This window comes from Rhododendron vialii, chromosome 9a, assembly GCF_030253575.1.
Source record: "Rhododendron vialii isolate Sample 1 chromosome 9a, ASM3025357v1".
Lineage (NCBI taxonomy): Eukaryota > Viridiplantae > Streptophyta > Magnoliopsida > Ericales > Ericaceae > Rhododendron > Rhododendron vialii.
Genome location: NC_080565.1, coordinates 12,440,894 through 12,585,072, shown reverse-complemented (window position 1 = coordinate 12,585,072; position 144,179 = coordinate 12,440,894). Strand labels below are relative to the sequence as shown.

Sequence of the window (144,179 nt, the reverse complement as noted above, 5' to 3'; positions counted from 1 at the left end):
GCATGACGGGGATGATGCCATTTTGTGCAAAATGTTCCCTTCGAGTCTCGGAAAGGTGGCCCTATCTTGGTTCCATAAATTGGCCCCACGATCCATACGAGGATGGAGGCAGTTGGCCGAGGAATTCACTGCTCGGTTCTTTACAAGCAGAAGAGCCCCGAAGACGTTCGAAAGTCTTTCCACTAGGAAACAAGCGAAAAGTGAGCTGATCAGAGATTACGCTAAAAAGTACTAGGAGACTTTTAACAAGATAGAGAGCTGCAGTGAAGAATATGCGATTGTAACCTTCAAGACAGGCTTGCCTATTCGGGGAGAGTTGCACCGGTCTTTGAATATGCATCCGGTAGCGACGTTGGCCAAACTAATGGAGCGAATTGAACAACACGCAAGAATGGAGGATGACATACTCCGGGAGGATGGCAGGGTTGTTACCGAACAGACAAAGGCACCTGTCAAGAAAATGGATAAGACAGAGCCCAAGACTTACAGAGAGAGAAAAGAGTACGGGCAAGCTAAAAGAGAGCCATATAAAGATAAGCAAGCTCCTGACCCTAAATCTTTCTTTTCTATCACTACGGTTTGGAAAGAACCAATTTATAGGATTCTTTATCGAATAAAGAATCAGCCATACTTCAAATGGCCCCCAAGTCTAGGCGGGAATAAAGACGCAAAACGTGCTACGAATCAGCACTGCAGCTACCATAAAGATTGGGGCCATATGACTGAAGATTGTGAGATGTACAAAAGACACCTTGATGATTTGGTCTCTCGAGGCTATCTCAAGAAATTTATCCAAGAAGATCCCAAGGACAAAGGGAAAGCCATGGAACTGGGTTACGAGCAAAATCCTAAAGGGGTAATCCATATGATACATGGGTTGGCCACACCTTATACGAGAAAAGAGGTCAGGCTATTACAAAGGCAAGTCAGGCACAATCAACACGTGATGCGATTGGGTAACAAGAGAGGGCGAGAGAATGATGTGTGCAATGAAAGCATAGCATTCACAGATGATGATCTGAAAGAAGTCCAAATACCCCACAACGATGCTTTGGTCATAACCCTACGAGTTGGGGAATACGACATTGAGAGGATTCTAGTGGACTCAGAGAGTTGTACAGAGGTAATGTACTACGATGCGTTCAAAAAGCTGGGGCTAGCCCAAACAGACTTAGAGTAATCTACAACACCCCTAATTGGGTTCGGTGCGGGAGCAGTCTGGCCTCTTGGAAAGGTAACACTACCTGTTCGGGCTGGATCAGTGGTGTTGAGGACAGATTTCTTAATTGTTGATGTTCCTTCTTCCTATAACGCGATTATAGGGAGGACATGGATGCACAAAATGAGAGCTATCTCCTCGACTTACCACCAGATGGTGAAATTCCCAGGATCGAATGGGGTTGAAGTAATTAGAGGCAATCAGAAAGTGGCCCAACAGTGTCTAATCTCCATCATTAAAAGAACCCCAAAGGCCCACCACGTTCATACATTAGAAGTATCAGATCAACCAACTATTGAGGGTGTTGGGAGAAGTCCGGCAGAAAAGGTGGTCGAAGGCTTGGAGAAAATTCAGATCAACGAGACTGATCCTGAAAGATATTTCTTAGTTGGAGAATCATTGCCAGCAGACGAAAAGGCTGAATTGATAAGATTTCTGAAGGAATATGTTGATGTATTTGCATGGGTGCCAGAAGAAAAGCCCGGAGTAGATGCAGGTGTGATTTGTCACCATCTAAATGTTGATCATCAGCATAAGCCGGTCATTCAGAAAAAACAGAGAGCAGCCATGCAGCATGTGGATGCTGTAATTGAAGAGGTTGATCGTTTGCTGGAGGCCAAAGCAATACGTGAAGTTTACTACCCAGAGTGGTTATCCAACACCGTGGTGGTAAAGAAAAAGAATGGGAAGTGGCGTGTCTGCGTAGACTTCACAGACCTAAATAAGGCGTGTCCAAAAGACAGTTTTCCTCTTCCAAGGATAGACCAGTTGGTTGACGCAACTGCTGGTTACGAACGAATGAGTTTCCTCGACGCATATCGAGAATATCATCAGATTGCTATGTTTGGGCCTGATCAAGAGAAGACTTCTTTTCTCACTCCACGAGGGTTGTACTGCTATAGCGTCATGCCATTTGGGCTAAGAAATGCTGGGGCAACGTACCAAAGACTCGCAACCATCATATTCAAAAAGCTGCTTGGCAAGACTATGGAGGTTTACATCGATGATATGGTGGTGAAAAGTGAAGATAAACAGGGACATATAGCTGATTTAAAAGAAGCTTTCGAAATCCTAAGGGAGTACAAACTGAAACTCAACGCCTCGAAATGTGCGTTTGGAGTCGGTTCAGGAAAGTTCCTGGGCCATTTGGTGACCATGAGAGGGATTAAGGCTAACCCTGATCAAATTGCAGCCCTACAAAGGCTACAAAGTCCCAAAACCACTAAGGAAGTCCAGAGGTTGACTGGAATGGCTACAGCACTTAATAGATTTATCAGCAGGTCAAGTGACAAGTGCAGACCCTTTTTTCAATTATTAAAAAAGAGGGAGGGATTCGAATGGGGAGCAGAGTGCGAACAGGCCTTCCAGGACCTGAAGAAGTATCTGGCCGAGCCCCCACTTTTGTCAACTCCACAGCTAGGTGAGTCTTTAGTTTTGTACTTAGCTGTTTCTGAGCATGCAGTTAGTGCAGTCCTGTTAAGGGATTTTGGAATCGAGCAAATCCCTATTTATTATGTTAGCAAGACACTGCAGGATGGAAAGACGAGATATCTGCCCTTAGAGAAACTTGTCCTGGCACTTAGGATAGCCACAAGGAAATTGCCACACTACTTCCAAAGCCACAAGGTTGTGGTTTATACTGAGTTCCATTGAAATCACTGCTACGAAAAGCAAACTTCTCGGGAAGGATCTCGACATGGTCCGTCGAGTTAAGCCAGTACGATATCGATTATCAGCTGCGTACAGCAATTAAAGGCCAAGTGTTGGCTGATTTTGCGGCAGAGTTTTCTCCTGCAGTAGCCCCCCTGCCTCCTACGAGAAAGGAACAGGAGACTAAAACATCACCCACAATGAAACAAGTTTCAGCCGAACAGGACCCCATGGAATGGAAGTTGTTCGTTGACGGATCAGCATGTAATACTGGATCAGGAATCGGGGTAGTCCTTTTTCCTCTTGAAGGAGCAATGATCGAACTATCTGTTCGGCTTGGTTTCAGTGCGTCAAATAATGTGGCAGAGTACGTGGCACTCTTAGCTGGCTTGAGAAGTGCAAAAACCCTAAAAGCAGAACGGGTTATGGTGTATTATGATTCACAGCTTGTGGTCAATCAAGTGTCCGGGGAATACGAAACCCGGAGTGAAAAGATGGCAGCCTACGTACAGGCAGCCAAAGACCTGCTTGATACCTTCGAGAGGGTATATATTGAACAGATAAGTTCTAGACAGATTGCCCATGCAGATTCATTAGCTTGGTTGGCTGCAGCAGTATCAGCTGAGTTTAAAAGGAAGGTGGCAGTAGAGAATCTGAGTGAGCCGAGCATTGGGCAAAGTGTGGAATTGGTCTTGGACGTGAACCAAGGACCAAGTTGGATGGATCTAATCATAGAGATTTTACGAGACGAAATACTCCCTTCTGACAAAAAGGAGGCTCATAAGATAAGGACCAAATCTGCTAGGTTTTGGCTATCCCCAGAAAGAAAATTATACAGGAAGTCCTTTACAGGTCCTTATTTGCTTTGTGTGCATCCTGAGATAGTGCAAAAATTTCTACACGAAATTCATGAGGAAACCTGTGGAAGCCATGCTGGGGGCAGATCCATAGGCCACCGAGCAATTACCCAAGGTTATTGGTGGCCACACATGCAAGAAGATGCCAAGGTTTATGTGAAAATCTGTGAGAAATGTCAAAAATTCTCACCAATGATTTGAACACCAGCCGAGGATCTGGTGCCTTTGACAAGTCCTTGGCCGTTTGCTCAATGGGGAATGGACGTCGTGGGTCCACTACACAAAGCAACTGGGAATCAAAAATTCCTGCTAGTTGCAACAAACTATTTTACTAAGTGGATTGAGGCAGAACCACTAGCCAAAATCACCGAACCTATGATAGAAAGGTTCGTGTGGAAGAGCAACATCACTCGCTTTGGGGTCCCTTATTCATTGATTACAGACAATGGATCCCAATTTCAGAAGAAATTCAAGACTTTTGTGTCCAATATGGAATACGAAATTATTATTCAACCCCAGCTTACCCTTAGAGTAATGGGCAGGCAGAGGCGTCTAATAAAACTATCCTTGACGGGATCAAGAAGAGGCTGGACAAAGCCAAAGGGAAGTGGCCTGACGAGTTACCACTAGTACTATGGGCTCACCGAACAACGCCTAGGAGGTCTACGGGAGAGACCCCCTATTCATTGGCATATTGAACAGAGGCTATCATACCTCTGGAAGTTAGTCTTCCAACCAATAGAACCGCACTGGTTGAAAGTGGGGGCAATGATAGGGCCCTTAAAATTGAGCTTGATCTCGCCGAGGAGAGGAGGGAAAGGGCCCTGGTCCATCTGGCTTCTTACCAGGAATAGTTGATGAAGAGCTATAATAAGCACGTTCATCCTCGAGAATTTGGTGTTGGGGACCTCGTACTACAGAAGGTGCTCGGCAACACCAAGGTGGCCAACGAAGGCAAGCTGGGGGCCAACTGGGAAGACCCGTATCGAGTAACCGAGATTGTAGGCATAGGGGCCTATAGATTGGCTGATCTGAATGGTAATCCAATTCCGAGGCCTTGGAATGTCCATAATCTGCGAAAATTCTATGTTTAGAAACATTGAGTTCTGTTTTAGATTGCATTACGTGATTGTGTGGGAATTACAAATATAATTTCCTTGTTTTAGTTTTTGATTTTTGATTTTTTTTATTTTAGTTGCAAGGGGTACGAATAACGCCCTCTTGAGTTTCACAGATTATGAATAAAATCACTTTTTGCAGTGTAAATATTGCGTTCTTGGTATTTGTCCTAAAAATACGAACTACGGGCTTGGTTTCCCTCATTCGTATTGGGGAGCAGGAACAGGCACGTGAAACTTAACGAGTACAAGTATGAAACACTTGTATGGTTTGTAAGTACGAGAAACTTAAAACTACGTGAAACTTAACAAGTACAAATATGAAACACTTGTATGGTTTGTAAGTACGAGAAACTTAAAACTACGTGAAACTTAACGAGTACAAGTATGAAACACTTGTATGGTTTGTAAGTACGAGAAACTTAAAACTATGTGAAACTCAACGAATACAAGTATGAAACACTTGTATGGTTTTTAAGTACGTGAAACTTAGACATGGAGAGACTTAGAAAGCATTTAAGCACGTGAAACTTAGAAAGAGGTTTAAAAGTAAAAAAAAAAATGATGTTTACAGGATTTGCTAAGTACTGAACACTTATACACAAGCAAACATGTGATTAAAGGATCAAAGTACGAAATACTTAGATAAGTCTATTTGCATCCGAACACATGTAAAAACGAAAGGAGCCGAGCAAATTGTATAGTTATGCCACAAAGGGCCGAATACCTGTATTACCAAAATATTACCAAAGTAGAGAAAGTACTGTTGCCACGCAGGGCTCGAATATCATGGTCACTTAGGACCAGCCAAAATGTTTTAAAGGTGTTTCACGCAACCTTACCGAGTTAATCCAGGTTCTGGACCTCTGGAGGTGTTTTATATGGTACCTCTGCGCTGACTTCCACAGTAGTATCACCTTCGGTTGCATTCTCCTCCAAGTTAATGGGTTCAAGGGTTGAATCCCGAACAGGTGATTGAACAGGGTGCACATCGGTAAGCGTATTTTCCTCAACATCAGCAAATTCTTCGATCTGTTGTTTGATATCGTCCTCTGGATGCTCCACTGGTTCCTGAATGCTCTGAGCACGGGTGCTCGGCAAATCGTTATCCTCCCAGAAGGGAGAATCTTCTGCAACCCCCACTTTTGTCGGGCACGCTTCCCAACACGCAGCCCATATTTGATCTTAAATTACAGGCATTTGGTCAACATAGATGGAGGTGGCAGCATCAAAGCCTTTCTGGTATCCATCTTCATAGGCCGACTTTTTTGTACTATCAATTTCAGACAGTGCTTGGCTGAGACTCTCCTCAGCAGTTTCAAGCTTTTCCTTGGTTCCTGCTGTTTCCAGTTTTGCCTTGTCTCTCTCTCTCTCTAGCCTTGTCATTGTTTGAAGCTGCCTTGTGTTATCTCTCAAAATCCTGTTGCGCTCTTGCTCGATCTCTTGGAGTTTTTGGCCCAGTACGACCATCTTTTGAATAAACTAAGAAGTACCAAAAGAGTTAATGATCAAATATAATAAAAGAAAGGTCGTAGCTTGATTGAAAGAAAGTTTTTGTTGTTACCTTAATACTACTGACGAGACCAGTGGCTACAAGACGATCAGGTGGGGATCCGGATTCTTTCTGCATATCGATTGGAAGCAGCAACCCCTGAGCCAGGGCGAGTGCTGTTTCTGACGAACTAGCACTGTCCCCAACGTGAACAGGACGGTCTCCCCTAGTGAATGGGGAAGCCCATGTCTGGGGAAGTACTTGAGTAGTTGGTGACGGGGGGCGATGGGATTCTGTATCAGCCTAAGAAGCAGTGCCGGTTGGGTCTTCAGATCTAGGCCGTTTATCTCGATGGGCGTCACCGACATCGAGAGCAGTATCCGCTCCTCGAGTAGATGAAGAGGAGCGGGTAGAACCTCTTCTGTTGCGATGAGGTGCAGGAGGAGCGTTCCCAGTAGAAGCCACCCGGCCAGTTCCACGTCCTCGAGATGTCACGGTCAAAAGAGAGCTCAGATCCATAGGTTGTCGAGACATCGTACCAGATCTTGGAGGAGATGGGGAGTAACCGGATGAGGATGATTGACTAGTATCACGGTCAACAGCTATCTGTTCGGCTTGGCGTTGGGAGGACCTTCTGAGAACAACGTGAGGGAGGAGGATGCCTTCAGAGATTGGAACTTCACCTGGCTGTCCGACAAAAGTCACGTCGGCTCTAGATCTTGAGTTCCTCGGTTGGGGAGCAGTTGAGGTTGAGGCAGCGCTAGTGCTCAGATTGGCAAATCTTCTGTCGATAACCCCTCTGTACGCGAGATCGTACCCTAATAGAACGTCCGCGTTGCAGCCCCGACCAGCTGTCGGGGTGCCCGGTTCACCTGTATACTTCAAAACCCTGTTAATCTCTGTTGTTCGGACGTAGCTTGGTTCACTTCTTGGACGCCTGTTAGCATTGTCCGCTGCAAGTCAAAGCACAAACAGAAGTTAGAATGAGCAGAAATACAGTAACAAAGGAAAATGCAAGTTGCATAAATAGAAAATCACGAGTATACGTGGGTAGCCCCATATGTGGGGGCAATGGAGGCCCACCACTTGACCATCCTCCCCCAGTGGCTCGAAGCCTCCAGTGACGTAGAGGAAATCGATTTCATGATCTCGAGCAGAGTCTGGCAGGTTTAGCACGAAACGCTTTTCTGCCCTTCTAACTTTGAAGTAGTAAGTATTGTATTCAGGATTCAAAATAATACTATACCACCATTAAATGTCCCAAATCCTTAATTGAGTTCCCAGAATCCTGTTTAAAGCTACTACTCCCATTATAAGCCTGAACACGTTTGTTGAAACTTGCATGGGAGTGAGACGGTTCCAGTTTAGGACCTGGCGAAGTAGTGGGTGTAGGGGAAAACGAACTCTGCCTTCAACAATGGCTACAATTGGGATACACATCCTATCCCATGAACCGCCATCCCTGTCTGCACCTAAAGGGGCGAGTTGGAGCCCCACGTTATCAGGGACGCTATACTCAGTCCTAAATGCCGCCATAGCAGTTGGGGTTTCACAGAGTTTCCTAAACTTGCTGGGTTTGGAAGGTTTTCATTATCATCCGCCATGGATACGAAAGAAATGAGCAGGACAAAATCGAAAACTAGATGCAATCGAAACCCTAAAAGCCAAAATCTGGATCGAATCTCAGAATAAGACGCAAGAAGGAGCAAGAATAAGAAGTCTTACGAAGCTATTGCAGTGGTTGCCTGAAATGCAATCAAAGTTGCAGACGACGGCAATGGCGGATGAAAGACGGATGATTTTCGCCTAGTTTTAGAGAGAGAAAGGGAGGATTCGAACTTTGGGTGGAAAACCCAAAAGTATCCCTTTTAGGGGTTTAAAGGGAAAGCAACGGAGACGAAACGTCTCCTCTTGTGCCGTTACATGAGAAGTAACGAGAAAAGAGAAGTCTCAGCGGATGGCCGTTCTGACGCCGTTTAAGAAACGTCAGACTGAGTTAAATGCAAAGCATACGAAATATGCCACGTGGAGTTCCTGCCTCGAGACGGCATGATGATTTAAACGCCAAGAAGAATTAATGGCATGTCTGCACGAGATCTAAGAAGTTGAAAGCTTAGTTCAAGGGATAAGTTTTAGTTTTACCAGCTGCCCCCGAACAGAGGCAAAATGGCAAAACTGGGGAACAATTGTAGGGAGGTATTCCCGAACAGATAGAATTAAGACACATGGTATGAGGCACCGTGGTAAAGATCTAATAAGAGAAGTAACATGCAAAGTCATTACTCCAAATAGTCTGTTCGGCCTAGAGTAGGGCCGAACAGACTAAGAGCCCATGAGAGCTTCTAATAAGGCAATGGCCCCAATAATTGATAAAGGAGCAGTTACACGTGAAGTAACTGGTCCAGGCAGTCTGTTCGGCGATGAGACAACCGAGCAAGGAAAGAGCTCCAATCAGTTGCTAAGGCAAGAAGAGCGCTCTGGAAAGGTCCAGAAGCTGTGTTATTCCGTTAAGGAATGAAATCCCGAGGAAATAGGATCTAGAATAGATACCCAATGAAAATGGGATGTTCGGTCAAGCTATGGAAAAGAATCCTAAAAGGACTCTTTTATAATAAACTGATAAGGGAACGAGAATCCAAGATATTCTGGTTTCCTATACGAGGTAGGAAACCTAGTGCAACACGGATACTTGGGCAACAAGCATCCATGAATCTATAAATATGAGGTAAACCTAGAGAGAAAGGTACGCAATATGTTGCATTCTCATATTCTCCTACTGATAATTAGGGTTTATTGATTAGTACGTGATATTAACTTTGGCATCGAAGGGCCTTTGCCACGAGAGGCAAAGGTGCACTCACCCCTTGTCTGTTTTGCAGATTAGGATTTCGACGACGAATTAGGGTTCCGGTGAAAAGGCACGAATAAGCCGTTATAATCTAATTGATCCGAAGCATCAATTGTTTTCATCCCCCTACACCTGTAAAGGACGAAGCTCGTCTAGATTTTTTTTCGGAAGCCGTTCAAATCACCTCTTCCTTTCTTCTCTCCCATGTTCTTCTTGCTCCAAACGTGAGCACGCGGGAGAATCCTCAAATCCGAACACTTGGTTGCAAGTCGACACATGTTCAAAACCTCGTAAGCCCAGAGCTGCATGGTTGTCAAACAAATCAAATCATCAATTTATGCAATGATACAGTTAAGCAAGTTATGCAGTCAAATGGATACAAGTATAATTTGAAATTGTGCTTTACTCTATTGAAATCATACCTCCCAGATCCTCAAATACCCAGCTGTACTCTACTCTGTTCTCGAAGAGTCGCCCAAGAAGCCGTAGGCTGCGCCAAGTGCTGCTCCGCCCCAGTCAAAGCGTGAGGCCGTCCTCAAATCCCTCAGTGCAGGCAAGTACGACAGGTGAACCTTGCTATGTCTATTTGGGTACAAGGACGCTCTAAAGAGGTATAATAGGTACGCTCGGGCCATGTGCTCCGCTTCCTGGTCAGTCGTCACCTTTTTCTTAAGGTACCTTGTGAATTGCCCGTACCTCACCATCCCCTCCTCAATCTTGGGTACCTCTCCCAAGAACCACTCTAGAGCTGTCAGATCCTCCTGAATGCCCGAATTAAACGGAATGGGCTCTCCTCTAACTCTCAAGCCAGTGATCGCCGCGAAGTCTCTAAGTGTCACTGTCATCTCCCCAGGTGGTAGGTGGAAGGTGTTAGTAGTATCCCTCCACCTTTCTGCAAGCGCTACTAGGATGGCATGGTCATTTTTGCCGGCAGGCTCTTATATAACTCCAAGGAACTACACGTGCCTCCAAAACCATGAATATCCCTTTGCCTTGCTCTCGCCTATTTCAAACACGAAAACAAGCAACGAAGGGGTGTGTTAGCATGCAAGGCTTTCATTATCAAGTTCTAGGTAATAAATGCAGCCTAACGACAGATAGTTGGTTCAAGTCATTATGTTACATGCATGGCATTCGATGTGAGAATTATGGTATCGCAACCTGGTTCATCTTAAGGGTTATGGCATGTTTCTAAAAGTTCAAATACATACAAACAAATTTGAATTTGGAATTACAAAGGGGGTTTTCTAGGAATATACCTCTGTCCAACTGCTCGAAATATGAGTCTCAGGGTTTCTCAGAACAAGCTCGGGGTCAAACTCTGTCCGCCGTGGCCTGTATGCCGTAAAACCAGACGGCACAAACAAGTGTGGCGTAGGAGGTACATATGCCTTGACTGAAAAAGGAGGGTGTATCGCGCTTCCAGCCTCCTCCACCGCGGTCACCCTAGGCCCTTGTGCCTCCGCTCCAGCCCTTTCCTCTGCCTCCATGCCTCTCAAAGCCTCATGCTCCTCGGCTCTCTCCCCCTCGGCCCTCGCCACAGCCTCTAAAGCTGCTATTTCCCTCTTTCGTTCCTCCCGAGCCTCCAGAACTACAGCCCCAATTGCGGAATTCTCCTCGAGGAGTTGGGGTAGCCTCTCGTCACTCAAAAACTCTACAACATCTTGTTTTGTGATCGGCCTATGGCCCGACGATGTTGCCGCTGGCCGGAATAGCACATCCTCTTCTCTATACACAAAAGGAACCCCCATGGTCTCCTCATCCTCAGTCACGACGCCTTTGCCTCTCGCCGGGTCCCTCGGCGAAGATCCACTCGGCCCAACGCCATTACCATCGGCACCACTACTGCCAGTGTTCCAGAACCACCTCCGATCGCCACTGAGCCGCTTACGGCCATACTTGGGTCTAATGGCCGAACAACAGGCCCCACGACCCTCGGCTCCTTTGTCGCGCGATGCTCGTCGCCACCACCAACCTCCTACTCACGGCATTGACCACCATCGCCACCGCTCATAGCCGCTGCACTGGAACTCAATACGGTCTTTACTGGCTGTTGATCCCCTGCTTCGATCTCCATGGGTCCTCCCTAATCCTCGGGATGATCAGCGACCTCTCCTCCGCCACCACTGTTGCCGTGCTCTGCCATGAACAATTGGGTGTGTTTGGGTCTCTTGATTTTGGAAGAAGTCCTAGGGCTTGGGAGAGATTGGGAGAGTTTAAAAGTGAGAGGAATTTGAAACTGTTGTGAACTGTTTCTGTGGCATCCCCGGAAAGTTTAAAGCTGTAAAATAGGTGTGGGCCGGGTCTGGGCTTGTTCTAGAATCAAGCCATAAGAACTTTCCATTGCGTGAGAGAGTGGCTCTGTCGCGCAACAGTTTATTGGGCCCCAGGCCCAATACAGCTGCCCAATTATGTTTATCTTTTATCTTAGGCCCATGAATCCTTTATTATGGCACCGCAACAATTTGAGGGTCATCATAAATTAATACTTTTCATCTGGAGCATTTTATTTCCCCAGCAGTGGTCCGCCTGCACATGATCCAAATTCCAATCAGCGACGATCATTCCGTCCAATTTCAAATCAGCGACGATCCATCTGTATCCATCTGTCTAATTCAAAATCAGTGACGATCCATCCGTATCCATCCGTCTAATTCCAAATCAGCGACGATCCATCTGTCCAATTCAAATCAGCGACGATCCATCCGTCCAATTTCAAATCAGCGACGATCGATCCGTCTAATTTCAAATCAGCGATGATCTATCCGTCCAATTTCAAATCAGCGACGATCCATCCGTTCGATTCATTTATTCCCCAGGAGAGTTCACATCAACGATTGATCCGCTCTCCAATCCATTGGTGCACGGAATTTTTATATACTCGTTTGCATTTTCATTTTTCGGTTTCTTGTTTCCCCGATGATAAATCAGATCAAAGACAGTCTTGAGAGTGAAATGGTTTGAGCTTAGGATGAGTGGAACCTATCCTTAACCCCGAAACCCTAAGTCAAAACCCTGACCTTAGGTTTGACCGTCGCGCGTTGGATGGGAACTCACGCGCGATGCTCTATCTGCCAAGTGTTGGTCAAAGTCAAAGCCTTAACTGTTGACCAGCGCGCGGGTTGGTGGGATGGTCGCGTGCTTATGTCACTCCATCGCGCGATGGTCAACACCTGTCCCCATCACCTTTTTCCAGCTGGATTTTGTGATGATCAGGGGTCTGTAGAGCTGTATAACCCCATTTTCGTCGCCTAAATAGCATTTTGCAGGGCTTTGGAGTTACCCACCCACTCAACCTCTCCATCACCTTTTGGGGTGGCCTTAGACCCCAAGTAACTAAGGCCAGCCTTGTTGGCTGGTCTCTCCACCTTGTTTACTACCCACTACACTCTCTTCCATCCCTTATATATACCTCCATTGGTCTTCCAAGTCCAAGGTTACCAAAAAAATCAAGCAAGAAAGGTTACACAATTCTTAATACTCTTGCTTTCTCATCACTCAAACCACTTTCATACACTTATTTCACAAGTTCTACCATCTTGTCCAATCCATTTCATATCACTCAAAAAAAGATATAAACTTATTGCCTGTTTACTGTTTTGATCCCTGAGGGGGGCTGGCAGAGTCAAGGCTGGTAATCAATACTAGTCCTGGCTCTAAAGTCAGCAGGGTTACAAGAAATCGTCCACTGGCACTCCCGCACGCGATGAAGCCACTTACGTGCGCGCTTGTCTAAGGCAACGCACGACAGTTCACGTGGGGATGGGATGCCGGTTGTTTTCTATTTGTGCAATAGTTTAAAATTACATGAAACATGATTATAAATAACCCACTGTTTTGCATGTTGAAAATCCATAGCTTAGTTTAGGTTGCTTATTTAGTTATTCTGGAATGCCCTTGGGTTGCTTCTGGATATGTCTCAGAGCCCAGGCATGCAAAGCAATTCCTGGAAGTCCAGTCATGACCCACGCGCGATGATTTGACTCAATCGCGCAATGGTCAGCCTACTTCTAGGGGTTGCCCTTGCATGGGTAGCTATACCTTTGGCCTTTGTTTTAATACCCACACTGCTTAAGGGCTGTATTTCAATTCCATTTATTCTGTTTGTAATTATTATCTACTTTCAGTTCATATAAATTGCTTGGCTTGACCCTGGTGTGCACTGGTCCTTCTAGAGCCCAGATGGAGATAAAAACTTAACATGTTGGGAGGATATCGACCCTCGCGCGATGGAGCGAGTATGACGCGCGATGGTGGACTTGCATGCTGGCAGATCCATGCATGCAAGTTGACCACTGTTCGTGTCAAATTCATACAAACGCACTGTTTTGATATCCAATTTTAGTGTTCGATTTTTATCTTATTTATTTTCTAAACATGTCATCTCATATCGTATCTTGCAAAGTGTTACTGTTTTAAACCCCCGATTAACTGCTTCCCCGCCCTAATTGGCTAAGAATTGTATAATAAAAGAAGAATCACAAATATTTTCACAAAATGTTTAAGTAGAGACCGATCTCCGAATTGGACGAGAGGGGTGCCTTAAAACCCTTCCCCTCTCGTAACCTGGCTCCCGAACCCAGATATGATTATGATGGACTGGTGCTTCCACTTTTTCAAAAACAAACAGCGCGGCAGGTGCTTCGAAATACGGTTCCTTGGGTGTCGGACCTTCAAAACCCGAGTGGCAACTCTGTATTTTTGAAGTGCTTGCCATCCGCACTCGCGCTCCCTCGATTCTGGGCCCTTGCTTTGGAAATCTTAAAATTTCCAAGGGCATGCTGCCCACAGATTGCATAGTTGGTATTATAGGGACAATGATAATTGTTTGCTAGGGACTAGCAAAGTCCAAGTAGGGGGTGTGATAAGCCTACAATAGTGTAAATAACGGGGCTTATCCCACTCATTTTTGCCTCGCACACGTATATAACTCTGTGGTTTGAATGATATTGCGTGAAAGGTGAGTTTTTGGTGTTTACAAGTTTTCTTTGAGAATAAGGCATATTTAACGCCACAGACTCACTCCAACGTTGACCGGAGACCCAATGAGTCTAAACAAAGCAATGGCTGAACCCAGGGAAGCATCGTCGAAGCCCCTGAGAGATTGAACAAACCTAGCTTAAAGCTGCTGTGAAGGACTACCTAACCCAGAATCTCTACCGGTGTAGACACCTCCCAAAGCGGGGCATCAGCATACAGATCGATCATCTCTTATTTGTTTGCTTTCTACTTCACAAACCAAGATTGTGGATATTCCCATGGTTAGGAACATCACCACATGATAGCGGTTATCATCAAAACAGAGTCGCCACATAGTTTATATAAACTAGGAAAAAAAAATAGAGATTCTAGGTACGGGAGCCAAAAGTACAATAAGGGGAAGGTGTTAGGCACCTCTCTTTGCCCAGTTGCGAGACTGGCCCATAGTTGTTCAACATAAGATTAATTCATGTTTTGTTTAATTCTAACACATAGTCTATTTTTTAGACTTTAACAGTGAATAAGGTGAGCCAGTACGGTAATTTGAAAGCATGCATCAAAATAAGTAGAAAACAAAATAGGCTGTCCCAGGAAATAGATTACTCGGCTAGTGAATGGATGTCATGGCCGAGGAATCTCACTGGATTGATGTATCGGCAGAAGAATCGAAGTCCCAGCCAATGTTCTTCCTCCCACTTGACTAAACGATTAACAGAAGATCAGAATATTACGATTAATGTACAGAAACGTGAAAGAAATCAAACCATAGGCCCCTGGGCCTCACCACCTTAATCCCCCAGTTGCTTGATTGCTTCGGATTAGTTGGGATTGACTGATTTGCTTCTTGGAAACCCTAGAGTTAGGGTTTGTACTTCGGGGTTTGATCGTTGGATCGTGGCTGCCTTCGAAAGGTTAGGGCTTTTGTAGAGGGGATATGAGAGAGTATTTGTGCAGAGTTTTGTGGCTAGAGAGGGTGATTGATGATGTCAATTACGGTTCTTGTTGTGTATTTTCGGAACCATAAGTGCCTCTTTATATAGGCAATTTGTGACTCACTCCGGCCAATCAAATGGCGTGAATCAATAAGGTGGTATAGGGTTAGAAGATCTCTAGACGAAATTTACTTTTGTAGCCCGAATGCATCAAAAAAATATTGCTAGGGCTTTGGTGATCGGATCAAACGTATGACAGAACGTTCCAAAATCTGGAAAATAGACAATCTGGCAGCCGAGCAATGGATCTTGTGGCTAAATGATAGATGTGGCGGCCGAAGAATCGATCTGGCTGTCGATGAATCAATCTCTCTGGGAGATTTTCAAACAACATGTTTCACGGGTGAAAGAATGAAGTTGAGGCCGTGAGATCAATGTTACGGCCGAACGATGGATTCTCCTAGAATTCTGTATTTCTGTCTAAAAGGCTATTTAGCTCTGAATTGGGTCCTCTAAGTGGCTAAAAGTACTCACCAAAAGTCCATAGGTTTACAAGAAGTCAATTAACAATCACTGTATCCATTCATCATTGGGATGGTCCCCAAGGTGGGACTTGAAATAATCGTTAGGCCAAATTGAGGTGTGTACAGATGCCCCTCTTTGACTAAACTTAGACGGATCGCAAGACATGTTTAAGTAAGAGTCAAAGCCGTAAACAACTTTAATTTGGTCAAAACACCATTCCAAGGGTTTTTTGAAAAAGGTTTTAGTTATGGTTGGGGGTTGCCTACGTATTCCGCAAGTGAAATTCTGACCAACCGTAGTTTGGGGGCAATAAAGAAAAACAAAATAGCAGAGGGTTGAGAATAGAAGACGTACCTTCAGGTTTTAAAAGCCGTAGTGCAATGTACCTGAGCTATGCTAGGATTTTGGCAGAGAGTAGTTGAATGAGCACGGAGCTGTCGGGGAAATTTTTTTACAGAGAGCATCCTTAGTATTTTTGGGTAGATCAATACACAACGAGTGCGTCGTTTGCTTTTCTTGATCATCCTTACTTTGATTGAGGGGAGCTTGGTAGAGTAGCCTATCCTTGCGAATAAGCTTGATGGAATGGATGCAATTGGGGTGGAATCCAAACCATCTTCTAGAAACGATCGGACGCCGGTTTTGAGATTTTGGGGGGCACTAGGCCAATAACTGGAATACGGAGTTTAAGATGAGGGAACCGAGGCACGGAGCCGGTTGAGGTGATAGAACTGAGGCGTAAAGCCGTTTGTAAGTCAGAGCTTGGAGTGATAGAACCGAGGCATAGAGCTGGTTGATAGTCGGAGCATAGAGCTTGAAGTGGAAGAACCGAGGCGTAGAGCCGATTGAGAGTCAAAGCTTGAAGTGGAAGAACCGAGGTGCTGAGCCGGTTGAAGTCTAAAGGTCTGTGCACGGAGCTTTCCCATATAAATTTTGGCGTAGAGCCAGAAGATCGAGGCACTGGACCGATCAACAAAACTGAGGCGTAGAGCCAGTTGATTGCAGAATTGACCTATTTCATGGGTGAGAGAGATGCAAAACATAGTATGTGTGATGATGGTTAGATATGATAATGGATTTGGTGATGCAGACTCGATGTGATAATGGTGATGCAATATGTGCATAGGCATGTGCGTGTGTGTTTGTTTTAAGCGTAGAGCTTCTTTCAAGTTTAGGACTTGAGCATTCAGAGCGTAGAGCTCGAGCATTTGGAGGGTAGAATCCGAGCATTCAAAGTACAGGCTTTGAGCATCCGGTACGCAGTGGTTGGGCATTCAAGTGTACAACTTAAGCATCTAGTACACTGTGGTTGGGCATTCAAAGAGCTTCAAGCATTCAAAGTGTTGGACTTTGAGCATTCAAGCATAGAGCTTGAGAACATATGATATCTTTGTTGATTATGGCGTAGAGCCTATTGAGATAGTAGGCATAGAGCTGCTAAGTTTGTGCGTGTAGAGCCGCTAAGTTTTCTTATAAGATGGTTATAGGCATAGAGCGTCTGCTGAGTGATGGTGAGCTTAGAGTTGCTGAGCGATAGTGAGTACGAGCGTAGAGCAGCTGAGTGACTGGATGTATGGGTATGAGTGTGGAGCTACTGATAGCGAGCATAGAACTGCTGAGTGAGTGGGCATAGAGCCGATGGGTGATGGTATTGAGCCGTTATGATGGTAAGCACGGGCGTAGAGCCGCTGAGATGGTGGGATAGCGAGCTGTTAGATGATGAGTTCCTAAGTGTAGAGCTGCTAAACGAGTAAGCATAGAGCTGGCGAGTACAGAGCTGTTGTATGAGCATAGCGCTACTGATATAGAGCTGCTGAGTTGATACGCTAAAAAGCACAGAGCCACGAGATGAGCGCAGGGCTGCTGATTGCCTTGATAGTAGTGATCATGGAGCTTGAAGCAAGGAGCATGGAGTTGTTAATGGTAAGCGCAAAGCTGCAGGGATAATGTGGAGTAGCCATTGAGTGACAAAGCTGTTACTTAGCTGAGGTAGTGGATATAGAGCTGTAGAGTTGTCAAGATGGCGGGCATGGAGCTTGAAGTAGTGAGCTTTGCAAAGATGTTGAATGGCTAAGATTGTAGGCATGGAGCCTCTGGGGTAATGAGCTTGGGGCTTTGAAGCAGCAGAGCCTGCTGGTAGGGTTGTTGAGAGTTGGTGAAACTTGCTAAGATGGTGGTCTTGAACTCATGAGTGCAAAGCTGCTGAATGGTTAAGTGTGGAGCCATCGTGGTAATAAGCACATGGTGCTTGCTAAGCTGGTGAGCGGAAAGCATAGAGCTGCTAAGTAGTGATGAACGCAGGGTTGTCGAGTGATAATAAGCATAGGCTGTAACGGTTGCCGTACTTCTGAAGTGTAGTAATTGAGGATCGAGGACCCTAGGGAGCAAGAGCTCGAAGTTGATAATCCTTAATGATTGAGTGTTGGGCAGCGGTAAAGTTGCTGTAGAGAGTTCAGAAAATCCTAGAATTGGTTAGGCACTGATGCTTGAGATTCCATATGCTCGGGGATGCCCCCAAGGCTAGTTCTGATCATATTACATCATCCTCTGTCATTGTTTCTATTGGTCATGGACCCAGAATTTCATATTTGTTTGAATTGGTGTAGTGAGGAAAATTCACTGGGGCTATAAGAAATAAGTTAGGAGGCCAGGAAATAGATCCAGCGACCGAATAATCAAAGTCTCGGTTGAGGAATCAATGTCTCGGCCGTGAGAAAGCCAAAAGTCAGGAAAATTGATTTAAGTTAAGTCCGATCGATCTCACGGGCCATTTTATCTATCTCCCTCAACCTCTCCTTCTTTTCTCTCGTCCGAACGATCTCCTTTGTTACCCTCTCTCCTGTAACCGTCGTTCTTGCCGCCGGTCGCCGTCTTGCTCCTTTCCCATGGATCTTTCGCATTCTCCTCCTCCACCGTTCGACCTCCCTTCTTCTTCTACCGCTGCATCAAGGGATGCGGGGAAGGCCTCGGCCGTTGAGGCCGCTGTTCTCAGCGAGGTTTCGAGTACCCGCATCCTTTGATCGAGCCAGCGTACACCCATTGTTGGGGGAAGTACTTCGCAACCCATTCCTCCTGAAACATATTTCAAGACCCTTTCTGATACAGGCAATGAAGCTTTGCCACTGTTCAACGCTGCCACATACACCGCTCAAGTTCATATAATCGAACGTGGTGGTTCATTGCGGTATCGCCCTCCTCTTAGCGATATTCCACCCGAGGCATTGCACAGGGAGCAGGAGCAGCACTTCGGTTTTACCAACGTAAAGGTAAATTTTGCCCTGTCAATGATATTACTTGTATAAGAATTCGTGAAGTGAAAATTTGATATTTTGAAAATGAAATTGGGTGTTTGGAGTTGCCCCCTGCGTAGGCGATTTTGCTATTGTATTGATCTTCTTTTGTATTTTGCCAAGCAAACGAGAAGTTGCACATATGGGGAAGTTGTCCCCAAGTATATGACTGGTACGAGAGGCTTCCTCAAAGTGCTAAGGACGTAGTCGCTTTGGTCGGCTTTGAGCACTTAATCCTCGACTTTCATCTAGCGAAGGCAGAGTTAGGGTTGACTACGGCATTAGTGGAACGGTGGTGAGATACCACAAATACTTTCCATTTTCTGGAGGTTAGAGAAATGACAATCACTCCAGGTGATTTTGCTTTGCTCACAGGCCTTTGAGTTGGTGGTGATCCTCTTTCGCTTGACCCACGGATTCATGAGAGAGAGGGTGCCTTTAAATACCTTCTGGGGAAGGCTCCTGATGTGTCAAAGAGCGGTCACATCACCTATTCAAGGCTCCAGGTGTAGTATGATCGGGAAGGTATTCTGGTAGAGGTATCTGTTTCTCAGTTGGTTTGAGCTTTGCTTTTTTACCTCCTCGGGTAGACTCTGTTTTGCAATAAAGAGAATTCGGTGCACATTCAATTCCTAGCGGCTTTGGTGAACCTGGAGATCATAGCGGAGTTTGATTGGGGGACTCCTGCTTTGACCACGTTGTACAGGCACTTGAGTGCTTGCTCTCGAGGTGTTAGCCTTTCACTGGGTGGGCATCACCGTGTTCTTGAGGTATATGTTTTAGCCTTCTTGGTCATTCCTCTTTTGCTTTAATTTCTGTAATCCATATCTATCTTCATCTCTGCTTATAGCTCTGGGCTTTTAAGCACTTGTTGCAGTTTCCCACTCCGACTAGGCATGGGGAGCCGAGGTTCGTCCCACGGGCAGCTCGCTGGTTGAAGGAATCCGGAGGGCACGGTCGCCCACTATGGACCTACTGGCTTGGCGGCGAGTTTTGGATCACTTGACGGTGGATCAAGTAAAACACATTCTACCCTCTCATCTTTATGTTGTCCTTCCACTTTATTATGTTGGCATTACCTTCCCTATCGCAGGTACGATTTGATCTTTGGGATACTCTGCTTGATGATACCCCTCTAGAGTTGATCTCGGCTCGGGCTTTGGACAGCCAACACTTCCTTCTGGAAGGGCCCTTTTTGAGAGCTTGGTATCTCGGGGAGAGAGTGGCGAGTCAGTATTTCCCGCGCTCGGAAGCTTTGCAACTTGTTCCTCTTCCTCCCCCAACTGGCATGAGGTCAACTCACCTTTTCACAGGGGAGGGCTTTTTGCTTGCTATTGAGAGACAACTAGCCATAGACTTTCTTAAAGCAGGGGATTACTCGGCTTTCCGTTTGGCCTCACTGACGTTGCCCACTGCTGCTGCTACAGCTACTCCTCTCGTTTGGCCTTGGGCCCCTAGCTTTATTTTTTTCCATAATGCTAATGGAGAAGAAAAGCGTTTGACGCCAACTCTGTGTGCCACCCAGCTCTATGTGCTACCTACTGGGGTTGAACAAGTAATATCATGAATTTTGACTGCTTTTGATATCCTTCCCATATTTTTCTATAAATGTCAAAACTTTCCTTTGTAGGTGCCTGCTGACCTAGTTCAGGAGTGGTTGCATGCATTTCAGAGTGTAAAGGCCCTAATTCGAAGGCAGCCCAGTCGGATAGTTGAGGTATGTATCCCTTTTTACCCTCCCACATTTCCGTATGAATTTGATTATCCACATTCCGTGTGTTGCAGCTTGAAGCGGAGCGAGTGCCAACGGTGTCTGCTACTCAGAGTGCTAGTGCCACTGAGGGCGAGAGTGCTAGAGCTAGTGGTGGAGATGGAGACACTGAAGCTAATGATGGAGGTGAAGTGCAGAGGATCCATATCCCAGTTCCTGAGCATTTTCATCCTTCTTCTTCTCGACATGCACCTAAGAGGGGCTGTGGACAGTAGTTTAGATCTTGTCTTCTCCTTTTGTTCTTGTATTGTTAGTAGTACTAAGACAAATAGGAATATGTATTTTTGTGGAACAACCTTAGCATGTTCGGCGAATTTGTGATTTAAACTCTTTGTTTTATGGAACATGTATTGTACCCAAGGTACTCCAGGTTTGTATGCAAATGGCTTAAAACTTGTTTTGAACAGATATTTGCTATGAAAGTTGATAATTTTGAAGATGGTTTTGCAGCAAAACCGTCCTTTGGGTAGGTAAATTGAAAAATTGACCGAGGAATGGATCCCTCGACCGAGGATTCCATTCTTCGGCCGCTACTTCCATTTCCTAAAAAAGCTGGACTTTTCCATTTTAGCCAAGTGGCGTTCTTCTTATGCTTGAATCTGATTCATGCTTTTCATTTGCTTTTGCCATTTCTACAGTCTCTTTGGCATGCCTTGGGAATTTCGAGATATCGTATTCCCTATGTTAATGACTTTTGTTTTTGCCAAGTCTTTGAAAAATGACTATCTCATCTTTTACGATTTCAATACACAGGATTAGCTACGCCTATCATTGTGTACAAATCACTTTGATATCTTCTCTCCATATGTTTGGGCTGCATCTCAAAATGAGATTGCCTACGTATCCCAGTCAGGGAATCAGGCCTTTTTACGTAGTTCCAATATCACCACATTTGAGGTTGGGCTTCCACTCTTGGTTTTTCTCTTCACGTGCTCTAAATTTCGCCTAGGTTACCTGATGAAGGTTGAGTCCCTAGACAGCTTTTTCTTTGAATGCCTTAACTTTTGCCTGGGCTACGCTTTTGCAGTTTCTTATCCTAGCAGGCTCTGCTCTTACTTTTGCTTGGGTTTTTAGACTACCTAATGAGCATGTCACACAAGAGGGCTTCTGTATTTTGGAGAGGAATTTAGTGGAGATATTTTTTTGAATCTCCCTTATGTGTTGTACGTTTATGATGGGCAAGCTAACTCTAAGTGTTCTTACAGAGATAGCGCCTTCTTTCTAAGTTTTGACAAAAACCTAGTTCTAAGCAATTAAGGCTCGTCCCTTCTTTCCTTCTTGTCAGCAACATAAAGAATTTGATTCTTAAAATCCCCTTTCTTTGGCAAAGAGACTGTAGTGTATGGCAATTGCAATTTCAGAACCCAATCATTTGATAAGCATAAGATAAAATGGGAATTCATTTAGCTATAAAAAAAATGCCCAAACAGGGGGCCCAAAACATGTCCTAGCTTGATTTAGAAAACAGAAGTAACGTTTGATGTTTTTGCCATGCAACTACTGCAGCATCTCGGGATTTTCTCCTTTTTCCTTGCCTTTTGCACTTTTATACTCTTCTTCACCCTTTTTTTTGCCAAACAGAATCTTTAGGTCAAAACCAGCTAACACCTTGATCTAGTCTTTGGGGACGGGGGGTGAGTTTGTTGGTTCTTCTTCCATGTCACTATTAGTCCATTCTTGATCAAAGAAGATTTGCATCCCAGGATATCTTCCCATGTTTCTGCGAAGCCATAAAATGGGAAGTCCTCACCTTCTCTCACAAACCAACCGTTGAGTGTTTTTGGGACTACAAGTGCATTTTCCTTAACTATGTTTCCCTTTGCTTTAGCCTTTTCCAAGCTTTCTTTTCTCTTCTCCTCTATTTCAGCCTCCGTCGGGATGTAGCCAAGACCAAAGGCGTATTGATGGTGTGGGGATCAATCATTTATGGGATGCCTTGTGATCTTTTGCCTAAACCCAATCCAGAGAAGTAGTTCTGCTTCTTCATCATTCATATGACGGGGGTGCTTGTGTAGAAACTTCTTTCAGCCATCAAAGCTTGCACGGCAATTGCTTCTTCATGATTGAACCCAGTAAGAAAAGTTTCCTCTGCGTCGGCTCCCACTTCTTGCACAGGTGTATCAGAATGTGCTCGGATTGATGAGTCCTCTAGGATGGTCACGATCCTTCCATTTGCTGCAAACTTAACCTTTTGACGTAAAGTGGAAGGCACTGCCCCAGCATCGTGTAGCCAAGGCCTTCCTAGCAAAAGATTGAGGGTGGCTGGTATGTCCATGACATGGAACTCCACATCTCTCTTGATCCTTTCCACTTCCAATGGTAGGGTAACACATCCAACCACTATTCTCTTTGAATTGTCGTATCCCCTTACACCTTGGCTTGAAGGACATATGTTGGCAGTACCTATTCCCAGCTTGTCGAGGGTTCTTTGAGGGCACACATTCAAAGTGGATCCGTTATCCACCAAAACCAACGGGATCCACTTAGTGAGACACTTGAGGGAGATGTATAGGGGTTTGTTGTGTGCAAGACCTTCAGGAGGCAGATCCTTGTTAGTAAAAGCTATTGTTGGTTTTAGGGCTTTGGATACCTTTATGAATCTTACCAAATCCTCAGGGGTGATATCGATGGGAACTTTGGCTTTTCCCAAGGTCTTGACGAAGGAATTACGGTGCTCATAAGAAGACATGAGTAGTCCCCAGATAAAGATATCAGCTTGGATCTTCTTCAGTTGTTTCAAGACCCTATCTTCTTCAGGTTCCACCATTTGACTTTCCTCATCTTCTTCCATTACTCGGGTTATGGCCGAGCTTTCTCCACTGAGCTTAGGAGGTTTGTACACTTTTCCACTTTGAGTGAGATGGCCTATTTCTTCTTCTTGAGTGCCCCACGGGTCAGCTAACTCAATTCTTTTAGTTTCCCAATCGCCTGGCAGGGCTTGGCGGATTTCCAACCACCAATCCCCATCGTCAATCACATAGATGTAGGGGAGGTTGGACTCCTCTTCCGTCACAAGACTCTCACTATCCTCAGGGAAGGTCAAAGATGATTTGGCTTGGGTATTTGGGACAATGTATTAGGTTGGATTATATGTGGAGTTGTAGGATAGGCTTATAAGATCGATGTTTTGAGGTGGTGGTTCAGCTTTGTGAGTGGGGAGCGAGTTGAATTGTACATTGGGTTTGGGTGGCTTTATGGCTTGGCTATCAATGAGATCCTGGATATCATGGTGGAGATGCATGCAATGGTCTGTCTTATGCCCAGGGTGCTGGTGGTAAGGACATTGTTTGTTGGCATCATAGTTTGGGTCGTGAGGTGGTGGGTTGTTCAAAGGCTTCAGATGCCTTTGACGGCTCAAAATGATTAAGGCTTGGGATGAAGTCATATAAAGAGGGTCAAAGTTGCAGCGAGGGCGATTTGAGTTTCGGAAAGAGCTAGTTTGGAAAGGGTCTTGTGGTGAGGCTGGGTCAAGGGTGTTTATAGAGGCATGAGAAGTACGAGTAGGGAAGGTTTTCTTGGGTAGAGGAGGAGTTTCTTCTTTCCCAATGAGCCCCAGCTTGATTCCTTCTTCAATTTGCAGCCCAGTAGCATGCAGGCGTTTGAAATCAGTGATAGCCTGAGTATAGATATGCTTAAGATACTTGGATTGCTAATTCTTGACGACTATTCTCACTTGATCTTCCTCAGAAGGACGATTCTTCATCGTGGCAGCCTTTTCTCTCTTTCTTGCCACAAAGGTAGCAAAGTCTTCGCTTGGCTCTTGCTTGGTCATCTCTAAATCTCAAGTGGTTAACTCAATTTAGACATTGTATGCATATTGCTTGACAAAAGCATTGGCAATTTCTGGCCAAGTATAATAATGCACAAATTCCAAGGTGAAGAACCAGTCAAGAGCGCTTCCAGTAAGAGTCCGTTGGAATAATTGAGCAATGAGCTCATCATTCAAGCCCATTGGCTTCAAGGTGTTGATAACATGGCGGACATGGCTAGTAGGTTGACAATTCCATTGAACTTCTCAATGTTCAGCATCTTGAACTTCTCAGGCAGTTGAGAATCCGGAAAAAGGCAAAGCCCTTCAAAATCCAAAATTTGGTCCCCTTGGGAACGAGCCAAAGCGTGTTTGATCTCCTTGACTTGCTTGGCCAATTCAGGATTTTCTACCAATACCACTTCATGAGGATTCTCTGCTTCTTACTCGTCTTTCTTGTCTTCAGTATCTCTTGCTGCTTTTTCAACTAGTAAATAAGTGATTTGAGCTTGGAGTTTAGCAATTGTGGCATCATTGTCTGCCATTCTTGAAATGGGAGTAGGAGGATAGCTTGGTGAAGCTTGGGGGTTGATGGATGATTGAGTTTGCTGAGAAGATGACCGCGAAGTCCCAAGAAGTGATTGGGACCGTTGCGGTGAGGGTGTTTTGACAAGCGAGGATGACAGGCAGATATGGCTGCAAAGACCTCTGTTTGGCGAGGCTTCGGGTATTGTAAAAGTATAAAACTAGTTGTGGTTGCTTCTTTAATCTACCTATCGTGCCTACTTTGAAAAGTAGAATACCTGTAAGTTAGTGCTGGGCTGTATAGGGTTAAGATTTGGGCTGAAAATCCCAACCCTTCTGCACAGAAAGACATGTTACAACAACAAATTATACAAGGTGTGAGGAAAAACTTTTACAAACAAATGCAAGCAAATTCCTAGCCTGTAGGTTCCTGTCTTATTTTTATAAGTTCTATGGCTCTCTAACACATGTAAAGTTTGGGTAGTCTCAACAGTGCTCCGTTGTCAAAAGGGCACCAGTCCTTTCACCAACCCATCATAGGCAGTAATCGGGTGATTCCTTTTTTGATATACCACTAGGTACAAGTGACTATGGAATTTGCTAGAACCCCTAACATAGCCTGTGACATGCCGGGATATTAGATGAACTCAACGAGGTTGCCCACTCGATGCAAATGATAAAAGAATTAGATAAAGCAAGTGTTAAACCTATGTCGAACTTTCTGGTTATGGCTCTTAAGTTCCCAACAGAGTCACCAAAAACTGTAGACACCTCCCAAAGCGGGGAATCACCACACAAATTGATCATCGCTTGTTTGTTTGCTTTCTACTTCATAAACCAAGATCGTGGATATTCCCATGGCTAGGAACATTGCCACACGATAGCGGTTATCATCAAAATAGAGTCGCCACCTAATTTATATAAACTAGGAAAAACAAATAGAGATTCTGGGTATGAGAGCCAAAAGTACAATAAGGGAAAGGTGTTAGGCATGCCTTTTTGCCCAGTCGCGAGACTGACCCATAGTTGTTCAACATATGATTAATTCATGCTTTGTTTAATTCTAACACATAGTCTGTTTTTTAGCCTTTAACAAAGAATTAGGTGAGCCAGTATGGTAATTTGAAAGCATGCATCAAAATAAGCAGAAAACAAAATAGGCTGTCCCAGGAAATAGATTACTCGGCCGGTGGGTGAATGGATGTCACGGCCGAGGAATCTCACTGGATTAATGTATCAGCCGAAGAATCAAAGTCCCAGCCGATGTTCTTCCTCACACCAGACTAAATGATTAACAAAAGATCAGAATATTACGATTAATGTATAGAAACGTGAAAGAAATCAAACCATAGGCCCCTGCGCCTCACCACCTTGATCCCTCAGTTGCTTGATTGCATCAGATTAGTGGGGATTCACTGATTTGCTTCTTGAAAACCCTAGGGTTAGGGTTTGTACTTCGAGATTTAACCGTAAGATCGCGGCCATCTTCGGAAGGTTAGGGTTCTTGTAGAGGGGATATGAGAGAGTATTTGTGCAGAGTTTCATGGCTAGAGAGGGTGATTAATGATGTCAATTGTGATTCTTGTTGTGTATTTTTGGAACCCTAAGTGCCTCTTTATATAGGCAATTGGTGACTCATTCCGGCCAATCAAATGGCGTGAATCAATAAAGTAGTATAGGGTTAGAAGATCTCTAGACGAAATCTACTTTTGTAGCCTGAATGCATCGAAAAAAGGCTGCTAGGGTTTTGGTGATCGGATCAAACGTATGACAGAACGTTCCAGAATCTGGAAAATAGACGATCTGGAGACCAAGCAATGGATGTGGCGGCCGAATGATACATGTGGCGGCCGAAGAATCGATCTGGCTACCGATGAATCAATCTCTCTGGGAGATTTTCAAACAACATATTTCACGAGTGAAAGAATGAAAATGAGGCCATGAGATCAATGTTACGGCCGAAAGATGGATTCTCCTAGGATTCTGTATTTCTGTCTGAAAGGCTATTTGGCTTTGAATTGGGTCCTCTAAGTGGCTAAAAGTACTCACCAAAAGTCCATTTGTTTACGAGAAGTCAATCAGCAATCACTATATTCATTCATCATCGGGATGGTCCCCAAGGTAGGACTTGAAATAATCGTTAGGCCAAATTGGGGTGTCTACAACCGGTAGAAGTGAGGTGTTACCGATACAAATCCAGATCAGTAAGGCCACCAATCTGCACCATTCAAGACCTACCGGTTGGATGTCAGTGCCTATCAGTAGGAACCTCGTTCAAGCAGCACGCCTTTTTGCATTGAAGACATCTTACCGGTAGAAGGTATGTTTCTACCGTTAGAAGATCCCCAGATTTTACAGATTTTTCTTTTTTTCTTTTTCTTTTGTAACTAAAAGGGGGTAGTATATATACTCCCCTTCGCACGTTTTTAGGGGATCTTCTATCATTTATGAACCAGCTCTTTCTCTCTCTACCTCCCTCTCTTCTTCAACTCTCAATCCCTCCTTAAAGAGCACTGATTGTTGGGTTTTGAGGTAGTTGTCTTCATTAAAGTTGTAAGAAATTCTCTCCTCTTCAAGGATCTTGTCTTTATTTCAAATAAAATTGATGTTTAGTTTTTACCTTGTCTTTACCCTAGCTCATTGCATGTCTCCCTTCAATAAGTGTGAGTAGTGTAGTAAGGCTAGGTTATGAGATGATTAGCATCCCGTAACCAAGGGCATTTCTTGTTCTTCTCTCATTAATATTCATTTTCTAAGATTAAACATGTGTTTGGGGTATTTTTATGTACCAAAGCTTGGAGTTGTTAACCTCTTTGATCATATGTAGGCAAGGGTTTGACCACTTGCCACATATAATGCTTGGAGCTATGTCCTTCTAAATGTTTGTCAAAATGTCTTCAAACCCTAACCATGTTTATCATCCTTGTCAAAAAGAGAAGAACAAGTTTGCCTTTATGTTATGGGTGTTGATTATCCCTAAACCTAACCTTTAGTTTTAATCTCCAGTAAAAAAAAGCCGTAGTTAGGTTAAGTATTGTAACAACTCCGATTTTTAGTGAATAAAAATCTCGTTGAATATTTGAAAATTCTCATTTAAATCTTAAATTACTTTATAAAATCTCTTTTATCTATAATAATCCGTCATAATTAGATTTGAGACTTTTCAAATCAAATCTCTTAGCATCGGACAATCTAGTCCTTTTTCCAAAAGACAAGTATGCTACAAAAGCACTTGTATATTTTCCTAGTAAAGGAAACGAAGTTTTTAAATTATAATCTTGGCAAGTAGAATTTGTTTCCAACTAATTGGTTAGAGAAACCTAGTTACCAATCAACTTAGTTACCTTTTCCTAACATTTAAGAACCATTGGACCAAAGGAAGCCATCATTTTGCTTCAAAAAGTAGTAATCATTATGCATGCCATGCATGCAACCCTAAGGTTTATAGCCTTAAACCTAATTACCCACCAAAGATACCTTCCTATATATATATATATATGTGTGTGTGTGTGTGTGTGTGTGTGTGGGGGTGTGGGTGTGGGTGTGTGTGTGTGTGTGTGTGTGTGTGTGTGTGTACACACACACACATCATAGCCTACTAAAGTCAAGCCTATATATACATATATACACTTTCTAGGAAAAGTGTTGACCAATGGACAATGCATTGCACTTGAGAGCCTTACCACCTATCATTGCCTTCTCCTAGGCCTTATAAGACTACTTAGGCCTAAGTATGCTTAGCTATATATATATATATAGATACATATATGCTTTATAGGAAACATTGTGACCATTGGGTATTAACTTGTCATAAAGAGCCTTAACCTTTAATCATTACTTTTCCTAGGCTTAGTAAGCTACTTAGACCTAAACATGATTAGTCTTACACACACACACATATACTTATATACATACATAGTACGAGAGAGAGAGAGAGAGAGAGAGAGGGGGGGGGGGGGGGGGGTGCGGGGTGTGCATGTGTTTGGTCACTCAAGCAAGCTACCTTTAGCCCTTAAGCCTAATGACCATTGACAACCCATTCCTAGACTACTTCAAGCACGCAATCTAGCCTTTAATCATCCTAGAACTTAGCCCTTGATTACCCTAGATATTGACTTACAACCCAGCCTAGGATTGACTAAACATGGAAGGCTATTCCTTAGCCTAATCAACCATATCTTTAGACTTGTAAGACTTGCTTAGCTAAGGTATAATTACCTCGGATTTTACCTAAAAAGCCTTAAGATCCTACTTGATTTTAAAGCCTTATGCCTAAAGATTAGATTGACAAGTGAGGGAAAGATTTAGCATGCTTAAAAGTGTGATTGGACAACACAATGAAAGGAAGAGAGAGAGAGAGAGAGAGAGAGAGAGAGAGAGAGAGAGAGAGGGGAGGCTGGCCAAGGAGGGGAGAGGGAGAGCCAAATTTTTGCTATAAATAGGACCCCCCTCATGCCATTCAACTCACACCTTGAAACCTTTCAACTTCTCTCTCTATAATTCTTGAGTTTGTTCTTAGTTCTTCTTGTTCTTGAATTATTCTTGAGTTCTTCTTGAAGTTCTTCAAGAAACTTATCTAAGACTGCCACCAAACCACCACTCAACCACCCCTCAATCCAAAAAAGTTTAGTAGTTTAGTCAAGAACTAGTTTTGAGAGAAACATCTCTTTCAAAGCTACCGGAAGCTTACCGTAGAAAGTCACTATGTTCGATAGTCGACTTACTTTTTCGTAGCCGCCCTACAGTTAAGAAGTGTGTATATTGTTTGAATGTTTGAAATGCATGAGAATTTGAAAAGTGTTTATTAAAGTTTGGAAAAGGAAGGGGAGTATGTTGAATATATCGACTTTATTTTTCGAAAAAACATATGTTGTTTTGAACTTCCCTAAGAGGAAGAAAGAACGGATTTCGAGGTATAAACTTGATGGCAAAGTATTCGTATTTTGATCTTAGGATGGTTATGAGCATATAGAAGTGATTACTTGTATTACTTGTTGTTGTGTGATAAAGCATAAGTGATTTTTCCACTCCAAATGTGTCCGTCCATGTAACACTATGCTTTATATTGTGTGCTAAATATTTGAGCATGACTACGTGATAATATGAGCATGATAAGTAATATAGAGTTGGATGATCTTGCTATTTTAGTTTCAAGATTACAATGAATGATTTATGTGTACATATGTGAAAAGTCCTACCGCGTAGTCTTTGCATGAAAACGAGACACAGAAATCGAGAAAGTAGAAACATGACACCTAGGGTGTGTTAAAGACAAGGTGTGGTTTTGAAACTGTAATGTGACCGGACTTGCCCGTTGTGTGGGGTGTGTGTGTGTGTGCGCGCACGCGCGCCAATGGGAACCGGGGACGGTGGAACCATTGTGAGGATACTCAAGAGACCGAAACGGCGGAACCGAGGTTGGGTGTGTAGCTTAGTTATCCGCGGAGAGGAGCCAATGCAAAGTTTTATGTGCCAATGGAAACCTAGGACGGCGGAACCATTGTGAGGATACTCAAGAGACCGAAACGGCGGAACCGAGGTTGGGTGTGTTAAAAACGATTTTGGAAATGTTGATTTGGTAAATGAAAGGTGAAACCAGTGACATGGTCTACGAAATGTCGCGTCGGAGAAACTCATAAAATCATGGACACCAACGTTAGTTTGGATAGTGAATGTGGATGTGTCATTATTAGCTATTTTGTCAAATAAGCATGTACTATGTGGAAATCGTTAATTTTATGATCTATTGTTTGTAAGTTCAGGGTTAGTGGGTATAGATTATTCTATTGAGCTCATGTAGTTCATGGTGTTACCTTTGATGACCCTGACATATTATACTGGGGTCGACGCTGGTATAATGTGTCAGACTTTGTAGATGATCAGGGTGAGCTATACACCTTGGAGGCCTTCGGAGCCGAAGAGCTTGCAAGAATGGAGGAGCAGGCGGAGCTATAACTAGGAACCTTATTTTTCCTTCCCTTGTGTAATAAAAGTACTCTCACGAGAGTTTTGCTGTAATAATGAGCCAGACTCTATTTAAGTTTTCAAAGAAAATGTTTATTTAACGTTCCCAAAATTAAGGGCGTTACAAGTAGCCATTTAACTAAATCTCTCGCAAGTTGGCTATCTCAACGCCAAACTTTGGTTGGTGGCCTTAACGCTAAAAACTCTACGCAAAGCAAACTTCTAATCACGTTATGGATGCACTCCTTGTGGATTCGATCTCGGACTTCCGGGTATTATGCTTTCAACCGACCTAGCCCTACGCTTGGGGCATTATTATTTTGGCACACATTAAGGTCGCAAACAGGAAGAAAAAGAAAAAGTGTGGTGATTGTTTTAGGGTTAGAGGGAGGTACTCTCCTTTAGAGAAGATGAATCATCTAGATTTCCATTTTCTATTCAAATAATTTAAAATTTTGTACGTACTTTACAAGCAACAATATTTTGAGATTTTTAACTTCATTTAATTAAATACTCTGTATAGTAAAATCTATTAAGGTGTGTTCCACACTAACTATAATAAGTACTTATTTGAATTAAAGGTGATTTATTGTGAGAAAATTATCTGTCTCATAAAATGAAAAATAAACATTTAAAAAATAAAAACTTTAGCGAAACGGAACTTAAATAATATTCGTATAGCTACGTTCTTTTGGCCTCAATTTAAACTTAACTTATTTTATTAATTCAATTCATTCTTCTACCCTTAACTTAAACTTAACTTATTTCCTATTCTTTCCAAACAAGCCTCAAGGCATACGTGAAATGTCCAAAATACCCCTCAATGAGTTGAAACCCTGTAAAATGTAAGGGCCACTTCGTAATTGTGCATCTATTAGGCAATTAACTTTAAGTTTAGAAGAACGGATGCACTTAATTTATTTTTATTTTAAGTTTCAAAAGGAGAAAAAATTTAAGTTAAGTTTAAGTTCATGTTAAAAGAACACAACCTAGGGAAACGAACCCTGAAGTCACAAGTAACTTCCCCGAAAGTATCGTAGCCATTGGGGTAAAATTATACGGTATTCTGGAAAAGGTAAAATAAGGAAGTGTGATTAATTTCTTTGTCCACATGAATGTTTGGAACTCCAACAACTACGATTAAACTTTACTTTCGTTTCAATCAAAACACATACACACACAAAAACAAAAAAAAAAAAAACTAACTTTACGTTTTTTAAGAAAATCATCTTTCCTTTTCAAATTTTTTCTTTAGTCAAATCTTCTACTACTAATTTAACAATTAATGAGGGCATCCTAGCAGATTAATTTTAAAAAAAAACTGAAATGAAAATTATATTTTGTCATCTCACTTTTTGTAACACTCGTGAATTTTAGTCAATAAAAATTTCGTTAAATATTTGAATTTTATTTGAATTACTTATTTTCTCTTGAGTGGCTATATGATTTCTTGTTAATTTTCGTCGTAGTTAGATTTTGGTCATTGGTTAACTCTCGACTAGAAACTCTACTTGACCAATTTAGTTAGTTTCTAACCAACTACTTGGAGGAACCAAGCAACCAACTCACCTAGTTACTAGATGAACCTTTTGGACCTTTTGAACCTTTTGAAACTTTTGCCTTTACCCTTTGGTCCATAATGGTTAGGGTAATTTTTGTCCATTGGACAATAAGCTTTTCATTATAATATTTGACTAAAGTACATGTAGTCTTTTCAAAACCTTATTTTAAGTACAAAAGTACTTGTACTTCTTTTATCCATTGGTCCTTACCCGCAAGGGAAACTACTACCCATTGGGTAATAGCTCAAATCTTCCAACAAGGTACAAAGATCTATTTTTATAATCAAGATTTGGATTCCCATGTACTTTTATGCATTAAAATATTGGGGTATATCTAAACCCTAGATTTCCAAAGTACTTTATTTATTAATCTAGTACTTGTACTCTATTATAATCTAATGGGGAAAATCCTAGCCTTTTTATTTAATTGGGGTACTTGGTACCACACCTATATTTAAATATAGGGCTTTTGTCACATGCTTTAAAGGACAACTTTGATTATTTTAATATAAAAGTTTCCTAGTAGCTATTGTCCATTGGACAATAAATGTTAGGGGATTTATTATCCATTGGGTAAAAGAGTTATTCTTTCAACTAGTACATGGGTTTATTAAACTAGTCATTTTCCTAAATTGCTCATGTGATAAAGTACATATATTTTATTATTAAAGTACTTATTAGCCTTAATAGCCTTTAAGGCCTAAGATTCTCCTAAGTACTCTTTTATTATTTTATATTGGGGTTTTGTACCCAATTGGATTAATTTATTAGGGAGTTGATCTTCCTAGAGTACATTAGTACACTAGTTTATTTATTTAATGGGACATGTGTCTAAATTAGGATTTGTTTAATAGTTATTGGATTTTGAGAAAATCTTGATCTTTAAGACTACTTTGATCTTTTGTACAAAAGTACCTATATTTTATTTGTATTCTTGCATTGTAGTACATAAGTGTGTGTATATATATATATATATATATATATATATATATATATATGTGTGTGTGTGTGTGTGTGTGTACTTTTGCAATAGAGGGAGAGAGAGAGAGAGAGAGAGAGAGAGATGGGCCGAGAGAGAGAGATAGGAGAGAGGGAGAGAGATTTTGTTGTACTACCTTGATCTTCCTTATTCTTTCAAATCTTTGGGGGAATCTTTTTCCTAGCCAAATTTAACTCCCCATTTGTACTTCTAGGATTGTTTAATATCCAAATCTTGTACCATTGTCTCCTTCTTTCCAAACAAATCTTCCATAATCCATCCAAGGTACACCATTTAGCCATGCAAGCCTAGGGTTAGACTTTGACCTTCCATGAGTGCTTGACAAGTGTCAAAATTTGAAGTATGGAGAGAGAGGGGGGGCGGCCTTGTGAGAGGAGAGGGAGCCAAGGTTTTGCCTATAAATAGCAAGCCATTCCAAGCATTCAACTCACACCTTCACCTAGCAACTTCTCTCTCTAGAAAAATCTTGTTCCTTCTTTGTTCTTTCTTTGTTCTTCATGTTCTTGAGTTCTTCATGTTCTTGAGTTCTTCAAGAAACTCATCCAAAGCCGCCACTCGACCACCCTCTCGATCCAAAAGTAGTAGTAGTAATAGTCAAGGTCAAGTTTCGAGAGAAACCTTTCTCTTTCAAAGCTCCCGAAGGCATACCGTAGGAAGTTACTCCGTCCGATCGCCGACGTACTTTCCGTAGCTGACCTACCGCCAAGAAGAACGGTAGATTCTCCCTACCTACTACTTCTAAGTATATGTAGGAATTCCTTATCCCTATTCCTAAGTATAATGTAGGTACCATATTTACTCGATGAATACGTAGGTTATTTACCATGTGAATCCAAGTATTCGTATTTTGATCTTTAAGATGATTATGAGTATGCATATATGAATTTCTTGTATTACTTGTGGTGTGGTAAAGCATAAGTGATTTCACTCCAAAGGCGTCCGTATATGTGGCGTTGTGCTTTGAATAAGCGTAAGTGATACACTCCAAGGGCATCCGTACATGTGGCGTTATGCTATAAGTAGTGATTGAGCGTGATAAGTAATATAGAATTGGATGATCTTGTTAGAATGATTCATGCTTATTTTTGTCCTACTGCGGAGTCTTTGCATGTAACGAGACACGAGAATCGAGAAAGTAGAAACATGACACCTAGGGTGTGATTAATTAAAGGAAATGTTTTCCGAGGAAGGAAATATTTTGAAACTACATAATGACTGGTTTTGGGTGGCATTATGTGAGTTGTGTGCGTGTGTAAAAGTAAGATTTGTGAAAAACCCAATGAGAACCCGGAGCGGCGGAATCATTGTGGGGATACTTGGGAACCCGGAGCGGCGGAACCGAGGGTTTAGTTTTTCGAAAACCCCATATGGGAACCCGGAGCGGCGGAACCATTGTGGGAGACTCGGGAACCCAGAGCAGCGGAACCGAGGGTTTTGAATTGTGCTTGGTTATCCGCGATACGGAGCCAATGCTAATGTGTGCCAATGGGAACTCGGGACGGCGGAACCATTGTGAGGATACTCGGGAGACCGGAACGGCGGAACCGATGTTGGGTGAGTTAAACGAACGATTTTTGAAATGTTTTGGAAACCGCAATGTGGCCGAACTTGCCCATTGTGTGGTGTGTGTTTTGTGTGCCAATGGGAACCCGGGACAGCGGAACCATTGTGAGGATACTTGGGAGACCGGAACGGCGGAACCGAGGTCGGGTGTGTGCTTGGTTATCCGCGATACGGAGCCAATACAATGTGTGCCAATGGGAACCCGGGACGGCGGAACCATTGTGAGGATACTCGGGAACCCGGAACGGCGGAACCGAGGTTGGGTGTGTTAAAAACGAGTTTTTGAAAAGGTGATACGTTTATGGAAATGTGAAAATGTTGACACAGTCTACGATGAGTCGCGTAGGAGAAACAAAGAGAATCATGGACACCTACGATAGTTTGAATAACGATTGCGGATGTGTTTTTGACATTGTCTTTTGTAGTTGTGTATATACGTATCATGTGGAAATCGATGTTTGTATAACCTGTTGTTTGTAAGTTATGGGTTAGCGGGTATGGGATTACTCTGCTGAGCTTTGTAGCTCACGGTGTTGCCTTTTTGGTGACCCTGACATATTATATCGGTGGTAACGCTGGTATAATGTGTCAGATTTTGTAGATAATCAGGGTAAACAGATCACCGTGGAGGCTTTTGAAGCTGAGGAGCTGGCAAGAATGGAGGAGCAGGAGGAGCAGGAGGAGCTTTAGTTAGGAACCCTAGAACCCCCTCCATTTGTGTAAATATTAAACTCTTGTGGGAGTTTTATTGTAATAACGAGCCAGACTCCATTTGATTTTATGAATAAAATGTCTTTTTAACGTACCCAAAATTCGGGGCGTTACAACTTTAAATTTGAAGGGTGAAGTTGTGTTATGCACTTTTACGAATTTTATTACCATTCTATTGTTGTTTTCATTTTACTCCGGAAAAGGTAAAATAAGGAGTATTAATTTGAGAATTCTTTTTACATTCCAATTGTGTTGCACCCGGGATTTTACCCACACCTAAACTCTATGTGGGGGTCGAGTGTCTTCGCTCGCCTTCTCTTTTCCTCTGGGAGGGAGAACAAGGGGCGTGAGTGAGAAGGAAACAGCTAGGAGATAAGTGATCCGGTTCCTATGGATTGCAACATAGGTTTTTGCACATAAAAAAAAGGGAAAAGGAGGAGTTTTGTGTTCTATAAAAGGGCTTTGGATATTTTCGAAAAATGTTTGAATTTTAGAAAATGAAGGGGGTTTTATTTAAAAAAAGGACCAAGCTCTCCTCAAGCTACCTAAAGAAGAATTAGGTCCGGCCGTAGTTCGAGCCAAAAAGGGGTTTAGAAAATAACTCAGAGTCACCACCGGGCATAGAGTTTAGGTGTGTCTGATCACCTCTTGAATATCCTAAGAATAGTTCAAGTATTTTGGAAAAAGAATCTCAGGCCAGAAAACCCGATTTTTAGAAAAGAGTGACTCTATTTTGCTTTTTATGAAAAGGCTTTAAGTCTGCAAGGTTAGAAAAGAAAGGGTTCGGTAATTCAATGTTACGTGTAGGGAAGCTGGAGCACCCTACCCCGCCCTTGCGGTACTCGCTTCTTTAAACATGCAATAGAAATGAGTTATTTCCGGATGAAGATGAAACAGGAGAACATTACGTTTGTCATTTTACGGATTTTATTCTTGCTCATGCTTATTAAAAATGACCTTTTTCAAAAGAGGGAATGATGGATTGAGCGCAGTCGAAAGGGTGCCTACGTATCTCCAGAGCTGGAGAAATTAAGTCCGCGTAGTTAGGGGTCTGAGAAGTGAAAACGGATTTATTCATACTCATGTTTAATAAGGAAAACAAACATTTTCAGAAGAGGAAACAGTGGACTGAGCCCGATCGAAAGGCTGCCTACGTATCTCTAGAGTGGGAGAAATCAAGTCCGCGTAGTTCGGGGTTTAAGAAGGAAAATGGCTGTTAGCGGACCGTTGGGGATGAAAGGGGCTCATCACAAGCCTAACATGGGTTTATTGGGTTGAAAACGGGTTTACGACAGAAATTTAGAAAAAGTCAACTCTGACCCCAAAATAGTCAACTTGGACCGGGAGAGGTAAAAAGGTAATTTGATGGTATAAATGACCCCGTGGGGATAAGACATTGGTTTGGTGAAGTTTTGGTAAAAAGGTCAACCGAGGCCCCGTAATAATTGACCGGGGCTCGGAGGGATAAAACGGTAATTTGGCACCAAAAAATGACTTTACTGGGTTTAAACAATACTTGGGTGAAAATTTAAGAAAAAGTCAACTAGGACCCAGAGGGGTAAAACAGTGATATGGAGATAAAAATACCTCAGTTGGGTTAAGAAAATTTAAAAATTTAGGAAAAAGTTGTCCCGGGGCCCGGAGAAAGTCGACCGGGACCGGGGAAAGGTATAAAGGTAATTTGGGCAATGAGGCCGCCCTCGTTGGATTTTATTATCATTTTTATGTTTTTTTGAATAAATGTCAACCCGGGGCCCAGAAAAAGTCAACCAAGGCTCAGGAAATGTAGAAAGGTAAAAGGCGATAATAACGACTTAGTTTAAAGTGAGAGGTGTTTTACCGTCTTTTAGAATGATAGCGTTTAGATATAACCCTACGAGGGGTAAAATAGTAATTTCAACATCTCTGCTTAGGGAGAAGGGTATTTTTGTCTTTTTTGGATGTGGCCCTTCGAGGCGAAATGACAACTTAGAAAAACAGTTGGATAGGCTTCGACCGAGACCCTTATCAAACTGCCTACGTATTCCAAGGCAAAGGGAAAGTCAAGTCAGACGTAGTTCAAACAAGTGAGGAAATAAGGGGATAGATTCTGACCGAGCCCTTATTGGTCACCTACGTATCTCCAGTCACGGGAGAAATCAGGTCAGACGTAGTTCGGACAAGTGGGGGCTAAAATGGTAAAGTGAAGTGTAAGGGGATGAAAACAATTGATGCTTCGGATCAACTGGATTGCAACGGCTTGTTCGTGCCTCTTCACCGGAACCCTAATTCGTCGTCGGAACCCTAATCTGCAAAATAGACAGGGGGTGAGCGCACCTCTGCCTCTCGTGGCAAAGGCCCTCTGATGCCAAAGTTGGTATCACGTACTAGCAGTTAAACCCTAATTATCAGTAGGAAAGCAAGAATGCAAAGTATTGCGTACCTTTTACCTCTAGGTTTACTCTGTTTATATAGACATTCGTATGCTTGGCGCCCAAGCATCCGTGTTGCCCTAGGATTCCTAACTCGTATAGGAATCCCAGGATATCAAGGATTCTCGTTTCCTTTATCAGTTCATTACCTTAATCCTTGTAGGACTCTTTTCCATAACAAGCCGAACATCTCATACTCGTTGGGTATCTTTATCAGATCCTATATTCTCGGGATCTTATTCCTTAACGGAATACTATTGTTTCTGGACTCTTCCAGAATGTTCCTTTTACTCCAACATCTGATCGGATTTCTTTCTCTGTTCAGCTATCTCATAGCCGAACAGACTGTCCGGACCAATCACTTCACTTGTAACTGGCCCTTCATCAATTATTTAGACTATTGCCTTGCATGATGACTGTCCCGTCATCACTCGTATTACGTGCTTAGTTCTTACTTCAACTGTTCGGCTGTATCATAACCGAGCAGTCTGTTTGGACCAGCTACTTCACATGTATCTTGGTCCAATGTAATCGGAATGTCTCTAACTGCCGAACAGTCAGTTTATAGCCATGACTTCTCATATCATTGGCCCTTAATTTGCCGAATAGATTGCATGGATCAATGACTTCCCATATCATTGGTCCATATCGCTGTTCACCGAACTGCCCGGCGGTAAGTCCTGTTGTACTTACCATGTGCTCCCGAATATCACGTGTTCGGCAACTAATTGTACGTGCTCGGGAATACCTCCCTACATGAAGTATGAGTGGGATGGATTCTGACCGAGTCCTTATCGGGCGCCTACATATCTCCGGCCATGGGAGAAATTAAGTCAGATGTAGTTTTGACATTCAGGAAATGGTGGGGTGGATTCTAATTGAGCCCTTATCGGGCGCCTACGTATCTCTAGTCACGGGAGAAATCAGGCCAGTCATAGTTCCAACAAGTTTTTCTTTTTGTTCTTTTCCTATTCAGACGAACCGCACAAGTAGACCACTGTCGGCCTCTTTAAAAAGGGGTGTGCTCGAATACTATGCAAGGACGTGGATTTCTTCAATCAGATTACCTAAATACAAAGCTATAAGTACTCGAAGTAAAGTTGAAAACTGAAAGTTACTTACAGTCTCTCAGTGGTAATTCGAGAATTGAAACTGAGAGAAAATAAATCTCTAGAAATCCGGACAGAGCTTCGGCTATGCTGGAGAGATAAAGTACTGGAAGGAATTGGGCAACATTTCAATAGTATTTCGGATGATTAAGTAGTTCCTAGCGGAATTTTGGCAGCGTTTTCGCAGGACCTTAAGAATCGGGGAATTTCTACTGAAAAATCGATAGAGCTTCCGCAAGACCTTGAGAATTGGAGAATTTCTGTAGATAACCAGGCAAAGCTTTGCCGTGACCTTGAAAAATCGGAGAGGTAGCTGCGGAAAACCAGCACCGCTCCAGAAGAAACTTTCAAGGGCTTCGAAAGAAGTCACAATCCAGAAATTTCAATGGAATGTAAAGATGGGTGATTTTGAAGGAGGGCTTGGACCCCCTATTTATATAAAATGGGAATGGGGGTGTGTGTGTGGTTTGCGGAGGGAGTGATGTCTTGGGGAAGCCGCCCCTTTTGGGGCTGGGTGGCTCTCTCGTGGCCAATCATCTCTGTTTGCTCTGGTTGATGCGTTAATGCACTGCTTCGTGCGTTTGCGCGCGGGAAAGTTTGATTCAAATTCTATCAAGGTGACCTTCCTAAGCTTTTGAGGCATTCCAGACTTCATGGCAACATCCATTTTTCAAGATTACGGTCAGATCGATGAGAAAAAAGATCACTCGGTTCTCGTGCGTCTTTTGGCGATACAAGCGATCAGAAGACCAAACGAACTCCAAATGACCTGAGATTTTGCAGGGAGTTTCAAATTTATGAGAATGAGCTATTAGATTGTTTGGATCAAGAATTTTTGGTCTCGGGTTCTGAGAACAAAACACTGTCTTTTTCAAAAAGTTTGGTATGCGCAGAAATGTCAAATAAGCTCCGTTTTCGCACGAAACTTGATCGGAGAGCTTAGAATACCATAAAATCACCATGTGTGATGTTTGAAATGATATGGATAAGATTTTTCCCGATCAAGGCTTCCTAGGTCAAATCGGGTGTTTTATCGGTAACCGGTAAAGGGTCGGTGATGATCCAACGGTGAAACGTCAACAGATTGCGACGAGACTTGGCAGGTCATCTTAGAATGATAGAAAAGGCACATCTAACGGTGCCGATCTTGGTTTGGATGTCCTGAAGTATATGCTGGCTTTTCAGTCCAAGTTAGGATCATTGGGGCCAACTTTTGGACCGTCACCCCGGAAGGGGACCATTCTTAGTCTAAAAATGACATGTCTCATTGCTAGGCTATGCAGATGCAGATAACGTGACAGGTGCTGACGTTCTTGCTTTTCTAAGATAGAGGTGGGGCAAAATCCGATGCTTACAAATTGCACATTAATTATCTACTTTATCAAGAACTTCAATTTTTTAGTATATTAAAATATAATAAAATTATTTGACGATTTAAATTAATTAAGTTTCATTTTTAGTAATTTTTTTAAATTACTCAGTCTTCCGATGTTGTGAACTCCGTGTTTATCTTTTTAGAGCATCAATAGTAATATAATCAAAATCAAAATGTTGCTAACCTTTGCTCAAAGAAGAGCTCATATTGGAATAACCAAACTTAGCAACCTCTTAACAACTCATCAAATTTTAGCCATTGGATAATCAAAATTATCAACCTTTTGCCAATAATCAAATTTAGTAGTCCCACATTTTTACAATCAAGTACATCATCATTATACAAAAACCTTCTCTCTCTTCCATTTTCAACATGTTTTTACGCAAAATACTTTTAAAATAGTTTTTATTTTTTTGCAAAAACTGTTTTTTTTTATTAAAACCGTATTTCCCAAAACTGTTTTTATTTGTAAAAACAGTTTATTTCAAAAACAGTTTTTTTATTAAAATATTTTTTTCAAAAACTGTTCTTTTGAATTTTTTTTTTCAAAAACCTTTTTTTTATTCAAAAACTTTTTTTTTTAAACTTTTTTTTTTTAAATCGAAGTTTTCAAAAAACTATTTTCTCTTTTTCTAATAACCTATTTTTATTAGTTTGAAAACTATTTTAAAAAAATTATTTTCTATGTCACAATTTCTAGATTTTTATAAGTTGAAAAGATGATGGGGCAAGTTTTGGTTATTCAATTTTGATTGTACCATTGTGGATCTCTACATTACTAACATTAAAACCCCTTAATCAAAAGATTATGTGACAACTTTTGATTATTCATTTTTAATTATTCCACTGTGGATGCTCTTATAAGGTATTGTGAACTCATGCTAACACATATAATATAGCTTGGGGTAATTATAAAAAATAATATTATAATCTAAATTGTAAAGGTTCACAACAACGAGTAGCAAACATGTACATATTATTGTTTTGTTGTCATTATTATTCTCTTAAGTACTGTAAATAGTAAGAAAAAGAAACAAAGAAAATCAGTCAAATATGGTAGTACGTACTGTTTTAATGTGTTTGAAGAGAGAGAAAAAAAATTGAAAGATGTGATAGCGTTTGAGGGTTTAATATTTTTGAAATATCTCGTGTATTTGAATTATGGATCCATCACATAAAAACAACCACAAAGAAAAGACTCGTTTACGTAAGGCCTCCTTGAAAGCATAAAATTAACTTTACGTGCATGCTTGAATCAATGAGAACAATTTTCCTGTGCATCAGTGGGTCGGGATATGAATGGCTCTTGAAATTGACCCAATTTTCTCGCAAAAATTAAGAAAATTTCACAACAATAAAAAAAATAAAGATATAAAGAAAGAAGATAGGTTTTGCTAGATCCAAAAAGCGGCGCTATTTTTTGGTTGACAATTCTATCGACAAAATGCATTTTCTTTCGTATCACATTCTTTATGAGTGCTGCTATACGTACAAATTTCTAGAAACAGACAGCATGCATAAATGGGATTTTGACCCATCTCGAGTTCCACAAAAATGATCGAAGCTGCTTATTTTGTTCAAAACCTCCTATAATTTCTTACAGAGACCTTAAACGAGATGTTTTGAACAAAATGAGCGGCTTCGATCATACCCGAGACAGGTGCAAAATCCTATTTGTGCGCGCTGTCTGTCCTTTGAAATCTGTACTGGTAGACTATCCAATTCTTTATCGAGTTGTATTTTTTTAATCTTTTCTAAACGTAGCGAGTCTGTATAGAATTAGAGTGGAATAAGTCTTTATTTGTAATTGAGAGTGAGTGAATCGAGCTAAATTGGAACGGATTGATCTATTTATCAATCAGATTTCAATTGGTGCATCCTGTCAAATTGAGGCAGATTTTCGGATAGAACAGATGGACCTACCAATGGATCGGATTATTGATCGGTTTGTGCATATGTTATATCTATATAATAAGGGAGCTTAGTTTTTGAATTTGACATACATTCATCCATAAATCATAACCATTGAAACATATCTGCATAAATCTTACAATTGAGAAACCTTTTTTTATTCCAATGGAAGAAATAATATATAGATTACTAGCATTTTTCTCCCTTCGTCCCAAATTGGATGTTAATTTTTGATATCCATGCCAATTTCAATATAAATATCAAAAAATATGCAATATGGATCTTGTTTGATAGTTCTCAATTAGTTTATTGTACAAAATTTTCAAACTCATAAAAAATATTATATATTGAAAGATATAAGCGACATGAGTTTCAAAAATTGTCATTCTTTTTGGGACGGAGGGAGTAATTTTTAAATTTTGAAACATTGCAGAGAGAGAGAGAGAGAGAGAGAGAGAGAGAGAGGATTTAATGAAAAAATAACACCTGTTACCGATTTCGTTATCAAATTTATGGAATTTGATGAAAATGGTCTATTTGAATAACGGAAGATAACTTTGAAAGTAAAATTAATTTTTTAAAATAATTTTGGAGACTATTGGATGTTAAGTGTAAATTTTGTGAGATATCTAAGGCTTTGTTTGGTTGGGAGTTTATTTAGTTTAGTTTGGTAGTGGGTGAAGAGAGAAATATTGTTATGATTGAAAAGAAGGGTAATAATTAGAATAATTGGAGAGAGATAGAGAGAAATGAGAAAGTAATAATTGAAGAAATAGGGTAATGATTGGAGAAAAAAATAGGATAATGATTGAAAAACTAAAACTAAACTAAAATATGAACCGAAAACAACCTTTAAAATTTTTCACAGGCCCATTTGGTTTTTATTTAAGAACTATTGAATGGTTTGAATCATTTGTACGGGACTTGAAGTGGACTTCATGTGCGCATGGTTGACTATAGTCGATTCCATAGCAGGGTTCGGAGGAGGTGCTGGTGTGATTTCCCTTTTGAAAATGAACCGTTAGAAATACAGACAGAGAGTCTACAGCCACTGCACCAAAATGCGGTGGCCGGCCACCGCATGCCGTGTGGGGTTCACTCCAGGTCTCGCGCGGATGATTTGAGCCGTTCAATAATTTAAAAAAAAAAACCGAGTGGGCATTGCGAAATATCAGTTCGATCCGATATGTGTAGGTGCTCGGATCAACTTTCTCATCTTTGGAAAATGTGAAAAAATGGAAAGATTAATTTTTTGGTGTACAGAAAGATGAGAAGGTTAATCCGAGCACATAAACATATCACATCGAGCTAATGTTTTGCGGTACCCACTCGGTTTTTTTTTATAAAATTATTGAACGACTCAGATCATCCGTGCGAGACCCGAAGTGGATCTCACATGATGTGCGGTGGCTGTAACTCTGCTGAAATACAGAAGACTCAAAATCGCACACAACACTGGTAAAAAATCTCATTTTAAATTTTCACGAGAAATGGGAGGGGGGAGGGGGCCTGTGACAAAACGGGACAGAGATAGAATGCAGACTGTCAAGTGGCTCTTCTTCTTTTTTTGGAGTACTCCCTCCGTCCCATAATATTTGTCCGGTTTGCGAAACGAAGACTACAAAATAATGCATTTCTTTCGAGAAAAAATTTAAATTTTTTTCATAAGTTAAAAGAACTCGTCAAGATCTAGTAAATTATTGAATTTTTTTTCAACTTTTTTTATAAAAATAGTATTATTTTTACGTCTCCGTTTTACGGACCGAACAAATATTATGGGACGGATGGAGTATTTTACAATTTCCCTTTCCCCCAAATCCTCAGTTTTTAACGTTAAATCACATCGCTTCATTCAGACTTCAGAACCACCCCCCCCTCTCTCTCTCTAGCTATCCTACTTTTCGCTCACTTTCTCTCTCCTCACTCTGTGTCTTCTCTTTTTCTGTTTATATACAGTATTACTGTCTCCGTTTAATTGTTCATTATAGTTTTGTGTGCATTTTTAATACTAGTTTATAATTCTCAATGCAAATTGCAAAAAATATGTAATATAGATCTTGTAATTTTTTTTATAAGATAATGACTTCAAAAACATAAAACATAATATACGTCGAAAAATATAAAATCGTTGAAAATACACGTAAAATCGTAGTAACAATTAAATTGGGACGTTTTCACCCCCGCTTTGTCTTGGGATGCCAGGGATGGCATTGAATTGGCATTTGCACTGTTCTTTTTTCTTTTGAGCTGAAAATACATGTGCTTTTGCTTTGTCTTTTACTGAGGAAGTACCTGAAGAACACGAGAGAAATACAGACAGAGAGAGAGGGAGAAGGGAATCTGCTGTTGAAAAGCTCACATCTTTACCCCCACTGGCTTAGGAAGTTCTTTTCACACACACACACACACACATATATATATAGAGAGAGAGAGAGAGAGAGAGATCCTTCGTTTCAAGCAAACACTGAAGAAATGAGTAAAAATGAAGACTTCAAGCTCCTCAAGATCCAGGTTTTTTTCGGCCTCCCTCATTCCAATTTTTTCCCCAAAATGTATGATATATCCTCACTTGGGAAAGTTGGGGTTTAAGGGTTTTGGTCGTTTCCTTAGAAATTCCCCAATTTGTTGTTTCCTATATTTATTTTCATTCCACATTTTTTTGTTTTGCTTTTCTTTTTTTGCAGACTTGTGTCCTGAAAGTGAACATTCACTGTGATGGCTGTAAGCAGAAAGTGAAGAAACTGCTTCAGAGGATTGAAGGTTCTCTTCTTTCCCCCTTTGTTAAATATTCTTCATGCTCTGTTTCTTGTTTACTCTGTATTTCTTTCAGCTCCTTCCCTCAGTTTTAGACTTTTAGGAGTGGTGTTTCGCTAATTTACCCCCTGATGTTAAGGTGCCGTTTTCTTTTTAAACCTTGATTTTTAAAAGAAGATAATTTCAAGTTTAAATATAATGAAAATGAAAAATAATTTTTTAATTTTTTTCACCGTTTAAAAGATATCAACAAAATCTATCAACCAAGATTCATATTGGTAGGAAAATTATTTGCGTAAATACATAATTTTTCAGTTTGAAATTGTCTTCATTTTCTAAGAAACCGGAACTAATCTGGATTATTTTAGGCGGCTTTTACATGAAAACCGAGAAAATTTCACCAGTTTGGTTTTTTCATTTTCTGTTTTTGTACAACTGTTTTGGGGAGTATTTTTTATGTGAACAATCCACCTTTCAACAACCCAAGTATGGTTTGTACAATGGAGATTGATGAGTGTTTCCCACTTTGTGTTTTTGGATGAGAACTTCCTACTCTTTTTTGACCCATTAGACTCTGTTTTCGGCTCCTCACTTATGTTAGTGGTTGGGATTTTGTTAATAGAAAGTCCAGGCACATAGCTCTAAAACACAACCTGGACGCAACTGTGTATGAGATGCACACATGGGTTACCTTCATCGAACGATTCCAGACGCACTTGTTGTTGGATTGGTGTTTCAAAGTTGTGTGCACATCATTGCTCTTTTGCTCATTTGGGCTCTTAATAATCTAAGAAAATTAAAGGAAAAAATTCATAGTAGTATTTCAATACATTTTTTTTTTGTATTTTTCCATACACTTTCACATATTTCTATGCACTTTTCACACATTTTAATGGAATTTCTTAACCTTAACAAAGTCCAATGGGCTGTTTTAGTATTTTCTTTGTTAATTTTGCTCACTGAACTTCCTGATCCGGATCCCTTGTATGTGGGTTTTGTTTGAAATGGAGGAAAGTTATTTACTTGCTATTACCGTCTTATCAAAAACCAAATTTACCACTGGAGTCGCGGTTTCTATAATCTGGTTTTGATAGAATACAGCAATGAAATACTCCAACTTTTGATGTTCTGAACTGACTATTTATTGTGGGGGAAATCTCATTGCAATTGGTGTTAAGCATTAAGGGAATATAATAACGCATTACTTGGGAGTGGAATGAGCGATCACTTGATATCATGAGGGACCTCTTCACTCATTATTGGCAATTGGTTTTGAGATGGATATAAAGTTTTCACATGATTTTATGTTTTGGGATTTTAATGTTTTCCATTTTATGACAATCTCATCATAGGATATATTTTTTTTAATTCTAAAACTACGTTCCTCTCAATTTTTTGCATCAAATTTTCTTGAGCAACCCACTTTTCATACAAACACCCATAAACGTTTTTGGAATTTTGAAGAACAATGTTTTGGCTGATAAGCTTAAAATGCAATGATTATTTTGCTCTTATTTGCTTTTTTACTGGGCCTTATTGTACAAATTTTCCCAATTTTTTTGTCTGGATTGAAATGCAGAATAAGACCAAAAGGCAAATTAGCAAAACCTCAAATGGGCATTTAACCATGATTTTTCCTTTATTCTGATTCTGTTTTTACCCCATGACTACTTCTCGGGATCTCTTGCACGTGGGATTTGTTTCTGAAAAAAGATACCAACTACTTTCTTGTGAAGCATCTCTCTCTCTTTTAGGAGTAGTACTTATTTTCTTGTCAAATCTCTTACCTTTTTCTAACTTTTCATACATCACTTGTTTCTTTTGCCCCACTTTGTCAATAGGTGTTTACCAAGTAAACATAGATGCAGAGCAACAGAAGGTCACAGTTTCAGGAAGTGTGGATTCAGCAACTTTAATCAAGAAACTGCTCAGATCTGGCAAACATGCGGAGATTTGGAACCAGAAAAGCAACCAAAACCAAAACCAAAACCAAAAACAGAAGCAACCCAATGGCTGCATCAAGAATGAAAACAAGAACAACAACAACAAAGGGGGACAGAATCAAGGTCTGAATCTGATGAAGGGTCTCGAAGCCTTCAAAAACCAGCGAAATTTCCCCTCTTTCGCCTGTGAAGACGACGGCGGTGATTCTTTCGGCGACGATGATGATGAAGATGATGATTGTGAGGACGAATTGAGGTTTCTGAGGGAAAAAGCTAACCAGGTTGGTTTGCTTAGGCAACAAGCCTTTGATGCAGCAAATAAGAAAGGAAAAATGAACAACGATGTGGGAAATGGGAATTTGAATCCAAATATGGGAATGAAGGGAATTCCAGCAGCGATGATGGATCCAAGAACAATGGCAGCTCTGAAAATGAACAATGTTGGGGAGGGTAAAAGGGTAAATGACATCAATACCATGATGGGTTTGGCTGGGTTTCATGCAAATGGGGGGAATAATGTTTCCTCTGTTTCATCTGCTGCTTTAGGAGGGAATTCAAATCCCAATGGAATGGGAATGGGAATGGGGGGATTTCAAGTCCAGTTTCCAAGCAGTGGGTTCCCAACTGCGGGCTTAGCTACTGGGCATCACCCATCATCAATGATGATGAACATGGGTAACAGTAATGGGTATAATCAACAGTACAGCAATACCCCTGCATCAATCATGATGAACATGCACAACAGGCAACCACAGCCCCAGATGATGTATCAAAGGTCCCCTTACATCCCTCCGTCAACTGGGTATTACTATAACTACAACTATGCCCCAGCTCCCTACAATTACAGTGAGCCTGACTATAGTGATGGTCAATCTGCTACTCATGTGTTTGATGATGAGAACACAAGTAGCTGTTCAATCATGTAACTTGAGAGAGAGAGAGAGAGAGAGAGAGAGAGAGAGAGAGAGATAGATTCTCAGTTAGTGGAGTGTGTGTTGGGTTTTGACAGTATTGCTGTGTATGGGTTGGTAGGTAGGGGATGTCTTTCTGAGAACTTTATCAGTAATTGTGAAGTTTGTTAGGATTATGTAACTACTTTTATTTACCACTCCATTTGTGTCTTTTTGTTTCAAGACTGATCTGTGGTTTTTGGTTTGTTGTGTGGGTTGTGAGCTTTTTCAGTTAATGTGGACTGCCTAGGGAATGTTTTTCATACTTCACTTCAAATCATTCACACTTTTTTATACTTTTGTTTTGCTGTATCAATAAAACTATGGTTACACTATTTGGTGGACGCCAAATGTACACTACATTTTGGGAGATCCATTTCAGGATCCCACAAAAATGATTGGAACTGCTTAATATATTTAAAAATGTTGTTTCAAGGATTCCTTTAGAAAATCAGCAAGTCGGATATCAAGAAGGGCTTGATCTACTTGTACTCAATTTACTGACAAGAAATTGAGCGAAAAATCGATCAAGCCTGTATCGATAATTGATTGAGCTGATTTTTTTATAAGAATCCTTGAAAAAAATTAAGCACATTGAGTGCCTTTGATCATTTGTATGGAATCCTAAAATGTATCCCTCACAACGCCGTGTCTACCCATAGCAGGACTTGAAGCAAAAATAAAGAGAAGAAAATTTATGGGGTCTTTTGTTTGGTTTTTACAAATAAAGGGCAGGAAAATATGAAGGAAATTGGATTTATCTTGCTTTTCAGAATAACTCTAACCAAGCTCTATAATTCCATTCTTTTTTGTAATTTAATTTCTTTTTTCTTTAATTTTTTTTATACTTTATGGGAAAATCTTGAAGGGACCCATTATACTTTTAAGAGTAAATTTGGAAACAAAATCCCTAAAAAGAATGATGGTTTTCTTCAAAATCTATACTCGTATTATAAAACAGAGCGGTTTTTGTCTACACATATAAACATGAGCAACTCTACAGCCGTTGATCGCCTTCAAGCTAATATTGTAGCCGTCCGATTTAGAGAATGTTTCTTTAAGTTATACTTTGACCTCTGTTGTTGCAATAACATACACACTTTCCTTTCCAATTTATTATCTTTTGATTTTTTCCATTTTAAGTTAATATTATTTCAAGAGGATTGATAACTAACCGATAAATTTTTTCCCCCCCCCCCCCCCCCCCCCCCCCCCCCTTTTTTTTTTTTTTTTACCTCTCTCTATCTTGGCATGAGCTTTTTAAAGTGAGGTAGAGAGTGAGTATGATAAATTGGATGGGTAGAGTAGACAACTTATTTAAGTTGAGACTGTATTACGTTTGAACGTGCCTTTAGGCACGGGCACCCGCGAGTTCTATCATAAAGTACAAAAAATTAAAGAAACTAGGGGATAAATTACCCATTACAAATTTTTTTTCTCAATATGTCACATCTATTTTCCATTTTTAAGTTATAGAGCTTGGTTGGAGTTGCTCTTTGTAACGCCCCCAAATTTTGGGTACGTTTAATAAGACTTTTTATTACAAAAACAAGTGAGTCTGGCTCATTATTACATCACAAAGTCTTACAAGAGTACTTTTAAACAAGGAGGGAACTAGGGTTTCTAACTACTGCTATGCTTCTTCCTCCATCCGGGCTAGCTCTTCGGCTCCAAAGGCCTCCAAAGTATATAGTTCCCCCTGTTCATCTAAGAGGTCTGACACATTATACCGGCGTCACCACCAATATAATATGTCAGGGTCACACAACGCTCAATAGGAAAATCCTTAATCCTCTAACCCTTAACTTGCAAATATTAACCACAGAGTCATAGTTCAACATATTTGACAGACAATGACACATCCACATTCGCTAATCAACTATCGTCGGTGTCCGTGATTTTTCGAGTTTCTCCTACGCGACTCATCGTAAATCGTGTCACCATTTTCACATACCAATCAACATTTCAAAAATCCTTTATTTAACACACCCAACCTCGGTTCCGCCGTTCCGGGTTCCGAGTATCCTCACAATGGTTCCGCCATCCCGGGTTCCCATTGGCACGCATTGCATTGGCTCCTCTCCGCGGATAACCAAGTCACACACCCAAACTCGGTTTCGCCGTTCCAGTCTCCCGAGTATCCTCATAATGGTTCCGCCGTCCCGGGTTCCCATTGGTACACAAAAGACACACCACACAATGGGCTACCACGTCCGGCCACATTGCGATTTCCAAAACATTTCACCCTTTTCAAATCATGCCTTTTCTTTAACAACACCCTAGGTGCCATGTTTCTACTTTTCCGATTTCCGTGTCTCGTTTTCATGCATCGACTCCGCAGTAGGACTTCATATGTAACCATGAATCATTCATTGAAATCTTTAAACTAACAAGATCATCCAACTCAACATTATACTACTAGTAATACAAGCAATTCATGTATGCATGTTCATATTCGTCCTAAAGATCAAAATACGAATACTTCTAAACAATCGATAGTTCCTATCTTTCGAAAACCGTTCTTTCTTCTTTTGTGGGAAGTTCAAAATAACATATGTTTATTGAAAGTAACAAGTTGATTATCTCAACGTGCTCATGCTTCCATTAGCGATAGTACGTAGGTATTCCAAATATTTCAAGCAATAGATAATCTTATCTACTAGAGAAAATAGTTAGGGATGTTCTAGTTATAAGAGTATCCTACATTATACTTGGGATGGAGGATAAGGAGATCCTACTTTTCTTCTTGGCGGTAGTGCGGCTACGTTGACAATCGAGCGGAGTAACTTCCTACGGAATGCTTATGGTAGCTTCGAAAGAGAAAGGTTCTCTCGAAACTAAGTCTTATCTACTACTACTACTACTACTTTTGGATCGAGAGGGTGGTCGGGTGGCGGTTTAGTGGCGGCTTAGGACGAGTTTATTGAAGAACACAAGAAGAACTTCAAGAACAAGAAGAACTAAGCAAGAACAAAGGAAGAATACAAGTTTTTCTAGAGAGAGAAGTTGCTTGGTGAAGGTGTGAGTTGAATGGCATGAGGGTGGCTCTATTTATAGCCAAAATTGGACTCCCTCTCTCTCTATAAAGGCCGGCCCCTCTCTCTCTCTCTCCATAGCTCAATCTTTCACATGTCAAGCTTGATAGGTTAGGGTATTGGGTTATCTTAGGGTTGCATGGCTAGATTGTGTACCTTGGATTGGATTTTGGAAGATTTGGTGGAAGGAAGGATAGTTTGTACAAGATTTAGTCTTTAAATAAACATAGAAGGACAATGAGAGGATGGATTTTGGCTAGGAAGAAGATACACCCAAGGATTTAAAAAGATGAAGAAGATCAAGGTGGTACAACCCTATCTTTCTTTCTCTCTCTCTCTCTCTCTCTCTCTCTCTCTCTCTCTCAAGTACACTATATATATATATATATATATATATATAAAATAATGGCCAAGGGTACAAGTACTAGATTTTCAAAATCAATATCCCATTAAAGAATTCTAATTAGACACATGTTTCTATTAAACTAATAGATATTGTACTTTTGGAAATCTATATCTATATATAATATTGTATATATGTACACATGCCTTTATATACATAGGTACCAAGAATATATGGCTTAAGATTTCCTCATTAAAATATAATATAGGTACTAGTACTAATTCAAAAAAAAAATACTAAAAAAATCTAGGGTTTAGATTTACTCACATATACTAATGCATAAAAGCACATGGGAAAATCAATACTTGAATATTCAATAGGATTCTAGTACTTAGTAGGAAGATTAGAGCTACTACCCAATGGGTAATATTTTCTCTAGCGGTTAATAACCAATGGATAATGGAGGGGTGGGAGAATATCTAATAAAAAATGCATAAATGTCCTTTGCACATGTGAATAAATACCAATATATTACTATATCTTTGTACTAATCAAATATTCTAATGAATGGCCTATTGTCCAATGGACCAAGATTACCCTAACATTTATTGCCCAATGGGTAAAGGCAAAACGGTTCAAGGGTTCAAGAGGTTCATCTAGTAACTAGGTGAGTTTGGTTGCTCGGTTCCTCCAACGAGTTGGTTAGAAACTAACTAAATTGGCCAAGAGATATAATCTAAGAAACGAAATGGCTAAAATCCAAATATAATTCAACGAGAAAATTATAAGGCCAATCAAGAGAAATTAAAGAATTTCGAATAAACAACGAGATTTTTATTCACTAAAAATCGGAGTTGTTACAACCTATCCCCCTTAAACAATTTCGTCCTCGAAATTAGGTGTACGCTCGGATTCGAACAGGTGAGGGTAGTTTGCTTTCATGGTCTCTTCTCTTTCCCATGTGGTTTCTCTAGATCCACGGTGCTTCCATAGAACTCTTACCAATTTGATGGTCTTGTTTCAAATTATCCTCTCGCTTCGGTCTTGAATCTCTATGGGTTCTTCCTCATACGTCGCATCTTCCTCGATAGTGATGTCTTCCCAATTGAGAACATGGGTGGGCAAGGCAAGATATTTGCGGAGCATTGAAACGTGAAACACATTATGCACTTTATCTAGCTGTGGCGGCAGGGCTAGATGATACGCAACCTTCCCAATCTTCTCTACGTTGTCGAAGGGTCCAATGTAGCGTGGCGACAACTTTCCCTTCTTCCCGAATCTTATGACTCCTTTCTTTGGTCTGATTTTCAAGAACATGTGATCTCCCACGACAAAGGTTAAGGGTCGGCTTCTCTTATCCGCATAACTCTTCTGTCGGCTCTGAGCGGTTTGTATCCTTTGTCGGATGGTCTTGACCTTCTCTGTGGTATCCCGCACTAAGTCAGGTCCAATCAATCCCGTTTCTCCAGCATCTGTCCAGCAGACTGGGGATCGACAGGGTCGACCGTAGAGAGCTTCGTACGGTGCCATCCCAATACTTGCTTGGTAGCTGTTGTTGTAGGCAAACTCCACCAATGGTAGGTGCTGCTCCCAGTTTTCGGAGAAATCCAAGGCACAGGCTCTCAGCATGTCCTCCAATGTCTGTATTGTCCTCTCCATCTGTCCATCTGTCTGAGGATGGAAGGCTGCACTAAGCCTTACGTCTGTTCCCAAAGCTTTCTGCAATCCCTTCCAAATATGTGATACAAAACGTGGATCCCTGTCAGATACTATCGAGATAGATACTCCATGAAGGCGTACAATCTCTCAAATGTACAGCAGGCTCAGTTGCTCCACGTTCTCTATCATCTTCACAGGCAGAAAATGCGCAGATTTGGTGGGTAGATCCACAATCACCCAAATTGTAGTGTTGGATTTGGCAGATCTCGGTAGTCCGGTCACGAAGTCCATTGAGATGTGCTCCCATTTCCAGGTTGGAATTGGTAATGGTTGAAGGTCTCCTCCAAGTTTCTGGTGTTCAGCCTTGACTTGCTGGCACACTAGACAGGTAGACACGAATCGGGCTACGTTCTTCTTCATTCCTTCCCACCAGTACGTCCTCCACAGGTCATGATACATCTTTGTACTGCCAGGGTGGACTGCGAAGTTGGAATGGTGAGCTTCTCGGAGCACGGCTTCTCGAAGAGCTCCTATATTAGGCACAAACACTTTCCCCTTGAATCTCAGGCTATTGTCCTTCTCCATTGTCCATCCTGGTAGCGCCTTTCCTTCTCGGATTCGATACCGGATGAACTCACAGTCCTGCTCAGAGGTTTGGGCCAGTAATATTTCCCGGTGAAGTGCTGGTTCCGCAACTAGAGCGTATAATCGAGCGTTCCCGTTTTCTGATGACGGTCGCAGGTTGAACTCGTTGAGAGTATCTACCATCTCCCATTCCTTAATGGATGTTTTGACCTTTTGCGCCTTCTCCTTTCGGCTTAGAGCGTCAGCTACCACATTGGCCTTGCCAGGGTGATACTGCAACATAAACTTGTAGTCCTCCAAGTATTCCATCCATCGGCGCTGCCTCAGATTCAACTCCTTCTGAGTGAATAGGTACTTAAGGCTCTTGTGGTCGGTAAAGACTTCGAATTGTTCTCCCCACAAATAGTAACGCCAGATTTTGAGGCCGAATACTACTGCAGCTAATTCTAAGTCGTGGGTAGGGTAATTCTTCTCGTGTGGTCCGAGTTGTCGTGATCCGTAGGCTACAACCTTTCCGTTCTGCATCAGCACACATCCCAAGCCATCTCTTAACTCATCGCAGTAAACCGTATAATCTACACCCTGCTCGGGAATGATGAGTATCGGTGCACTGGTCAGTCTCTTCTTCAACTCTTGAAAAGATTTCTCGCAGGCTTCATTCCAATCTAGCTTCACTCCTTTCTGAGTCAGCCTGGTCATGGGTTTGGCTAAGGTCGAGAAGTCTGGTATGAATCTCTGGTAATATCCCACCAATCCTAAGAAACTCCTGATTTCAAATACTGAGGTGGGCTGTATCCAGTTCAGCACAGCTTCGACTTTACTTTCGTCCACCGCAATTCCTTCCTTGGATACTACGTGCCCTAAGAACTTAACCATTTCTAGCCAAAACTCGCATTTACTTGCCTTGGCGAAAAGTTGGTTATCTCGGAGTACTTGTAGTGCTATTCGAAGGTGTTCCTCATGCTCCTCCTCATTGGCAGAGTATATCAAGATGTCGTCAATGAACACCGCTACAAACTTGTCCAAGTAGGGTTGGAAAATCTTGTTCATGAGACACATGAATGCTGCCGGAGCGTTAGTCAGTCCGAACTGCATCACTACAAACTCGTAGTGTCCATATCTCGTTCGAAAGGCTGTCTTGGCGATATCCTCATCTCGAATTCTTAACTGATGATAGCCTGATCGAAGATCAATTTTTGAGAAACAGGTTGCTCTTCTTAATTGATCAAATAGGTCATCGATTCGAGGCAACAAATATCGGTACTTGACTGTGACCTGGTTTAATTTCCTATAGTCAATGCATAGTCGCAGTGTTCCTTCTTTCTTCTTCACGAACAATACAGGTGCTCCCCAAGGTGATGTACTCGGTCGGATGAATCCTTTGTCCAACAGCTCCTGCAATTGGGTCTTGAGCTCCTTTAGTTCTGCAGGGGCCATACGGTATGGTGCCATTGAGATTGGTGCTGTTCCCGGTTGGAGTTCTATAGAGAAGTCTATCTCTCTCTGAGGTGGTAAGCCCAGAAGTTCTTCAGGGAAAACATCGGTGTACTCACACACGATGTGTGGTAATCCCAATTCCATCTGGTCAGTTTCTTCCATTTGGAGACTAGCTAGCCATAGTTGATTCTGCCACTTGGATCTCTTCGTTGTCGAGCTTGTCGTTTGTCTATCCCCCTTAAATCGAAAACGAGTTCCTTCGGAGGTACGAGCCGTCACCGTCTTCTGATGGCAATCTATGACCGCTCGGTGGGCTGATAGCCAGTCCATTCCAAGGATAACGTCGAAATCCGCAATATCGATCACTCTAAGATCGCCGGTTAGACGTAGGTTGGCTATTTCTATCTTGCACCCTCTACATACTAGATTAACAGCTATACTCCCCCCCATCGGCGATTTGACTTTCGTACACGTACTAAGGTGTTCTGTTTCTAGTGCTAGAGCGGTTACGCAGGCAGAAGATATAAATGAATGCGATGCTCCCGAGTCAAACAATGCTTGTACGCAGGTACTATACAATAATAGCGTACTTTGGATCACCAAGGGATCCTGTTCCTGCTCCTGCTCCTCAGTCTGTAGCGCAAAAATGCGCCCTCCAGTGTTCTGCTGGGTTCCCAAGGGTTGTTTCCCCTTGTTCTGCCCATTCAGCTGCTGTGATTGGCCTCTTGAGTTTGGCTTCCCAAATCCGGCCTGTCCCGGCTGTTGAGCTTTTTGGCTTCCAAAACCTCCAGTTCTCTCCCTCTCGGGTTGGGGGCATTCACATTTGTAGTGGCCCATAGCCTGACAGTTGAAGCACTGTACTATCGCTATGTCTCTGCCACCCCTCTGTGGTTCGCCACGTCCTGGTGCAGCAATCTTCCAAGGTTGGTTGTTTCGGATCGAGGTGAAGGGTTTGGTAGGGTAGGGTCCACGGTTGTTGGAAGGTTGAGTTCGGATAGGTCCGCCAGTGTTGCCTGTCGCCTTCCTCCATCGGGTTTTGAAGTCATTTTCTTCACTCTCCAGTCGAAGAGCACACTTCACAACACCGGTATAAGTGGGGAAAGCCTGAGCTACCACAGCCCTTCTAGCAGTGGTCAGCCCCCACTCAAATCTTCTCACCTTCTTGTCCTCCGTTGCAACGGCAGTTTGGGCGTAACAAGACAGCTCCTCAAATTTGGCCGCGTACTGAGTAACAGTCATCTATCCTTGCTTCAAGTTGAGGAACTCTTGCTCCTTGGCCAAACGAAGGGGCGTGGGAAAGTACTTGTCGAGAAATAGGGTCTCAAACTCATCGAAGGTCATGGTGGCTATGGCATGGGTTGCCTCCATCAGATCCCACCAATAACGGGCCTCTCCTTTCAGCTGGTATGTGGCTAAGGCCACACGATCTCCATTTCGGGTAATCTCCAAGGTGTCCAGGATCACCTTGACTTCCTTCGGCCATGTCTCAGCCACGGTGGGGTTGGTATCTCCATTGAAGGTCGGTATCTCCATTGAAGGTCGGAGGTCGGCGTTTGCAAAATTCATTCATCGCTCGGGTTCGGGTCATAGGTTCATCATCACAGTTTTGGTTTCGGCGGTTGGCATTTAAGGCGGTTACGAGTGCTTGCATGATTTGAGCTAGGTCGGGGTTAGTGTTAGAGGATTCACTATTCACTGCGTCGATTCACCATCTACGAGTAAAAATTGTAAAAGGGGGTGGTTTAGTCTACTTAAAAATTTTCCTTTTGTAAACGCAATTTATCAAATAATATGCAACAGTACTCTGAAAACAAAGCAAGCTTTTTCATAGATAAGCAAGGAATTACAATCATAAGCATAGAGTTCTACTATAAAACAAGTAGACTCAAACCAAGATTTCCTAATACAAGTTGAAACGATCCTACTACATGCTTATGGCTAACAAAGCCTTATTCTCCTTCTACTACTCTACCGGCGAGGTGGAATGAGTCCGGATAACTCTCTCAGCTGCTCCATCCACTCCTTCTCTCTTATCTCAAGCCAACGTTCTCCCTTTTGGCGAATCTTCTCAACTAGCTCTCTAAGCGGTGAGTCATGAGGATCGACTGCCATGTGTTGACCTTCATCGGTCAAGGGTGTCGTCATAACTATCTCGTATAACTGGTCACTGGTCTCAGGGTCGCGGACTCCCAAGTGGGGTATGGGAATGAGACTCTCGGGTGCTAGCAAGGTCTTGTAGTATAACAGATCTGCTACTGTGATTGGGGCAACAAAGGTGCAGCTATCCATATCTACAAAGCAAAATTATATATTAGACTTAAAGGTGTACGGTGTAGACTGAACATAATACAAGTACACATAAACAGTGAAAATACAAGTCTTTTCATTACCAAATAAACAAGTACATCATAAATGGCTTATATTAGCCTAAACTTCCTACTACATCCTGATTACAACAAAAGATCCAACTACTTGCTAAGCTTCCCTAACTGGTCTAGAAAACGCTCGGAAACTCGATCCTAATAGCACCTATGTTGGTCTTGAAAGGTGGTGGAGGCACATCTCCGATGTCGAAGTATATGTCTATAACCTCAGGTTCAGCTCCTAGGAATGCTTGTGCTTCTTCTTCTGACTCCCATCCCTCATCTTCCCAAATTTCCATGGGTTCTTCTTCGGGAAGTTCCTTCTCCTCGAAGTCTTCCTTGGGATCTTCTTTAGGATTCTCCTCAAAATTTCCCTCGTCATCGGGCAGTAAGTCTAGGTTTGGCATTAACATTAAATGCTGCCAGTCCGCTTCATTTATTGGTGGGTCATTGAACTCCTCGGGGTCCTCTTTAGGGTCTTCCTCGGGATCCTCCGCAATCATGTTAACGGGCGGTATCATTGGAATTAAGGCGAGGGCTGCTTCAGCATCGTCCTCGTCATTTCCCTCAATTAGGAACACATCATTGGGGGGGTGCTATTTGGACTTAGACAGGTTCCGCTTCGGCTACATCTTCTTCCTTTTCATTCACGGGGAGTAGAAAGGTGCCATGCTCTTGGAAATGGTCATGAGTATAGGGGAAGGCATAGGGAAAATAAGGATCTTCCACTAGTTGGCTTGTCATTGATCTTAGGGTGCTTGCAAGTTGATGAGCTTCCGCTAGTAGGTTGACTTGGTAGGGACTCAAGTGATTCATCTACAAGGAAAGTTTCAAACCTCAATTAGTAACGTTTTTAGACACGAGTTTACTCATACTAAAATGCTTTCGAGTTTCTAAGTTCCACATTCGATCCTTGATTTAAATCATCATCCAATTGTTCAGAAATTCCCAGCTTGGTGGTACTGCCAATTTCCAACACCTTGCTTCAATCCGAAGATTGTTTTGTCAGAATTCCGCCCAATTTGGGATGGTAAAATTAAACTCAATTCACGTTTGTGCAACGGTCAAACTATCTCATGGTTCTACCCATTCTACCCATGGCCGAGGTTTTGAACCTAAAGCTTTGATACCAAGTTGTAATGCCCCCAAATTCTGGGTACGTTAATAAGACTTTCTATTACAAAAACAAGTGAGTCTGGCTCATTATTACATCACAAAGTCTTACAAGAGTACTTTTAAACAAGGAGGGAACTAGGGTTCCTAACTACTGCTCTGCTTCTTCCTCCATCCGGGGCTAGCTCTTCGGCACCAAAGGCCTCCAAAGTGTATAGTTCCCCCTGTTCATCTAAAAGGTCTGACACATTATACCGGCGTCACCACCAATATAATATGTCAGGGTCACCAAAAGGTAACACCGTGAGCTACAACGCTCAATAGGAAAATCCTTAACCCTCTAACCCTTAACTTGCAAATATTAACCGCAGAGTCATAGTTCAACATATTTGACAGACAATGACACATCCACATTCGCTAATCAACTATCGTCGGTGTCCATGATTTTTCGAGTTTCTCCTACGCGACTCATCGTAGACCGTGTCACCATTTTCACATACCAATCAACATTTCAAAAATCCTTTGTTTAACACACCCAACCTCGGTTCCGCCGTTCTGGGTTCCCGAGTATCCTCACAATGGTTCCACCGTCCCGGGTTCCCAGTGGCACACATTGCATTGGCTCCTCTCCGCGGATAACCAAGCCACACACCCAACCTCGGTTCCGCCGTTTCAGTCTCCCGAGTATCCTCACAATGGTTCCGCCGTCCCGGGTTCCCATTGGCACACAAAACACACACCACACAATGGGCTACCACGTCCGGCAACATTGTGGTTTCCAAAACATTTCACCCTTTTCAAATCACGCCTTTTCATTAACAACACTCTAGGTGCCATGTTTCTATTTTCCCGATTTCCGTGTCTCGTTTTCATGCATCGACTCCGCGGTAGGACTTCATATGTAACCATGAATCATTCATTGAAATCTTTAAACTAACAAGATCATCCAACTCAACATTATACTACTAGTAATACAAGCAATTCATGTATGCATGCTCATATTCGTCCTAAAGATCAAAATACGAATACTTCTAAACAAGCGATAGTTTCTATCTTTCGAAAACCGTTCTTTCTTCTTTTGTGGGAAGTTCAAAACAACATATGTTTATTGAATGTAACAAGTTGATTATCTCAACATGCTCATGCTTCCATTAGCGATAGTACGTAGGTATTCCAAACATTTCAAGCAATAGATAATCTTATCTACTAGAGAAAATAGTTAGGGATGTTCTAGTTATAAGAGTATCCTACATTATACTTGGGATGGAGGATAAGGAGATCCTACTTTTCTTCTTGGCGGTAGTGCGGCTACGTTGACAATCGAGCGGAGTAACTTCCTACGGAATGCTTATGGTAGCTTCGAAAGAGAAAGGTTCTCTCGAAACTAAATCTTGACTACTACTACTACTACTTTTGGATCGATAGGGTGGTCGGGTGGCAGTTTAGTGGCGGCTTAGGACGAGTTTATTGAAGAACACAAGAAGAACTTCAAGAACAAGAAGAACTAAGCAAGAACAAAGGAAGAATACAAGTTTTTCTAGAGAGAGAAGTCGCTTGGTGAAGGTGTGAGTTGAATGGCATGAGGGTGGCTCTATTTATAGCCAAAATTGGACTCCCTCTCTCTCTCTAAAGGCCGGCCCCTCTCTCTCTCTCCATAGCTCAATCTTTCACATGTCAAGCTTGTTTGAAAGCTTGATAGGTTAGGGTATGGGGTTATCTTAGGGTTGCATGGCTAGATTGTGTACCTTGGATTGGATTTTGGAAGATTTGGTGGAAGGAGGATAGTTTGTACAAGATTTAGTCTTTAAATAAACATAGAAGGACAATGAGAGGATGGATTTTGGCTAGGAAGAAGATACACCCAGGGATTTGAAAAGATGAAGAAGATCAAGGTGGTACAACCCTATCTTTCTTTCTTTCTTCTCTCTTTCTTCCTCCCTCTCTCTCTCTCTCTCTCTCTCTCTCTCTCTCTCTCTCTCAAGTACACTATATATATATAATAATGGTCAAGGGTACAAGTACTAGATTTTCAAAATCAATATCCCATTAATGAATTCTAATTAGACACATGTTTCTATTAAACTAATAGATATTGTACTTTTGGAAATCTATATCTATATATAATATTGTATATATGTACACATGCCTTTATATACATAGGTACCAAGAATATATGGCTTAAGATTTTCCCATTAAAATATAATATAGGTACTAGTACTAATTCATAAAAAAAATACTAAAAAATCTAGGGTTTAGATTTACCCACATATTCTAATTCATAAAAGCACATGGAAAAATCAACACTTGAATATTCAATAGGATTCTAGTACTTAGTAGAAAGATTAGAGCTAGTACCCAATGGGTAATAGTTTCTCTAGCGGTTAATAACCAATGGATAATGGAGGGGTGGAAGAATATCTAATAAAAAATGCATAAATGTCCTTTGCATATGTGAATAAACACTAATATATTACTATATCTTTGTACTAATCAAATATTCTAATGAATGGCCTATTGTCCAATGGACCAAGATTACCCTAACATTTATTGCCCAATGGGTAAAGGCAAAACGGTTCAAGGGTTCAAGAGGTTCATTTAGTAACTAGGTGAGTTTGGTTGCTCGGTTCCTCCAACGAGTTGGTTAGAAACTAACTAAATTGGCCAAGAGATATAATCTAAGAAACGAAAGGGCTAAAATCCAAATAGAATTCAACGAGAAAATTATAAGGCCAATCAAGAGTAATTAAAGAATTTCGAATAAACAACGAGATTTTTATTCACTAAAAATCGGAGTTGTTACACTCTTAGAGAAAAGAGGAAGCAAATTTTATTTTGTGGGGTCGGTGATCCATTTGTCTCTTCTTGCCATTCGTCCTTAGAATTATCTGCATAAAAGGAAGGGTGAGCGCCGTTTAGCTGATCTTAGCCGAAGGACACTCTGATGCCTAAGTCAAACAATAGGAGAGAATAGGGCAAATGACAAACCTCAGATCTTGACTACTTGACTAGGAATAACGTTCTCCCTATGGGCTTGTTTATTGGGAGGATAAGGGAGCGAGGGAGATAGCGATCTGTTTGGATGGAAAGATTTGATTTTGGGTGGATATAGAAGGAATGTGGATATGTAAGAAGGGTGGACCCACCTCCTAAAAAGGATGAATTTGTAATCCAGTATTTGAATGATTTTTTTAGAAGATGGATTTAGAGTGAATATGATGTCAAATGACTTAATTGCCTCAAGTTTACTAATTTAATGGGTAATAAACGTTAATTTCATTATAATTAGAATAAATATTTATCAATAATCGTGGGATAAAATAAAATCATTTCATCTTAAAAATGTTTAAACCTTATTTTTTATTCGAAAAATATTATTTTATGAAAAAATTAAAAAAACGTAATTGGAATGTAAGAGAGACTTCAAAGGCAACCAATGTAGAAGATTTCAATGGCAACCAATTTATAAATTTTAGTTTGAACAAATTTTAAAGCTCATTAAAATTTTAAATAAATTTTCACGTGAATGTTAGTGGTGCTACGATTTGTACCTCAGAATTACAGGATGCAAAGCATAATTTTCCTTCAAAAAATATAAAACGTTTCATGTGAATGACACATGTTTTCTTCTTCTTCTTAGGGCTACAGTTTCTTCCTTCCTTCTTCTCCCTCCTCATTGCGGTTGCTTGCAGCAGTAGACACACACACACACACACACACTCTCTCTCTCTCTCTCTCTCTCTCTCTCTCTCAGAATAAGCAAGGGCAATATCGCCTTTCCATAGCCACGCATAGCAAATCCAGCCACAGGTGGATTATGAAACTAAAGCTCCCAAATCAGGGGCAAATGGATTTTTTCACAGCGAAAGATCGGAGAAGAGGAGAGGATGGAGATGTAGTTCATCCGCATAGCAAATCAGGGGCCAAATTCAGCATCCAAACAGGCCATAAGGAAGAAAAATGTTTGTTGGTGGGAGAAGAAAGGGGAGAAGGGAGTACGTGGAGAGTCATATCTCCATCCAAGGCTTTTAGCTTCTCCCATCGCCCACCCTAGGATTAGCTTATCCGGGTGGAGAAAAAAACTTTTTTACCATTCAAACCTTTTTTGTATTCTCAATTCAATAATTGAATGAGGGTAATTAAGTAATTTTTACATTATTCCCTCTTATCCACGTATATCAACTATTACTCAAATCAAATATAAACTAATCCCCCTTATAACATATCTAACATTCTTTTTTATCCACCAAAATCTTATCCGTTTGACAAACAGACCGTAAGAATCTCATTGAAAAGAAAAATTGGTGTAAATTGGTTTTAAGAATCTCACAAATACATTATTTTTTTCGTGTGCCAAATATACGTTTATCTTAAAAGGTCGAGCAATTTGGGACGGGACTCGGGAGAAGTAAAAGAATGAAAAGTTTTTTGGTGTATGGTAAGAGTACCGTTAAAAGGAGTGCTTAATTCTTAGTAGTATATATGCTCTATAATTGGCCTATCGTTTTGTGGAGCATATGGTCAACTTATTAAATTGCTTAGGAGTATAATTTGAACATCACGGACAGAGTGTGACATTGGTTTCTGTGAATGTTGCACAGACATGATAAATATTAGTAAATGGCAGAGTGGAGTGAGAAGGAAGAGTTGAGTGATAGTCCAGTTGATTGGTAAGTTTGTTCGTTACATAATTGATTAGATTTTAATTTTGAGAGATGCTACATACACTACCATCTATCCAATACAGTATTCACTACATTTTTTATGAGGCTCACCCCGGCTCCCAAAAAAATACAGAAAAATGTCCATAAATTTTAGAATAATATTTTATGGGACCCTGTAAAAAATCAGCTCCAAAGAATATCGGTAAGTATTATTTCTTAATTTGTAGGGACGAAACTGTTTAACTGCACAGTTTCGCCCCTACGAATCAAGAAATAATACTTACTGATATTTGTTGGAACTGATTTTTTACAGGGCTGCATAATATATTATTTTAAAATTTATGAATATTTTTCTGTATTTTTTTGGAGCCCAAGATGAGCCCTACAAAACATGTAGTGAATGGTATAGTGATTGGATGTACCATAGTAACTTCTTATGAATTTTCTAAGTTCCGACGTGATTGATCTGCTCTTAACTAATTCAAGAAGAGGTTTTCGAAGTTCGCGTAAATTGGCTCAAATTTTGCGATCGTTGGTTGGGTTTGACAGTACGCCACTGGGTATCACATTGGATTTTGTAAACAAAGCATTTAGGGATAGACATGTTAGGTAGAAGCGCACGCCTGTGTCGCGTGAACAATGTTTTGTAGTAAAGTACTCCTTGTGCACTTGTGAGTTGGGCCTCAGTCGGAAAGCATATACTACTCCATATTAATATACTTCCTCCGTCCTATTTTATTTGTCTATTTTTCTTATTTATGCTATTTTTTAAACACTAAATATCTTTCAATTTACGTCTTTTATAATTTTGAAAATTTTGTATTATGAATCTAATTGAGAATTATCAAACAAGATCTATATTGTATATTTTTGAAGATTCATAATAGAAGATATAAGTGATTGAAAACCAACACGAATATCAAAAAAGGATGAAGAAAATGGGACGGAGGGAGTACTCTCTTCGTTCTATATTCTTGGTTTTATTTACCATTTGGGGGCTATATATTTTAATTTACAATATTTTTAATTTCAAATATGAATCTTATTTGATAGATTTTAAATAATTTTATCAAACAAAGTTTTTGAAATCGTAAAAAATATTATAAATTGTGAAATATAGATAATTATTTGAGTGGTAAAAAAAATTAAAACAAGACCTAAAATATGAGATGGAAGGGGTATCAAAAAGCCACAATTAGTTGGGTTGGGCCAACAGGCTTCGGCCTTTCCACATAACCAAGAGTGTGGTCTGTTGGGCTTTCTAGGTGACTTTCTATTACGTTGCCTTCATGCTTTAAGACAATGGGGTTCTACAAAATTTGTCCCACATATAAAAGATAAGTATTTTTTCGTTCCGATGAAAGTTTGCTAAAAAGACGATTATTGTTGCACTTATTATGATACTATAATAGTTTATGTTCATTTAAAATAAATAAATAAATTTCCGCAAAGGAAAGCCTCAACAGAGAAAAGGACAAAGCCTCTTCATTCACGGAGTGAAAGGAAGACGAAACAATTAGAGGCAAAGATGAAAGGCTTATTTACTTTTTGGTCCCCAAAGCATCACGTGAGTGTCAATTTTCTCCCAACCTAGACATTGCATCAATTTAGTACCCAACACCATAAACGTGTGTTGAATTGGTCCCCAATCCAGATGCCGTCCATTTGGGCCGTTAAAACAAGGGGATTCTTAGGCTGTGTTTGATAGTGGGTTTCTGGGGTGGGATAGGATTACGAAGGTGGAGGGGCATTCGACAGTCTTGTTTGTTTTGGTTTTAACTGGCCGGATTGCTAATCTAAGAGGATTGTGAATCTAAACACAGTGTTCTGCAGTACGGTATAATTAATTACCTATATTTAAGCACTTTGTGTAAATTACTACAGAGACCGACCATATACACTGATCGGCATGCAGGGCTCACTCCGGACCCCGCATGGATGATCCGAGCAGTTCAATAATTTTAGAAAAAAAAAATTGAATGGGCTTATGAAAAATTAGCTAAATCCGATATGTGTACGTACTTGATCCAATCTTTATCATTTTTTTTCGATTTTTCAATATGGAAAGATTATATCGAGCACCTACATATATCGGATTGAGTTGATTTTTCACGTGCCCTCTCGGTGTATATATTTTTAAAATTATTAAACGGTTCGAAACATTTGTGTAGGACCTGAAATGGGCCCGTGTGCAGTCGCTACGCATGGTTGGTTTTCGCGGGTTGGTTGCCTTAGACTTTCCGCTTATACAGTTAAAGTTCAGATCGATTCAAACCAGAACCATTTAAATATTCGTTTGAAGTCTCGTTTGTGCTCTCAAAAAGGTTCTCTTCAATTGTCGGGATTGTTGTGTAGAAAATAAGATTCCAGAAAAAGTGAAGTGAAGTGAAGTAAAAGAAAATAAAGTTTATTTTTCTGTGTGTGTTCTATTAACAATAAATCTTGCAGAAAAATAAGAATTTCTTCCTTTTGCAAAAACCTATTTTGCAGGAAAATTTTTGGCTGCTGATTTTGCTATTTCCTTTTTTGAAGCTGTGGGTCTTACAACTTTCCTGATAACTAAATACACAGAGAAAAAAAAGTTATTTTTCCCGTCCTTTTCCATCATTTCCGTGCAACTGAACGGAGCCAATAGCAATTATGCCTTAAGCATGATCCCTTAAATTCTGGGTCTTGCTAACAATAAGCTACAATTAATGATCCTCAACTACCTAATGAGATATGGAAGATTACTAGAAAAGTCATTAACTCTAATAACATTAATTAGGACCAAGGGATTTTGTAGTGCACTAATGCACTACGGTGATGTAGGACGCCTCGATGTATCAAATTGAGGTGTCTGCAATTTTGTGCACAAAAAGGTTAGAGTTGAATTAAATTAGCATCAAATGATGCCATTTTGTCTACACAGCTATAGTGCGAGGCTGCACTTGAGCGTGGAGCATATATAGAAATTAAATGGACAGCTTTTCCACACTAACAGAAGCCTGCAACAATATTAGACTGCCACAAAAATACACCAGAAAGATAAACAAGCAGATGATAATATCTCAATCTCTTTTCCTAATTAATTATGCACCCATCTTCTCCTTTCTTTGAAAAGTCTGTCTCACTAGATGACAAAATGTTCGACGTCAATCAAATATTCAAGGGCTGGGGTGCCAACATAATTGGGATGTCAGTTTTTTCTCGTTGTGGTGCCATTCTTCTTCGAATCCCTTTAATATTTGTAATTTGATTCAATGAATAATAAAATTCTTTCTTTTGCTGATTAAAAAATGGGGCAAGGATAATAAAAATATGGGTGTGTACTGTATGTATTCCTTGAGTTGCTTTGAATTCATAACAGCTCATGCAAAAATTTAATTTTGAATGAAATTCGTAACATATATTAATTCGTCTAAAGATAACAATACTTGCATAGAAATTCGAAAATTCGGTTAAAAAATTCATAACATAGAAAAGTTATGAAATTAAATATAAATTTTGTTAATTATGTCCAAATGTCATGAATTAAATTAAAAAAAAATTAAGAATTTAAGACTGATATTACGAATTGTTATGCAAATTGATACACGTTTAGGGTGATTCTAGTGGTGCGTACCGTACACACTGAAATAGAGGTGTATTGTAGCATTTCCCTTGATCACGGAAGAACAGAAGATATCGACAAAGTCTTCAATCATATTTGAAATTAACAACCGACTTCATAAAGAAGATATGTGACTGAAGTACTTTTCCACTAGCTAGATATAGAATCCAGTTTTTGGATTTAAGTTAGTTTGGTCGGTTTAGTTAATTAGACAAAAGTCCGTCACATAGGAGTAGTATCTAGTTGCCTCCATTACATTAAATTCTGTACTCTAAAAATTCCCGTAAAATAAAATCAAACTTAACATAATAAAGTTAATCATTACGGAAAAACATGTCATTCTCGAATGAAAAACATAATAAAGTACTTTATTGCATACTCGTGTAAATTATATTTCAAATATGATGTGTGTGTATTGTACCGTCCACTTTGTGATAACTCAAGGCGCCGGGCCATATCGTTAGACATGCACGCATCTCGATCGATACTAATTAAGGGGTTATCATTTGTGAGTAAATTGTGATTAAAAAAAAAAGTCAGCAGCGTTCGCTTTCACAATATCAAGATCGATTTGATCAGAGATTTTGTATGTGTGATCGAAAAGGATTGTGGGTGAGTGTTCTGTCCAATGTGTTTGGACCTGTTGGAAAACAGGTAGGAAAATAATACTTTTGTGTACTGGAAAAGACAAACAAATGATTAGAAACTAAAAATGTAACACACTTGAGTGTAATGCTAATTCAAGAACTAAGTAAACAACAAATTGATGTGTAACAATTATATAGTATAAAGCAATGTGGAAATCAGATTCGGACGAAACCAGTGAAGGAAGGAATTACGACACTCAAACTGTACGTTGACTCCAAAGGATAGAAATAGATTGAGTCCAGCAATGGGTCACTGTGTCCTTTAAAAATAGATTTTGCCCTCGCCAAGGTGCTCAGGATTATAGATGTCCGCTTCCCAGGATGCAATGATCTTTACGCACGCAAACGCAACACTTCGAATGCGTGCCCCTCAAACAAAACTATGTAGAACTGCGAAGTGTATGTGTGCTCTATGGATTTTTGGATGCATGAAATGAAATGGCTGGACACAATCTGTTTAAATAGGCATACATGTGACTGTCCGAACAGGTACGAGTTGGTTCACAAAGGGTCACGATCGAAAAGTAGCAATGGTTTGAAACCAACTAATGCAATGTTCCAAACCTTGCACTGGTTCGGTTCATTACTGAAAAGCCACGCACTGGTCCATATTCGAATAGCCATGCACTGGTTTAGTTAGGAAGACATTAACCAGTACCACTTCGATTTGGGTGCAAACCGTCGAAGTAAATTCAGGCTAAGTTAAAATAAGTTTGGCCCAAAAAGAAATACTATAACTCTTAGCCCAATTTATTTTAATCAAAACCCGAGCCCGAGCGGCGGTTTCTTCCATACAGAATGGCCAATTTCAAGACCCAATTTCTTTCGCATCTTAAAATGGTTTTGTCCAAGTAAATATTCAATCGATATTTCCTAACATCAATAAATATTTTTCAATTCGGACTCGTCCGCAATAAAGTGTGGGACCCAAAGATTTTTTGCCCCAAAAATTGACAAAAAACTCTTTTTAAGAAACCATTTTTCTAACAGGACCGAGTGGATACGCATGAGAAGCAACAAAAGATTTTGCACCATAAAAAGTTGACAATTGAATTTCATGATAGCTAAACATTTCAAACTTTAGAGCTATTGAAAATTTGTTCAGTTGATAACTTAAGGACCTCCATATTAGTTGAACTGTGCGCATACGTACTGACCCGGGAAATCCAAATATGCCAAAAAAGAGTGTCATGTTGGATGGAAATAATCCACAAGTGACAAGCGGTGAATTAGGGGACACAATTAAAAAAAGTATATAGTGTACGGAATCAGGTTAGATGGGAAAAAAGGGGAATCATGTGAGCTTGCAAATAAACTATCCATCCATTTTAATTACTCACACACAACACTCTCTTTCTCTCTCTCTGGATTCCACAAGCCCACGAGCACAGCTAACCTCTATTCTACGTACTCCTTTTCCTTTCCTTCTATTTCAACCCTACTCCACTCAACCTCACATTCCATCTACTACTCCCTCCCCTCCCTCATAAGGATAAACATATCGAACAGTTACTACTTGTCCAAATAACACAAACACTTAATAAATTACCAAGAAAATGCAACACAAATCACATCTACGTGGCAAAAATTTAAATATTGACTGTTACGCACTGTATCCCCGAATGCCGATTAGCTAGTTCCCTTACATAATGATTCATTTTCGATTCACGCGGCAGATACGACACTCCAACGCTACAAATGATTCTGACCAAAACGATTTTAGTTTTAGTTTCTTCCAAATTTAGGATGGCCTTGGCCCCCGTAGACAACCACAAGTTCCGTCATTGCTCTTAGGTTGTAATGCCCCAAGTAGATCACTTGCTCAATACCTTGATTTTGATCTACAAGCCATACCACATGGCCCAAAAGCTTAAGCCAAGGTATTAGTAGTAGCCCACAAGGTTTGTTATATGCCCAAGATCATCCATGTAAACTTTCGATGTAGGACGGGATGTTACAATCTCCCCAACTTTATAGTCTCGCGCCCTCGCGAGGGGAGCACTATAATCACCAATACAAATCAAACCAATAACCAAATCAAACCAAACTCCAAGGCCCACATGATCGTGTTCATGGATAGCTCCCGTCAGCTGACGAGCTCAGTGAAAACAAATTATGTTTAATGGTAAATTATTTTCATCTCCGCTTTCAACTTTATTTAATATACATATTTGTTATTCACTGAGCTCGCCAACTGACGGATTTTTATCCAACTTCTCTTTCAGGCAAATTGGAGAGTTAAGCAAGGCCTCTGGCGGCATCTTGGGGATTTCATTTGTTGACCTCCTTAGGGTGTCTCATTCTAGTTTTATTTTAAAAATCGCTTCCGCATTTGAAACAATTGTCAGATAACAAATTCTTTTTATTATTGTTGAATCACTGGATATTGTTTGGTTCATGGGATGGTTGTGCCCCATGTTTATGATGAGACATATTTGGCATTGAATTTGATTAATAACGAAAAGCGATCATTTGAATTTCGGTTACTGTAATTTATTTAGGTTGCGTGTTCCACGGGTTAGCCTCATTGTTCATGGCCGATCACTTCTCATGTTAGGGTGTGACATAGGTACGTACTATCAACTTATTTGGGGTCATTCTATACAGAGCATTTGCTCCTGCTTCAAAAGGGGCACCCGTTAATAAATGGTGGGCTTGTGGTCCCCCAAAATTAATAGAGTGCATGTACGCTAGCTTTGAAACTTGATTATCAACAAAATAGTGCCATTAATGTGGCTACCCAAATCCGATCCACCTGGTTTTTTTTTACAGAAAAAGTGTTCAACGAATCAATTTAGCAAAATGAACAATTAATTGATATATAGTGATATATCAAAAGATTGTATAGAGGTGCACTAGTACAACCCTGTTGTGGTTTAGTGCACCGAAAATGTCATCATACAAGAAGTGTTTCTATAAAAGTGCCCATGAAAGATAACTCAATGGCTCAAATTCATATTCCTTTTCATGTACACTTTTGTAGAAACTCTTCATGTATCTTATCAATCTGCATAGGGGAAGGTTAGTGCACTACAGACACTCTAAATACTAGTATCTTTTTCTCAGAGCCCCAATATAGCTTCGCAGTAGAGTTATGTAGAAGCTTTATATCCATCTCAAAATCAATTGGCAATGACTAGAGAGGTTTCTTGTGTTAGTAAGCGATCATCCATTCCATTCCCAAGCAATATGTCACCTCTCATTTGTAGGAATGACAATTTGGACCAAACCGATGGGTATCCGAACCGATAATTGAAATTTTCCCCGTGGATATGGATATGGTTAAGGCACTGGATAACTGAATTTGTATCGATTTGGTTATGGTTTAACTGTTACCCAAACTGAACCAAACCAAAATTGTAATTACAAAAATGCCATGTATACATGTAAGTATAACAGTTACATTGTCTAGGGTTAGACGGAGTTACACAACTTATCCGCTGACCTTTCTCATTCTCTCTCTCTCTCTCTCAATTGCAATTCCTTATCATTCTCTCTCTCGCGGTCACTGGCGATCGTCGTCTCGCCGTTTCGTCTTTGATCTCCTTCGTCTCTCTCTCTCTCTCTCTCTCTCTCTCTCTCCGTCTGGAGTCCATCAATCTATAGAATCAATTTTCTAGAGTGATTGAAATGAAGGCTGAAGAAGCACCAACGTCGCCAATGGTAATGATTAATATTAGTGGCAGTGGTGTATTTTCCTATTTGGGGTGTCCATGATCACTGGCAAAGCACTAACTGTCAGTAATTTATTTTAATCAATAGGTATCTGTAGTCTTAATGTTGGGAGATTAATAAGTATTTAATAACATAGAGCTCAAAATATAATTGAGATAAGGACGGGAGTGCAATTACAATTTTATAGTGCGGTGAATTGTAATTTGTGTAATAAGAAATAGGGCGCCGCTATTCGCAACCCTTTATTTTCTCTCATAGCCCACTACATTTCGGTAAATGGTTGTTGAAAATCATAAATAACATTTTGGTAAATTGCTGTTGAAAACAAGATTATATTTCGGTAACTACATGTCGAAAATATGTTCAACTTTTGGTAAACAACTGCCGAACATGCATTTTTGGTAAATAGCTGTTGAAAAAAATATTATATTTCGGTAATTGAATGCTGAAAATATATCTCAATTTCGGTAACTAACTGTTGAGTATAATTGAAATTTTTAACGGGCTATGAGAGAAAATAGAGGGCTGCGAATAACGGCGCCCAAGAAATATAATCCTGGTGGGGTTATGATTTCTTATTTATACAAGGAGCCCAGATTTATTTCTCATAAGGTCCCTGCCCTAGCCATATAAATATATCGCTTCGTTCTCTAGGTCAAACACACGTTTTTTGAGAGATCAGAAAAGTAGGTTGTGAGAGAGAACAAACCATCACGCAAGGTTTCCACGACCAGTATGTGATTCGAGGTACAAGAGAATAAGATAGAAGATCGTAAGGTACGGTCGAGCAAAATTCGTGGCTTATAACAAGGCATGCTATAACAAGTTCAACTAGCATTCGTGTCGCGGAAGTTGAGGTGAAACCCTAGTTCTGCCTTGTAGGATTTTGCGGTTTTTTGTTCGTTGTCTAATCTGTACGCGTCATTACTGAGTTATGGGATTCGGTTTTCCAACACTAACATCGCCATTGTTACTGGCGTTTTGGTCCATGTTCACTAGCACCGTTACTCTCAAATGGTTCGTGGTAACCTCAATCCTTTCTCTGGTGGCTTTGATTCCTTGATCCACAAAGATCTCAACGTTAATCTATTTTTCAAAATTTTTTTTAAAGCCAGCCTGGCCTTGGGCTAAAAGCCAACCCGGCACTAGGGGAGCTGGTCCGGCTCCTACCTTAATTAGGCCTCACGCCTAACAGGACTATATTTCCCTAACAGTATCCACAATGCTATAAATAAAAAATATATAATCAAAAATTGTCACATCAACTTTGGATTATCCATTTAAGAGATTGCAAAAGTTAGCAATGTAAATGTTTACATTGGCATAATCACAATTAGATAACCAAAACTTGTCCCCTCACTTTTTGAAATTACAAAATAACTAAAAGCTGTGAACATAGAAAATAGTTTTTTTTTCTAAAAATAGTTTTTAAACTAATAAAAGCTAAATCGAAAATAGTTTTTGAAATTTCTGTCGGGAATTTTTTTTTTAAAAAAATCGGAAATTTAAAAAATAAAAAAAAAACAGCTTTTGTGTAAATACAGTTTTTGAAAAATAGTTTTTATATAAGAAAAGATTTTTAAAAAATAGTTTTCAAAACAAAACAATGTTTTTGAGAAAAGTACAATTTTTTTTGTATAAAAACAATTTTTGATATGAAAAATAATGTTTTGAAAAAAAAATAGTTTTTTAGAAAATTATTTGTTTGAAAAATATTGTTGAGAGATTGAGAGAGAGGAAAAAGGAAAAGAGAGAACATATTTGTATAATGATGGGTATATTTGATTGAGAATATGAGGGTTTATTAAATTTGATTATTGGCAAAAGGTTGCTAACTAATTTTGGTTATCCAAAAAGATAAACCTAAAATTTAATTATTTTTAAGAAGATTGCTAAATTTGATTATAATATTGTGAGCCATATTTTACACCCAACATTATTAACTTTAGAAACCTATTAGAGCATCCACAATGGATTAATCAAAATTGGATAGTCAAAAGTTGCAACATCGCCTTTTGATTATCCATTTAAAGGGTTGCTAAGGTTAGCAATGTAAAGATCCACAATGGTATAATCAAAATTGAATAATCAAAACTTGCCACACTACTTTTTCAAACTACAAAAAATAAAAAGCTATTAATATAGAAAACTTTTATTTTAATAGTTTTCAAAATAATAAATTTTTTTTATTATAAGTACAAAGTAATTTTCTCAAAACAATTTTTCGTAATCATTTTCTGAAAAAAGAAAAGTTTTCAAAAAAAGAAAAAAGTTTTTGAAAATTTTTTTTTTTGAAAAAAATGGTTTTGGGTAAATTTTTAAAAAAACTATTCTTGCAAATAATTTTTTGACATTATGGTTGAAAAGAAAGAGATAGTGAAAATGAATAAGAGATAAAGTTTTTGTGTAATAATGACTACATTCGATTGGAAAGATGTGGGGTTCACTAAATTTGATTATCAACAAAAAAATTGCTAATTTTTGTTACTCAATGCCCAAAATTTGATTAGTTGTTAAGAAATAACTAAGTTTGGTTATTCTAATGTAAACACTTTTTTGTGCAAACATTGCTAACCTTAGCAATATTTTTATTTTGATTAGTCCACTATGGATGCTTTTACTATACCCCATTGTAGATACTCTAAGAGGATCAGAAGTGGAATAAGCAAATGTGAATAATCAAAACATGTCACATCAGATTTTGATTATCTATTTAGAGGTTGCTAAAGTTAGTAATGTCAAATCCCACATTGGTTATTTTTTGCCTAAAATCAAAACCAATTGGCCCTCCAAACTTTTTTCCTTCATTTCACGCATATTTTTTGAAAAAACGATTTTTGAAGGAAAAAAAACAGTTTATATTAGAAACAATAAAAAAAAAGTTTTTCGAAATAAAAAACAGGTTTTCAAAAAACACAATTTGTTCACTTAAAAACTATAAATACAATTTTGAAAATTTTTGAAAGAATTATATTTACACAAATAGTTTTGAAATTTTATAAATACAATTTTTTAAAAGTAGATTTTGTGCAAAAAACAGTTTTCTATAAAAGAGTTTTGAAATTTTAAAAATAGATTTTTGAAAAACACACTTTATTTAATTTTCGCTATTTAAAATTTTTGAAAAAATTATTTTTTGTAAAAAAAAAAGTTTCTGAGAAAAAAAAGTCTAAAAGTTAAAGTTTTTTAAAATTACTTTTTGAAAACATTGTTGTGAGAGAGAGAGAGAGAGAGAGAGAGAGAGAGAATGAGAGAGAGATGATTATTGTGTAATGTTCGTGTATTTGATTGAGAGATAAAATTTGGTTATTGACAAAATATTGCTAACTTTGATTATTGAAGAACCAAAATTTTATGAGTTGTTAAGAGGTTGTTAGTTTAGGTTATTTCAATGTGATCACTTTTTTCATCCAACATTGCTAACTTGAACAATTTTTTGTTTTGCTTTGTAGGAAATGTCAATAGGCGCAACCGTTGACCGTTTGACTAGCCAATAAGCATGGCACACCTGTACTCGTCCTCGCGGGGTTGACAATTTGACCAACGAACCCTAGCTTGCCACGTGGTGCCTCAGTCGCGTGACACGTGGCCCTACGCGTGGGAGCCATCCACTACCCATAGCTATGCTGCACCCATGTGAAGGTCGCGAGCCTAGACTCTTCCCTTAAGGAGAGAACTACATTTATTCAGGTGGATGCTTGGCGCGGTCCCAATCTAATAGAGACAACAACGCGGTCTAATCAAGATGCACAAAGAACTTGCCCAGACTCTTATGTCTGCTTCGGCCTTTAGGCAGGACCCGAGGGGCCCTTTGAGGCTTGGCAGCAGTATTGGCGCGACCGCGTAGGTCATGACCTTGCCCTACGGGAATGAAGGGGATCTAGTGGCTTGGTGGCTGTAAAAGAAGAAGTGGTTCTCCGCGAATAAGAGGATACGCTTACTGTCATACTCGCGGTCATCGCGGGGGTAGCGACACCTCGACGGTCAGGGGGTACAGAAGGGACACTTGTCATTTTATCAGCGTGCCATTTGGTGCCCGAGCATTAGCTCGTGTGGTCTATAAATATGAGTGTCTCTTCATTGAATCCCAAGAGGTGGTTGAGCACATTGTGACCATTCTCTAGAGAGAGAAAGTTGGTGAACACTGATTTTAAAGGAGGTCTTATCCTCTATCAGGGGCTCTATTATCTTTTCTCTTTAGGATCTCTGGGTTTGGGTCTCCATTGCCTACCCTCTATTCACCCATACTCTCTTCTTCACCCTTCTAGATCACTCATCTCATTCCTTTCCATAGACTATTCTAACCTCTCCGGCACATCTATTCCTAAGGGGTATTTGTCCACTCAGAAATCGGACATATCCTACATTGACGACTCTGTTGGGGAGGTTGCTTTGTTTATGATTAGCTTAAGAAGTGATCTAGAAACCCCAACTATTCAACAATGTTCGGATCGCACAACGGCGGCCATGGCAGAAATTCTGCCCAATACGGGGCCGATCTTGGGAAAGGGCGACGGATCCTCCACTAAGGGAGGAGACGCCACCATGAAGGTCTTCCAGGCTGTTCGAGATGGCCAGAATCAGATGATTGCTTGTTTGACTACCCTCTCAGAGGCTATTACAACAGCTCTGACTACAGCACCGACAGTACCACCAGCAGTGCCGCTCGTCGTAGCCAGCCGCCTTCGGCTGCAGCAGCAGCAAACGCAGCAGCATCAGCAGCAAATCCAGCCAACCCTGTTCAAAATCCCCCAAACCCTGTCCAAATCGGTGGACCAGCCCCGTTAGGGGTACTGGTTCAGTCCACCAGTAGCCTCTTCAAGCTGAGCACAATGGCCAATCTCAGAATCAATTTCTCACTGCAGCTGACATGCAAGCCCTCCTACTCAAAGAAAAACCAAAGCCACTCTTCCCTCCCAACCCAACCCAGATATACAACCCCCATATCCCATAACCATCATTTCTCTACCTTATCCAGAGGGATATAGCCCACACAAGTTCATTAAATTTGACGAAAAAGAGGGCAGCGCCCAAGAGCACGTGGTTCGCTTCATCGAAACACTTGGGGCCCATTCCGGTGACCATAACCTTCGCCTCCGCGAGTTCTCAAAATCCCTTAACTCATGAGCATACACCTGTTATGTGAATCTTAAACCTTATTCGATCTAAACTTGGGAAGAAATGGTAAACAAGTTTTACACTAAGTTCTTCCAAGTCCGCGAGAAGGTCACTACCTTGTCCCTCGTGAAGGAAACCCAGCGTAATGGTGAGGATATCATTGACTACATCAAGCGTTTTCAAGACAAAGCTGTGGATTGCAACGAGCCAGTGGGCAAGCCACACTTGGTCGAAATATAAATTGACGGAATCCTGCGTGACTACCGCGTATTCCTAGTGAACATTAAGATCCCAACATTCTCAGCTCTCCTTGGAGCAGCTTACAACCTGCACCATACTATGAAGCCTCTTCCTAAGGACAACTAGGAGTCCAACCGCTCTCTCACAGTCGCTACTACCTATTCTGCCTCACAGTCGCACAAGATGCATGGGGGGTGGTAGCGACAGTGGCGGCCACAAGAAGTGAAGTGATAAAGAACCAGTTGAAGCCTTAAAATATCCTTGCAGTGTGGAAGAAATGAAGGCAGTGGTGGAACAATGAGTCACCGACGGTGTACTCAGGTTGCCTGAGGTGGAGCACGAGCCATCGCGGCAGGATCGCGAGAGTCTGAGGTACTGTGTTTATCACTGGCACATGAAGCACCCAACAAGCGATTGTTGGACTTTAAGGAGAATCTTCAAGAGAAAGCTGGAAGCCAATCAGCTGACAGTTAGAATTGGCCGCCCTAACGACGTGCGTGAACATCCTTATCCCGAGCATGAGCATGTCGTCCATATGGCTGCCTGTTACAACTTCTTTGCAGAAGCGAATGAGTACACAGATGAGGAAGTCTGTATGACTTCCTATTATGATCACTTGGATGAAATTGCCTCTCACGAGCAGCCAAGGGTCATCCCTGACCTTGACGCTGCAGTTAAGGTGTTGCAATGAAGCACTAAGTTCAAGGCGTTCTATGACGCGCTGAGCTCCACAGCCGCGACTAGAACAGAAAAATCATGAAGTTCATTGTAAACATTGCGGAGGCGCACCAGCAGGCGTGCATGGCTGCGGATGGCTCAGTGCCGCGAACCATCCGAGAAGGAGCTAACTCCATCACCTTCTTCGATGCGTACTGTCGCGTCACATTCTCCCACAACAGGCCACTCTATGTGACAGCTCACGTTAAGGGGGTCGAGTTGAAGCGAGCCTTCCTAGACAGAGGGGCGTCCATCAACATCACGCCACTCGCTACCTTCAAGAAGCTTGGAATACTAGAGAACCGAATCTTGAAATCCTCTGTCGCAATCACGGGGTTCAGAGGAGATAAGAAAGGGTCTCTGGGCTACGTAATGGTAGACCTCGCATTAGGCGCCATCTGCGCTGCAACGAAATTTCATATCATCGATGCATAGACGAACTACCATATCATCCTTGGGAGGAGCTGGATGCACAAATATGTTGTAGTCCCGTCAAACTATCATCAATGCATAAAAGGAATCTAGGTAGGAAAGAAGGTCACGGTAGCCGCGTTAGAAAAGCCTTTTGACACGAATGAGGCGCACATGCCTAATGCAGTTTACTTCTCTGAGATGGAGGAAGAAGTGGAGGTGGTGTCAGCTAAGCCCATAGGCATCAAGGTCCTAAGGTGGGAGAACATAATGAACAGGGAAGAGGGGGTCATGAGCAAGCGACCCACCGCGAAGGTGGCTTCAGCAGTCCCGATGAAAGTTACTAAGATCCAAGAGAGTGACAAGACGATGTACTGCTTATGATGGTGCGCGGGGGTAACGGCCCCTCACGGGGTTGCCAGCCCCCACACTGTGATAGTAGCAGAAGTCGAGCCAGACTTGGTGGATAAGCCGGAACCAGCACCGGAATGCATGCAAGATGGTCCCAGGCCGCAGTAAGAGGCCTTGGAGGAGATAAACCTGAGAGAAGGCGAAGGATCCTCGCGGCCTATGTTTATAAACAAGGCGCTGGGAGGTGAAACTCGAGAGAAACTGATTGAGTTATTGAGAAAGTACGCAGATGTCTTCGCGTAGCACTATGAAGAAATACCCGGGCTAGACGGAGGCCTAGTTTCGCACCACTTGGACGTGTTCCCCAACTCCAAGGCTATGTAGCAAGGGCAACGGAAGTACAACCCTGAGTTAGAGGAGAAGATAAAGGAATAAGTCGAAAAGTTAAGGAAGGCTGGTTTCATACTACTGATCCAATATCCCTCATGGCTGGCCAACATTGTACCAGTAAAGAAGAAGAACGGGCAGATTAGGGTTTGAGTGGACTTTCGCGATTTTAACAAGGCATGCCCAAAATATGAGTTCCCACTGCCGCGCGTAGACACATTGGTCAACACTACTTCAGGTCATCAAATGTTCTCGTTTATGGACGGCTTCAGCGGGTACAATCAGATAAAAATGGCCCCCGAAGACGCAGAGAAGACAACCTTTCGCACCCTTCTCGGAAATTTTTACTATGTGGTGATGCCTTTCAGTCTGAAAAATACAGGCGCCACTTACCAGCGCATCATGACTGCAATTTTTCACGACTTAATGCATCATATAGTAGAAGACTATGTGAATGATTTGGTGGTCAAGTCCAAGAAGAGCACTGATCATTTGAAACACCTAGAAGAAGTGTTCGATAGAGGTAGAAAGTTTAACATGAAGATGAACTCGCTGAAATGTGCCTTTGGTGTAACTGCAGGGAAGTTTTTAGGGTTCTTGGTGCACAGGCACGGGATTGACGCAGATGAGACAAAGATAAGGTCCTTCGCGGAGATGTCCGCGCTGTAGTCGCAACGGTCCTTCAAGCGCTTTCTCGAAAAGGTCTCTTACCTGCGGAGGTTCATTCCAGCACTAACGGAGATAACCGCGTCATTTAATGACCTGTTAAAGGGGAAGACAGAGTTCAAATAGAGCGACGAGCATCAGAAAGCCTTCGACAGCGTCAAGGCTGCCTTAGCCTCGCCTCAAACCATGATTGCACTACAATCAGGGATGCCTCTCATCCTGTACCTGACATCGATGCCAAAGTCCATCGGGGCACTCCTTGCTCAGGAGATAGAGGGAGTGGAGCGACCAGTGTACTACATTAGCCAGAAGATTCAAGGAGCAGAGGAAAGGTACACCCCAGTGGAGCGACATTGCTTGGCCTTTGTATTCACAGCACAAAAGTTGAGGCACTATTTCCTGTCATTCCCCGTACAACTTGTTACCAGGAGCGACCCTGTGAGATACTTACTATCACGACCGGCCCTGTCCGGGAGGATCGCGAGATGACTCTTGGCCTTGGTAGAATTTGAGATCACATGTGTCACCCCATGGGCTATCAAGTGTCAAGCCCTAGTAGATCTCATTGCACAATTTTCAAGCGGACAGTGCGAACCATTGGAAGAGGCGTTGCCGGGAGACGGTTTCGAAGCTCTCGTGACCAGTCCAAGTGAAGCGTCCTAGACGCTGAACTTCGACGAGGCAGCAAGAGGAGCACATGGTGGCGCAGAATTGTCCTTCAAATGGATGAAGGGGAAAGGGAATACTTGTCTTACAAGCTAGGCTTCACATGCTCTAACAACAAAGTAGAATATGATGCTCTAATCCTAGGCTTTTAGCAGCAAGTTTTAGAGGAATTTCACGGTTGAAAATTTTGGGGGATTCAAAACTTATTATTCTCCAAACATCTGGAGAATATGCGCTGAAAGAGCCCACCCTCACGCCCTACAGGGCGACAGTACACAAATTAATGGGAAGATTCGAGGCAGTGGACATAATTCACAGGCCAAGATCAGATAACAGATTCCCGGATGCCCTCGGGACAGTGGGGGCAAAGACAGAATTCGACGAAAAAAAAGTGACGATTGAGATCATTAGAGAGACAGAGCCATCAATCATAGATGGGCTCGGGGCACGCCGCGAGGAAGACTGGCGCGACCCCATCTTGAAGCAGTTGGTTTCAAGAAAAGGGAACTTGCCCATTGCGGAGGTGGCCCAGTTTACTGTCCTTCGCGGTGAGCTATACTATCGTGGACCTCAATGGTGGCTAGCAAGATGCGTAGGCCCTGGTGAGGCGAAGACCAAGTTGCATCAGATCCATGATAAAACTTGTGGCGAGAACGAGATCTCTCTATACCGTAGAGTTCAAAGGCAAGGTTATTACTGGCCCGACATGAAAGAAGATGCCGCGAAGGTCCTCCGCACTTGCCAAAAGTGCATGTTGTACGCAGTAGAGGCAGAGTGTTACCTCATGGAAGAGCTAGACTGGAGGCAGGAGTACATTGATTTCCTTCGTGAAGGAGCGCTGCCCTTGGATCCAAAAGAAGCTCGGAGGGTTCAACGCTGCTCTCAGCGCTACTTCACGGAAGGGGGGCAACTCTACCGACGTGCTTTAGACAAGATTCCCCTGTGTTGTCTGTCTCACAAAAAAGCTGAAGAAGTTTTGAGTCTGGGTTACTCAAAACCGACTCCACCCAGTCGCTCCAATGGATTGGCGCCTAGGAAACAGCCTCGTAGTTGACGAAACAACAAGGGATATCCCCTCTCTCCACTCGAAACCTCAAAACGGAAGAAGGATGGATCAAATCGGCCTCCTCGTGCGACACCTTAGGGACTAAAGATAGAGGTTCTTTCGGGATGTCTATCTCAGGAACAAAGGCCTCCACCTTCTGCCAGAACGAGTCGCTTGAGCCACCGAAGTATGGTGCTCGACGCCACTCGTCTGCTGGAAGTGCTCGGATGGAGGTCTGCATAATGGCCTTGCTCCCTTGCCCCATGTCACTACAAGAAAAAACACATTTGGCGACCAACTTTCGGCGACCAAACTATTTTTTGTCGCTGATTGTCAAGTTTTGGCGACTAAAATATTTTTCATCGCCGATTGTAGACATTTGGCGACTAAATTCTTTTTTGTCGCCGATTTTGTAGACCTTTGGCGACTAAAACATTTTTAGTCGGCGAAGTGCTACCATTTGGCTACCAATGATAATTTGGTCGCCGAAAACAAACAATTGGCGACCAACCAATAGTCGGCAAAAAAAAACATTAGGCGACAAAAATATTAGTCGGGGAAAGCTACCAATTGGCGACTAAATTCGTTTTGCCGCCGTTTGTCAGAACCTTTGGCGACTAAAACATCTTTAGTCGGCAAAAGGTTGCCATTTGGCTACCAAAGGTCATTTTGTCGCCGAAAATTTATATATTATATCATAATAAACTTATATATTTATTCCATCTACTTAACCGAAGTTTTACCCGTACTCTACCATTAACTCCTTAATTAAATCTCACTTTTTTTAAAATGGCAACTCCTTAAATCTAATGTTAAATGCTACCAAAGTAAATAAAAAAAAAACGCTCCTTAATTAAATCTCACTTTTCTCCTTACACTTTTTTTTTAAAAAAAATTTCAGTTTGTCTTTGTTCCATATATTCTCAACAAAGCAAAAAAAATAAAAAATGCTCCTATGAATGGAGAAAACCTTCGTTTAAAATATGGAAGAGAAAAAATCTAATAAAATTTATCCAATTAACTCTTACGCTAATCTTCACAAGAATCAATCAAATTGAATAATCTGTTTATTCAATGAATCATATATAGTCCAACTTCTAGCCACTACAAAATGAGTTACCGATATCATTTTTCCCATCTACACTGATGAAAATATTTTTCAATTGTGGCATGACATTGTTGGAATTCAAACGGCAATAACATTTTTGCTCCGGACTCTTTTGAATTTGATTGAGCGTTCAAATTAACTATTCCAATTTTTTCTTTTTTAAGGTTTTCCGTTGGCATTCACCTGTTGGATATGTGTTGTTTCGTGTTTTTTTATTGGTCTTTTTAGATTTTCTCTGTTATATTTTCAGACAAAGAAAGATTGTCTAGCCTTATAACTAATTTATGGATGAGAAAAAAAGGACATTGAATTGTTGGAGTAAATGGTGAAAAGAATTAATTTCCCTACGGTGGAATATGGGTTGGGCTAACTTCCGTTAGGTAGAGGTTAGGCAGATTAAGGAGAAAGGAGCTAGCTTAGGCCAATGAAAGGTTGTCGTGTGTCTGAGGTTGGAGGAAGTCCACCTACCGGGCCACGAAGAGATCCGCGTTCATCATCTAATCAAATAGCGCGCATCTACAAAATGTACCCGAGCGGATGAAAATAACATGCCGTTTGTGGGTCATTTAGTTTTTCTAAGATGCTCATTGTTACATTGCACAAATTCTCGTCATAAAACTCCACTATAAAAAAAATGAATTACGAAGAACTTCCCAAATCTCTATCTGGCCATGGTTTCTCTATTTTTAACTCCAATGAAAAAAAAAATCCTCCTATGCTACTAAGGCACTAAAAAAATTAAACAATAATTTAATTTACGCTTTCCAGGTCCATTAGCAATACATAACCACAGGCCCACAGCCATTGAAAATTAAAATAAATATTCTTGTCTACAATTAAAAATGCATTCCATGAAGCGTTTAAAAAAAAAGCAAGACAGGAAAAAGTTACGTTAAACTCATTTGATATGGGACATGTTCGACTATTATGACCTTAGGCATGTAACAAAATTATAAAAAAAAAGAAGAAGAGGAAGAAGAAGAAGAAGGTAGCTTCAATGTGATAACGAAACGGAGTGAGACGAGGATAATTTTTTTAGAAGTTAGAGTTTTTTTTTAGATGTCAAAGACTCAAATGTAGTGTTTTAGAGAGTCCTTTTTAATAGAAGAAATGATTTTGGTTGGGGTCTTGCGATAGTGAAGTATCAATTTAGATTAGGTCCTTAGGAATTTTTGAATTTTAATAAAAAAAATAGTTATAGCAGTAATAAAAAATATACGAAGAGAATTTCTGATCATTTTATGCTAAAGGGCCATAATTAATATTTTTTCTAAGGCTTTTATAATTAAGTATATGTTTTTCATTTGGTCATATGACTTTAGTATGATAGCATAAAGTTAAAAATTAATTATGACTATTTAAGGGTAAATTATAAATGTAATTAATTTAACCATGTTTTTACTATATATTGTATCATAATAAACATAACTATATTATATATATATAAATTTTCGCATATAATATTTAATATAATATATTATATTATATAAATATTATTTTATATATTTTATTTTATTTTCTTATGTAATAAATATATTATCTTTAGAAATAAAGCACAAGTTAAGCGTACAGCCCAGTAATTGTGCGCCCTCATAAGGTATGGGAGGTCGGCGGTTCGATTCTTGGCAAAGGCATGAAGTTGGATTATTCCACGCGTGCCACGTGGAAGATCCAGAATGATCCACGTGGCGGTTCAAAGATGGGGCCACATGGCACCCAAATTTTTTTTAATATTATTTATTTCGCATGACATTTGGCAACAAATTCATTTTAGTCTGAGAAAGTTGTATTCGGCGACCAAAAGTTTGGTCGCCGTATGTAAATATAATTTTTTGAAGGGGTTTGAATTAATTACATATGGCGACTAAAGTTAGTCGCGAATACTTTTCGCGACAAAAGTGTTTTGTTGGGCAAAACAAGCTTCGGCGACAAAAAATTTTGGTCGGCAAAAACTTTTCCGGACCAAGTGTCGCCGACCAAAGTTGCGACCAAAAATTTAGTCGCGGAAAGGTTTTGGCGACTAAAAACAGCCATTTGGTGACTATTATTATAGTCGGCAAAAGTGTTTTTTTCTTGTAGTGTCATCACTCACCATCTCTGATCGAGAAGGAAAGGAAGAAGAAGAAAGAGAGAAAGTTACAGTAGAGAGAGAAGAAGATGGAAGTTGGGGACTTTTGGTAGAAGAGATGAGAGAAAGATGAGATCTTTGAAAAGTGGTGGACTGATGGCTAAGTATGGGTATTTATACCCCGGGAAGGGTCTCCTAAATCTTGAGAAGAGGATGCTATAAATTAAAGGGGTGTGATGATTGCAAAGATCCGAACCGTCCCGATCGATGCATGCGCGCATGACAACGCGTGAGTCGTACGAGTGTGGGGGGCAATTGTAGGAAAGGTCAATAGGCGCGACCGTTGACAGTTTGACCAGTCAATGGGCATACGACACCTGTACTCGTCCTTGCGGGGTTGACAATTTGACCAACGAACCCTAGCTAGCCACGTGGCGTCTCAATCGCGTGACACGTGGCCCCACGCGCTACCCATAATTATGCTACAAACATGTGAAGGTCGCGAGCCAGATTCCTCCCTTAAGGAGAGAACTACATTTATTCAGGTGAATGCTTGGCGCGGTCCCAATCTAATGGAGACAATAACGCGGTCTAACCAAGATGCACAAAGAACTTGCCCAGACTCTTATGTCCGCTCCGGCCTTTAGGTAGGACCCGAGGGGCCCCTTGAGGCTTGGCAGTGGTATTGGCACGACCGAGTAGGTCATGACCTTGCCATACGGGAATGAAGGGGATCTAGTGGCTTGGTGGCTGTAAAAGAAGAAGAGGTTCTCCGCGAATAAGAGGATACGCTTACCGTCATACTCGCGGTCATCGCGAGGGTAGCGACACCTCGACGGTCAGGGGGTACAAAAGGGACACGTGTCATTTTATCAGCGCGCCACTTGGTACCCGAGTATTAGCTCGTGTGGTCTATAAATATGAGCGTCTCTTCATTGAATCCCAAGAGGTGGTTGAGCACATTACGAACATTCCCTAGAGAGAGAAAGTTGGTGAGCACTGATTTTAAATGAGGTCTTATTTTCTTTCAGGGGTTCTATTGTCTTTCCTCTTTGGGATCTCTGAGTTTGGGTCTCCACAGCCCAGAGCCGGCTTATAGCCAAGGCGAGGGAAGCGAGGGCTTCGGGCCTCCGAAAAAAATTAAAAATGAGGGCCCCCAAATTTTTAGAATTCCTATATATATATATATATATATATATATATATATAGAGAGAGAGAGAGAGAGAGAGAGAGAGAGAGAGAGAGGTTCTGGTGAGAAATTCCTCATTTTATTAAAATGTGGGACTCCCCTTCCCGATTGAATTTTGATGATTCGAGCCGCTCAAAGTTATCAGAACGTGATTTTAAGGGTTCTCGTGAGAAATCAGCAAAAAAAATGACCGGAAAGGACTTCATCCGAGCAGTTTTCATTGAACGGTTCAAAAAAAACTGCTCGGATGACGCCCTTCCCGGTCTTTTTTTTTTTTGCTGATTTCTCACGGGGACCCTTAAAATTACGTTCTGCACACATTGAACGGTTCGGATTTTTAAAATTTGATCGGAAAATAAAAATCTCTCATTTTAACAAAATGAGGGATCCCTCACTTGAAAATTCCTCTGTATATACATATATATATATATGTGTGTGTGTGTGTATGTATATATGGTCTACAAAAAATTGCACTAGACTTCTTTACACAAAATAAGCTCAAATTGTGGAATTATTCATTAGAAACACTAATGCATTAAAAAAAAGAAAAAGAAAAAAACTTACGGGTCGGCAGGAACTAGCAAGGAAGATATAGCCAATCAAAAAAGATCAAAAAAGAAAAAGAAGATATAGCCGATCATAAGGAGTAAGTACGGAAGGAACTAGAAACGCTTCATGCTTGAGGAGTCGAAGGGGAGGGAAGACAACAACCAACGACTGTGGACGGAAAATACTTGCACACGGAATTCCTTGAGGCCTCTCTTTTACTATCTTCAACTCTTCACCTCTACCAAGTAAGTTTTTTATTATCTTAACCGGTTGACCTAATTGTTTGATTTGAACCGTTTGGATTCTGTCGAGGATGAAGCGTTGATGTCCTCTTGTGCAAATCTTGAGGATCTCTTGTAAAGTGGTGAGTTTTCTGATATTGATGGGAGAGATTTATTTTCAGAATTAAAAGTTTTGAAGAATGTTTTGCCAAAAGATAAAAGAAAGCCAATTGATGTGTTGAATTACTTGAAGACATTGGATGGTTATTTCCCGAATGCATGGATTGCATACAGAATATTGTTGACTATACCGGTTACAGTTGCATCGGGGGAAAGAAGCTTTTCAAAGTTGAAATTGATCAAAAATTATCTTCGGTCAACCATGTCTCAAGAAAGATTAAATGGATTGGCTATGTTGTCTATCGAGAAGGAGTTGGTGAAACAACTTGACTATGGAGATTTAATCAGTGCGTTTGCAGCAAAAAATGCGAGAAGAATAATTTTCAAATGATGGATTTTGAGGTATTGTAATAGTTGTATTTTTTTTTGGGATAATTATATGCTTCTATTTTGTAATGGTAAATCTTTTATATTGGTTTTTTTTTATGACTCTTTATAGATCACTTTTGTATGAAAAATATAGGGTGGCCTCATTCAAGAGGTTCGCTTCCGACCTCCAAAACTTATAAGTCGGCCCTGCCACAGCACTGTCTACCCTCTCTGTTCACCCATGTTCTCTTCTTCACACTTCTAGATCACTCCTCTCATTCCTTTCCGTAGACTATTCTAACCTCTCCGGCACATCTATTTCTAAGGGGTATTTGTCCACTCAGAATCGGACCTGTCCTACGTGCTTATTCAGCTGTGGATTTAAAACCAAAAGTGAAAAGACAGCCACTCCTTTTAAATTGGAAAAATCATCTCAGTGGTTGTTGCGAAGGTGGGGAATGCACATGAACCGTGGTACTGTTTTTTTCTTTCAGGAGTGGCACCAGTGAGTCAAACCCCTAACCCTTCTCACGTGCCTAGAGGTAGGAAGAAAAAACCAACCATTAACCATATACATAAAAGTAGACAAGTCACACGTTTCTAACCCTAACTACGACACCAACTTTATCATCTTATTTTCTTTTTTCTTTTTTCTTTTTTTCTTTTTTAACCTTATCCTCATCTATAAAAATCAGCTTCGACCTTCGCAAAAACCGCAGATCCCCAACACAGACCTTCGCAGAGTCTCTGAAACTGAAGAAAACAAAAAGAAAAAGACAGGTGCTTTCTCCTTTGTCTTCTTTATTTTTTTTTCTCCTTCTTCAACGAAGTTAGGTAATTAATTTTCTAGCCGTGTCAGACTAAACAAAATAAAATCCTTCTGCTGATAAAAAAAATAATAATTATTATTTTCTTCTTTGATTGGTTTTGCAGGTGGGAATGGAATGATGGAAAACCATTGGATGGGTCTAGTATATGCAACTTTTGGAGGGAATCGGGTGAGTGGTTTCCTTGCTAGGCTTGTCAAGTGAGCAGTCTGTTTTGCTTTTATAATAGCCTTTGCTTCGTTGTCTGTTCGACCTTGAACTCATGGTTTACATGCATATATATGCTCAAAATTGACAAACAAAACCTAGTTCGAATCGATTTAGATCCTACTACGGTACCAACCATGCAGAAAATCATTGACCAGTTTAAAACGATTGAAACTAGGATTCCAAATATATATATGCCGATATATATATTCTATATGACTGTTACGCTGTGAGATTTTGGACTTCCTATACCGCTATTTACCTATTAGATCCAATTACCAGCCGGAAACCATGGTTTAAACATCGGTGGTGTTGCTTCTCTCTCTCTCTCTCTCTAGTACTTAAGTTAATCCTGATCTTCCCTGAAATTACGTTTTCGAAGAATTCTCGTGGGCGATAGATTTTCTGCATATGTGCTCTTCTAGTTATTGGCTCACACATAAAGTTAGTTATGAGTACTGTAACGCTGTGAGTTTTCTTTTCCCCTCTTTTCAGCCCAGATATAGACTAGTTTAGGGTTCCATTCAGAGTTTCATCCTCTGAGTTCTTTCGTACCATTACATTCAGAGTCTTATCTTCTTTTTTAGTTTATTTTTGTGATCTGCGAAAAGAAATTTTATGGCAATAATATGATGTGGTATGTGTATTTTGATTTAGCTATATGTTGCTTGTTAATAATCCTTTCCTGATTAAAAGGTAAAAACTATCATCCTAAATAAGTTTTATGGTGTTCATCTGATGTTGGAAACTCAGATTTAAAAAAAAAAAATTCTGATAAGGTAGTTTTCTTGATAAGGGAGTTTCAATCGACAACCCCCTTTTCATAAGGGAGTTTTCTTGATAAGGGATAAGCCTTAATATCTTGACTAAGGGTTATGCTCCCTAGTCTGGTTTATGTATTTGAACCTTTTGCACATCTGATGCGCGGAACCTCTCTTTGTTCTAATTTTATGAAATTCAGACGTGCCAAAAAAAAAAAAAAAAAAAACTTTTTAGAATCAACTCTTATCTTCTCTGTAATTACCAAAAAAAAAAACTCTTTTCTTCTATCATCCATTATATAACGTTTCTGTTTCCTTCTTGTTCGATCTAAATGTATCAATGCGTTATGGGTCTTTCTGATCTAGGATATAATTTGGAGAATCATCGGAGGTTTTATTGGGATATCTCGTGATAAGATAATGATTGTGCATGATTTCGAATTGCATGCAACGTAAGGACGCACACTTAACTTTTAACTTTAGGGGCTAATCGATTCTTGGTTGCATAATATATATATATATATATATATATATATATATATATATATATATATATATATATATATATATATATATAAAATTCTATAGTCTTCAAAAAATTTCCCTAAAAATGTCTCCGAAAATGAAAGTAATGATTGAGATTCACTTTATTATGTAAGACCCAAACATCCAAGAGAATCTCAATAAGTAATTTCTTTTTTGGAAAAACTTTTCGGCGACCCTAGTGTTGTACGCATATAGTACGGAGTACAACAATTTTATCACTTGAAGAGTTGCCAGCAAATTTTTTTTTTTTGGGGATATCTCATGACAAGACGATGACCATAAAGAAATTGGTATCGTATTCATGTAAGCAATGTTCTAAAAATCATTGAGCGCTAGTTGGGCAGAAACCAGACACTTAGTGCCGCGACTAGTACAGGGCTAACCGGCGGTAAAAGATTAGTCAATTTTATATTTTTGAGAAATAGTATCTTCCAATATATATCTCCCAAAGTTTGAGTAAGAAATGAGGTAAGACTAAAATGAAAAGATCAAGACTAACTTTTTTGTCTAGTAGTTTTTTCATACTTTGAGTCCCTTTAATCTTTGTTATTCATTTCTAAAAATTAATAATTTTTTTTTCTGTTAAAAAAACATCATGATGATTGTAAACAAATTGGTATTGCATGCAGATAAGTAACAATAATGCTAGGGACAAAATACTTCACTTTAACTTGAGATATATATATATATATACGGGATGGTTCAAAGGACACCCCAAAAAACACCTAAAAAAACACCCCAAATCTCAATCTCATAGTTCCCGATCAAATTTTTATGATCCGAACCGTTCAATGTGTGCAGAATGTGATTTTAAGGGTGCCCGCAAGAAATTAGAAAAAAATATGACACGGAAAGACTTGATTTGAGCAGTTTTTATTTAAACCGTTCAATAAAAAACTGTTTGAAACTGTTCGGATCAAGCTCTTCCCGGTCATTTTTTTTGCTGATTTCTGTGAGGTACCCTTAAAATCACGTTCTGATCACATTGAGCGGCTCGGATCATCAAAATTTGATCGGGAGCTATGGGGTGTTTTTTTAGGTGTTCCCGGAACCGCCCCGATATATATATATATATATATATATATATATATATATATATATAAAGTTATTTATCAATTTGAGAATCAAAAGTGATTTTCACACTGCTCAAATTAATTTATTATGTTGCCCTTTTTTCAATATATTTTTCACAAATGTTGCCCTTTTTTCAATATATTTTTCACACATCTAAGGGTAATATTTTAAATTCATGTAAATAAAGAGAAAATAAGAATATAGATTGTAAAAATGGGGGTGTGGAAATCATTCCCTTGAAGAATCACACCGTATTTGGGGAATATCTCGTGACAAGATGATGACAATAAAGAACTTTGTATTGTACGCACGTAAGTGAATAATTTTAGGGGCAAATTAATATACACAAACATTGGAGAAGAAATAAAGAGTTTCTAATTTTAGGGGCAAATTAATATACACAAACATTGGAGAAGAAAGAGAGAGTTTCCGTAGGAATAGGTTTTCCGGGTAGGTGTGATGTGACATCATCCATCCACCTATTCTCCTTGCAATCCATCTCCACTTTTTATTTTCACAAGCTAGCCCACCTATAACTTCTTCCTTTTTTTTATCCGAGCCCACCTATAACTAAGGTTGCAGTCTTGAGAATTTTTTTGTTTAGAACTTTTTTCGATATATTTTTTATTTTTTCATAATTTTTTATTTAAATTTTTATTGTAATTTTTGGAATTAATCAATCGTATCGACGAGAATAATCAGAAAAGCATAAAAATATAAACTCATGTTGAAAAAAATTCATATAAGACGACATTTTTTGGGAGAAAAAACAACTGCTTGATACTTTTTTCATTTTTAGTAAACTCTTTTTTTGTTTTTGATCATAATTTTTACTTTTTAGGCTCCTCTTGTCGTGATAGGTGATTTATCCAAACATATCAGGTAAATCTAACAAAAATTAAATGAAGATGAACAAAACAAACAAAAGAAAAAAGAAAAAAAAGTTAAGAAGAATGAGCCCTAAACCTGTAAAATTTTGTTTGAAGAAAAAAAAATCCTATAACTCAGGATGTCTGAGCCAGCAGAGAACCTAATTTCAACCCCAACTAGCGGAGAGTCTATTAAACCCACGACAAGCCCCTATGATCTGTCCCCATAAGCGTTGATATTACTTGGAATGTTTCGAATGCAACATACATATTTTGGAAGGGAGCAAACCATTTGTCCTAAGTATGGACCACGAAATTCCTTGATTTGAGATCCCACAGTTGACCAGAAAAAACCCTTTCTTGTGGCCTTTTATGTAGATGAATCTTCGCAGCATCAAATGCAGCTCATTTCAAAAACATTCGTCTTACCTTCAACGTTTGTAGCTATATATATATATATATATTATAAATCATCAATGTACTCTTTGTCGAGTTTTAATAAATTATGTTACCGATTTAAAAAAAGGGGGAGAAAGAAAAAGCACCCACACAGATGAATTGATTAGCATAAACATGAGAATTTAGATGTAGGTTCTCCTAACAAATGCCTATCAAATTGATGTATCATTTGTCAAGTTTTCCTCAATAAATTTGTTGTTGATCAAAAAAAAAAAAAATCCCTATCAAATTTTGAACTTTTATGACCAATCAAATTTTGCTATATTTATTTTTGCTGGGAAAAAAAATAAAATATAAAAACTCAATAAGGGTATATTGAGGAGAAAGGACTGTGGGGAAAAAAACAGGTTCAGCACACCAAAGAAAATCAAGATCAACAGTTAATGCCATAATTTCAAAGGCTGATGTTATGAAATCATGTGCAACTATTACACATTTTCATGAAAAAGTAATAAATTCAATATTAACATAAAAAAATTGCATTCAAACGTTTCAAAATTTTGTTACTCCCTAACTTAAGACTGTATTGGAATGCTTGGGAGTTTAAGGCCAGTGTTTCATTCTGCAGCTTGGGTCCACAATCAACTTTTCATTGGATGTCGTTTTTCTTTATTTCTTTTTTTACTCCCTCCTGAGCTCATGCTTTGCGTCAACCTTTGTGATGGGTATTTGGCTTCTTTGTCGATATATCATTTGTCAAGTTTTTTTAATAGTTTTTATTTTTGATATGAAATAAATTTAAAAAAAAAACGTAAGATGTATATCGTAATGAGAAAAAGTTTTCTCAGGATGAGCCGGAGAACCTCCACTATCCGGATCACCAATAAGCTTAAGCCACGTCACTCACTAATAAATGATGCAGCTTTGACCGGGAAAACATCACCATTCCCTACTGATTTACGGTTAATCTTAGTTAGCGTTCCTCCACCCAGCCAACCCAACTACGCCTTTTGAGGTTTTTCTTTTAAGATCAATACTAAATATTCGTTGAATAATTTTTTTTTTCTGACATTTTATTTTGATTACTCATGTCTCCGTCCCAGCTTTTGCACATATCGACTAGTTTTGGGGAACCAATCTTATCACTTGCGGGGTTTTCCTGATCTTTTTTTTTTTTGATCGGCAGGGTTTTCCCGATCTTATTCGTTGAAAATTTAATATTTCCCTAGTACAATTGCTTCCTTCTTGTTTCCTCTTTTCTTCCGAGTCCTTTTATGGGTACAACATTTACGTACCGTGTTTTGAGAGACTCAATTCGTGGTTCCATACAAATGATTAAAGCAGCTAAAATAATTTTTTTAAAAGGAACCCTTTAAAAATGCAACTCAATCGGATATTGGTAAGGTCTTCATCAATTTTTTTACTCAATTTCTTGTCAGAAAATTAAACAAAGAATTGGTCAAGCCTCTACCAATATTCGACTGAACATATTTTTGACAAGGATCCTCTAAAATGCATTTAAAAAAATTGATTGATTCCTATCATTTGTTTGAACCTCAAGATGGATCTTTTACAATTCGATGTGCATTTAGTGTACCCATAGTTTTATATTGTTTCCCCAAAAAATTTCTGGGTTGCCCCATAACTTTACTCCTTTTTTTGACTAAAGGTTAACTGTGGGACCCACCAAAACACTTACAAGAGGGAATGGTTTGTTTTTACCTGGCAAAGCTGCAGCAGCATTCATTAGTGGGTAGAACTTTTTCTCGTTTGTAATACTAGTCTCCATATGAATTTCATGACAACCATTATCAACTTCTTATTCTTGTCGGGTTTGTGGCATTCACACCGTCTTTTGCACACATTATCAAAAAATACTCGTATATGGATCTTGTTTTCAGTGCTTGTGAATACGTACATACATACCTACCTAGACGATCCACAACACTCCAAATGGATTTGCGTACCTATAGAGCGTGTGACCCATCTCAGCTCATTACATGCACCTCAGGGATATACATTCTCATGATGATGGAGAAGAGGTTAGTTGAGCGTATATATGCATGATTGCATATTTGTACTTTAGCAAATTAGCATGAAATACACTATGTCTGGTTTACTTATGTCTTCTGCATGTTAAGCCAAACCTACCCTTTTGAGCTACTCTCAGTCTCAGGGACCACCTTATAATAGTGCATGTAATTGCTAGTACATCAGGAAAATTGATTCCATTAGCATATGGAAAGTTCTAGAGGGGAGTTTTATCTTGTTCAGATTATAATACTGATATTCGTGGATACCGTTTGTGTGTGTGTGTATATATATATAGTACTGCCAAATCAATGATCAAAATTAAAATTTAATTTCCTTGCTTATAAAGTACAGGACATCACCGGTTACATATCCAAACGTATAGGAAGTAGATTGACTATGGTAGCACTGCTGCATGGTATTTCAATGTAATTTTTTTTTTTTAATAAATGGATGTCCGGACGTGGTGCACACCTTGACTAATTCCAGAGCCCTGAAAAAAAAGATTGGGTATAATTCCCCACGGGTAAAATGAGTTTACGTAACTCCCAAAAGTTAGTATCCTGCATAGAAACGATCTGCCTCCATATTTGAGCTAAATACAATCCAACTGAATATGAAAATACTCGTACATTTTCTTAAACACAAAAGCGTACCTTATCCATTTCCGATCTGTTTAGCTTTTTTCTTTCTTTCGTATAGACATCTCCATTGTATTCAATCTAATATATATCCGCCGTCATGTTTGGAATCCCTACTTTGTACATGTCATCCATGTTTTATTATAAGGTCGAAATGACAACGAATTTGAGGTATAATAAGCAAGGACTGCTTATTTGACAAGGCTTTTGCATGGAAATCAAAAACACCATTCATTTGAGTGGGAACTGTTTTGCTACCGCTGGAAACGTTCACACATAGGAAAGAGGGGCAGAAAACATTGCATGAGCAACGGAATTATTTAATCCTGTCCTTCACCCTTTCAGAATCAGACTCTCAGTGGTGCATATGTAGGGGTGGTAGTGCAACCGGCTCAAAAGTTCTGGGGTACATCTCTTGGCAGGTCTCTCTCTCTCTCTCTCTCTCTCTCTCTCTCTCTCTCTCTCTCTCTCTCTCTCTCACACACACACACACACACACACACACACACGACACAACCTTCCACGATTTGATTAAGTAACGAGTATAGCACTTAACTATACAAATATGATCCGATGCCTGTCTTTTATTAGGAAATCAATCTTGAAATTAACGTTAGTGAAAATGAGACTCAGGGTGTTTGGGCCATTAACAAGATCGTGGGCCTCCATTATTCGGGTGATGAAAATGATCTTACTCGCCGATTAGCGATTATGGAAGCTGAAGATGAGGAAATGGCTAAGGTAAAGGTGCATGATTTCCATCATAATGATGGACTCTTAGGTGTCTTTTTGGTTGTTTCTTAGGTGTCTATTTGGGTGTTTTAGCTAGCTGTTGTTCGTGTTTTAGCTAGCTACGGTTTACCTAGTTGGGTGTGCCCTTTCGGTTTTTTTGCTTTGGGCCTTAGGTGTTCTTTTGTTGATTTCTTGCCAACTTGGTTTGCTATCTTTTCTTTTAGGGTTCGTGTTGGCTTATGATTGCTAGAGTAGTTGTTTCCCCTCATGCGTTTTCTCTCCTTCAGCTTGGAACTGTCTTGGTTCCTTTTAATATTTGTAATTTGTTTTTAAAGATTAATAAATTTTTCGCCTTTCAAAAAAAGGAAATTAACATTAGTGTGAAGTCGAGTTTATGGATACTTTGAGCGCCCACATATAAATAGGACTCAATCACCTTTTGAGGTGATTAGAGCATCCACATCTATCTCTCTTCTTCCCTCTCCAAACTAAATTAAAGAGCCAAAACTCAGAAAACACCCCAATATCAGCCTCTCTTCCTCCCTCACTATTTTACAAAAAATTAACGTTTTTTACAGTGGCTTGTTTCTTTTACAGAGCCACTATTCACTCGCGTCGGAATATTTTAATCACTCCCTCTCTGCCAACTGATGACGATGGCGACAAATACTTGGTTGGTGAAGTAGCCGTTGAAGATGAAGACCACGACGCAGACGATGATGGCGAACTGTTCGAATCGGAATTGAAGACTATATTTTGTTTCAAAAGGAGGGAGAGTGAGAGATTGGTGGGTTTCCGTTCTTGTTTCAAGAGAGAGAGAGAGAGAGATTGGGTTTCCGTTCATATTTGCTGGTTTTTTGGGTTGAGGTTGAGAGGAAGTTAGAGAGAGAGGGTTGCTCTGTTGCTGTTTTTGCTAGTTTTTTTTTTTTTTTTTTTCCGTTGTAGCTGTTTTGATGGTTTGGCTGGGGGTAGGGGTAGGGGTTGGGGCAGAGGGAGTGAGAGTAAAGTATTTTTATTTTTTATTTTTTAAAGTATGAATATTTAATTAAGTAGAGAGTGAAAGTAAAGAGTATGATTTTGTGTAATTGTAAAAAAGTGCTAAGTTAAAGTAGAGAAATGGATTTTAAAGATTAATTTGGTCCAAAATCAACTGAGGCTGATGCGGATACCCTTAGTTCAAGTGGGTTTAGCTGGTTCTAGGTAAAAAGTATTAACTCATGATAAGATTTAGCAAAAGTAATAAAGAGTTGAATGATTGTCTCATAAAGTGCCAATGAATAGAAGGCTAAGAGCCTAACGGTCGTTTGGAGGCAGGGAAAGAATTGAGGGTATTAGTTAATAAAGGAATAAGATAGTAGGGGTATTAGTTAATAAGGGATGACCCACATTGATGTAATATTTATGGAAGGAGGATTAAATATTAGGTTGTTTGGATGAGGTATTAGAGAAGGGGATTAAATAATACTTCGTTTGGATGGAGGATTAATGAGGGGTATAAAGAAAGGTGAATTATATAAAAAGCCGTCAAATGACCATTTTGTCCTTGTGTAGTCCCTAAATTAATTATGTATTGCGTTTTATATGTAATTGCAAATTTAATTATTCTTTCACAATTTAAGCCGTAATTATTAAACAATTTTTTTTATAAAATTTAGTTTTTTAAAAAAAATTAAGTTTTCCAAATTTCAATCCGTTTGAACCGGTGGAAAGATTTTAGTTTTCTGATCATCCTAAATGATCATAATTAAATTTTGATTCTAGGACTCTTGTTGATTAGCCCTAAGAAAGTCGTAGAATCAAATATCTCTTAAGACTAATCAACGAAAGCTATAGAGTTAAAATTTAATTATGACCATTTAGGATAAAATGATCAGAAAACTAAAATCTTTTTACCGGTTCAAACGGATTGAAATTTGAAACACTTAATTTTTTAACCATATTTTTTAATATATAAACCGTCTAAAGAGGTTTAAAAACTAGTGTTCCAAATTTCAATCCGTTTGAACCGGTGAAAAAATTTTAATTTTCTAATTATTTTATCCTAAATAGTTATAATTAAATTTTGACTCTATGACTTTGATTCCGTTGAGCCAGTTCTCTTTTCCGATTCGCTCACCGATCTGGGATTCAAAACATCCCAAAGCCGAAACTAAGACCCAAGGTCTAGCGGCGGAGCACGCATGTGGTAATTAATGGGCCAAGCCCCACATTACCCTATAAGGTACTCGCGTTTTCAAAACTTGGATACCCCTTGAAGCCCAAAACCATTTACAGACTTTTAGGACGCATGTACGCACCAAAAGTTTACTTGATTACTTCGCTGGCCAATTTGGGGCAGGTTACTTTATTACTCTTATGCCCCGTTTGGATGCGTCCATAGGGGGTATTATTTTGGACCCAGGTATAAGACCTGGAGCCCACCGTTTACCCCCGTTTGGCAACGACAAAGGGAGGGGTTTTCATTTGCACCGGTTTTGGCTAATACCGGAGAAGGGAGATCCGGCGGTATAATTTTCGGCCAGGGTCTGAGGTCTCCATAATTTATCCCCCCAATCCTCCTTAAAACTGGACGATTTTATCCCTCCTTATCCCCCTTCTCTCACCCCAGCTTCCTATTTTTGATTCTACGACTTTCTTAGGGCTAATCAACGAAAGCAAGAAAAAAGTGACTTAAGGAATCTCAAATATAGCTCGCGAAAGCGACTTTCGTTTACTTACGCAATTAGTAGGGAACAGAGCAGGCCCCAACAAGCCAGTTTCCAGGGATCGTCTCCCACCGAGAGTCGCCGAGTTATTCAAAATGCCAAATTCCTCCCCTACCATGGATATCGGCAAGCAAGGATGGGGTTTCTTACTGTACTTGTAGTCGAATAAGTCCTCTAAGCTTCTAGTATGTTCTTACTTTTAGGACTGTAATATGAGTGAGCGCTTCCCCTCCGGCAGTTTTGCTCGCTCTGTCATGCTTTCTACCTTAGCTCACCGAAACCAAGGGCCATTCTGGGATAAGAAATGGATCAGATTAGGAAATTAGTTCTTTGATCCTTCATTTATCGACTTTAGCTTTTGCGAAAAGAAAGGCGCTACCCCGGGCACCATTACCATTCCCCCGTGCGATGTGCTCTCCAAGCAAGCACTTCCTTTTGGAAGCTGCGTAGAACCCCGGATCGATATCCATTGGAAAAAAAAAAGGGACTAGAAAGATAAAACTCATAAAAAGAGTGTGTTCACATTATTCCATTTCTTTTTCGTTAATTTTTTTTTTCCCAGTAATCGGAAACCCCTCCACTTCATTAATGCTCCTATTTTCAAACAGTGTGCTCTAGGTTCTAAACCACTGGTTTTGTTTCTGAATTTCTAGGTACCAAAGAGCACTTAATTGTTTGAATCACTTGGATTTCATATCGATTCAAAAAAAATAAAAAATTTGGATTTCATATCATTTTCCATAGAACTTCACCTTAAATTAGGTTGGTGCTTATTGGATGCGGTGGTTTATTTAGGTTTGCAAATCGGTTCATGTAAAAATCATGAGAATTGAAGTATGATCATGGCAAGTTATGGCATGATCAATGGATCATGTTAAAAAGCATCAGTTAGAAAGTCTACAATTTGAGAAAAAAACGTAGGCGTTTTTTTTTTAGGCAAACCAAACATTTTATAAAAACTCGAAAGGGGTACATTGATGTGAGAGCAAATAGCAAAAAAAGCTAAGATGCAACAAAAAGGAAGAACAACATAAATTATCCAACTGAAGTTGGATAAAAGCACCTTAGAATGAAACTACAATTTCAATTTCTGGATGCCATCCAAAAAGCCCTTAAAATCTTTCACCTTGCAGAGTTTGATGTCAAACATAAAAACGTAAGCATTTTTACCATGTCGTTCACACAAATCAACAAGTTTTGGCATTTTAGCGCATTGTTTACATTAACTAACAACTTGTCAACAACAACTTCTTTCTTAACAATTTTTTCACTCACATATCCATCTACAACATATTCGCTACCAAAAAAAACTTGACATTTTTCAACAACTTATCTATTACTAGAAACACCTGACTTAATTGCAACAAATTTTTTCTCATAATTTGTTCACTACCGGAAATACCCATAAGTGTTATAATTTGCATCGTTTATTTGTGTGAGTGTGAGTGTGTGTGTGACTATTTGCATTGTTTATATATATATATATATATATATATATATATATATATATATATATATATATATATATGACTATTATCTATATATACTCCCCATCTGTCACAATTTATTTGCCCACTTTTTGACCTTTTAATATTGTCTCGAAACATTTATCTACTTTAAAATTTTAATGAGTTACACTCTATAGGCAATTCCTCTATTTCCCTCTTCTTCTTGTTTCGAATTAAAGTAACAACTTAAAACCTTAAAAAGACAATGACTGTGTTTTCTTAATTCAAATTTCAATAAAATATGCAAACAATTCAACAAAGAGAATAAATTCTTTACACCGCTAATGTAAACATTTGTTTCCTTCAAATCAATTGCATTACGCCAAGTCGTTATGTTTTATTAATTGAGACCACTGTTTTTACACGTGTCGCAATGCAATGAATTTGGAGGAAACAATTGTTTACACCTGCAGTCTAAAGAATTTATTCTCTTGAACATAATATGTAAACAATTCAAAATATGAGTGTCAAATCTCGTATCAAACTCTGAAAATGTTTTTTTAATAATTCAAAACAAACTCCTTAAGTTGGTCTTTAAAAACCAAACCTATTTGAATTATTAATAAGACTAGAAGCTGGGGACTTTGACAAAATGCGTCAGAGTTCGCGAAAGTAAAAGCCAACAGCTTTAATAAAGGATTAATTATTGTGGAGATAAATGAAAGCAACGCCATTTTCAAATGCATTGCGAAAATCTTTGCTAATAGGCTACAAGTTGTCCTCCCATACCATATTGATCTTGTTCAATCTGGTTTTGTCAAAGGTACGTACATAGGAGGATTGTTGATAATATTTTTCTCACTCAAGATCGAATTAATGAGAGGGTATCATAAGAACTCCTTTTCTCCCAAGTGTGCCATGAAAGCGGATATAATGAAAGCCTACAATAATGTTCGGTGGGAATTCCTATGAGATGTCTTAGCCTCTATGAATTTTCATCCACAAATAATCAAATAGCTTCAAGCTTGTGCTTCAATGGGGAAGTTACTGGGTTTATCCCTAGTAAGAGAGGTTTGAGACAAGGTGATCCATTGTCCTCCTACCTTTTTGTCATTATTATGGAAGTCTTAAATTGTATCTTAAAATAAAAAGTTAATCTCTGCTTTGCAGATGATCTTATGATCTTTTGCAAGGGGAAGTAAGCTCCATTACTCACATCCAATCTTCTTTGGCTGAATTCAAAGCCCTCATAGGTCTCTCACCTAGTCCTGCATGGTAAGAGTAACATCTTCTTTTCAGGGATTAATCATACTTCCAAGTGTGCTGTTTTAGGTATTCTTGGATTGAAGGAGGGCTCTTTACATGGACGAGGACATCTGCGACCTCACTCATCTCTTCGAAACCATGGATCTGGAAGTCTTTCTTCTGGAAAGAGACGATGAGTGTCTACCCGAGCAAACAACCAGGGTTGAGTTTGTCGAATCAATTAGCGACTGAGGTAGATATCTAGGTATTTCACTTTTATCCACAAAACTTAAGCAGGATTGCAAATTCATGGTGGATAGAATTATGATCAAAACTAAGTCATAGACCAATAGATACCTTTCCTATGTTGGTATGATTCAGTTAATTGAGTCTATCATATTTCAATGCAAACGTATTGGTCCTCACTCTTTATAATTTCCAAGAAGGTCATCAAAGAAGTTGAAACAATCCTTAGAGCTTTCTTTTGGTCTAGTTCAGATCTTATAAAATCTGGGGCCAAGAACTCTTGGGGACACCTCTGTTCCCCTTACAAGAAAAAGCAATATTGTTGCGCAACCAATACTCCAAGAGATTGCGATAATAATTGCTTCCCAAATTGATTTGTCACCACGTTGCTTTCAAAAAATATTTTTTAGATAATTTAGCTTGAAATAGAAAAATACTAACTGAATATACAGTCTATAATGGGCATACCCCTGAAGAAATAAGAGAAAAGAAAACAAAAGGTAAAGAAATTGGAGTAGTTGGCCAATGGCTACATGAGATTGGAATGACCTAACCACATGTTTCCAAACCATCTTAAGAGCTGAGAGGAGGAAGAAACACATAGACAAAGTAGGTGAACCGGCCACATGCTTGCAACTAGGATCTGTATTTAGTTAGATGAAAGGATTGGGCCGAATTTGGTCAACCGAACTCTCATAATAACTCACTAAACGGCTTCAGGTCTATATGGATAGGCCTTCAGAATGTAGACATGATGTTAGAAACTTGGAGGTGACCAAAGATACAGGATCATCAACTTTGTACACTGATGCGGGTGTCTTGTCCTTTTTTGCTTCCTCGATGTACCCTTTGTCGAGTTTTTAATAAAATCTTTTTTCCGTTTCAAAAAAAAAAAAAAAAACTTTGTACACTGATGGATGAGCTTGAAATGAACGAGAGGAATGGCCAAGAACAATGATGCAGTTGGAAGTGAACGCTAAGAACCAAGTGATAGGCCCAAAGCTTGCATCCCACAGTTCAGAAATGTGTGCTAATCTCGAGTGTGGGATGACCAAAACCAAGCAAACCAGACCCATAGATAGGGAATAAAGTGCTAGGGAGTAGGGACAACCCCCCTATAATTAGGCTATTCAAACCATATGCGCAACTTTAAAGAAACTTGATCCTGGGACATCCCCCTGGATAGACTAATGTAAATAGGTTCACCAAATGGAAGCAGCTAGGCAACAAAATTACGTTAAACATAGACAGCTCCACATATAAACACGATAATTGATGGCTCGAGGCCAAGGTTGGGGTCAATACCAAGGCAGGGGCCGCGATCAAGGTCGAGTTACCAGTAGAGGGGCTGATGTTGAGTCTCAAAATGAGGTTAGAAATGATTCATTAGGAGTCAAAGCGGAAGTGGGGGTGAAGAGTCAGTGGCGGACCCAAAATTTTATGGCGCCACTAGGGTCAAGCCGTCAAGCATGTACGATACATATAATTTTGCACTTGTACACAATGAACCGGAAGATACCAAAAACAATAGAACGGGATTCTTTCGTTATAATATCTCTTTCATATCTATAGAAATAAAAATAAGAAAATGTTAAAAAATTTCAATAGAACTTAAGTTTTCCCTAATTTTTAATTTAAAGGCCTAACATATTTTAAAAAAAAAATCAGTTTTATATCAAAGGTAAGTAAGAACTCAACAACTATACAAGAACTTATGGTGAAAAAACACACACAAACAGTCAATAGTGTTCCCAAAAAACAGTCACAATCTACAAAATAATTAATTCTATCCCAAATTAATTTAGATTTAGGGCCACGGGTTAACTTCTAGCTTATAATAATTTTTGAGTTGCTTTGCTTTGGTCAAAGTTTGAGACAGTTCCCCAATTTACAACAAGAAAAAGAAAACTCACAAAAATAGTCACTATTTAAAAAATAACCAATTTAGCCCAAATTAATCTAGATTTAGGGTTTTGAAACTAGAGGAGTTTTAGGTCTCCATTATTTTTTTCTGGAGAGAGAGAGAGAGGGAAAAGTGATTAGAAAGTGGAAAGATTGGAGCCTGTGAAAGAAACGAATGGAGTAAGGGCAAAATGTTTGGTGCATCATTTTCTCTGGGGCAAACTTACAAAAATACCCCCAAAACTATATTATTTTCTGAAGAAATTTGTATTGACAAGCCCTCTTGCCACAATGTTAGTCCGCCTTTGAGTGAAGACCAAGAGGTAAATGGAGGGACTACTAATGCATCCCAAATGGGAGTTGCTAATGCGCATCCAGAGATTCTAGTGGACCTGACTTCATGAAAGAGATAGATAGACAAAGGAGGAGGAGGGAGGAGGATCGCTCGGGGGACTTATGGAAATGAAGCTATATGGTTTGATTATATGAATTTGTGTGAAATATCCTTCAGGCAGAGGACTCTTGTTAGCTTTTGTGAATAATATCTTTGTTCTGATCATTATTTTTTTAAAGATAAATTGCTGCGGGGTTTTGCAGAAAAAAGAGTTTATTTTATTTTATTTGATCAACTCATTCAGTGTTTGATGTGAACTTGACTTTTCCAAGCGATATTATACATTTATTGCACTCGTTATGGTTGAATTTTTTAGGGCATTACACAAAGGGTATACTCAGTGCAAAAAGTTCATGCATGCATGTATGATGTCTATGGAAAGATTGATGTGAGCAATCATACCCTCCACCAGGTCCATCCTTCGAAGATAAATTTGTTCTTAATATAAATTTGGCCTCAGAACATTCACAATGGACTAAGCAAAATTGGATAACCAAAAGTTAACACATCACCTTTTGGTTATCCATTTAGTACATTGCTAAAGTTAGCAACCATAAGCTCCAACGGTCAGTTATTTTCTTCTCAATCTAATGGTCTATATTGAATGACATTCTAATAAAATAAGTTAAAGTGGAAAACATTTGTTAAAATTCATAAAGTGGCCCACATTCTTAAATGAATTTCCACTTGTTAAGGTAGAGAGTGAATTTTACGTAACAATAAAGCATTTGATACATAGAGAATGAGTTTCAAAAAACAAAAAGTATACATAGTAACTTTTGTGAGTAGGACCTATTATGTTTTTATTACTGAGAGAAATATTGTTGCTAACTTTGATTATTAAAAGACTCAAATTTGATTATTGGTTAAGTGGTTGCTAAGTTTAGTTATTCCATTGTGAACCATTTTTGAGGCCAATATTGCTAACTTTATAAACATGTGACTTTTGGTTATACCATTGTGGATGCTCTTAATATATATTGATTCAAAAAACGTCCATGACGTAATCCGATCAAAAAGTTTGAGGCCCGTTCCAATTTCTGGAAAAAAGAACTTTTAGAAAAGGAAGGTAATTTCAAGCTAAAAAATTATCTGTTTACGCAAATAATTTTTTTACCAATATGGATCTTGTTTGATAGATCTTATTGAGATCTTTTAAACAATGCAAAAAAATTTAAAAATTATTTTTTATTTTTATTATATTTGAGCTTGAAATTATATTCTTTTTGAAAAAAGAAGATTTAAAAAGAAAGTGAAACGGGACCTGAGTCCATGGAGATTTCAAAAGAGTTCCAAAACTTAAAAAAAATATTCCATCATCAAAATCAACTAGACCGTACAATTCTTTGGTGGACTATTGAGGATGTGTTTCAGGCCACTGAAGTTTGAGGCAATACAATTGGGGATGATACGCAGTGGTATGCGCAGTATCGTGCTGCGCACCTTCGAGCTATTGGATCGTGCATCCGACGGTTCGAAGCTCATCTCGACAATGAACGCCTCTCGATTGTTGATTGCCAAGATAAAATTTGAGCCGTCGGATACACGATCCAATGGCTCAAAGATGCACAGCACGATACTGTGCACCTCACTGGCACATTACCAACCTAAAGTCAGAGGCAATAATAGTTCTGTGATGCCCTTAGATATTCTGACCCGCACGCGGACTATACTATACTGTAATATTTACTTAGGGAAAGTTGGTGTGGAAAAACGGGTATGCACATCCACCTTGTTATTTGCACCAATCTCACCAGTGAGTCAAACATCTTTCTCACGTGCCATAGAGGTAGGAACAATCGAAGGTAGACAAAGCCCTAAGAAGATCTTTCTAACCTTATCGTTTTCTATAAAAATCAGCTTGGACCAATGCGAAAGACAGACCAGACCCCATCCGTGACTTCCAAAACAAAAAAAAAGAGAGCAGGTTTTTCAGCACTTCATTGATTTTCTTCTTCATCTTCAACAAAGTAGGAATATGATTAGGGTATTCTCAACCAGTCGTTTTCACTTGTTTTGATTGTTTATTCGCAGATGGGTAATAGAAGTGATCATTGAAAATCCTTTTGGATCTTTATTACTACTGTTATTTTCGTCGAAGACGTCGAAGAGGTGAGTGGTTTTCTTGCTAGGCTTGTCTAGTGAGCAGTCTCTTTTGCTTGTGTATAATCCTTTCTTTCATTGTCTGTTCGACCTTGAACTCGTGGGTTTTATGCGGAAAAAAAGAAACACAAAAGAAACCCTAGTTGTATTTTGATTTGAATACATCAGCTTCTTCTTCTTCTTCTTCTCTCTCTCTCTCTCTCTCTCTCTCTCTCTCTCTCTCTCTCTCTCTCTCTCTCTCTCTCTCTCTCTCTCTCTCTCTTTTGTTGAATCTTGGTCTATGAAGCACTGGTACTTCTACAAGGGATCAGTCAATATCCGTATGGTACCTGAATGGGATATCCATACTCATCGGATACTCATGGCTACATATCGGATACTTCTAAACAATACAAAATTCGATCAAATGGATTTGCTGCACTTCTTACCTAGCGTAGGAACATCTAAATACATGAGTGGATTCTCAATGCTTTGTTTACGTTGTGATTTCTTGAGAAACAAAAACAATGAGATTAGTAATACTTTTTTTAGGATTTCTTGAATCAAGTCATAAGGGTGCAACACATCCATAAAAAATAATTGATATTTCAATATGAACTATGTAGATTTAATATTTCTATTTAAATTGAACTTTTATAGTCCCTTTGTAATCAAAATGAAAAATAAGGCTCCAAAACTAGTACTTCATCATCCAGTTCCAAAAAAAAAAAACACCTAGTACTTCATTCTTAAAAATTATGCATTTTAGATAAGAATATTGCAATGATTGGTCACCATTAAAGAACCTATAGGTTTTCGGTCGCACAAAAATTAGATACATATTCAAGTATCCTAGCCATATTCATATATTATTTCTTTCTGAAATATTTCGTATCTCTGTACCAGGATCGTTGTCGTATTCATATCCGTATATATCCATGCTTCATAGACCGCGATCATGTTTTTGTGTCTTAATTCTATTCTAGAAAAGCCATTTATGGTGCAGTTTGGGAGTTTTTGTTTTTGTTTTTATTCGCAAAAGAAGATTATTTAAATCTCAATATATATAAAAATGTGAATTTCGAAAACTTACTCGGGTAGCTTCACATTCAGTAAAGGGAAAAAAATGTGTGCAATCATAAAAAAAGAAGAGTTTAAAAATCGTTACGTTAATCAATTTTATTTATTTATTTATCAACTAGCTTAATTTAAGTTTATTATGAATTCTACTACTTATTTAAAGAGCAAATATAAATGAACAGTTTGAATTGATGAATTTGGAGCTAGGATATGTAGGACCGACACCTCCATTCTAATATTATCCATTTTCAAGAGCTTTCCAAACTAATGTATTCTTCTTGTTGTATACATTCATGTGTTTTATAATGGTATACATGTACAAGCTACAAAGTTCAACCCATTTATAACACAACACCACCCCAGTGTCGATGGTTGTATCAACCCATTTAATTTTCTCGTACTGACATATATGACAGTATTATACTAGTAATTAAGTCGATGTCTATATATCATGTGCCCGCATCTAAGTTCTATGTCATCCGTTTAAAGTCGAACGGGCAATGAATGTGAGGTATTACAAGCAAGGACTGCTCACTTGACAAGGCTTTGCATGAAAATCAACACCTTCTAAATTTGTTTGCGGCAGCTACATAGGTTTTACGTCGCAAACGTCTTTCAAGCCATGGGAAAGATCAGCAGCAGAAAGGTACTTTTTACTTTTCTTTTCTTTTTTTTTCTGATCTCCGAAGGTAAGAGCCGCGTTTTTTCTATAATTAATATTTTTTTTTTATGAATATATAAAGGCTAAGCAAAAAACAAGTACAACCCTAGGCTCCATAGGTTTGGCCAACATGGCAAACAATTGCACTCGTTCACCATTTATATATGTTTTGTAAAAGGAACTTGATCACTTCATGCAATGATATATGTTTTGTAAAAGGAACTTGATCACTTCATGCAATGTTACGGGGCTAAATTTGATATCTCTGTATGTCCATCTGTCCCCTCTCACCACCCCGGCCCCCTCCCACACACACACGTGCAAGAGAATACACTCACTAAATGCACGTACACAATCACAAACCTTCTGTTTTTGTTTTTTCCAATAAGTAACACAATCACATACCTTTCCGGACTTAGCAGACATCCAGACACAGATATGGTAAAAAGTCGTCTGATTCATTTTGGCGTGAATGTGCTGGATATTCACATGTATCTAACTACTATGAATAACAGTTGTGTGTCAATCATCCGTATGTTGATGTTTATGTCCCAAATACTACACACCTATCTTTGAAGGGTGCATAACATAAATAGGCACAACCCTTCTTGTTTAACATCGACTGCAATTCGTAAGGTGAATAGCTATTCATAAATAGGCACAACCATAAGTTTGTTTATAAAACGATATCTTGAGGTTCTCTTAGATCCTGGTGTCTCATATATTCGTAAGGTGAATAGGTATTTCTAGAAGGTGTCAAATGGGCCGTGTTGAACCGGCTTAGCCTATTTAGTTCTCTGTGTACTCGGCCTAGCTTGGCCCATTTATTAGTCATGCCGTGCCGTGTCAGCCTATTTTAGAATATGCTCGGCCCGGCTTCGCCCACAAGCACGCCTAACTCTATGATGTCTTGTGTCGTGCCATACCGTGCTCGTGCCATACCGTGCCATGCTCGTGACCCCATTTGGACTTTTTTTTTTTCATCTGGCATTATAAAGATGGAAAAAAATCTTTTCAAAAATTGCTGAAATTCTTTTCTTTATAATTGATAGAAAATAGTATCAAACAGTTATTAAAATAAAAAATAAAATTATAAAAATAAAAACATTTTATTGAGAATTCCAATTTCGTAATACAATGAATGTAAATAGGTAACATTTGCATCACTATAGTTTGAGTACATCCTAACTATATTAGTGTAGTTTTTTGGCTTGTTTTTAGACTTCTCAGCCTCCATGGTTTACATGTTTGCATCACTACAGTTTTACACGTTTCTGGAGCTTTCTGTTATTCTCATCCGGCTCAAGTCTTGGTCTCGTCCGGACGAGCCTTAGCACCCGGACCACGTCTTGACTTTGTTCAGACGAACTTTGGCCTATTGTTCTAGTTTTGATCAGCACTATCTAATATCTTCATTCGAACCAGCGTATTCTTCTTCCGGACTAGCGATGATGGAATAGATTCGTATTTAAGTCATTTTTAGGATTTTTAGCTTATTGGATTGCATTCACAGCAGCTTTTTCTGTGAGAGGCAAGAGAGGAACTCTGAGAGATCTCATCTGTAGCCCTTTGGGCATCTGTTTACTTTCGTATAGTGAAACCATCGATCATCTGACTGCCTATTAAGTAGGTACTCATTACCAATTGAACCACATAAATTTTCTCTGTTCTCTATGATTGCTCTCTCTCTCTCTCTCTCTCTCTCTCTCTCTCTCTCTCTCTCTCTCTCTCTCCTGTGGTTTGTTCAATTACATAGCAAATAATCACGTCTATTTTTTTGTTTACTAACTCTTCTGCACAATAAACTAGTATCAAAGCACTAGGTTTTCAATCTAGGGTTAGGTTCTGGTGATTTTTGTTTTGTTATTGATGAAAGATGTCTGAAGAATCAGGTAAATCTCTTTCTGTTAAAACTTCGAAAGATTCGGAATCCTCCAAAACTGAATCGAGTTATCGACCTGGGGCTTCAAGGCCGATTATGTTGAGTGTGAAGTTTGACGTGGAAAAATTTGATGGCAAAAATAACTTTAGTATATGACAATGCAAAGTTGTGGATGTTCTAATCCAACAGGAGTTGGATTTTACTTTAGAAGACAAACCTGAGGACCTTGATGCAAGGGATTAGGATCGGATCAACCGCTAGGCATGCAGTTTAATCAGGATGTGTCTTGCCAAGGATCAAAAGTATTTTGTTATGCAGGAAACGAATGCGAATGTCCTATGGAAAAAGCTCAAGGAGAAGTACATGACCATGAGCGTGGAGAATCGCCTTTATCTGAAGAAGAAGCTATTCAGGTTTCAGTATCGTTCAGGCATATCGATGATCGAGCACTTGTATGATTATAATAAAATACTTGCTGATTTGTTGAATCTAGATGTGATTCTAGATGAGGATAAAGCCCTGCTTTTGTTCAATTTCTTGCCCAAAGATTATGACCATCTATCTACCACTTCAACGTATGGAAAGGAAATCACTAATTTTGATGATGTCTCTAATGCTCTTGTGAACAATGAGTATCGCTAGAGGGATATGCAGGCACATGGAGATTCTGGAGAAGCCTTATTTGTCAAGGGCAGGTCTAAAAACAGGAAGAATAGCGATAATTGGGGTTACTCCAAGTCTAAGGGGAGAGGGACCTCAATTTATGGTAGAATTGCTAAGGATAAATGTGCTTATGTTCGTGAGAAGGGCCATTAGAAGAAAGATTGTCCCAAGAAAAGGGGCAAGGATTGGTCCAAGGTCAACATAGTACTCTGATGAAGATGATGATTCTAATTTAGCTCTATTAGGTTCATCACTAGTTTGTCAGTATGAACAGTGAATTATGGATTTCAGCTATACCTACCATATGTGTCCTAATAAGGAGTGGTGTTCCAGCATTGATATGGTTGATGGTGGAGCAATGTTTATGGGCAATGATCATGCATGTAAAACAATCAGGGTAGGAAAGATCAGGTTGAAACTACATGATGGATCCATCCGTATTTTGTCTGATCTTCGATATGTACCGGATCTAAAGAAGAATCTGATATTGTTGGGTACTTTAGACTCCACAGGTTACCAGATTACCATTGAAGGCGGAGCTCTATAAGTCATGAAATGTGCTATGGTTGTGATGAAAGGCATTCGGCATAACAATTTATATTTTCTGTAGGGTAGTGCAGTTGTAGGTGGGTTAGCCACCATTTGTAGCAATGTTGGGGAGGACGATTCAGACACTACCAGATTATGGCATATGCGTTTGGTCATGTTAGCGAGAAGGCCATGCAAGGCATGCTGAAGCAAAACTTGTTGAAAGGTGCCAAGACTTGTAAGATGGATTTCTGTGAACATTGTATTCTGGGGAAGTAGACTAGAGTCAAGTTCAGCACTACTATTCACCAAACGAAGGGTACACTTGATTAGATTCATTCGGATGTCTAGGGTTGCTTTTCAAGTGGTAAGTTTTATTTTGATTCATTTGTTGATGATTTCTCTCATCAAGTTTGGATTTATTTCATGAAACATAAATATGAGGTGCATGATATTTTTCTTAAGTAGAAAAAATTGATTGAGACCTAGACAGATAGACAGATCAAGTGCCTAAGATCAGATAATGGGAGAGAGTATCGATATGGTCCTCTCTTCGATGTGGGTGAGAATTTGGTATAATGCGGCACTTTACGGTGACAGGCACACCACAGCAAAATTGTATGCCAATTATCACGCCCGGGATATTACCCTTGGCCGTCTCACCCCCATTGAGAGAGGTGGGAGGGAGAATAATTAATCTAGTTCCTATGGATGCGACATAGTATTGAAGGAGGAGTTGTGTTCTATAAAAGGGGTTTGGATAATTTAGAAAATAGTTTGAATTTTAGAAAATGAGCAGTGTTTTGGAAATGAAAGGACCAAGCTTTCATCAAGCTGCCTACATATCTTCGGGAAAAGGAAAATCAGGTCTGACCGTAGTTTGAGGGACAAAGGGGTTTAGAAAATACTCAAAGTTGCCACTGGGCATAGAGTTTAGGTGTGTCAGGTCACCTCTTGATTATCCGAAGAATAGTTCAAGTATTTAAAAAGCTATTCTGAGAACCTGGTTTTATAAAAGAGTGACTCCGTTTTACTTTAGGAAAAGGTTTTAGGTCTGCGAGGTTAGAAAAGAAATCCTAGGATAATTCATTGTTATGTGTACGGAAGCCGGAGCACCCTACCCCGCCTGCGATACTCTGCTTCTTTAAACATGCAATAAAAATGAGTTGTTTCTAGATTTTGATGAAATAGATGGTTATTATGTTTGTTATTTCACGGATTTATTCATGCTCATGCTTATTAGGGAAAAGGGCTTTTTAAGAAGGGGGAAGGTGAACCGAGCTTAATCGAAAGGCTACCTACGTATCTCTAAAGCGAGAGAAATCAGGTCCAGGTAGTTCGGGCTCTGAATTTAAAAGGGGACAGTCTTCGGCACGTCGTTGGGTTTTAAAAAACATATCGTGGGTTCAGAAAAGGTTTTTCAGTTGAAAAATGAGTTACGACGAACAGCTGGAAAAAGTCAACCCGAGCACGAAAAAAGTCAACCAGGACTGGGAGGGATAAAGAAGTAATTTGACGATAAATACGACTCTGTGGGATTGAAAGATCAATTTGAAAAAAGTCAACTGAGGCCCAAAAAAAGTCAATCGAGTTCAGTGGGGTTAAAAGTTAAATTGACGATAAAAATGGCTTTACTGTATTGAAATGTTATGTAGGTGAGAATTTGGAAAAAAGTCAACCAGGGCCCAAAGAAAGTCAACCGGGCCCGAGAAGGTAAAACGGTGATCGGGAGGTGAAAATAACTAAGCTGGATTTAAAATATTGATTTGGTAAAAATTTAAAAAAAAATCGACCCAAGAGTCGAAAAAAGTGTGGGCAGCATGCCCTTAAAATTCCGGTTTTATGAGGGCTGGATCGAGGGAGCGCTAGCAGGATGAGTGTTCAATTTAGAGTCGCTACTAGGGTTTGAAAGTCTGACACCCAAGGAACCGAACTTGTAACGCTCGTTGCGCTATTTGATTTAAAAAAGTGAAGGCACCAGTCCGTCATAACCATATCTAAGTTCGGAAGCCAGGTTACGAGAGGGGAAGGGTTTCAAGGCACCCATGTCGCCCAATCCGGAGATTGGTCTCTACTTATACACTTGGTGAAAATGTTTGAGATTCTTCTTTTATTAATCAATTTTTAGCCAATTAGGGTGGGGAAACAGTTAAAATGGGAATTAAAACTGTAACAATTTGCAGGATGTGATTGAATAGCGTGGATGGCATGTTACAATAAGCAATAAATGAAATAAAAGTCAGAACATTGCTGAAAAAAAACTAAAACAGTGCATTAATCGAAAGTTGGCATGAACAGTGACCAACTTGCATGCAATGATCTACGTACATGCAAGCAGACCTGTGCGTGCAAACCACCGACCAGTGCGCGTGAGTTAGTTTGTTTCAACAGACTTGATTTTTATCTCCCTCTGAGCTCTAGAATGACCAGTACTTACACAGGACAGTTTATATGTACAGAGAAAACATATAATTACAAATAGAATCAGAAACAAATAAAATACACCTCATAAACAGTTTGGATAATAAAACAATAGCCAAATGCCAAGTTACCCATGCAAAGCTAACCACTGGAAATCAGATTAAACCTGCGTGCGCAGATCATGGACAGGCGCTCGCCTATTCTGACTGGACTTCTAGTAATTGGTGTTACGTACCTGGGCTCTGAGATATGTTCAGAAGCTACCCAAGGGTATTCCAAAGCAACAGATATGCATATTGAAATACTATTAACATGTAAAACAGTAAACATATTTTAACATGCACCGTGGTGATTTTATAAGCAATAAAACATAAAAGAACCAACACCCCTGTCCCCACGCAGGTCTACGCGCGCAGCCAAGGATTAGCGCACGCGTACGAACGACCAACGCTCGCAGGTGTGAAGGTTACCACGGTTCTTGTAACTCTGCTAGCTTTAGGACCAGAACTGATATAGATTATCAGCCTTGGCCCTCCCAACCCCCTTCAGGGATCAAAATAGAAAGGTAGCAAGGTTTTATACCTTTGCTTAAGTGTTTGAAAATGGATTTGAACTAGTGTTTTAGTGACCGAAAATGGATTTGAACTAGTGTTTTAGTGACCGAAAATGGACTTTCAAGTGGTTGGTTGAGTGGTGGTGAGAAGTGTATGCTTGGATGTAAGAGGATTAGGGTTTGATTGTGATGACTTTTGCTTGAAAAATTGTTAACCCTTTTCAAAGGAAGATGAATGAGGTACTTATAGGAGGAAGAGAAGGTAGTGATGGGGTGGTATAACAAGCCAACAAGGCTTGGCTGGGTTTACTTGGTGACCAAGCCCTCCCATAAAGGTGATGGAAAAGGTTAAGAGAGGGAAACTCCCAACCTACAGAACTATTGTTCAGGCAACGAAATCAAAGGTTCTATGGGGTAATAGACCCCTGATGATGATAAAAATCCGGCTTGAAAAAAGTGATGGGACTGGGGTTTGACCAGCGCGCGCTGATCGCAGATAGGCGCGCATGCATCACACCTAACACCGCGTTGGTCAACAGTCAAAGAGTGACTGTTGAACACCACCTGTAAAGGTGGACATACAAGCGCGGGCCCTGGACATATGCGCGTGTGTCAAACCTACCCACAAGTTGGTCAACGGTCAAAGCTTGACCATTGACCAACATCTGGCAAGGTGACCTACGCGTGCAGGTACTAGACCAATGCACTTCAGTAGAGTTTTGGCTAGGGATGAGGGTTTAAAGGGGTTCCAAACAAACAAAGTTCAAATCCCAATCATTCTCAAAACTGATCTTGATCCAATTCATCATTGGGAAAATAAGAACCGAAACATAAAGTAAATCAATTGGGAGATCCAGATTAGGGTGTCTACAAAAAGTCAACTGGGACCTAGGACAGGTAAAAAGGTAATCCGGGTGATAAAGTAACTGCCGTTGAATTTTAACATGATTTTTATGATTTTCTGAAAAAAGTTAACCCAGGGTCTGAAAAAAGTCAACCAGGGCCGGAAGGGTAAAAAGGTAACTCAGGCAATAAAGCCGCAAATCGTTTGATTTTGTTATTATTTTTATGATCTTCTTGAAAAAGTCAACCAGGGGGCCCGAAAAACGGTAACGGGGCTGGGGAAAGGTAGAAAGGTAAAAATGCAATAACAACGAATTAGTTTAGAGTTAGGTGTTTTTTAATTATAATCCTGCAAAGGGTGAAAGGGTAATTTCAACATGTCTGATTGGGGAGAAGGATTTTATTGTCTTTTTGTCTTTTCAGATATGGCCCTACAAAGGGGGAAAATGGTAATTAGAGGGTGCCTTCGAGGCGAAACAATAACTTAGAAAAAAAGTTGGACAGATTCTGACCGAGGCCCACGTCGGGCCACCTGCGTATTCTAAGGTAAAGGGAAAGTCACGTCAAGCGTAGTTCCTACAGTGAAAAATGGTGGATAGATTCTGACCGAGCCCTCATCGTGCTTCCAACGTATCTTCAGGTGAATAAGAAGTCAGGTCAAGCTTAGTTCCTACCTTTTGGGGGTAAAATGATCAACTGAGGAAAGAGTTAGGTGGATTCTGACCGAGGCCCATGTCGGGCTGGCTACGTATCTCCGAGCGCAGTAGAAGTAAGGTCAGGCGTAGTTCCTAACAGATTTCACTTTTTTGGTCTTTTCCTAATCCAACAAGTGCACAGGTAGACCACTGCCGGCCTCGAAGGGTGCGCTCGACTACCGTGCAAAAATGAAGATTTTTTCTATCCGATTAGCAAGCTATTATCTAGCTACAAAGTAAAGGATTGAAGTAAAAGACAAAAACTAAAAGTTACTTGCATACTCTCGGTAGTAACTCGAGAACAAAAGTCGAGAGAGAAAATAAATCTCCAAAAGTCCTAGTAGAGCTTCGACTATGCTGGGGATAAAGTGCAAGTAGGAATCGGGCAGTATTTCTACAATATTTTGAGTGATCGGAGAATTCCTGGCGAAAATCGGGTAGCGCTTCCGTAGGACCTTGAAAATCGAGAAAAATTTCAATAAATAAATCGGCAGAGTTTCTGCAGGACCTTGGAATTTGTATAATTTTTATCAGAAAACCAGCAGAACTTTCGCAGGACCTTGGAAATTAGGGACGATCCCAAGGAATTTCGACAGAGCTTGTGCTAGATCTTACAATATAGGGACGATCCAGAAGGATTTATGCAGGGCTTCTCTATGCCTTTTACTTATCAGGCGGGATTCGTCTGAGCATCCGCACCAAATTATCTGGCAAAGCTAGCCCGGGTTTGTTAACTTGGGTAGGGCTTGCCGCGCTACCAAGGCTCCGAGAGCTGAAGAAGAAAAAAAAAACCCATAAGGGTTTCTGTACTAGTCAATCTTCTAAAAAATTCAATGGAAGTTGAAGGAGGAGAGAAGAAGATGAAGGGGTGTATTCCTAAAGGGCTTGGGAAGCCCTTTTATGGAAGAAGGGGAGGGGGGCGACTTGGGGGAGGCGCTCCAAGCTGGGGATGTGGCCCTCATATGGCCAATCACTTGCTTTAATCGATGCAATAGTGCACTGCTTCGCGCGTTCGTGGGCTTCGATATGAATCTGATCAGGGTGACCTACTAGAGGTTTTGAGGCGTTCCAGACATTGTGGTGATATTCTTTCAAGATTATGCTCAGATCGATGAAAAAAGAATCGCTCGGTTCTTGTGCATCTTCTGGCAATACATGCGCGGAAGACCAAACAAGCAGCAAATGATCTGAGATTTTGCAGAGAGCTTCAAATTCATGAGAATGAGCTATTGTATGGTTGGATTGATAAATTTTGGTCTCGGGGTTGGAGAACAAAATACTGTCTTTTTTGAAAATTTTGGTATCCGCAGAAGTATCAAACGAGCCTCGTTTCGCACGAAACTTGTCCAGTGATCTTAGAATACCATGATATCACCATATTTGATGTTTGAAATGGTCTGGAGATGATTTTTCCCGATTAAGACTTCCTGGGATCAAATCGCGTGTTTTACCGGTAGCTTGTAAAGATTCGGCAACGATCCAACTATGAAACATCAACAGATTGTGACGAGACTTGGTAGGTCACCTTAGAATGATAAAATAAACACATCTGATGGTGCAGATCTTGGTTTAGAAGTTTTGAAGTATATGTTGTCATTTTAGTCCAAATTAGGGTTATCGGGACTCTCTTTTGGACCGTCAATCCGAGAGGAGTACTGTTCTAGTCCAAAAATGGCACGCCTTATCACCAAGCCATGCATATGCAGATGTCTTTAGGTTACTTACCATACAAAATGACCACTTGACCCTCTGGGGAACAAGTTAGTCCATTTGGCACCGTTTAGCCCCCATCGGGGAACTTTAGCCCCCATTGGGAAACTTAGTTTTCCTTCTTAGGTCAACAATGCCAGCATGACAGGCACTAACGTTCCTGCTTCTCTGAGATAGAAAAATATGGGTGGGTAAAATCCAGTGTTTATAGCAGAGAGGATGAACCATACTTTGCTAGACAACGTGTGGTGTATGCTATCAACTTCTGGTTTGGGTAGATAGTACTGGGCTGAAACAATGACATATGCATGTCATTTGGTCAACCGTTAGCCATCTGTTGCACTTGGGGGTAAAACGCCATTGGAGGTATGGTAAGGTAAACTTGCATCAGATTATGATTTCTTGCACATTTTTGTTTGCCCTGCTTATTATCATGTTAGGAAACCAAAGTGGATATCATTTATGGTGTCTCAATTCAAAGAAGACGATCATTAATTTGTCCCGACGTGACCTTCAATGAATCTGAGATGTTCAAGCCACCTATGCCGGTTATGGGTAATAAAATTGCTCAAAAATAGGAAGAGTTAGAGACCTCAGTGGTTCCTCAAGATCCGGTTTAGTTAGTTGAAGAAGACAGTGGGGTTGAATCAGATGACAGTGATACGATTGAGGCTGAAGTTCCAGTAGATAGTTCATCGCAGCAGCAACAGTAGAAAGATTCTGTTACAACATATCAATCCAGACTGGTCGTCTGCGTACCCGCAAGGTATGTTGCTATGGTTGCCTATGCATTGCCGGTTATAGATGTTGATATCTCGTCCACTTTCAAGGAAGCTATGGGTAGTCCAGAAATTGGAGAGTGGAAGAAAGCACTGGGTGAGGAGATAGTTTCTCTTCATAACAATCAGACATGGGATTTGGTGCCGCTTCTGAAAGGAAAGAAGGAGATTGGTTGTAAGTGGGTCGACACCAAGAAGGAAGAGTCAACATGGAAGGGTGGCATTCGCTTCATAGCTAGGCTGGTAGCCAAGGGCTACGCACAAAAGGAAGGAATTGACTACAATGAGGAATTTTCTCCTATTGTGAAATATGCTTCAATTAGTATTTTGCTAGCTTTGGTAGCTCAATTTGATTTGGAGTTGGCTCAGTTAGATGTTAAAACTACTTTCCTTCATGGTAATTTGGAGGAACAGATTGATATGTCTCAACTTAATGGTTTTCGTGTTGATATGTCTCAGTCGTCGCATTAGTGGTATAAATGTTTTGATAGCTTCATATTAAGTTAGAAATACACTCAGAGCCAATTTTATCATTGTGCATATTTCAAAAAGCTTGTAGATAAGTCCTTTATTTATTTACTTTTATATGTCGATGATGATGCTGATCGCATGTAAAAGTCAGGTGGAGATAAACAGGTTGAAGATTCAGCTGAGTTGGGAATTCGAGATGAAAGACCTCGGGGAGGTGATAAGCGCGTAAATGTTCACATAAGTGCCCCTAATTTATCTTTGTTAAGTCCTATTTATATTATTATTTGCAGCTTAATGCTTAATTTGTGTATTGTATGTATTTGGTACAAAAAGTGCGAAATGAAAATATTATACAGTGTTGGAAGCAAGTCCGTTTGAAGGTCATATGTTTAGCACGGAACTAATTAGTCCACGGACTGATAGGTGGCAAAACAATTCTACTTAGTTTGCACATGTCTTGGTGGACCCAGAACTAATGGGTTTACTAGTTTGACCAAAAGTTAGACCAAACAAAAGAAGGTGCCCTGACAAGGCAATTGTGGGCTGGAAATTAAAAGGAGAGAAATATAGGGTATTTAGAAAGTCGGCTACTATAGGATATAAAAAGAGGACCACGGTTGGGATTAGGGGATTACCACGGACGCATTACAACAAAACAAAGAAGAGAGGGCTGCGCACGAAGGGGAGACTTTTCGATAGCCGATCAATTTTTTGACTTTTCTTTTCTCTTCTCCCTTCACGTTTTGATGCTTGTTCAATTACTCACACTCTGGTAACTAGTTTTAATTTCTGTTTTTAATAAAAGTTATTCGCTGATATTTGATTAATTTATATTTCTTGTTTATTTTTCCTCTCACGTAGTAGAAGCATGTTTCAAAATAGGGTTTCTTTTGTTTCTTACTTAACAATGAGTGAGTAGTCGTATAGGTAAGGTCACGGGGCGATTAGTATGCCGTGACAAGTTCGGACACTGGTCCTATTTTCAAACAATGAAAAAAAAAAAAGCAATTTTAGGTTAATGAAGAACATTCGTTAAATGAACTCGGGTATTGTTGGAGCTCATGTGAACAAAAGAATGGGAGTCCAAAACTCATTCCTCACTATGCATGAGTAAACGGTGACCATTAATGTTCGAATGTTTCGGGGTATCTTTTTCTCTCTAAAGTCGAACGTTTTTAAGAACACTGAATGGAGCAAATAAGTCCGGCTTGGTTGCGAGTACTATGAACCCTACGACCGTGCCTCCTTTTTATTTCTCGAGAAGAACTTATTATTAATTAGCTTAAATTAATCTCAATCAATCGACAAGGGGTGGCTACCTAAGAGCCCGTTAAATTAGTAACAACCTGAGTTTTTAGTCAGCATATATCACTGTCTCTGTAGATTTGACTCCGGTCTTATCGGATATTATGCTACGTCGATCTCTACCCTATGCTTAGGGCAACCCATTAATTTAGGACTATGATTCCGCCAAGCATTTTTGGCGCCGTTGCTGATGACAGTTGGATAAGTCCAGCAGGAGAGGGGAAGGTTTCCCTCTCAATCTCAAGTCAATGCCTCCGGTACTCATTTTGTGGGCGATACTTCTGGCCCTAGCAATTTGAATCCCAATCTGGAGGAGGCTAAGACAATCGCCACTCTCAGAAGTGGGAAGGTGATCGACAAAGATATTCCCCCCAAGTAGAAATCGGCTCCACCCCCGGTGCTGGTAGCTGCACCAATAGTTCGTCCAAACTCGGGAAGTGTTCCAGAGGAAGAGAGAGAGCCATAGTCTTCTGAAGTGTGGTGCCTGCTCCTGCAGCCCCCACGACTCCGTCGCCACCCATTGCTCCATATCCCAATCGCTTGGTGGCGAAACCTAAGGTCAATGTAAACTTTCAAATGCTTGAGTTATTCAAGAAAGTTCAGTTTGCTATCTCCTTAATGGAGGCCATTGACGCCATTCCTTAGTTTGCGAAGGTTTTGAAGGATCTGTGTACTTCAAAATAGAGGACTAAAAGTTAGGACAAAGTGCTCCTGATGAAGCAGGTGACTTCCATTCTCCGGGCCGATATCCCAATCAAGAGTAAAGACCCTGGTTATCCCACCATTCCTATAGCTATCGCAGGCCAGAAGTTTGATAAGGCTTTGCTGGATTTAGGAGCAAGTGTCAACTTGCTCCCATATTCAGTATACCTGAAGCTTGGCCTAGGCGATCTGCGAGCCACACCGGTCATGCTAGAGTTGGCTGACCGGAGTGTGAGAGTTCCAAAGGGGGTGGTGGAGGATGTTTTGATTTAGGTGGGTGAGTTCCTTTTTCCAGTCGACTTCATTGTCCTGGATACGTGCCCGATACCGGAGGTCTTCGAAAAAACCCTATCATCCTTAGCCGTCCTTTCCTAGCCACTTTCAGTGCCGTCATGAACTGTAAAACTGGACAAGTCCAATTGTCATTTGGGGACTTGAAAATGGAGGTGAATGTGTTTAATGTGGATAGCTGAGTCAAGGGTGATGAGGAGGTGTATGAGGTAAGTTTGATCGACATGCTGGTGCAAGAGCATGTCGATAGTATTTTGTATAAAGATCTTCTCGAGATAGCCTTAACCGCCGAGGAGACGACATTCTTAGATTCTCCAAAGGTAGGGAGTTTGATGGAGATACTTGCAGTCGAGGATGTGTGTGGCGCCGCTTGGAACTCAGTTCTTGAGCCGCTAGGCGCCCCATTGTCTTAAGTTCTGACGGGTAGCTTTTGCGTACCACTCTCTTCACTGAGAAATGGATCCGGCTCCAAGCGATAGCGGTACCCATCATTGACTTGGGTTTTATAGCTTCGCACGCCGTTATTAAAATAAGAATTGTTTGCCCAGCTCCGGTTAGTAAGGGCAATTTTGTGTCAGTGACATAGAGTTTTAATTAGTTTTTCTAATAGGGGCTCTGAGTTTTGACACATTCTATGTATAGTTGTTCTTTTATTTCTCGTTTATGTATCGTTGTTCTTTTATTTCTTGTTAAAAAAAGAAGAAAAAAAAATAAAGACAACTGAAAATCAAAATAAAAAATCACATACTGGTCTTGTATAGCCACTCGTTCTTTGCCCATCGGCAAGGGATAGGGAGAAAAGTATGACACATTGATCGCGTGAAGATTTGGAACGGTCTGGTATAGCGACCTGGTCAAAGCTATGTATGTAATACTTAGGAGGTTGGGTCTGACGGCAGACACGTAGTTAGCAGCAAGAATTCTGTCTGAACCATCTGACTTTAATGTCCAACTCTGTGGAGATTGCTTCACAAACAGAGTAGTCGGTAAGGAATTTGGCAGCCCCTGAGGGAGTGACAGCTTAGTAGATGATAGCACCACTTTTCAATATATCGTTGAATCCTATGCATACTGTCCTTCCACCAAAATAGAGAACCACAGTCTTTGGCCAGGGAGAAAAGTAGTACCCGTGTCTTTCGCGTGAAAAAAGTGGACGGATTTTTGTATTTCATTTTATTTCTTAGTTATTTTTCTTGCTGTCTTGGAGGTTAACATTTTGCAGGTTGTTCGATCCAAGTTGAGGCGTCTCTCTCTCTATAGTTTACTTTGCTTAGTCCTCCTTTTTGAGGTGATATCTCTCATCTCTTTTACATTTACGTCTTATCTTTATTTTTTATGCTTTCAATGCAGACATTGAATAGTTCAAGTTGGGGGAGAGGTCACTTTGTTCTTTATTTTGTTAGATTTAATCAAAAAAAGGAGAAAAAATGGTGGAATTTTTTTTGCATGAGACTTGAAGACTGTTGAGATCGATTGGCTCTTGGTTGATTGAGTTCGAGATGTGATAGTCATTGTTTTGATAGTATGGTGGCATAGTAGTTCTTTTTGCTAGTTTGTCGCGAAGAATTGGTCATGGCATTCATTTTTAGCACTTTTGCACTTCACGCTAATTTGGGTTTTGGTTGCTTGTGAATTATGATTTAAAAATTTTCGATGGCTTGTTTAGTGGAGACTCAGGGCCGGCCCAACCCCAAGGCCCAAGAGGCCTGGGTCTTGGGCATCTCAAAAAGGCCAAATTTTAGAACACTCCACTAATTTTTCTATTTGGGCTTGAGTAGAAGTCTTTTTTGGCCCTATAGAAGGAAAAAAAAAGGCCCATTCCAATTAAAAACCTGTTGTGGCCCACATAGATCCAATAAGAGCCCAAAAAATGCTCGGTGGCCTTTTTATAAATAAGAGATCTAAATGGTCTTTAATTCAAAGCCTTTCTCTAATAGTCTCACTGTCAAACAAAAAAAATATAAAATGAAGAACGAACGATTTGAATGAACGAAAGATCGATTCTCTCACATTTTGCCCTGAAATTGAAGACGATCGATTCTCTCACGTCTCACTATAAGAAAAATTCAATTTGGTGACGAATGAAAATCGTCACAAATTGCATGTTTTTCGTCACAAATAATATAGGTGACGAAAAAAATTTGTCAACTAAAGGTTGTCGAGGATTCCTACCTGGTGACGAAATCTATTTTTCGTCATCTATAGTGCCTTTTGTTGACGAAATATTTCGTCTCCAAAAAGTGAATAATTGGTGACCAAATTTTTTTCCTCGCTTATTGTGCTTTTTGATGATGAAATTTTTTGTCATCAATTATTCCTTTTGGCGATGAAAAAATTCGTCACTAATGGGTCACATCGGTGACGACATTTTTCGTTGCAAAAGATTTTTTCATATGGGAAAAAAATCCTTCTTTCTTGCTCCTGCTGGGTTTCGAACCCGAGTCACTTGAGTTTTTTGCACAAGTTGTTACCAACTGCACCACACATAATTTTCAGTAACTAGTTGAAATATCTAATATATAACACATATATTTAACATGAAAATATATTTCGAATGTAATTTTGAACCTTTAAACATTAAAATTAGCAATTTTGATAAACATGAAAATTGTAGGCAATTGAGTTATTGTTCAAATCCAATTTGAATTATCTCAATTGGAGTTTTTAGTGAAGAGTTATGTCCGAAATACATTTAGTGACAAAGCGCAATTCATAAATTTCTTCACGAAAGGTACCCATTTGAAGAAGAAATATATTTTTTGTTGCTAAAAGAGTTAAAATGGTGAAGAAATTATTTTTTGTCACCAAAGTTAAGCATTTGGTGACGAAATAAATATTTCATTACTAAATTGCTCTCTTTGGCAACGAAAAATAAATTCGTCACCTTTTTTAAGCTTTCGGCGACGAAAAATGTATTTCGTCACCAAATGGGTACCTTTGGTGACGAAAATATTTTTTTCATCGCTAAACAAGTATAATTGGTGACGAAATTTTTTTGTCATGGAAGTTGTCAAAACAGTGACGAAATTAAATTTCGTCACCAATTTCCATTTTTCATGTAGTGTCTGTTGGTGATATCACTTTCACCAAACGAAGGGTGAACTGGGAAGGACACTGTGTTTGAGACTTTGAGGTTTTTTTTTTTATTTTTAGAATTTCTGTTTCTTTTCGTGCTTACTTCTCTCTTCAAGATAGTTCACTCTTCAGTTGTTCTCCATCAGAAACTGGTAAGGAATTAATCATCACGTAATACAACCCCTCTCTCCCTCTCTGTTTTCCTCTATTTTTATTGTTTGGGTTTTTTGGGTCTTAGTGAATGTTATGAACTACTCCTGTAATGGTATTCTTAGGAAATGTTTTACTATAAAACAAATTTACAGACTAAAGTTTGTACCTTTGTGGGTTTGTTTTGCACAAGCCACGTTGTGTGATATTAGGGCCTTTTTTTTTATCAAGTTCAGCTGAGTAGTGATAGTAATATTATGGCTTTTTGTATTCTTCACTTGATTTGAGCTTATTGAAAATTGAAATGCAGGACCAGTACATACTAGTATAATACACATTGCGGAGTCTTAGAGTATATCGCTCATTCACTTGTGACTTGCGAGACTTCAAATCGGTAAGTATGCCATTATTATGCAGAGCTCTGGCTAGTGGTGCTTAGATTTGTACGTATGTTGTTAAATGCAGAGCCCTGACTGGTGGTGCTTAGATTTGTACTTATGTTGTTAAATGCAGAGCCCTAGCTGGTGGTGCTTAGTTTTGTGCTAATTTAATTGATATTGGTTGGTGTGCTTAAATTTAAAAATATCTTATTTATCTAATTATCGGTTAGTGCATCATTAATAATAATGTTATAAGCCTTTTTTTTTAATTTCTACTTAGGTGCATCATGCCTAAACATCAACTATCTGGTCATCAGAAAAGAATAAAGAAACAAAAGACAGAAGTATTAATAAATTCTCAAAAAGGAGCTATTAAAAAGTTCTTTTCAAGCAACGAAAATGTACAAAGCTCAGTTGAAGAACATAAAAATTTGGTGATTGATGTCGCTGAAAACTTGGTGAATGAAGAACAAGTAAAAGAAGAAAGTGAGGATTTGGGGGGTGAGGAAGCCTATCAATGTATCAATGAGAGCAGTAATGAAAGTTCCAGGAATGTCAATCAAAATGAAGACTTAAATATTGAATGCGCTCTTGTGAACATCAATGATCCATGTAATTGGGATAACATGGATCAAAAATTAAGGGATTTATTGCTTCAAAGAGGTCCCGTAAGAAGAAATGGTGATGCCTTTCCTACGGATGATAATGAGAAGAGTATACATTTATCTTCTGTTGCACTATGCTCGCCATTTACCCAATGGAGGAAAACATGATAGAAAATGATTAGTATACTCGGAGGCTTTGAATAAAATATTTTGCTTTTGTTACAAATTATTCAAGAATGAAGGAAACAAGACTCGATTGGCTAATAATAGATTTCAAAACTGGAAAAATATTGGTGATAGGCTTAAAGGTCATAAAACTAATTGAGAGCACCTCACTTGCATGAACAAATGGATTGAGTTGGAAAGAAGATTTTAGAAGAATCAAACAATTGACAAAAGTGTTCAAGAACGAGTCATTAAAGAGAGGGAACATTGGAGAGGGGTATTACTGAGAGAAATTGCTCTTGTGGAAGCACTTGCGCAGAATAATCTACTATTTCGTGCAGAAAATGAGAAGATTTACCAAAAAAGAATTTTTTTAATATTTTATTCAAATGATTGGAAAATTTGATCTAGTAATGCAAAAGCACTTGAGGCGAATTGAAAATGGTGAGATTCATAACCATTATCTCAGTCACAAAATTCAGAACGAGTTGATACATATGTTAGCAGTGGAAGTGAAGAGTAAAATTGTTGCAACAATCAAAAACGCTAAATATTATTCAATTATACTTGATTGTACCCCGGATGTAAGTCATGAAGAACAAATGTCCCTTGTCGTATGATGTGTGGATATTTCTACAAGTCCAATAGAGGTGAGTGTGAGTGAGTTCTTTTTAGAATTTTTGAAGGTGGATGACACGATGGGATTGAGACTATTTTGTTCACTTTAAGAAGTATTAGTTAGCCTTCAACTTGATATTGGTGACTTAAAGGGACAAGGTTATGATAATGGCTCCAACATGAAAGGAAAAAATAAGGGTGTGCAAACAAGGGTACTTGAAGTAAATTCAAGAGCATTCTATATGTTATGTGGTTGGCATAGTCTCAATTTTGTTCTTTGTAATATGGCCAACTCTTATTCTAAAGCAAAAATATTTTTCGAAGTGGTACAACGTCTATATGTGTTGTTTTCCTCTTCAACCCAACGGTGGGCAATTTTAAAAGACAATTTGAAAGATGTGAAGGGTCTCACGCTTAAGACATTGTCACAAATACGTTGGGAAAGTCGTATTGAAAGCATCAAGTCAATAACATACCATCCCTCAAAACTAAAAGATGCTTTGGTAGACGCAAACGACACGACAGAGTCGATAGCACAAAGTGAAGCTAAATCTCTTGCAAAGAACGAACTTGAGAATTTTGAGTTCTTGTTTGCCATGGCTATTTGGTACAAGTTGTTGTTTGCTGTTAACATTGTGAGCAAGTTTCTTCAAAGTGAAGACATGTGCATAGACCTTGCTATCGAGAAGTTAAAAGACCTTATTTGATTATTTTGAAAACTACAGAAAGGTTGGTTTTGATGCTACCAAAATGGCGAATGAAATGGGGATTGAACTTAAGTTTGTTGAAAAGCGTATCATTCAAAGAAAGAAGCAATTTGATGAAGGTGTTACGGATAAGGTGACACACTCTGCTGAAGAATCAATGAAAGTGAATTACTTCTTTGTAATTGTGGATAAAGCTCTTTCTTCCATCAAAGATAGGTTCCAACAATTTGAAGTGTATGAGAAAAATTTTGGATTCTTGTTTGATTTGGAAAAGGCGAGTTCGAGTGATGAATGCTTGAAAAATCCTTGTACCAACCTTGAAGATGTTTTAAAGCATGGTGGGGTTTCCGATATTGATGGGAGAGATTTGTTTGTGGAGTTGAAATGCTTGAAACAAGTATTGCCAAAATGAGTGCAAAAATCAGTTGATGTGCTCAATTTTATTAAACTTATGGCGAACTCTTTTCCAAATGCATGGAATGCGTATATAGTGCTTTTTACTATACCGGTTAGTGTTGCCATGGGAGAAAGAAATTTTTCAAAGTTGAAGTTGATCAAAAATTACCTTCGATCAACCATGTCACAAGAAAGACTAAATGGATTAGCCATGCTATCAATTGAAAATGACTTGGTGAAATAGGTGGATTATACAAATTTAATTGATAGTTTTACTTCTAGAAATGTAAGACGAGTAATATTCAAGTGACACTTATGTGTTATTGAGATAATATGTATTTGCCTATTTGAAGACTTTGTATTTTGTGTTCGTATGTAATAATTAGTAGAACTTTATATTGGTTTGGTTTTCTTGTATTGTGATTGTCGCTGTAAAAATTGTTAAGTATTAATTCTTTAAGGGCATACTTTTTTTATGGCCTTGGGCATTAAAAACCCTTGGGCCAGCCCTGTGGAGACTTATGCCCATGTAAGCTTAGAGTCTACCTTTTCTTGGAGTGGTGTCAAATAAACTCTTGTTTGTCATGAAAGAGCATGTTCATTGTTGATCTCATTATTTTTGTTGTCAAGTATTGGAAATATTTTAAATTGCCTTAGGTTTGGAAGTTGCATGGTTATGTTGCCCCTTGAAGAGGATTATAGGTCATCTTTGATATCTTGAGCTGATTCGTTTATTTCTTTTCATACATTTATCTCTTGTGAGATCATTTGAGCCTCATGCATAGCGCTTTTTCTTATTGAGCTCCACCATCTATATTATGTCTTGAGAAGGCTTAATTAATTATGTGGATGTGAATTATTTAGAAGAGAGGGCAAATGTAGTGAGAATTGAGTTTTATTGATTGGTGATCTTTTTCATAAAAAAAAGAAGAGAAAAAAAAAAAGCAAAAAGGGAGACGCCAAATTATTGTGAAAGGAGAAATATTTGTTCTTAATGTGAAATTTTATTAAAGAGTTAGGAGGAGAGATATGGCGAAGTTTAAAAAAAAAAGGATTGAAAGTAAATAAAATTGAAAGAAACAGGGTACACATCATTATAGTTGCCTTATGTGAATTGTTGTAAGTCATTCTCGGACACTTGAATTCTTACCTAGCCTTGAAATACTTTCTCTTACCTAACGCTATCACCGGAATTGAAGTCTTATTTGATCCTAAGGGCAATGGGTTGTGGACTGATGGATAGAAAATGTTTTCAATATTTGTCATTCCGTTCATAAGATCGTGTGTCCGCTATATAGGGCTTTCTTTTCGTGTCATCATGTGCAGAGTATTTTGCTTTCATTTATATAACTTTCGGCCGCACATATTGAGAGTATATAATATGCACCTTGTTTTGAGTTATTTTATTTGTTGAATGCATGATACTGTGAGATTTGAAGTCGAGACTCAGTCTGGAAAAAATTTTTAAGTTATTTTTTGCTTGTGATTGAAGCCCTTGTTCACACACACTGAGTATAGGTGCCATGCTTATTTTTATGACTTGAAATATCTAGAACTGCTAATGCTTGTTATCTCTTTGCGATGGTTTCATATTCTTTGGTTGAGATATCTTTGAGCTGTCTTACGATTTTTCGGATTTTATATGAAAGGATTCTTGGTGTTTTGTGGGTGATCACTACTGAAAACACTCACGAGACTTCACTCGTCCTATTGGGGTTGCCTGGGGGTTTAAAAGAACTATCGGTTTTAATTTGTTTTTTTTAGTTACATTTTGTTTTCTTTGCTCGGGACTAGCAAAGTGTAAGTTAGGAGGTATGATAGGCGCGTAAATGTTCACATAAGCACCCCTAATTTATCTTTGTTAAGTCCTATTTATATTATTATTTGGAGCTTAATGCTTAATTTATGTATTGTAGGTATTTGAAGGATTTGGTACAGAAAGTGCAGAATTAAAATATTATATGGTGTTGGAAGCATGTCCGTTTGAAGATCATATGTTTTGCACGGAACTAATTAGTCCACGGGCTAATAGGTGGCAAAATAATTCGATTTAGTTGCAAATGTCTTGGTGGGCCCAGAACCAATGAGTTTACTAGTTTGACCAAAAGTTAGACCAAACAAAAGAAGGTGCCCAGACAAGGCAATTGTGGGCTGAAAATTAAAAGGAGAGAAATATAGGGTATTTGGAAAGTTGGCTACAGGAGGATAAAAAAAGAGGACCACTGTTGGGATTGGGGGATTACCACGGACGCATTACAACAGAACAAAGAAGAGAGGGTTGTGCACGAAGGGGAGACTTTTTGACAGGCGATCATTTTTTCGACTTTTCTTTTCTGTTTTCCCTTCACGTTTTGATGCTTTGTTTAATTACTCGCATTCCGATAATTAGTTTTAATTTCTGTTTTTTAATAAAAGTTATTCACTGGTATTTGATTAGTTGATATTTCTTTTTTATTTTTCATCTTACGTAATAGAAGTATGTTTGAAATTAGGGTTTCTTTTGTTTCTTGCTTAACAATGAGTGAGTAGTCGTATAGGTAGGGTCACGGGGCGATTAGCACGTCGTGACAAGTCCGGGCACTGCTCCTATTTTCAAATAATGAAAAAAGCAATTTTAGGTTAATGAAGAACATTCTTTAAACGAATCCGGGTATTGTGGGAACCCATGTGAACGGGGGAATGGGGGTCCAAAACTCATTCCCCGCTGCCCATAGGTAAACGGTGACCATTAAAGTTCGCATCTTTCAGGGTATCTTTTTCTCTCTAAAGTCGAATATTTTTAAGAACACTGAATGGAGCAAATAAGTCCAGCTTGGTTGCGGTGCTATGAACCCTACGACCGTGCCTCCTTTTTAATTCTCGAGAAGAACTTGTTATTACTTAGCTTAATTTATTTCCAATCAATTGATAAGAGGTGGCTACCTAAGAGCCTGTTAAATTAGTAACAACCCGAGGTTTTAGTCAGCACACATCACTGTTTTTGTGGATTCGACTTCGATTTTACCGGATATTGTGCTACGTCGATCTCCGCCCTACGCATGGGACAACCCATTAATTTAGGATTAGAATTCCGACAAGCAGGAGGCACGTAAGATTTTGGAGATGGAGATAACTCATGATAGGGTGAAGGGCACCGTTGGTCATATTGTATGCTTATAATCAACTAATCAAGGGTAACGTATCCCATAATATTGTTTCTCTAGTTTATACTTTAATTTCCAGTTTTTACCACCAAAAATAAAAGATTTTTTTTTTATTATCCCATTATCATCAACTAGGCATCAAGGCACACGTAATGCATGTGCAAGTCGAATCTTGATATAATTGACCTTACAATAATCATTAAATAAATAGCTCTTGCACAGCCGTAGCATCTCCACAATTCACAATGGGTGGTGGAATCGCTCTTTCCGAATAGGCCTGTCAATGGGCCGAATCCAACTGATTTGAATAAGACCCGAATCCGATAAGACTCAAATCTGATAGTGGTAATCTGAATCCGAATCCGATATGAAAACTTTTGTACTTCAAAAATTTTAGCAAAAAAAAAAATTTTCCGAAATTTTTTTTAAAAAAATAAAAATAAAAATACAACTTATTAAACATTTTTTTTGTCAAAATAAAAAATTTACTTTTTAAAAAATAAAATAAAGTTCTGATTCGGATTGATAACGGATTTAATTCGATCCGATCTGATCTGTATTTGGATTACCGGATTCGGATTATCTGATCGACGTTATTGAATTCGAATCAAATTTTTCGAATCAGATCCGATCCATTGACAGGCCTATTTCCGAACCTTCGAAGCCCGGATCAACTTCTCGGGCAACAAATTACAATACTTGAGAATCTGTACTTGAGAATCTCGGGCAGGGACAATATAAACAAAAAAATGTATACCGTTAGAGATTTAGCTTTATCGTTTCTCTGAATTTTATTGGCTTAGCATTAGGGGTTTCTGTGGGATTGAGAAATTTGGGACAATGACAAATATTAGTTTCTAAATTATATTGGGAATTGATATTTACATTCCATTTTTTGATATCCATGGCGCCACACTCCATTTTTTGTTTTTTTTGTGTGTTGAAAGTGTGTATTATTTTGTTAAAAAACAAAAAAAAAAAAGTGAATATAAAAAAAGAAGTGTAAACATCAATCCCCGTTATATTTGATTGGCATTGGAGGATTTCTACTGGGACTAGGATTTTTTCATTTTCAAAAATGCCAATAGAAGTGCTACAATACACACCCCTTATTTGGGTGTGTATCATATGCACCCTCATTGAAATACACTAAAATGTTATGATTCCCAAAATGTTATGAATGTATTATTCAAAAGTTACGAATCATATGATGAAAAGTTACGAATTTTTAGTATAAAAGTTACGAATTTTTAGTATAAAAGTTACGATACGAAATAAAATGTTATGAATGATCGGTCCTACAAATAATTTTTTTATGAGGTATGAACCACACAATATGTGCATATGGTACACACCTTAAAGGGTGTGTATTGAAGATTTTCCCTAGAATTTAATTGTAACTAAATTGGGAGTGACCAATGGCGACTCCAAGAGTTATGAAACATGGGGTTATACATAAGCATCAATACTTCTACCAAAATATGTGCAATTCCCAAACAATCAATATCCCAAATATATTCAATTCTCCAACCTCGGTATCGGACCTTCATGTTTTACACCTTGAACGATACTCCTGTGTATGTAAACTATTCATACATTATAATTGATATACTCTATTTAAATGATGCCAGTTTTTCAATCTCTCTCAGATTCTATACATTTGATACTAAGGTCCCGTTCCAAAACTCTCCATAAATACTTATTTTTTAATAATACAATTTCAAATTCAAAAATCATGTATTTACACAAATAATTTTTCTATCAATATGGATCTTGTTTAATAGATCTCATCGAGATCTATTATACGGTGTAAAAAAATAAAAAAATAAAATTTTAATTTGAAAATATGAAATAAGCTGTTTATTTTTTAAGAAGGTTTTTGGAACAGTGCCTAATAACCCTAGAATACACAACATAAATTAGAGGAGTAAATAAAATTTGTATCGCTGCTTTAGCGGTTGATGTTTGCAAAAGAGAGAGAGGAGAGAAAAAACTGGTGAAGACTGTGATTGAGTAAGCTATGAAGCGACGAAGAAAGAATACAGTGATAAAGAGGATATGAGTTTTAGCTTGTATTCTTGATTTAATTTTACTAGGTTTTAATTCAGCTAGTGTGGGGTGAGATCAGTTTTTAGCCTATATTGAAAAATTAACAAATGTCGTGACCCCATCAAATTAGTTTTAGCTTTTCGTTTCTGTATTCTCTCGAAACTTCTAGTGAGTTTCGTAGGTTTAAAAATTATCTAGTGGTCAATCCCTCCAAGGTACGAGAACTTTCTGAAACAAAAGATAGAAGAATATCTCAACCGTTCCTCCCAAAATATCTCCTCACATTTATCCCACACGTGTCACGATGTCATCTCCCCTAACACAAAAAAATCGTTTCACAGAACATTCTCGACTCTCGGTTAGATAATCATTTTGCCCCATAGATACGATTGGGCCTGTTTCAGAATACTTTTTAAAAAAATATTTATTTATTTTATATTTTTAAATTTAAAAATAATATAAATAATTTGTTTTTTATTTTTTTAAACCGAATAAAAGATATAAAATAAGATTCATATTACTAGAAAAATTATTTGCGTAAATAAATTATTTTCAATTTAAAATTGCTTTCTTAAAAAATAATTATTTATTTTTAGTTCTAGAACGAAACCTTAGGCTCTGTTTAGAATCAATGGAAAGAAAAATAAAAAAATAAAAAAAAAATGAGATGAAAATTTTACTATTCATAGTATTTTCTTCCATCTTTCTCTCTCAACCAAAAAATGGAAGAGATTCTGGCCACCGAGGGGCCCACCAACGACCGCCCCGTCCGCGTCCATACATAGCTATGTTGTCGTATCGTACTAGTACTATATATATATACACAAATTATCAAGTGAGGGATCCCTCATTTTTTTAAAATGAGGGACTTTCATTTCCCGATCAAATTTTGAAAATCCGAACCGTTCAATGTGTGCAGAACGTGATTTTAAGGGTCCCCGCGAGAAATCAGCAAAAAAAATGACCGGGAAGGGCTTCATCCGAGCAGTTTTTTTTGAACCGTTCAATGAAAACTGCTCGGATGAAGCCCTTCCCGGTCTTTTTTTTTGCTGATTTCTCGCGGGGACCCTTAAAATCACGTTCTGATCACTTTGAGCGGCTCGGATCATCGAAATTCAATCGGGAAGGAAAGTCCCGCATTTTAAAAAAGTAAGGGATCCCTCACCGGAACCTGACTGTATATATATATATATATATATATATATATATATATATATGTGTGTGTGTGTGTGTCGAACCAATTTCGCTTTCACTACTCGAGCTGGAGATTATCATCTTCCCAATCGATTATCGATCGAATAGTGGAACCCCAAACCCAAACAGAGACTAATAACAACTTTGAAGGCACAAAGGCGTACGTAGTTGATTTGAGATTTTTCTCACTCTGTTTAATTATTTGGTGTGGGACGGAGATGGAAACCTCCGATCCGAGGTCGGATTCCTATTACGGAATTCTTGGTGTTAACGTGGACTCCTCCGATAAAGAGATTCGCCGTGCCTATCGCAAACTTGCTATGGTACGTAGTACACCATTCTCACTCTCCCTCTCCCTTTCTCGCTCTTACAATAGATACTAGGGATCGGTGCGCGCAGGCCACGCGTGGGAAATCTTGCTTAGGAATGCCTTGTGCATAAACAAATTTCATTACCGTTGTAAGATCTGTCTACAAATTGGTAAATAAGTTGTTGAAACCGCCTGCAGTTTTTTTCCGAACGTGGGTTTTAACAGAACTGTTTTATGGAGATAACATCCATTAACCATTTATCAGAAAAGTCCATAATTTTCTATTTGTCAAACGATTCATCTATCACTTATTAGAGCCAAAATTTTTGGAAATATATCATTGTCATATTACTCTTGCTGGAATTCTTAATGCGAATTTTGGTTGGTATCTTTTTCAACGTTTTCCTATGCGTCCGTACAGCAATGGCATCCTGACAAATGGACAAGAAGCCCGTCTCTGTTGGGTGAGGCCAAACACAAATTTCAACAAATTCAAGAAGCATATTCAGGTACATCATGATTGAGCTGTAATTCAATATATTCTCTCTCATACAGTTGATTTTTTTTCCCCAAAATTTGCTGGACATTGTTGTTACTTGTGGCGTCATTTGTTCAAATATATACTATCCTTGTATGGAGTTGTTGGTAGTAGTAATTGTTGTGTTGGAATTGCAGTGTTGTCGGATCAGAGGAAGAGGGCTATGTATGACGCGGGATTATATCATACTCTTGAAGACGAGGATGAGGTGTGTTGGAATTGCAGTATTGGTTTCGTTGAGTTTTGTTTTGTTTTGTTTTCCTTGTTAATCAAAATGTTTCTGATTTGTTTTGTACTAGACTAGAATTTGATGCTGATACTCTGCTAATTATTGTACTTGTTTCAGGACTTTTCTGATTTTCTGATGGAAATGATGTCTCTCATGAATCAAGCCAAAAGAGAGGTATAAAATTTATGAACCTGTCTTTTGTTTGTTTCAGTACTTTCTTGCATGTTTTTCATTTTAGATCTTTCATTTTCGGTAGTTATCGGCATGCTCTTTATTGTTTCTCTGTTTCTACCTTCTTAAAATGTCCTCAAATATCCACTGAAGTTCTATCTCTAATAAAGCATTTTATGTGGAGTTTTTTGTTAGAAATCGTATCTGGACTAGGTATTTCCTCTAGTATTAATGCAGGGAAAGCTTAATGTAGTGAAAGAGATATGATGTTAATGAAGAAAAAACTGAAAGATGTTCTTACAGTTCGATACCACACACCCCCCCCCCCCCCCCCAAGTTCTAAGGTATCCAAGCTAGCTTATGCGCATCTTGACTAATCTTGAGGGACCAATCCCACTGCCCACTTGCGGGGATCCAATTAAAGCCAGAACTTGTCTAAGAGCAATATTGGTGAACTGGTTTCTGGAAATCCGTCCCATGAACTTGTTTGAAAGGGTTGAACCGAGCAAAGTCAGAGACAAAAAAATGTTCGCTAAAGAGCGAGTTGTAGAAAAGCAAATTGATTGTGAACTGGGAGAAGTTTCGCCAAGGGTAAAAAAGAAATGAAATATGTGGTAGATTCATCTTGGTGATGGCTCACATTGAGGGAAAAAAATTCCCATGTATTTTTGTTTGTTTTTAATTGGGAAAATAGTATTATTGTTCCCCGTTCATGTTTGAGTTATATTTTTGTTATTGCATAGCGTTTTTTAGTATCAAATGAGTTTTGCCCGTTCATGTTTGAGTTTTATTCTGTTATTTGATTAGTGATTACTTGCATTATGCATAGCAATCTGAGCGCACTGATCAATTTTTTCATGTTTTATGTACATACACAGTGCAAGAGTTACAGCATGGAAGAATTGCAGAGCATGTTCACTGATATGGCCAAGGGTTTCGAGTACCCAAATTGGTCTTATTCCCCGCATTTCCAATGGCCTTCTTCCTACGAGTCTTCCCAATGGGGTCAAGAGCCCTCTACGTTTAATGACTCTGGAAATTCCAAGAGAAGTCAATGCACGACATATCCCATGGCCGGAACAAACTCACATATATGCGTATCTAATTTCCAGATGTATTGAAGAAAACCATTGTTTTTGGGCTTTTAGAGCAGTGGCTGTTATGAAGGTTTTCATGTTTTACTTTGGGCTTTTCATGGTGCTGTTACTGAAATCTGGATCTTTTTAACTGAAAAAAGAAATATGGATCTTGATGTACATGTACATGTTCAAGTGGTTAACAATCTATAAGGAATGGTATTGTTTGAAAGTGGAAATGGTGTTTTGCTCGTCGCGTTTCTCATTTTCTTCCAACTTCATTTTTTGCGCTGTATCAAGTATGTTAGGTCGGGGATTTCTTAATTTTGAATAAACTTGTGGGTTTTGAAAATTTTCCGGTTGATTCAAAGTGGTTATCTACGAGAGTTATTTAGCTCTCCACTTAGACTTTTCTCTGATCCTGTCTTGCTCCAACCAAAGCGTAAAATGTTAGAAGTATTGTATTGCTAAAAACATTGCCTGATAATCATAGTACTTTCCATCTGTTTTGACGGATTTTAGTGGCTCCAGGGTGCCAAAATATAATGCATGATTGATACTGGCTATACTGGTATATGCATTTTGGGACAGCGCCGCATAATACCATTCCAACTAACAAGTTTGCCTCAAGACGTGGGTGAAGCAGTTTACTAACAACTTCAATCTGTAAGGCAAGAAGGGCCCGAATGGCCCAAATTTACTCTTGCACCAGTCCTAACCCAAATATATCAGCCCACCAAATTGCTCAAAGCCTAGGCATAGTACTGCTGCCTGCAACGCCCAGAGAATTAGCAAGATCAATAATTCAAGTGAATTTTCTTTTCTTGTTTGTTTGACAAATGTTATGAAAATTAACCCTCATCGATCCCCACCCGGCAGACTTATCAAAAAAAAAAAGTAGAAACAGCCATCTTTCTGCACTACGTGCAATTAGGACTATTATTCTTAGGAGAGTCTATTGTGCTAAAATGAAAGATGAGAATACTATGAAGTACTGGAGTTAGCTAGGAAAAAGAGCGAATAACAATTTTGAGAATAACAATTTTGAAAATGTACACGTCGGATGTGTGCTACATGCACAAAGACTAGTGCAAGATAGAAGAGCCATAATTCCCACCACTAAACAAACAAACAAACAAAAATGTAGAATTTTGTTTAGGGAAAAAATCTCAGTAAAAGAAATGAAGGCAGAATAAGAAGTAGGTAGATGAAATTAGTTGGCAATTAATTATCATGGACAAATGGGGGAGAGGACAATATGTAAGAAGGAAGCCGTGAGGAAGAGGAGTCCATTATGATGACTGATGAATCAGTTTTGTATGATGACTGATGAATCAGTTTTGTCTTCAGCTCGAACCTGGTCCTGCAAAACGAAGCAACAACTCGAGTCACCGGTGTGGTGGCTTGCCAACCACCCTCCAATGCCTAAGTCAGTAGAGAACTCGCTATATGGTGGGAGAATTGAGATTCTTGGTTGTGAGGTGCATACCTTTCATTGGAGTTCTACCGTTGTATTTATAGGCGTTTAGATAGGATGTTGAGTCCTTGTAGGACTGTATCTCGTAGATTCCGGATTACCTTTTTAAGGAATGTGGAGTCCTACCTTAGCTAGGAGTCCATGGTCATCCTGCCTTAGCTAGGAATCCTCACCCGTCTTTAATCATGTATATCATCAGGGCTTTTGTGCTTATCTTTTCGGCACATCTCCCTTATCCCTTAGGATTCAGGCTTCAAAGTGTGGTGTCTTTATTTAGGATAAGTATATTTTATGAATACTACTTGCCTTGCACTAGCTTGGGACCGGAGCTGGCTTTAGACCTCGTGCCAGTTTCGTCAGAAGGGCAGAGCTGGCATATTCTAACCTCGTGAAAGGCGGCGTTTCCCCAGGGGGTATGACCAAGACTAGCTTCTACTCCCCAGGTCCGTATCTCTTACAGTGCTGGTTTTTTCAGGTATATCCTACTTATCAGGTACTCCCCTGTTTCCAAGCTCCAGCTCTTTCCTGGAGGTAGGGAACATTGGTTAGACCTAAATGTCGGTTACCGCTCTTTTTCCTTTTGCAGAGGATTTTAAATACGTGGGTCACGTCGTGGGACATGTGTCAAGATCCTTACTATTCTGGTGTCTAGAGGTGGACAACGAAGATCAAGGAGTGTTCCTCGGGATTAATGCTCATCGTTTAGGCTTCTCCTTGTCTCGATCAAAAACCTACCAGAGGAATATTTCGAATCGAACCTGCTTGGGCTATTTTCCTCGTGAAGTTCTTCCTTGCCATTTTCCTTCGCCAGTCTTCTAGAGCCGGTTTCCCTTAGGTACGTTCTCTTTTCTTAGCTGTTCTTTCTGCTGTTTTCATGCTGGGTTTTCCCCCTATCGTAGAGATTTTCGAATCAGAGTGGTTCATTCGGGGGCAGTTTATTTGCGCTAGGTTGATCGGTTTTTCTTGCAACCATCTGCATTCCCCCATCATAGAAGATTTTGCCCCTACTCCCTTGTTCTTCAGAATAGGGTTTTTCGTGACCTCTTTTATTTATCAGTTCATTTGTATCCCAAGTAATGTCTGAGGGTTTCATCAATTTCTCTTCGATCCTTCAGGCGGAAGAGTCGACTGTGGAAGAGGAGGTCTTAATGCGTCGTAGCAGCGGTATTAGGGTTTCTTTTGACATGGGTCAGTTGAGCATTGTCGAACCCTTGTCGCCTCCTGCTTCCTCATCGAGGGATTCCCGTAGGGTTCCCGTTTTTTCTGCTTCCCGTAGGGTTCCCGTAGGAATTCCTTTCATTTTTGTAGCAAGAGCCCCATTTCCTTTGAGCCCCAACTTGGAAGCAGAGCTGCAACAGGCCAGGAGCTATCCAGTTCATAGCTGGGAATTGCTTGTAACTCCGAAATCGTTGGCCACCTACTTGCTGGGTCAAGAGACCACTCATGGGGTCTTAGCACTATTAGAGGTAGCTTTCTGTTTTATCTTTGGTGTTCTACTTCTAGATGACTTTTACACTTTTTTTCCTTTCTTTCCCTTTTTTAGAAGAAGAAATGGGAGACAAAGCCATGGCTCCAAAGATGGATAAAGTCCTTCTGGCCCAACTCAAGGCTAAGAGAACTAAGCAGTCAACTGGGGTTGCAGCTCCAAAAAGGAAGAGCTCGCGTCTTCAAAAGGAACTGAATGTTGAGAGCTTCTTGGATGCCGACCTTCCTAGCGATCCTGCTCTTGACTTAGGGGTTGAGCAGATCGTTGAGGGGGATGCTGAAAAATCAAAGAGAAAGGCGAAAGGTGCAGCCGTGGTGAGCACTCCACCTGCCAAGAAGTTGAAGACTTCTGCTGGCCCTTTTGTACTGGGTGACCATCAGGAAGCTCTTGAACGTGCCTCTGGGCTGCTTTGTGCTACTGATAAAGACTTGATGGCGGAGATGTCTCTTCAGGCCGTGGGGGAGCAGATGTTAGTCGAATTAGCCATGGTATGCTCCTCTTTCTTGTAATTGACAATTTAATTGTCTGTTGTTTCTTTAATAGCCCTTTTTTTGTAGGCCACGGCCCGCGGCCGTTACCTCACTTCCCAAAGCCATGGCTTGGAGAGGTAGGTGGTTACCCTTACTGAGGCCAACATAAAGCTCACAAAGTAAGGTGCTTCTATGGCTGCCAAGCTCCAGAAAGCAACAAGCAAGAGAGACGCTGCCCTAAAGTCGAAGAGAGGTTTAAAGGAAGAGAGAGACACTGCCGTGGCCACTGCTCTGAGTCTGGAACAGAAGATTTCTGAGTGGGACGTGGAGATGGAGGAGTATAGGACAAAATGTCTGAGGTTGCTGGAGAAGGTGAAGAACGCTCGTCGGGAAGCCATCGAACTCTTCCTTCAATCCCCTGAATACCGTCAGGACATCACCCAGCAATATTTTGATGGGTTTGAAGCTATGAGGAGCCGGGCAGCCTTAGCCTTCCCTTACTTGGATTTTTCCAAATTTGAGGTTGATGATGAAGAAGGGCCCTCATGTTTTGACTGGGGAAAGAAGGAGGGGGAAGAAGATGATGATGCGGCATCCAAGGACATATCTATCCCGAGCTCTTGCGTTGCATCCCATCTCCAAACTCCAAAAAAAGTCTCTCTTGAAACTCCAACTCCAGCTGCAACACCTCTTGGCCCATCGTCTGGCGATGGGCAGGCAATTTGAAGTTTCCAACCCTGGGCCTTTGAGTGGCCTTTGAAAACTTTTTAATTCATTTGGGTCTGTAACTAAACACACTTTACTACTTTCGTACTTTAGTTGTGTTTGTTTGGGAGTAGTCTTGACTCCTGTTTGGTTAGGTGTTCTCAAAACTTTTTCTTGGTGACTGATGAGGATGATCTCAATGAGATCATGTTTTGGGGCCTTTTGAAGGCTGTTTAGTTTTGGATAACGTGACAGGTACAGGTGCAAGTTGCATGAAAGGATGATTTCATTTTAAGTTATGGCAGTTTTGTATAGTCTATGTGCACGTTATGCATGTAGACTTTTTGTAAATCTTTGCCATTTCCTGCCCTTACTAGGCATTTGAACTTTAGTCTTTTTTGCAAGGGGGCATACCCTTTGCTTTAATAAGCCGTGTAGCTAGAATTTCTATTCTGAGCTTTATTTGATAGCATAGCAGTGATTTGTTTGTGAGCTTGAAAATTTTTCCTAAGCTCACTTTGCATAGCTGTGCTACGTCTTTGAGCTTGGAAATTTTTCCTGAGCTTACTTTGCATAGCTATGCTACGTCTGTGAGCTTGGAAATTTTTCCTAAGCTTACTTTGCATAGCTATGCTACGTCTGTGAGCTTGGAACTTTTTCCCTGAGCTTGTTTGGTTGCATAGCCATGCTACGTCTTTGATAGATAGAGTGGTGGTAGTCCTACTCCCCTAAGTGTATTAATTGTTTGCGTCCAAACAATTGAGACACTTATTAAATGTTTCCTTTGGGATAATTATGAATAATGATTCCGTAGAATTTTACCTTTTTGTTTTCCCCATGGGTTTAAACCTTTGGCAACTGCTCGAGGTACTCGGGTGTGTAACTTCCCATTACTCTAAGCAGTTGAGTTGGCGGTTTTAATTGCAGTTTTGATTATAGTCATACTGATTGGTTTAGCAAGCGGTTAGTGAACCATCTAAGTTGTGCTATAAAAACCAATAGTTATGATGAATTATTCTTCACCAGTTTTTGAGTTTCAAATGGCGTCTAACGATCGAGTTTCCAAGCTGTGCCAAGAACTGTAAAACTTGAAGGCAGCCATCAACGGGCTGTCTGTGAAAATGGATGCCATGGCGGAATCAATTTCCCTCATTGAGAAGACGGTCCGTATGGTGCTGATAGCTAACTGGGACCACTTGGAGGCTTTCCAAGGGTAGCCAGCCCCACCAGTTCCTTCTCCTCCGAGGGAGGGAGGTAGTGGTTAGGTTGCAACTTTGTGGGTTTTACCCATAAAGTACTTTATGTAAAATCAGTCCACACCCTTTGGGGTGTGGATTTATTAATAAAATTTGAATAATTTTATTCGTCTGCTTGCCTTTTTCAATATCAAGTACACAGGAAATTATGAACGATTTTCCTTCATGGAGAATTTTATTGGCCACAGGGGCTAACAACGGGAACACATGGTCCTAATAACATTGATGCTAGAGTTTTATTGAAAAACCAAAAACTTCCTAAAAATAGAAATAAATTTCCTAAAGACAGGAATAGACTTTCACTGCAAGCACCTACTTGTAATACTTCTTGAGGTGCTCCGTATTCCATGAATTTGGCAATTCTTTTCCCCTTAGGGTTGCGAGCCTATATGCACCAGCCTTGACGTGGTGTAAGACCTGATAGGGTCCTTCCCAATTTGGTCCAAGCTTGCCCGCTTTCTTTCCAGTTGGATCAACTTTCCTTAGGACCAAGTCACCAGCTCGAAAATCTCTTGGCCTAACCCATGCTTCATGGTACCTAACCATTCTTTGGTGGTACACGGCTACTTTGGTCATTGTTGTTTCCCTTTTTTCTTCTAAGAGATCCAGCTTTGCCCTGAGATCTTCTTGGTTTTCCTAGTGGTCCGTGCTTACGGTCCTATAGTTGAAGAGTTCAATTTCAATTGGGACTACTGCCTCGGCCCCAAATGCTAGAGAATATGGAGTTTCTCCAGTTACAGTTCGGGGTGTTGTATGATATGCCCATAGCACATTGTATAACTCATCTGGCCAAGCTCCTTTAGCTTCTCGTAGTCTCTTCTTGATTCCTTTCTTAATTGTTCGATTTGTGACTTTCACTTGGCCATTGGCTTTTGGGTGAGCTTTGGATGCATAATGTACGTGTATTCCCTTAGAAAATACAGTATGTTTTAAACTGAGTATTGTCAAACTGCTTTCCATGGTCTGTGACTATCACTCGTGGTAACCCAAAACGGCTAATGATTATCTTCCATAAGAAATCAATTGTAACCTCCGCTATAATTGTGGCCAACGCCTTAGCTTTGATCCACTTCGTAAAGTAATCTACAGCTATAATGGCATACTAGACCTGGCCTGCTGCCATTGGAAGTGGGCCAATTAAGTCTACTCCCCACTGGGCAAATGGCCAGGGTCCTTTCATTGGAGTTAGGGCCATGGGGGATCCATGAATGATGTTTGCAAAGTGTTGGCATTTCTCACATTTTTGGACCATAGAGTTGCAATCCTTTTGTATGCTTGGCCAGTAGTACCCCAACCTAAGGAGTTTATAGGCCAACATGCGGCTACCTTGGTGGTCCCCACATACCCCTTGGTGGACCTCTTCCATAACCCGTATAGATTCTGCCGTGGTCAAACATCTAAGGTATGGTAATGAGAAGCTCTTTCTATACAGCACATCTCCCAACATTAAGTATTTTGCAGCCCTGATCTTGAGCTGCCTAGCTTTGTCCTTGTTGTCTGGTAAGGTCTCATTTGTTATGTACTCAACTATGGGGCCCATCCATGAAGTGCTGTAGTCAATAGCTTGAATTTGTACGTTTGGGGTAGAGATACTTGGTAATTCCAAGTATCGTACAGGGGTGTTTCGTGGAATAGCATCCTCCTTAACCGTGGCCAATTTTGCCAAATAATCAGCTTCAATGTTCTCCTCCCTTGGGATCCTGACAATACTAAAGCTTTGTAGCTTTGCAACTTGGGCCTTTACTTTATCCAAGTACTTTTGCATTACCTCTTCTTTCCCAGTGTATTCTCTTAGGACTTATCCTACAACCAACTGTGAATCACTTTTGGCTAACACATAGTTGGCACCAACGGCCTTAGCCAGTTCCAATCCAACGACAAGCGCTTCGTATTCTGCCTCATTGTTAGTTGCTTTGAACTCGAACCTAAGCGCGTAGCTCAGGCGTTGTCCTTTTGGAGATGTTAAGATCAGACCAGCTCCGCTTGCTTCTTTGGTTGTTGATCCATCAACCTAAAGGACCCAAGGTTTTGGTTCCTCTTTGGGTAACTCATCTGGTTCTGGATAAGTGCATTCTGCTAGGAAATCTGCAAGGACTTGTGCTTTGATAGCACTCCTCGGTTTGTACTCTATATCAAACTCGCCAAGCTCTATTGACCATTGAATCAAGCGGCCCGAAGTTTCTGGACAATGGAGAATCTTCCGAAGAGGTTGATCTGTTAGCACCTTTATCGAATGAGCTTGAAAATACAGCCGTAGCCGTCTAGCTGCTATTACCATTGCCAAGGCTACCTTTTCAGCTTTGGGATATCTCAGTTCAACTCCTCGCAATGCCCTGCTTGTATAATTCACCGATAGCTGTGTCCCTTGCTCCTCCCTTATTAGAACTGCACTAACAGCGTAGGGGGAGACAGTAAGGTACAAGTATAGGTCTTCTCCTTCTTGAGTCCTGCTAAGTAATGGTGGGGATGTCAAATACTCTTTGAGCTGGTTGAAAGCGGCTTCCTCCGTGGTAGTCCATTCAAAGGCTTTTTTCAAAACCTTGATGAATGTTTGGCACTTATCGGATGCCCGTGAGATGAACCTGTTTAATGCTGCGACACGCCCTGTTAGTTTCTGGACCTCCTTGATATTTTGGGGTGAGCGCATGGTGAGTATAGCTTGGATTTTTTCTGGGTTTGCTTCAATACCTCTTTGAGATACCATGAAGCCTGGAAATTTGCCTGAGGAGATCCCGAAAGCACATTTTGCTAAGTTGAGCTTCATTCGGTACTTTCTGAGGGCTTGAAAGGTTTCTGCCAAATCTGATACATGGTCCTGTGCCCTAGTACTTTTAACCAGTATATCATCCACGTATACTTCTACGTTGCGCCCAATCTGTTGTTTGAACATCTTGTTGACCAGTCTTTGGTATGTAGCCCCTGCGTTCTTAAAACCAAAGGGCATTACTTTGTAGCAATATAATCCTCTATCGGTTATGAAAGAGGTTTTCTCTTGATCTCCTTCATGCATTCGGATTTGGTTATACCCTGAGAATGCATCCATGAAGCTGAGGAGTTCGTGGCCTGCAGTAGAATCTACAAAGGAATCAATCCTTGGTAGAGGAAAGCTATCTTTTGGACATGCTTTATTTAGGTCGGTGAAGTCGACACACATTCTCCATTTGCCATTGGCTTTTTTTACCATCACCATATTAGCCAACCAATCAGGTTAGAGGACTTCACGGATGGATTTCGCTTGTATGAGTTTATCCACCTCTTTGGCTGCAGCTTCGTTTTGTTCTGGAGCACAGGTTCTTTTCTTCTGTTTAACAGGGCGCACTGTGGGATCTACGTTTAGTTTATGGGATATGACCCTTGGGTCAATCCCCGAGATGTCCTCGGGGGACCATGCAAAGACATCTTTGTTTTTTCTTAGGAATTGCAGCAGCTCTGCTTTTGCTGCTGTGTTCAATCCTGTTCCAATCCTTATTGTCTTTCCCTGTTGCCCTAGCTCCAGGAGCTCTTCTATGAGATCTTCCACTGGTTCTCCGTGTTGGAGCTTCTCTTCATCTTGCGTGTCGAGACTTTTTATGTTCATCGTAATGTTTGCCCCTCTGAGCAAGGTAACATAACATTCCCGTGCTGCTTTTTGGTCTCCTCTTATGCATGCGATTCCTTCTGGTGTTGGGAACTTTATCATTAAATGATATGTGGAGATTATTGCCCTGATTTTATTCAGAGTTGTTCTCCCCAGTATTGCATTATATGCTGAAGGACAATCGACCACTATGAAGTCCACCATGCATGTAATCTGAGCTCCTACTTCCGCCATCGTGATTGGTAGGGCTATTTGACCAGCTGGGTTAACACACGTACCTGCAAACCCAACTAGTGGTGAGGTCATGGGTTTTAGCCTTTCCTGTCCAACTTTTAGTTGATCGTATGCAATGAGGTAGAAGATATCAGCTGAGCTTCCACTGTCTATCAATACCCTTCTTGTGAGGTAATTTGCCATGACAATGGTTATAACTAGGGGGTCATCGTGAGGGATCTGAACTCCCTTGATGTCTTCATCTGAGAAAATAATGGGTATTTCCTCTTTCTTCTGGAATTTGCTTGGACGTCCAACCGTGTTGACTTCCCAGTATTCCTCTGTTCTTAGCTTTCTTAGGTGAGCTTTTCTAGCATTGCTAGACTCTCCTCCCCCAGCAAATCCTCCATGGATGTCCTTGATCTCTCCAATGGGACCTAAGCGGGGTGCCGTGGCATCCCAGCCTTCCTTGTTTGTATCTTCTTTTCTGGATTGTTTCTGATACTTCTTTGTTACGAAATGTTGCAGTCTCCCTCTTTGGATCAGATCCTCGATCTATTGTTCGAGATCAAAGCAGTCATCTGTGTTATGACCACGGTCTCTGTGGAACTTGTAGTATTTGTCCTTAGCTCTCCTATTAGGGTCGGTTCTTAGCTTCCCGAGTCACTTAAGATTCGGGTCATCTTGTAGGTTGCTAAGGATTTGCTTTGCTGTAGCTATGAGCGGTGTAAACTACTTGTCCCTGCCTTGGGGGCGGACCTCCAGCTCCTCCCCGCTTAAGGGAAGACCTTGAGTCCACCTTTTTGTTCTTTGGTTCACCTCCCGTCTTGTGGGTGGATTCCCTTCTTTTTCTGTCTGGAAAGGGAATTCACCAACTTGTGATGGCCCTGCTTGAGGACCAAAACCATCACGCGAACGCCTTGCGTAAATGGCTTCTTCGGCGTTCATATGTT

The 144,179-nt window shown here is 39.7% G+C and overlaps 4 protein-coding genes across 5 annotated transcripts; 3 read left to right on the top strand and 1 right to left on the bottom strand.

The window, feature by feature from the left end:
* The first annotated feature begins 44,758 nt into the window (after window positions 1-44,758).
* LOC131300551 (heavy metal-associated isoprenylated plant protein 37) lies at window positions 44,759-48,391 on the top strand. Its single transcript, XM_058326451.1, has 3 exons — window positions 44,759-45,072; window positions 45,246-45,321; window positions 47,157-48,391. Exons 1-3 carry the CDS (start codon window positions 45,034-45,036, stop codon window positions 48,182-48,184), a joined length of 1,143 nt encoding a protein of 380 aa, XP_058182434.1. The 5' UTR covers window positions 44,759-45,033; the 3' UTR covers window positions 48,185-48,391.
* Window positions 48,392-75,493: 27,102 nt separating this feature from the next.
* On the top strand, window positions 75,494-134,281 carry LOC131300548 (uncharacterized). Of its 2 annotated transcripts, XM_058326449.1 has the most exons (6): window positions 75,494-75,497; window positions 131,759-132,041; window positions 132,450-132,537; window positions 132,704-132,774; window positions 132,913-132,969; window positions 133,845-134,281. In XM_058326449.1, the coding sequence occupies exons 2-6, from the start codon at window positions 131,937-131,939 to the stop codon at window positions 134,085-134,087; spliced, it is 564 nt and encodes a 187-aa protein (XP_058182432.1). In that variant the 5' UTR covers window positions 75,494-75,497; window positions 131,759-131,936; the 3' UTR covers window positions 134,088-134,281. The 2 variants fall into 2 exon arrangements, with proteins under 2 accessions (XP_058182432.1, XP_058182431.1); XM_058326448.1 differs by lacking the exon at window positions 75,494-75,497 and having other exon boundaries at window positions 131,722-132,041.
* Window positions 124,231-124,936, top strand: LOC131299619 (uncharacterized). Its single transcript, XM_058325204.1, has 2 exons — window positions 124,231-124,261; window positions 124,344-124,936. Exons 1-2 carry the CDS (start codon window positions 124,231-124,233, stop codon window positions 124,934-124,936), a joined length of 624 nt encoding a protein of 207 aa, XP_058181187.1.
* A 5,791-nt stretch (window positions 134,282-140,072) lies between the features above and the next one.
* On the bottom strand, window positions 140,073-141,201 carry LOC131299618 (uncharacterized). The gene is made up of 2 exons (XM_058325203.1): window positions 140,545-141,201; window positions 140,073-140,345 (listed from the first exon to the last, which is right to left on the bottom strand). Exons 1-2 carry the CDS (start codon window positions 141,199-141,201, stop codon window positions 140,073-140,075), a joined length of 930 nt encoding a protein of 309 aa, XP_058181186.1.
* Window positions 141,202-144,179: the final 2,978 nt, after the last annotated feature.

Bases quoted from the DNA above. Each gene is read 5' to 3' on its own strand.
- LOC131300551 (XM_058326451.1), top strand. From the start codon at position 45,034: ATGAGTAAAAATGAAGACTTCAAGCTCCTCAAGATCCAG. The intron at 45,073-45,245 runs GTTTTTTTCGGC...CTTTTTTTGCAG, and splicing joins TCAAGCTCCTCAAGATCCAG to ACTTGTGTCCTGAAAGTGAA. The intron at 45,322-47,156 runs GTTCTCTTCTTT...CTTTGTCAATAG, and splicing joins ACTGCTTCAGAGGATTGAAG to GTGTTTACCAAGTAAACATA.
- LOC131299619 (XM_058325204.1), top strand. From the start codon at position 124,231: ATGTGTGGATATTTCTACAAGTCCAATAGAG. The intron at 124,262-124,343 runs GTGAGTGTGAGT...CACTTTAAGAAG, and splicing joins TTTCTACAAGTCCAATAGAG to TATTAGTTAGCCTTCAACTT.
- LOC131300548 (XM_058326449.1), top strand. From the start codon at position 131,937: ATGGAAACCTCCGATCCGAGGTCGGATTCCTATTACGGAATTCTTGGT. The intron at 132,042-132,449 runs GTACGTAGTACA...GCGTCCGTACAG, and splicing joins CCTATCGCAAACTTGCTATG to CAATGGCATCCTGACAAATG. The intron at 132,538-132,703 runs GTACATCATGAT...TTGGAATTGCAG, and splicing joins AATTCAAGAAGCATATTCAG to TGTTGTCGGATCAGAGGAAG.
- LOC131299618 (XM_058325203.1), bottom strand. From the start codon at position 141,201: ATGCAAAAGTACTTGGATAAAGTAAAGGCCCAAGTTGCAAAGCTACAA. The intron at 140,346-140,544 runs GTCTAGTATGCC...GTATTTTCTAAG, and splicing joins TTCCAATGGCAGCAGGCCAG to GGAATACACGTACATTATGC.